We start from the raw sequence: 144179 nt of genomic DNA on the forward strand, positions 1-144179 counted from the left end.
GTTATCTTATATTTTAAGCTGCTTTTGCTAGATCTGGAGATTTTGGGGGCTGAAGGAGCCTTAGAGAGCATAATCACCTAATTTTATAGATGAAGTAACAGAGGCCCAGAGAGGTTAACCTGATTCTTTTGAAAATAAAAGAATTGGATCACGTGAGTTGTGACCCAGGGGCGGGTGACACAAAGAGGTAACTGTGAGAGGTTTACCCCACCTCCTCTGCATCTATCCCCCAAATCTCCAGACATCCCCCACGACCCTCCTCCTCATTAAGTATACAATCTAGTAAAACCTATGATTCACTGCAGAAGCAAAGCTTCCAGGCAAGTCCCCCTGGATGCCGTCTCCCCTCTCCCAGCCCAGGGTAGAAATCCTGGATTGGTCACTGTCCACTTACAGGAACAACCTTCCTTCTCTGTCACCAGTGTCAAGTTTTGTGGGCCTTCAGAAACTGGAGGATTTGTTGGTATCCTGTGGTTTCTTTTATTTCCTTTATCCTCCTGTGTCTCTCCCTACCTGATTTGCATTTAGGGCCGATTTTGGAGATGGTGTTTATGTGTGTCTGTGGGAAATGATACATTTCTTCTTCCCTATAGATACTAACTAGCTGGCCTATTTAAGCTTAATTTCTTCTTGGCAGATTAACTAATTATTCTTTTTTTTTTTTTTTTTTCTTTTGACTAGTGTCTCTTCCAGCAGCAGCACATGGGCCTCCAAAGTCCTTTCTGGGACTAATGTGCTGCTTTTCTATTTTCTATTTTAGGGGACCATGAGAAGTTCAGGAGGTGATTAATTTGCATACTTGGCCTCAATATCTAAAATTCAACTTGATCAGACTCAGCCTCTTACTGCTGCTGTCAAAGACAAAGCTAGACACCAATTACAATGGTAAAGATAGATTTTAATCAGTAATATACTGAGACTACTGAGAGGGATAGGAAAGAGAGTCTAATGTGAACTGAACTCAATTTTAATTTGTACAGAGGAGACAGGGCATTTTTTTTTTAATTTTTTTTTAATGTTTATTTATTTTTGAGACAGAGAGAGACAGAGCATGAACGGCGGAGGGTCGGAGAGAGAGGGAGACACAGAATCTGAAGCAGGCTCCAGGCTCTGAGCTGTCAGCACAGAACCTGAAGCGGGGCTCGAACTCACGGACCTTGAGATCATGACCTGAGCCGAAATCGGACGCTTAACCGACTGAGCCACCCAGGCGCCCCAAGACAGGGCATTTTAAAGGGAGAATGAGAGAGAAGAAAAGGAGGTGAACAGGGGCTCTGTAAAGTCAAAAGATGGGAAAAATGACAGAGGGGTGGTCAGTATAAATGTTGACTGGCCAGTTGGGACTGTTGGCTGGCAATTATCAAAGTTAGGATTCTACCCTCCCACAGACACTGGGAAACAAGAGGCCCTATTCTCTCTGAAGATTATATTTTAAAGGAATGGCTTTCAGGTCAGAAAGACACTCCTGAATTACAGGAAATACATATACATCTCAAAGGCACAGAGGAAGGAGTCACAATGTAGGCCTTTTTAAGTAAAATGTTGCAAGAAAGGATGGTCAGGGGCCTAGTTTCAGGTTGGCTAGAACAAACAGTAAATACTTTTGGCAGCCTTGAGCTTTCTTTAAGGGGGACTGGGGTCATCCTAAGGATGTGGCCTTCAGCTATTAGGAACTATGCTACCGTTTAAGGGAGGGGCAGGAAAGTGGATGAAATCATTTGTGTTGAGAGTCTAGTTTCCATAGGCTGAGGTTGAGGCCTAGTGGAGAAGAGGGCTCAATAGAGGCCTGGCTAGTTTCATCAAAGATAGACTGTTTCTCACTGAGTAATTTAAAATTTTTTTTTTCAACGTTTTTTATTTATTTTTGGGACAGAGAGAGACAGAGCATGAACGGGGGGAGGGGCAGAGAGAGAGGGAGACACAGAATCGGAAACAGGCTCCAGGCTCCGAGCCATCAGCCCAGAGCCTGACGCGGGGCTCGAACTCACGGACCGCGAGATCGTGACCTGGCTGAAGTCGGACGCTTAACCGACTGCGCCACCCAGGCGCCCCATCACTGAGTAATTTTAGTACATGTCATTTTCACTTTAAATTTTTAACCAATGTATTTGCCAAAGCCTCTGTTTCTTCATCTGTAAAATAGGAATATTAACATCCCATACAGCTCTGGGGAGTGTCAAGTACAGTGTATTTCAAAAGAAATACAATGCAAGCCTCACATGTCATTAACAATGTCCTCATAGCCACATTAAAAAAAAAAAAAGAGCAGAAGTTAATGTTAACAATTCACTTTATCTACCTAATATATTTAAAATATTTCAACAGGCAATCAACATTTAAAAATTAACGAAAGATTTGACGTTCTTGTTTTCGTCCTAAGCCTTTGAGATCCCGTGTGTACAGTCTTTCCCACTTTACAGCACCCCAACCGCCGCCAGCCACATTTCCAGCTTTGAGCAGCCACGCGGGGCTGGCCACGGCACCGGACCTCACAGGTCTAGACAGCGGAGCCGACCCGCCTGGCTGACGTGAGCGTGGGGCGGGTCCTAGCCGGATGGGGGCGGAGCTTCTGGGAGAGCGCGTTTGGGGCCTGCCCGGCTCCCGTAGGAGAGCGCTGGTCGTGGCGGCGCCACGTCCCCTGCGGCGGCGGGAGAAAGAACGGTCGGGCCTCGGGCGGCTCCGGGAGGCTATGGCCTTTACGTTATACTCGCTGCTGCAGGCGGCCCTGCTCTGCGTCAATGCCATCGCCGTGCTGCACGAAGAGCGCTTCCTCAAGAACAGTGAGTGAGGCCGCGGGGCCGGGCTGGGGGAGGTGGGGGGAGGCGGCGGCGGAGCCCCGGGGGAGCGGTGCCCGGTCGGGCCGCGGGAGGGGACAGCCTGGGCCGGGACCGACGGGAGGCCGAGGGCTCTACTCTTAGGGCCCTTCCTTGACGGGAGGAAGCCGAGCCACTTCCGTCTCACCGAGTTTGAGCTCAACAACGGGGTGAAGATTGTTTAACAGGTGCGCCCTGTGTGCCGGACCCCCGGGGCGGGATGGGGAGGGATACAGAAGACCCAGGGGCGCCCCTGCCCCTGCGGTTTGTTTAGGTTAGTAATTTAATGCACTCGTCTGTGACTGTTTTTAATGGTCAGAAACCTGGGATCTGAGTTTTTAGGTACAGAGGGAGGGGCGTGGCTCATTTTGGAGTGTGGGTAATTAGAAGAATGAACTGATGGAGGGCCGTAGGGTTCCTGATCTTTGCGGATAGGAGGAAAGGGACAGTGTTCGAATTATCAGGACATCCAGCTACCCACGTTCCTAGAAAAGTTTATGCAGCACAGCTTATTGGATGCCTACAATGTGCCAGGCTAGAATCTAAGAATAGCAAGATGAAGACACAATTATGTCCGCTGGTAACTCACAATACAGCGATTTGCGTGCCATCCCGCGCAGGCCACTTTTTGCTGTATGAGGCAAAATTAAGACAGGATAGTCTGTGATGTGACGTCATTTATCTGCACAGGTATGCCAGATACACAAAGGGTACCATCATTTGTCTGCAAGCGTACCACTGTGTGAATCACTGAAACTCAGACCCATTTATTCCTTCAGATTTGTTGAGCACAAACTGTGTGCTGGGCCCATGTAATTAGGAGGTGGGGTTACAGCAGTCCCCTTGCCCTTCTAATGGAAGTTCATTTAAATTAAAAAATGAACAAGGAATAATGACACGTATGCAGAATATTGTGAAACAGAAGTGCAGGGAAACGCTGACATGTGAATCTTTGAAAGCTTCGTGGATGAAGCGGGTCTAACCCAAAATCTGATAAGTGAGTAAACGTTAATTCGGTGAAGGCTAAAGGTTGGGAGGAGTTGGGAGGGTGAGGAGTAACACTGAGTGTGAAAACTGGGGCAGGTGAAAACAAGGTCTTAAACAGAGTAGTGACATGACCAGATTCGTGTTATTTGCAAGATCCTTCTCACTGCAGTGTGGAGAACAGACTGAACAGGGTAGAATAGTGGGTGTGGGAGGCACCATTTCAAACAGGGCAAATACAAATGGTGGGTATCACATCAGTTGACTGGGTGTAATAATAACTAACACTGAACACCACGTACCAGGATCTGTATCAAGTGCTTTGCTTAGATTATTAACTCGTGTAACCCTCACAACACCCTGTGAGATCGGTACTGTTTTCATCCCCACTTTACAGATGGGAAACCTGACGGGCAAAAGAGAGGAAGTAACTTTTCTATGATCACACAGCTAGAAAGTGGCAGAGCTAGGATTCACCTTAGGCATTCTGACTCAGAAGTCTGTCTCCTCATTAGTATACTATGCAGAAAAGTAGAAAAGATCTTACGGGGGCTGGATTTTTGTCCCCCAAGAGATACATTGAAGTCCTAACCCTTGGTACCTGTGAAGATGGCATTATTTGGAAATAGGGTCTTTCAGGTGTAATCGAGAAGGTCACACTGGATGAGGATGGCCAATGAGGTGTCCATATATGGAGAGAGAGACACACACAGGGGGAAGAAGGCCAAATGACAACAGAGGCAGAGAGTGCAGGGATGTAGCTGGACACCGGAGAATGCCAGGAATTGCCGGTAACTACCAGAAGCTGCGAGAGGCATAGATGAGAACGTTCCTCAGAGGCCCCAAAAGGAACCAACTCTGCTGACGCCTTGATTTTGGACTTCCGGTCCCCAGAACTGTGAGAAAATAAATTTCTGTCGTGTTAAGCCATCCAGTTTGCGGCACTTTGTTATGGTAGTCCTGGAGACTAATACCGATCAGGAGATATTTCGAAAGTAGAAAAAGCAGGATTTACTGTTTGGATGTTGGGAATGAGGGAGGGAAGAAAAAGTCAGAGTCAAAGATCTCCTGGTTTTCTGGCTTAAGCACCTGAGTGAAACATAGTACCTTTACCAAGGTGTAGAGAGTACTGGAAGAAAAATGAGGGCAGCAGTGGTGGGTAAGAAGGTGAAAAGATAGTGAAATAAGTTTTGGACGTGGTGAGTTTGAGATTTCTGTGAGATAGGCAAGTGCAGATGTGGAATAGTCTGTTGGAGTTAAGTCTATAGAACAGAAGCAAGAGTCACAGGAGAGCTTGCATTTGAGTTTATCGAGCACAGGTGATGAATGAAGCCACCACGTAAAGAGAGAAAATCTCTTAGGGAAAGAATAGATGACAAAGAGAACTGGTGACCAGGACAGTCCCAGAATCTCTTTGAGTATTTAATGTTTACGTAGAGATGGGAGAACTGACAGGAGAAGTTGCTGAGTGAGCAAAACAAGAGAAGAGGGAACACGTAGCAGTGGGTTTCACAGAAGCCAAGGAGTGTTAGAAGGAGAGGTAGTACGCCAGTGGAACGTTCTGAGGAATAAGATCAGGATGGAAAAGTGTCCTAAGCATTCAGAGTAATAGCAGTCATTGGTGATTCTACACAGGTGGCTGTAACTGTGGATAAAATCCAAATTGGAATGTGTTGAGAAGTGAGTGGAAAGTGATAAAATGGAGATCACCGTAGCAAATACGATAATAATGAAAAAGACGGAGATCTGCGAGAATTACCAAAACGTGACACCTCTAGAGACACAAAGCGAGCTGTTGGAAAAATGGCACCATTAGACTTGCTTGACACAGGATTGCCACAAACCTCTAATTTGTAAAAAACACAGTATCGGGGAAGTGAAATAAAGGGAAGCAGTGAAGCAAGGTGTGTCTAACGTTGCGTAAGTTGAAAGTGTACAAGGATCGTTGGCTACACGGATATACTGCGGAACGCTTATTACCGCAGATAGTGTTCTTCACCTCACATAATTGTAATTTTGTTGTTGTGGTTGTGGGGGCGAGAACATTTAAAATTTTCTCTCAAGACAACTCTCAGGTATACAGTACAGTATCGTTAACCATAGTCACCATGCGGTACGTTAGATCCCTGGAACTCACTCATCTTATCACTGAGTTCGTACCTTTGGACCAGGAACTTCCCATTTGCCTCACTGCTCAACCCCTGGCAGCCACCATATTACTCTGTTTCTGTGAATTTGATGTTTGTAGATCCCACATGTAAGTGAGATGATACAATATTTGTCTTTGACTTAATTTCACTTGCTGTAATCCTGTCAGGATATACTCACGTTGTCACAAATGACAGCTTTCTCTTTTTTGTGGCTGAATAATACTCCATCTTATATATACACCACATTTCCTTTTTCCGCTCGTCTGTCAGTGGGCACCTAGGTTGTTTCTTGGCTACTGTGAATAATGCAGTGAACATGGGCGTGCAGATATCTCAAGATAGTGATTTCATCTCTTGGATACATTCTCAGAAGTGAGATTGCTGGATCATGTAGTAGTTCTGTTTTTAATTTTTTTGAGGAACCTCTACACTATTCTTCATCGTGACTGTGCCCATTTACATTTCCCTCAACCAAGCACAAGGGTTCCCTTTTTCCACATCCTTGCCAGCATTTACTATCTCTTGTCTCTCCCCCCTCCCCCTGCATCTACAGTTTGGGTGTTTTTTGTTTGTTTGTTCTTGTTTTTTATTTTGAGAGAGCGAGCACGTGAGCGCGAGCAGGGGAGGGGCAGAGAGAGGGAGAGACAGAATCCCAAGCAGGCTCTGCGTGGTTACTGCAGAGCCTGATGAGGGGCCTGAGCCCACGAACCACGAAATCATGACCTGAGCTGAGATCCAGAGTCACACACTTAACCATCTGAGCTCCTCAAGTGTCTCTATGTCTTGTTTTTTGTTTTTTGAGGTTTTTTTTAATAATGGCCATTCTAACAGGTGTGAAGTGATTTCTCATTGTGGTTTTGATTTGTATTTCTCTGATGATAAGTGATATTGAGCACCTTTTCATATACTTGTTGACCATTTTTGTGTCTTTAAAAAAATGTCTATTCAAATCTTCTACCCATTTTTTAAAAATTTTATTTTGCAAGGGAGCTTGGGATTCTCTCTCTCTCCCTCTTTTTCTGCCTCTCCCCTGCTCTCTCTCTATTCCTCTCTCTCTCTCTCTCTCTCACTTTCTCTCAAAATAAATAAACTTTTAAAAAGATGAATATATTAATACTTAGTATTAACACTTAATATTATTGATGTACAGATTTAATGCAATGTCTATCAAAATTCCAGTTGGCTTTTTACAGAAACTGACACGTTGCTTCTAAAGGAAATGGACCCAGAATTGCCAAAATGATCTTGAAAGAGAATACAATGCCCAGACCTTACTCCAGACCTGCATTAATATTTTCCAGAAGTGAAGTTCACCAGTGTCTTTTCCAAAATTTCTGCAGGTGACTTAGCTTTTTGCCCCTAAATGAAAATCACTGCTACAAAACCGTTGGAATGCCCCGGAAATGTTAATGCTTTGCCTCCTAGAACTTTGTCTTCATTTCCTCTTCTCTCCAGAAGTAGCACAGATATTTTATCTGAACATGTGTTTTGAATATGGTCCCAGAGCTAAGGAAAAACCTACATTGTCATACCTTAAGTGGATAAGCTGTTTTAAAACATTTAAGGGACGCCTGGCTGGCTAAGTCAGTAGAGCATACAGCTCTTGATCTCAGGGTCGTGAGTTCAAGCCCCACATTGGGCATGGAGCCTACTTAAAAATAACAACAACAACACCTTTATTTAGGGCGCCTGGCTGGCTCAGTCGGAGGACGGTAGGACTCGGTTGTGAGTTTGACCCTCATGTGATTACTACTACAAAAAAAAAAAAATAATAATAAAAAACAAAATATCTAGCCGAACTATGGAAAGAGCCCAAATGTCCATCAGCTAGTGAATGGATAAAGAAGATGTGATATATATGCACAATGGAATATTACTTGGCCATCAAAAAGAATGAAATCTTGTCATTTGCAATGATGTGGATGGACTTAGAGTATATTGTGCTAAACAAAATAAGTCAGAGAAAGACAAATACCATATGATTTCACTCATATGTGGAAGTTAAGAAACAAAACAGAGAAACATATGGGAAAGAGGAAGAAACAAACCATAAGAGACTCTGAATGATAGAGAACAAACTAAGGGTTGATGGAGGGAGGTGGGTGGGAGATGGGTTAAATGGGTGATGGGTATAAGGGGGGCACTTGTGATGAGCACTGGGTATTGTCTGTAAGTGATGAAGCACTTGAATACTCCTGAAACCAATACTGTACTGTATGTTAACTAACGAATTTGAATAAAAATTTGACAAGATTTTAAAAAGTTAAATAGTAAAAAAAAAAAAAAACCTATGTTTTAAAATAGAATTTTAAAATATTTTAAGTATTTGTTAAATATTGTTTATGTAGGCTCTTAACTCTTGCCTAGATTTTTATAGTAACCTCCTCAGTGGTCCCCTCCCTCCAATTTTGTTTCTCTTTGTTCTACCCTCCATGAGAAGCTGAACATGTTCCTCAATGGTTTGAAATTCTTGAATTGTCTAACATCCATAGCCTTTAGTATAAAAGACTTCCTTGTGTGACTTATAAACTCACCATAATGTGTCCCTTCCTCCCTTTCCTTCCCTTCTTTGACCCTTCTGCAGTATTTACCCCATGTGCCATTCTTACCATGGTTCTCTCTCTTCTCTACTCATACTTCTCCGCCTTCAGTGACTTTGACTTAGGTCAGAATGACCTTTAAGGCATATCTTTGCCATTTGCCTCTCCCAGAAACCATTACTGACCTATCCCATGGGCCGTAGCACCACTGCAGTTTCATTCCGTCTTTTCCAGTAGGCTGATAACAGGGATTCTCTCATTTTTACAATTCCATCAGTCAGTGAGTATTTTCTAAGTAACTGAATAATGTTACCATTATCGTATTCTTGCAATTCCTGATTTGAGAGCTGTATGTTTATTCAAATAGTTGAACCAGTATTTTGATTGCAGTGCGGAGAATGTGTTGTATCCTCTAGTGTTTCACAATGACACAAATTCCCTTTTTGTGCAAGGAAAAAAAAAAGACATAGTGAATTTTAATACCCGTCCAAATTATTCTTCCTAGTTTTTGCTTATGGTGCCCAGTATGTATCCCTTTGACGAGGATCATGTCCAGTAGTAGTTATGAGTGCTACAAAAGAAGCATTTCGTACATGAAACATTATGAGTCCACTTTGGCTGCCATAACAGAATATCATAGCCTGGGTGGCTTAAACAACAGAAATTTATTTTCGCACAGTTCTAGAGGCTGGAAGTCTGAGATAAGGGTGCCAACATGGTTGAGTTCTGGTGGGGGTATTCTGGCTTGCAGATGGCCGCCTTCTCACTGTGTCCTCACATGGCTAGGTGGAAGTGAGGAGGGGAATTGAGATCTCTTTCTTCCTCTTTTTTGTTAGGCCACAGTCCTATCAGATTAGTGCCTTGCCCTTATGACCCATGTAACCATACTTAGCTCCTTAAGACCCCATCTCCACGTAAGCTTCAACACAGGAATGTGGGGAGAACACAATTCAGTCCATCGCAAGTAATTAAAATATTATTACAAGGTATTTTGGTTCAGGGTTTAAGTGACTGCTCCAAAGCCAATGTAATATTAGAGTTTAGAGTAGTGAGATCTGTAACTGTATGTCTGTAAATATATACTCCTGAAAAGCATTTGTTGAATTTCATCACAGATTAAGCAGAAATTATTACATTGGGCTGAGAATTATGTGGACCCACGAGAGATTAGTCCAAATGTACCAGATCGTTTACTTCAATATTGATCTTGTTGATCAAAGTAATTTTTTCTTTTTTTTAATGTTTGTTTAGAGAGAGAGAGCGCTAGAGTGTTCTCTCTCTCTCTCTCTCTCTCTCTCTCTCTCTCTCTCTCTCTCGCATGTGCGGGGGAGGGGCAGAGAGAGAGAGGGAGTGAGAGAATCCCAACAGGCTCTGCGCTGTCAGCACAGAGCCTGATGCAGGGCTTGATCCCATCAACCATGAGATCATGACCTGAGCCGAAATCGAGTTGTGTGCTCAACCCCGTGAGCCACCCAGGCGCCCCTTAATCAAGGTAATTTTTTAAAACGTATGTTAGCAGAGTTCTTTGTGTAGTTTATGAGGTACTTTCACGTCTGTGATGGCATTTGATTCACATACAAACTTGGTGACATTGACAAAGTGAAGCACACTCATCTCTTTTGCAGATGTGGAAACTGATCTTAGAGAGGCTGAGATTTGCCCAGGGTCAGCCAGCCCTCAGAACAGTAGCTAATGCTTTTCTTCAGAATGTATTTAGCTGAAGGTTTTTGGTTCAATCTGGATGGATTGCTATTTTGTGTATGACTTTTTGAAGTCTGGGCAGCAGAAGAACATGTTTGGTGTTTGCTAATAAGTAACTTTTATATTTAATTCTATTCCTAAAATTATGGCAGCTGGCCAGTGCTGGCAGGTCCTATCATTTATTCTTTTCTAGGCCCTCTAGCTATGGAAGTGTCAAGAGAGCTGCAGAATTAAATCTTTCTCCTTTAAAAAAAAAAAAGGACAAAACTCTTTCAAGCTTTTGGCCAGTTTCCTTAGGAAAACAACCGAGACTCCCTAAGTAGCAGTTGGAGGGAAAGCTATTTGTTAGAGTAAAAGAATAATCCATGGCACCTGGTCTTTTACTTGTCACTCTTGTGTTTGTCCATAGAATATCTAGACAGATGATTTACTCTTTACCCAAAATTTAGTTTTCTTTCTAGGGACTTGAGAATAGAGACTAGGCTAAAGTTAACTAATAACTTACTGTTTATTTTTGAGACAGAGAGAGACATACTGTGAGCAGGGGACAGGGAGACAGAGAGGGAGACAGTCTCCAGCCTCTGAGCTGTCAGCACAGAGCCCGACACGGGGCTCAAACCCACAAACAGCAAGATCATGACCTGAGCCAAAGTCATATGCTTAACCAACTGAGCCTCCCAGGTGCCCCAGAAATTATGTTTTCTGATAAAAACTGGGTGTGTAGAAGCAAGTCCTTTTTACCTAGATCTAAGAGATTGTGGCTGTGGGTGGAAAGGATTGATTTTAGTGATGATAACTTCCGAAAAGCAAGTGAAGGAAATGAAACCAACAATTCCATTTAAAGCTGGTTTGGTTTGACTTGATTTGATTTTTATATATATATATATAATTTATTGTCAAGTTGGCTGACATACAGCGTATATATACAGTGTGGTCTTGGTTTTGGGAGTAGATTCCCCTGATTCATCATTAAAGCTTGTTTTAAAATGTAATTTTAAATGTTCAGAGTGATTCCTGAATGAAACCTCTCTACTTGTCGACTGTCTCTGCCCTCAGGGGGTTCATGCTCTGCAGAGGAACTTCTGATTGCAGAGGGGATTCTCCAGTGGATGAACATCTTTACAGGCTTTCTTTTGAAATTTCACTTTTCTTTATCAGTGTAATGTATAGTGTGTGTGTGGTGTTTAAAGTCAAAAAGCTCTTCTGTTTGTAAAGAAAGATAGAAGCCTCCTGCCCCGTCTCTTCAACCTGAGCTTCATTTCTTAAAAGCAATTATTTTCAACTCTTCCAAGTTTCGAATCCCTGACTTACTGCTGTGGAAGGGTTTTTAGTATAATTATACCATCATCAGCACATTTGTTCTTGTGTGAGCACAAGTACACACACATTTCCCCTACCCCATCTCTCCCATTTTCAGCCAATTATTGGTGATATCTGTATTCCATATTTAACAGTACTATCACTGAATATTGCTCACAGCTGAACAATAAAAAAAAAAAACCATGCTGTCATTCTTCTAGCTTTTTTTTGGTGGTTTGGTTATAGGATTCTAGATTGGAACTAATTTTTCTTCAGAGCTTTTTTTGAAGACATTGTTTCACTTAATTTTCTAATTTCCAGTATTGATGTTAAGAAGTCTGATGCCATTCTGTTTCCTGATTCTTTGTGCAACCTGACTGGTCTCTCTGAAAGGCTTTAGGGTATTCTTATCTTCAGAGGTCTGAGAATGTACAATGTGTGCCTCCCCCTGCCCCCCCATTAAGCTCTTCTCTGATTGGGCCCTTTTGGCCTAAAGACTCATGTCCTTCAGTTCTATAATATTATCTCTTAATATTTCTTTGATAATTTCTTCCTGTTTTTCCTTCTCTCTGGAACTCCAGTTATTTTGACAGGCATATACCCTTTGTTAGCCTTGTCGAATAGGTTTTCTCAACTTAATCTGTCAACCTCTTGAACTTGTTATGCTAACATAGCAAGAACAAGAGCTCCATCTTGATTCCTTAATGTTCTTTTTTATGGCATCCTGTTCTTGTCCCATAGGTCCAATAGCTTTACTCTCTATAGATGTTCATTTTAAAAAATGTGTTGTGGGGTGCCTGGTTGGCTTAGTCAGTAGAGCATGCGACTCTTGATCTTGAGGTCGTGAGTTTGAGTCCCATGTTGGGCATAGAGATTACTTAAAAAAATGAAATAAAAAATTAAACCAGTCACTGTAAATACATGAATAGTAAAAATGTTTTCTTCTACTTCTTGCATTGTCTCTTCCTCCGAGTCTCTTTTTCTGTTTTTGTTCTCTTTCCATGTTACGGATTGTTTCTTTTTGACTTCATTTTTTTTTTTTTAATGTTTTTATTTATTTTTGAGACAGAGACAGAGCACGAGCTGGGGAGGGGCAGAGAGCGAGGGAGACACAGAATCCGAAGCAGGCTCCAGGCTCTGAGCTGTCAGCACAGAGCCCGACACGGGGCTCAAACTCACCGACTGTGAGATCATGACCTGAGCCGAAGTTGGACGCTTGACCGTCTGAGCCCCCCAGGCGCCCCTTGACTTCATTTTTAAGTGTAAGGCTCAGAGGGGCTCATTGGAAGCCATGGGTGTGGTTGGGGCTTGTTTGCTGGTGGGCCTCACTGGTGCTTAAAGTTGTCTGTTTTGCTGAGGATCCCCCCCCTCCGCCCCGATATCAGTATCTGAAGTCTTTCTTCCTGGGCCGCTGGCCAATTACCAGAGTAATTTTCTAACTTCTTGCCTGCAGAATGTCAGTGTTCCGTGCTCCGACTTAGAGGTGCGCGGGGAAAATGGGCAAGAGCCTGACACTTCGGTGTGCAGATTTTCACTCCCTCCGCTCACACTGGATACCCCTCACTCTGGAGCTTCTTTGGTTCTCTGCTGAGAGTGAACCTCTTGCCTTTGATGGTGTGAGTGGCACGCCCTTCTGTCAGGTCAGTCCGGGGACGGAGATGGGAGGGCAGGGGGCAGCCCACTGCTCATTTGTAGACTTTCACTGAGTCCTCTTTTTCCTTCCTGTTGTCCACACCGACGCTTTGAGCTTCCTCTCACCTTCCCAGGGTCTCAGTCTCAGCACCGTTCACCTCAGTGTTTCATTGTGCACTTCCTGCAGGGTGCAGGTGTCTAGCTTTCTCTTAGAGTCAGTCACTCTTCTTCATTTATTTCTTATTGTTCAAATTTTGATTGACTTCTCTGGCCTGGAAACGTGTCTCTTGTTAGTCTGTATTCTCTGTTGTCATTTTTAGTAGGGTTTCACAGGTGAAAGCTAAGATAAAAGTGTGTATCCATTGATGAGGTTCAAGGTTAAGGACATGCTACCCCAAACTATGACACCTTGGCAGTATTGAGTATTTTCAGCTGAAGGAGTCTGAGAGAATGGCAGACGCAGGAAGGTCACCCTCCCCATCTGCTCCCGCCTTGCCCTCCTTTCCCAAAGCAGGAGCTTAGTCTCCCTTGCCGATCTCACCAGAATGCAAGACTATATAAACAAACCTTGTTACTTTCCCACCATTTATTACCCCCATTCTCAGCTCAAACTCCCTTTATCTTATCAGTTCTTCACAAATGTATTGTTTCTTTGTCTCAAAAGTTTCCTGCTCTGGTCACTTCTTTGAAGTGACTTGAAGCCTTCTCTGAAGGCTCCCAGGTACATGTAAAAAGTTAATAGAGTTTGTATGCTTTTCTCCTGTTTATCTGTTTTTATCAGTTTAATTTGCGGTCGTAGCCAGGGACCCCAGGAGGGTCAGGGTCAACTTTTTCCTCCCCGACCCCATCGTGTTGAACCAGAACCATACTGCATTTTCGTTGTGCAGAACTGTCACAGAGGCTTCTGTAAGTCCGTTATCCCAGCCATGTTGCTTTCCCATAGAAGTTTTCCTGTAGCAGTTATGCAGGTTGGACACTGACACCGCTGCTGGTGGGACGTCATTCTGTGTGTCCTGTGTGTCTGCGGAGTCTGATACGAAATCGTTTTGCCACACTGTAAGTAGGTGAAGGCTGGTGCCACAGTTTGAACTTAAATTACAAAAAGAGGATTGCCATTCAGTGGCGAATGCTGGCTGAGCTGCTGGAAGAGTGAGACAGTTATTTGGAGGAAAGACATTGTGGTAAAATTCGTAATACATTAAAAGCAAATGCTGGGAAAGCAGCATAAGTACATTTGCTTGCTGGAGAGAGTACGTCTGGAGGTGGAAGGGTAACGTTGCCCAGGCAAGATGCAGGTATATTTTCTACAATTATTTTTAGCTTGCATAGATGTATACATTTAATATTGGAGGACCTGCCCCCCTCCCCTAAAGCTACAATGGATTGATTTGTTCATGTTATAACTTGCTGCGTCGTAAAAATTAAGAAATAGAGTTCTTTGGAAGTCTTCGTCTGTGGTCCTAGAATTTACCTAATTTCACCTTGTCCCAGATTAACCCAGATAATTCACTTCAATTCTACAAACATTCACTAAGTACTTCCGATGGGGTGGGGGTGCGGGAGAGTGGGAAGGTGAAGAAAGTATAAATTTAGTCCCTGTCTTCCAGGGTTTTATACAGTCGAATGAGAGACACTTGAAAACAACTAACCAAGAAGGAGAACAGAGTCACTACAGTCAGTCAGCTATTTGGGGAACAAAGAGAAAGAAGGTTCATTATGATATGAGAGGAATGTCGGAAAGGCCCTGACACTGAAGGCAGTGACTCAGAAGCTGTCTTTAACATGTACCACAATTAGTGGGCATTGAGAGTGATGAGGAACACGTGGAGGGTGGTGATGGGATATTGGGCAAGAATGTGAGTTTAAGGAGTTTGAACTTTATTCAGTAGGCAGTCAGAATCATCACATGATTGTGAAGTAGAAAGATCTGACCCTTTAAGGGAGAAAACTCACAGGGTTAAGACAGCTAGATTACAGAGGCATCTGGTGAAAGAGTCTTGCAAGAGATGGTGTAGGGTCGGACTGTGGTGGTGTCTGTACTGGGGGAGCCCAACAAAGAGTGACACTCCTGCCGACTGGGAACGCCGTCAGCACAACACAAGCTAGGCCCTGAGGGGAGAGTGCTAGTCAGAACACATCAGCTCTGTTGTGAACTTGATTTTTAAATTACTTTTATCCCACAGCATATCTCAGTGTTGATGTGACACAAAAAAGCAAACAGCCATTTTTTAACCTTTATTTCAACCAAATAAAAGTTGACTAAATGAGTTACAGTCTTGTTACCTGAGACTTGGTTCTTTCGTGTATAAAATAAAGACCGTCTTTGAGACTAAGGGCCAACCTGTCAGGAATTAAGCCCTACAGTCATGGGAGATACAAAATAATTGAAGATGTGAGAAGTGGGCCTGACATGCGGACAAGAGACAGCCTGGAGAAATGAGGACTTGTAGGTCTTCAGAAGAATGTATGACAATAAAGAAAGAACTAGCAGGTAAAGGGGAAAAAATAATGTTTTATAATATCAGGAAAATGATGCAGAAGAAGGTAAATGACTCATTTACAGAGAATAAGTGGGGTAGCGGGCTCGGTTCCTCAGCTCTGAATTGAGAAATGAGGAGAGTGATGGAGGGGAAAGTCCCCTGCCCTTGCTGGTGGGATGGAGCACAGCTCTCAGAAAGCCTAAGCAAGCGCCACCAGCTAGGTGTCCCTTAACATTTCCTCAAGTAATGTAGCCGGTATGTCTCAGCTGCAACATTTTCATACTGATAATTGTGTTGGATCTTAGAAATTCTGATTTGAGCTAATTAATTATTGAGTTTGACAGTATGCCTTGCTTTTCAGTTTTGACCTGGAAAATGTTTTGTTTAAAAAAGGAGGAAAGGGGCGCCTGGGTGGCGCAGTCGGTTAAGCGTCCGACTTCAGCCAGGTCACGATCTCGTGGTCCGTGAGTTCGAGCCCCGCGTCGGGCTCTGGGCTGATGGCTCAGAGCCTGGAGCCTGTTTCCGATTCTGTGTCTCCCTCTCTCTCTGCCCCTCCCCCGTTCATGCTCTGTCTCTCTCTGTCCCAAAAATAAATAAACGTTGAAAAAAAAAAATAAAATAAAATAAAAAAGGAGGAAAGGGGCGCCTGAGTGGCTCAGTCAGTTAGGCATCCGACTTTGGCCCAGGTCACGATCTCACGGTTCGTGGGTTCTGGCCCCGCGTCGGACTCTGTGCTGACAGCTCAGAGCCTGGACCCTGCTTCGGAGTCTGTGTCTCCCTCTCTCTCTGCCCATCCCCTGCTCGTGCTCTCTCTCTCTCTCTCAAAAATAAAGAAATATTAAAAGAAAATTTTTCAAAAGGAGGAAAAAACCAGTCAGCATGTCACAACAATCATATTCACTGAATTAAACACCATGGAATAATTTAGACCTTATATATAAAGTACTATATAATATAGTACTTTATAAAATCAAACTGGAAATAAGATTGTTGCTGCTATCAAAAAGTAAAGAATATTTAATCAGTACTGTATAACTTTGAAGTCAGATGCCTTTATATTTTATGTCTTTAACAATGACTCAAGCTAATTTTTCAGAAGATGACTAATGAGGAAGCAAGGTGAGTGCATGACAAATTTTAACACAGCTAATCATTTTTATATCATGCAGTTGGCTGGGGAACAGACCAGGGAATTGGTGGATTCGGAGAGGAGCCAGGAATTAAATCTCAGCTAATGAACCTTATTCGATCTGTAAGAACTGTGATGAGAGGTAAGAAGAAAAACTGGTGAAACACTCTTTAAAGTTTTAATTTTGCGGTGTTGGTTTAAGTAGCAAAGCTTCTGAGGGTGAACATCATCACATACTGTTTTTGTGGCAATTTTTATTCTCTTTAGCCTGGCTTTACTGTTCAGAAGCTACTGGTTTCTTTCTTAGTTTACCTCTCATTTCTGTCTAAACCACTTGAAGCAAATGAAATGCTCAGTGGTAGAATCTGTTCGCATGACCTGAAACCTGTTCTCAGACCTGAAAGCACTGTTCTTGCCTTTTGGAAATTCTGTTGCTTCAAGTAGTAAAGTCATCTAGAGTCCTACAAGGCTTTTGAGAGAAGAACAAAAGTCCTGTGTCTGCCATTCTATTGGAAATTATTTTAGTGCAACTGAAGAAAAAAGGGTTCAAAACTTATTTAAAACAATTAAAATTAGGGCCTCTCTCTCTCTGCCGCTTTATTAGCTGTTTTGATCACAAGTTTGGATAGAATGGTAAATAAGTTCACTCTCAATTTAGTGGTGAAATGGGTTACCTGGCTGGCTCAGGAGCGTGCCGCTCTTGATCTCAGGGTCGTGAGTTCGAGCCCCACGTAGGGTGTAGAGATTACTTAAATAAATAAAAGTTAAGAAATTTAGTGGTGAAACTGGAGTCTTTGCTCTTTGTTTTTGTTGTTTGTTTGGGGGCGGGGAGGGGCAGAAGGAGAGGGAGAGAATCTCAAGCAGGCTTCATGCCCAGCCCTACCCAGCATGGAGCTCCACTCAGGGTGAGGCTTGATTTCACAACCCATGAGATTATGACCTTAGCTGAAATCAAGAGTTGGATGGTTAACTGGCTGAGCCACCCAGGCGCCTTGTACTCTTCATTTGTAACGTCAAGTGTCACAGCCATGTGGGTCTACTTCTGCCTGGGTCCACTGTGCTGCTGTGTTCCCAGCATTGCACCAGCACCATTCACACATGCTTCGTATTGATCTCGTTGCACCAGGTGACGCTTACCCCAGTCACACAAGCCCTCTTTATAATAAGTTTTGGATCTTATGATCCAGTGCACGTTCCTTTGTTACAATTGTTTGCAACATGATTATGAATGACATTGGTAGAGATTTTCATCCTTCCTGGATGCTAGTAACTATTACTTTTTTTCTGCTATTTTCTTTATAGTAACAAACTTTTTTTTTCTTTGCAGTGCCATTGATAATAATAAACTCAATTGCAATTGTATTACTCTTATTATTTGGGTGAAGAACAGTGGGGGAAATGGAGACTCAGAAGAAGAGATGCCAGCAGAAGTTATTACTTCGGTCATTATTGGAATATACATGTCTTCGCTGGTCGTCCTTGCACTTGACAAAAATGTAAACCTGACAATAAAACCAGAGTCCTATTTATCTGATTTTTTTACAAATGTTGCATTTATAATTTCATTATAAAAAAAATTAGGTCATCAGAGGCAGTAACAATCCAAGATTGGGATACATTTGATTGCTAACTGTTAATAAAAATTCATGCTATGGTAAAGATTGTTAAAAGGGTACAGGACTGTCACGTTTATAGAGATTTTTCTCTCTCACTTCTCAGGGATAAATTTTCAATGTTTTGAAGTTCCTCATGACGTGGCTATGATGTGAGAGTGTTTATCTTCCTACATAAAATTTAAAGGATTTTTTAAAAGTGATTACTACAGATAAAATGATAAATAGGTAATTTGGATAATTTTACTTTGAACTCTTTATTTTGTCTATGTATCATCTTGGCTGTGACAAATTCAAATTTATAGAACTATTGAGCAATACTCTCTGATTTCAGGGAGAATTCTAATTTTGTGAGTCAGATAGTCACATGATAGTTGTGCTTTTTTTCGTGCATTTGTTATTTTATTAATTGGCCTGAATGATGAGAACAGACCACTCTCTACGTATTTCCATTGGTAGAAAAATCTGTGTGAAAAAGTCTACGCCCTTTTTTCAATAATGACTTTTTAAAAAATCTGCATAAATATTAGGCTGCAAGAGCAATCCTGAACGATCACAATTAAACTATATTATATAAGACTATTGTGAAGTATTTACCTCTCCCCCAAATTATCACATTTCCGTTTTTTGGAGTAGCAAACTAAGGGGTATAATTCTTTATTCTGTCTGTCAATAGAGAGTCATGCTAGATAAGTTTTTCGTTTTGTTTTTATGTCTTAGACCATCCCATATTTGCTCATCAATACAGTTTTATGCAGGAAGATTCAAACTATGTAAATGGCTTTTTTCTGGAAATTATCAGTTATGATAGTTTAAAGGAATAGAATGCCATCTTTGTTATAGGACAACATTTGTAAATAAAGTTAAATTTCCAAGTCAAGCATTTGTTTTTTGTACCTTACCTGTCAGTGTTAACTGAATCCCGTTTCGTGTGTGACACTTGTTTTATACTTGCTTTGCTGTAAAATCACTGAGCATAGGTTTAATGAAAGTAAACATCACACTTTTTTTCTTCAGTGAATTAACTGAATTGCTGATTGCATCAAAGAGACTCATGAACAACTTTTATTCCATGACTTAAGTTACTTCTAGAACTTTGGAGCAGGTATTGAATGCCTGTTGGCCATGCCTGAATTAGATGATCTTTGGGTTGCAGGCTCGCAGCTGAACTGAAGAGACGTACCTGGGATTCTTAGTTGATTATCTGGCTCATGTGAGTAACTAACATATAACATAACTTAGAGGCAGTGTTCTTTTGGCCTTACAGAGATCCGATGCAGGAGCCCAAGATTAATCCACTGGACAGATTCAAAAGATGCAGTTGTTTGAGAGCACTCCGAGGCTGTACAGAATTTTTAAAGGAAAGAAAAAAGAGACCTTGACCTGATGCTATTTCTCATGTAAAACTTTACAGCACAACTTCATGCTCATTTAGTGGCAGGGCACTGCCCGAGCTCACGGTCTGTTGGAGAGCAGTCACAGCAGGGCAGGATCAGAGTATTCCGTAGCAAAGTGGTTCTGAGGAAAGTGAAGCACTGAACATCAAAATATTTCATCTCTGGAGGCCACTTAATGCAATTCTAGCTTCAGTGCCCTTGAAGGCAGGTCTGTAAGCGTTCACAGGTTAGCCCCGATTTCCCCAGAGCAGCCGTGATTCAGTAACCATAGTATCTCATTTAGTTGACAATAACTTCAGTGTCTGCTTGCCTGCCTACATCCTCTCCCTTAGCCATTCTCAGTATTAGCAATTGGTGATTGTTCTAGACTCCACATATCCATGTTTATGGTCCTTATGTATTCCGTGTCTGTACACCTCTGACCTATCATGAAGGATCTTGGCTCAAGTATATACATGTTAACCAAATCCATACCCTAAACCTTAATTAAGCACAGTGGTTTTCAAATTTGTTAATGGTAGAACCAGATTGCAAAAGGGAGAACACAACTGTAATGTTCCATTATCTACAACAGATAAGAGCAGTCCATTTATTTCTAGTTGAAGCAGAGTTAGGGTCCCAGGCCCATTGTTTCACCTCCACCCTACTCTTGTCACCCTTCCTAAGGCACTTCCACAAAACTCTTAAGTTACCAAGACATTGGTAAAAAAGTTATCTTTAAAAAAGAGTATATAGAGTAGGCAATGTGATCTGCGGTCTATAGGTATATGCTGTCACGAGTGTATATGTACTTATGAAATGACTTGAAAGCAATATATATTTGAATAGTAAAAAGAGTGGGAAGCAGGATATTTCTAATACGCCAAGCAAAACCTTTCATCACAAGACAAATTTCCTACAACCTCAGTTGTTTCCGGTTGCTTCATCTGCAAACTTGGTCAATAACTATTTCAGAACAGAAATCTGCTCCAGGTGATGTATATATGTATACCTTTTCCAGATCACTAACCTTTGACTCTAGATGTACCTCAGCCAAAGAGATATTCTCCTGAAGTAAATGTTTTTGGTGAAATAAATCACTTTGTGAGTGCCTCATGGTTTCAAAGTTACTACCAATAATAAAATTTTGATACTAAGCAAAATGGAATTATTTTTTGCCAACCTCTTCCTTGGCCCTTGATTGGTCATTAGATGCCAGTCATTGTGAAAACATTCTGTGCAAGAACCTGGGACACATAGTGGGCAGTGTCTAAGGGTATTGATCAAGGTGAGTTTTATAATGCTACTGTTTTTGTTTCAATTCTGTCACTGCCTTCTTCACTCCCCTATTGGGTTTTCACACCATCTTTTTCTTCTCCAAATTCAGTCCCTCGCGCTTTTTTTGTCAGTAACTTTGAAAATGGTTTTTCATTACTGTAGTTGACATACAATGTTACTACTTTCAGGTGTACAGCATAGTGATTTAACGGTTCTATATATTATGCAGTGCTCACCTCCGTAGGTGTAGTTACCGTCTGTTTAGATATCCCATCCCTTCTTTACTCCTCTTGCCCTTTGGCAAGCAAAATTATTTCCTTTTTTTTAAGGAGGAAGTCATTAGTCCTGTTTAATTCCACATTCTCTTGAATGACACCATTATTTGTTTTACTGAATTGCCCAAGCCTGAAACGTAGTAATTATCTTGATGCCTTCCTCTCCCTTCCCAATTTAATCTGTCAACAATTTCTATTTTACCTCATAAGATCTCTTGAATTTGTCTGTTTCCCCACATTTTAGTTTAAGCACCTCTTTTGTAGCCCTGTAGGAGCTTCTTACCTTGCATATGTTTTGGCCCCTCTCCCGTCTGTCCATACTGCAGGCAGAGTTAACATTTAGAAAAATGCAAGGTTTTTTTTTTCCCCGCTGAGGTTAGATATATTTATCTGGAACACGTTTATTACATAATACAGTAAACAGACAAGAATTTAGTTAACTAATCTTTAGGAAACGATTCCATAAGCTTATAGAAGGAAATACTAGGAAATTTGGTTCAGATTATCATGTTATTTCATAATTCATTAGTAAGAAAATATTTTTTTCATAATTCAGAGTTTTAAAAAATTAATTTACAATACCCAAATAATGTTAGCCACAATATTTTGGTTTGCTAAAGACCAGGGTTAAATTTTTTTTTTTCGGGAATAGAATTTAGTGATTCATCTCTTATATATAACACCCAGTGCTCATCCCAACAAGTGCCCTCCTTAATGCCCCTCACCCATTTAGCCCATCCCTCCACCCAACACCTGCCAGCAATCCTCAGTTTGTTCTCTGGAGTCTTTTATGGTTTATCTCCCTCTGTTTTTATATTGTTTTTGCTTCCTTATGTCCATCTCTTGTATCTTAAATTCCACATGAGTGAAATCAAATTTGTCTTTCTCTAATTTCACTTAGCATAATACACTCTAGCTCCATCCATGTTGTTGCAGATGGCAAGATTTTCTTCTTTTTGGTCGTTGAGTAATATCCCACTGTATATATATACACCACATCTTCTTTATCCATTCATCTGTCGATGGACATCTGGGCTTTTTCCATACTTTAGTTGTTGTCAAGAGTGCTGCTATAAACATTGGAGTGCATGTGCCCCTTCGACTCAGCACTCCTGTATTCTTTGGATAAATACCTAGTAGTGCAATTGCTGGGTCGTAGGGTAGTTCTATTTTTAATTTTTTGAGGAACCTCCATACTGTTTTCCAGAGTGGCTGCACCAGTTTGCATTCCCACCAACAGTGCAAAAGGTTTCCCCTTTCTCTGCATCCTCGTGAACATCTGTCGTCTGAGTTAATTTTAGCCATTCTGACCGGTGTGAGGGGGTATCTCACGGTGGTTTTGATTTGTATTTCCCTGATGATGAGTGATGTTGAGCCTTTTTCATGTGTCTGTTAGCCACCTGGATGTCTTCTTTGGAAAAGTGTCTATTCATGTCTTTTGTCCATTTCTTCACTGGATTGTTTGGTTTTTGGGTGTTGAGTTTGATAAGTTCTTTATAGGTTTTGGATACTAACCCTTTATCTGATATGTCATTTGCAAATATCTTCTCCCATTCCATCAGTTGCCTTTTAGTTTTGCTGATTGTTTCCTTCACCGTGCAGAAGCTTTCTATCTTGATGTGGTCCCAATAATTCATTTTTGCTTTTGTTTCCCTCACCTCCAAAGACGTGTGGAGTAAGAAGTTGCTGCAGCTGAGGTCAGAGAAGTTGTCTGTTTTCTCCTCGACGATTTTGATGGTTTCCTGTGTTACAGTTAGGTCTTTCATCCATTTTGAGTTTATTTTTGTGTATGGGGTAAGAAAGTGGTCCAAGTTCATTTTTCTGCATGTCACTGTCCAGTTTTCCCTATATCATTTGCTGAAGAGACTATCTTTTTTCCATTGGATATTCTTTCTTGCTTTGTCAAAGATTAGTTGGCCCACATTTGTGGGTCCATTTCTGGGTTCTCTATTCTGTTCCATTAATCTGTGTGTCTGCTTTTGTGTCAATACCATACTGTCTTGATTAGAGCTTTGTAATACATCTTGAAATCTGGAATTGTGATGCCTCCAGCTTTGGTTTTCTTTTTCAGGATTGCTTTGGCAATTCAGGGTCTTTTCTGGTTCCATACAAATTTTAGGATTGTTTGCTCTAACTTTGTGAAGAATGCTGGTGTTATTTTGATAGGGATTGCATTGAACATATAGATTGTCTTGGGTAGATAGATATTATAGACATAGATATATTATATAAATAGATAGATATATTATCCACTTGCTTAGAAGCCTTCAGTGCTGTTTTGATCTGGTTGCAGCTCTTAGTTCTCATGGGTAAACTAGGGAATTTCTTTTCCTTCAAATATGCCCTCACATAGAAAATAGACTTAGCAAATATGAATAATAAGACAAAAACAACTCTCAGACCCTGTGTGGAGGAAAACACTTTCCAAAGCAAAGTGTTCTAGCCCACAACATGGCCAACTGCAGCTCGGGACAGAGGGGATGTTGGACGGGTTCTGGCAGCATGGGTCCCCAGTCAAGGGGTCCCAGAGTGTGATCCTATTATGTCAGACTGCTCCAGAAAGTCTTTCATTTAGTCCTTTTCATAGAGATTGCATAGGATGATCAACTGCACTGAAGGAGTTTAATTTGAATCAAAGGCAGCAATGGGATCAAAGTAGAGCCTCCCAACATGTGCGTGGGAGGGGAGCAGTGAGGGACATGGTTCCATGTACCTCAAGGAACTGCTCCCCTAGGGACGACAGGCAAGACCTGTGGTAGCTCTCTGATGAGAGGCAGGGTGCGAGAGTTGACAGCTTAAGGTTTTGTAACAGCTGATGCAGGAAAAGAGGAACCTCGCTGCCTAAGGAAGTGGTTAATAGACAGCTACAAGTGCCAGATGCTATTCTGGTTGCAAAGCAGGAAATGACTCCGGAGACTGAGTATTTCAAGGAAAATATCAAGGAGATGACTTCCGATATCCCTCCAGAAGAGGCAAGAAGTAGTGGAGCGAGGTAGGGCGTGGCAAAGAAAGGTACTCAATACTTGGTTCACCAGTGGTGCTGTAGGACACAGCTGCTGAGCAAAGGCAGAGGTTTTGGTTTCTTCTCTTCCATTTGGGGCTGGCTGGTCGCGCCCTTGAGAGTGCGAGTGTGAAGAACAACTTTTCCCTCTGGAAGGTGCTGAAGGAGCAGAACTGAGCGGACAACCTAAACGGTTAGGGAGCTGCTGGCGGATGGGGCGGAGTTAGATAGGGAGAGGAGGGACTTCCGGTGCGCCCCTCGGCCCAGTTTCCGGTGTCCAGCGGCCGCTTGCCTGGCGCCCTGGGCTGGTCTTGAGGACGCTGCGGACGGCGAGGCTGTGCTGATTTTCCTGGTAGCGGGGCCTTTGGTGAGGACGGCGTGCGGAGCAGGGGACGAGCGAGCACCCACCCATATGGAGGCTGCATTTCTTTATGAGAGGGCTCGGGGATACACGGGTTGCGTCCCTAGACCACCCCCTCTTGGGCCGCGGACCAACCCACGCGCGCGCTCAGTGAGGACGGCCCCACCCCTCCGGGTGGGGGCGGCACCACGCATGCGCGCAGCACTGTTCCTGGAGCTTAGGCCGGGCCCCGGGGGCGTGGGGCAGTCCGTCGCCCTGGGACTCATCGCGAGTCAGGTGTGGTAGTCATTCTTCAGAATGTGCCCCTGGACTGTATTTTGAAGCTGGCGTCCCTGTGGGTCAGTCTGGCCAGGTCCTGGAGTTTGCACTGGGCCAGAGTGCAGTGACCAGTCTTGGGGCCCTTTCCCACTCAGGGGATGGAATCGCAGTTGTTAGTGCTGATAGACCTTTGTTTTTGGAATCCTTCCAGTTAGTGACCAGCATGCATGAGTTAATTCACAGGTCTGTATTGAGCGATGAGTAGTGCAGCGGAAAAGGAACACAGCCCCTTTCCTCACGGAGCTTAACAGTTGGCACCGAGCAGGAAGGAGCACGCCGGGAGGTCCTGGCCCAGCCCTGGGAGAGGAGTTGGACTCTGGAATGCCAGAGGAAAGAATGCTAATCTGAAACCTATGTACCGCAGGAGTTGGCCAGGGAAAAGGAGGACGTAGGGGATGGCCAGGGGTGGTAGAAGTCAGGGAACAAAAGTGGTTCCAGACAAAAGTCCAGCGATGAGGGAGGCAAATGTAGGCCTTGGGGCCGACCTCAGTGCCGTGGAACTTTGGTGTGGGAGTAGACAAGTTGGAGAGGTAAACCAGGGCTCTGCACACCCGTGTTCATGGTTCAGACTTCATCCTGAGGACAGTGCAGATCAACTGGAAGATTAAGTGGATAGTGACTATTTAATAGTATCGTTTTTTGAGTGCATACAGTGGTTCTAGACTTTTCTACCGGAAGTACATTGGGAAGAAAAGAGAATTTGTATTCTCGGGGGGGGGGGGGGCGGCCTAGGAGGCGTATATTGAAAAGCCACAACCTCCCAGGAGAAAATTGTTTATTGAAGTCTGGTTTAAATATTTACACAAGATTTGAATGGCATACCAAAGTATGTACTTGGCTTGGTATAAAATGTTTTCCCAAATGCTCAAGTTATTCTAATGCTTTACAACCTTGCATCATATCACACTACTATTTTTGTAGTTCTTGATAATCCATCATGTACCCTCCCCTCCCCCAGATACATAACCCAGCCTTTCCATGTGGGGAACACTGGTCACAATACATGTATTACTTTCTTTAATCATCCTATCAACCGTTACAGGTGGGTGTAATCTCTCTACTTAAGCAGTGATAGAAACTGAGGCTGAGAGGTTAAGAAAATTGCCCAAGTTCACACAGCTGGTGAGCTGCTATTCAAACATTCACTGCACTGCTTCGCTTCAGGGAATGGATTTGGGGTGGAAATAAGATTTGAAGCAGAGACGGCATCTAGGAAGTTGTTGAAATAGGCTAGGTGAGAGGCGATTTCAAAACTAAGATCGTTTTAGCAATGATGAAGAAAAGCGAGCGGGTTCAAAGAAGGTAGAACTGACATGGTTTGGCATTTGACTGGATGGGAGCAAGGAGTGAGAGAGCCTGGTGGCTGCATCAGGGTTGCTGGGGTTGCCATTCACTCACTCACAAGAATTGCAGGGAAAAGAGCAGCTTTGAGGGTAACAAGGGCTTGTTAGATTGAGATGCGCCGCGATATTCAAGGGGGGCGGTCCTTCTGAAGTGTCTTGCAGAGTTCCTTTTGGCACGAGAGAGAATTTACTTTTCTTCTTCGCATTGAATATATGCCATTCGTTCTCAGTTGTTGATGACTTCCTAAGGTATGCTGCGTATATAACCTGTTCAAACTATGGGAGATGGTGGGACAATGGCCCCAAGATAAACAAAAAAACAGGGGACTACTTGTGAAGCCTTTACAGTTCTTTTGGAGGCGACACATTTATTTTACGATTATATTTTAGCAAACACTACCTCATAGTTCAAGTAACAAGTATGACGAAGTTTCAGACAAGATCATGGCAGAAGTGGTCAAGGCCTATACCAGGGTGAACTGAGCTGGAATATTTTGAGGTTTGAGTGGGTCACCTCAGCGTTTTTCTTCGAGGCCCCAGGCAATCATTGTCAAATACGTAATGCTCCAGAGAGAGCATTTTAGAGTTTACAAGGTATGTTCTGTGGAACTGATGAAAGCGAAAACATAGGCTTTTTAAATGCTGTGGTTAACATTAAGCCTATGTGGATGCTTCTATAAGGATTAAAATGATCGGTATTTATTATGACCATTTGCTGGCTCTAGTTGTACAGGTTTTTTTTTAACAATACAATTCTTTTGTTGTTTATCTAGCCTTGTTTATATTTTTTTCCATAATCTCCTTCAGAGTGAACATTTTTTATTAAGTATTACATGTCTCCCATAAAAGGTGAGTTTTGAGAAGCAATTTTAGGTTCCTCTGTGTATAAAAAAGAGAATGTTTTGTCTTTATTTTGTGTAGCCTTACCTTTTGTGCTGCAGTGTATTTTAAATTAAAGAATCCTTTTAACTGTTACTCATCCAAATAGAGTAGGAACAATCCGGTCTTTTGACTGGCAGTTTGCCCTGGCAGGTAGGTAATAGTTGATGCTATTGTTGATGTAATCCTCCATTTTAGGTCACAATCGAGTTCAGAAGTAGAATAATGTATAAGACTGTTATAAAAAGACAAATTACAGATAATGTTGATTAGCCAGAACTCTTAATATCTTTTTTCTTTCTTTTTTTTTTGGTCTCTGTGCACCTTTTTTCGCCCCAGAGATACCTTTTAAAAGACAGAACCAGGGATTTGTTTAAAATCAAAATAGTTTGTGGATGAGGGTTGTTATGCTGAGTGTGTTAATAATTGTCTGGACTAATTTAGTTGTTTACAGCTGTATTAAATACATAAGGAATGATTGATTAACTATAAACAGACTGTTTTTATTGTGAAATATGTCTACACAAGAGTCTGTCAAACATACATGTAAGTTTTAAAGAGTTCTAATAAAATTAAAAACACCCACATACTCACCATCTAGGTCAAGAAGACTCTAGAGGCTCCCTTTGTGCTCCTAGTTTGCAGCTCCTCTCTGTCCCCTGAAGAAATCACTCTCCGGATTCATGTGATAATCATTCCTTTGCTTCTCTTTACACCTTTGTATGCATACCTATTTCTGAATGCTAAAATATGAAACCATACTGAAGATATTCTTCTGTGACTTGCTTCTTGCACTCTAGTAAATTTCTGAGAGTTATCTAGGATGATTCGCATAACTGTAGTTTGTTCATTTCCAGCGCTTGTATTCTGGGTATGAATATACCACTATTTCTTTGCCCATTCTGCTATTGATAGACATTTGAATTGTTTCCAGTTTCTGGCTCCTAACAAACAGTGCTGCTATGGACATTTTTGTTCAAGTCTAATGGTACAGAAGGAAAGAATCTTTCCAGGATATAATACCTGGGAGTGGAATTGTTGGGTGGTAGAGTATGGTGATTCCAAACTGGTTTCCAAAATGATTATACTGGTTTATTGGCTCACTGGCAGCATATGGGAGTTCCTGTTGAAAATCTCTTCGTATCTTCAGACTTTTAAACCTTGCCAATCTCTTGTTTGCAGTGATCTCATTCTGCTTTAAATTTGTATTTCCCTGATTACTAATGAGGTTTGAACATCTTCATTTGTTTGCTATTCAGATTTGCTCTTTTGTAAAGGATATATTGAGATTCTATGCCATTTTTCTACTAGGTTGTTTGTCTTAATACTTAAAAAGTTTATATTTCCTGGATTCTGGTTCTTTTTCACATGTGTTGGAAATTTGTTTTTCACTCACTCTGTATATTATTACTCTCTTTCCAGTACTTTTAAAAGTTCTCTCTTCCAGAAATTGAATTTATCTGCCTTTTCCTTTATGGTCTGTGCTTTTTATATCTTAAAAAAGCCCTTCCTATCCTCAAGTCGTGAAGATATTCTCCTATCTAAACGTTTCACAGTTTTGCCTTTAACATGTGGTTGTTTAATCTGCCTGGGAAAAAATTGTGTGTGGTGTAATATGGGAGTGCAATTTAATTTTTTCTCCTGTGGTTATTCAGTTTTCTAACACCTCATTCTTTCTTCACTAATCTGAAATTAACTCTTTTGTATCAGGTTTCTACACATGGAGTGGGGAATCTTTTCCTGTTCCAGTGATCAGTTTGTCTCATTATGTGCTAATACCACAAGATCTTAGTTAATTACAAGACCACATTAATCAAATCCAGATATTAGGTAAAGCAGGGTCCCACCCTCTTTTCCTTCTTCAGTTTTGGCTGAAGTATCTCTAGACTATCTTTGGCCATTCGCACTGATGTATAGCTTTGAGAACCAGCTTATCAAGTTCCACAAAGCACCTTTTGAGATAATGATTCAAATTGCACTGAGTCTATAGATCATTATAGGGAAAACTGACCTCTTTACAACATTGGGTGTTCTAATCCATGAAAATCGTGTCTCTGTATGTTTAGGTCTTCTTTGTGTCTTTCATTGAAGTTTTAAAATTTTGCCATAAGAAAGTTGACATCTTTGGTTAGACTTTTCCTGGTAACCTAATATTTTATGCTACTATTGCAAGTAACATTTTTAAATCAGTTTTCTAATTATTCGTTGGTGACATAGAAATGATAGTGATTTTTAATATTAATTGCTGTACTTTCCTACTGTTTTAAAATCTTGAATTTTTATGTATAGAATCATATCTGAATAATAATAGTTTGCTCTTTTCCAATTCTTATACCTTGTTTTTCTTGCTTTAACTGCTCTATCTAGGGTATTATTTACACCATTAAATGGAAGTGGTGGTTATTCCTTGTGTTATTCCTATCTCAAAGAAAATGTTTCCGGTGTGTTACTGGTGAGTCTAATGTTGGCTATAGGCTTTTTGTGGATAGTCTTTACCAGCTAAAAGAAGTTCCCTTCCATTTTTATGTTGCTTAGAGTATTTTAGTGTGTATAGATACTGAATGTTATCAAATGCTTTTTCTGCAAGAATTGACATGATCAAACATCATTTTACTTGTGTCATCTATTAACGTGGTAAACAGGAATCGGTTTTCTAATTTAAACCAAGCAGTAGTAGGATAAACCCAACTTAGTCGTGAGGTGTTTTATACATTACTATGTTGACAGTCACTTTCTCTCAGCACATTGAAAATCTTATTCTAATGTGTTTTGGCTGGCATTGTGTCAAGTGTGAAGTCAGCTGTCAGTCTGCTGCACCTTTGAAAGTAATGTGTCTTTTCCCTTGGCTGCCTTCAACATCCTTTCTTTGCCTTCAGTGTACACGGTTTAGGTATGGACTTCTTTGTATTTAGTTTGCGGGAATGCTTTGGGCTTTCTGAATCTGTACATTGGTAGTTCTTCGTGGTTTTTTGCACAGATTTTCAATCTTGGCTTTTATTCTTTAAACACATAGGCATATCCAGTGACTGATAATTACATTATCACAGGAGTCCTTATACGACTGCTCTGTGCATTGTTGTTTCTGGACGTTCTTCCTTCTGGTCCTTGTTTCTGTAGGCAACTTGCTCATTATGCTTAGAATTTTATTTCATTTTATTTATGGGATTTCTCTGTTGTTTGGGCTGAAAGTAATATTTGGGGAGGTTTTGCATTTGCTTCAGCCAGGCACCTGCTAGTCAAGGTCATCCTAATTAAAATCTTGAAGGTTCTCTGAGGACTTGTCTTTAGATAATGTCTGTAGGCTGGGTCCAGGGCTGGCTGATGGTCCAGGGCTGGCTGTAGCACTTTCTTCCTTTCACTCTCTGGGCCAAGTTTCATAGCAGCTGATATTATTGCAGCTGACTGAGATGATGTGGGGTGGAGTGCCAGTGATGGTTTACTTCTGGTTCATCCTTATAGTGAAGACTCTGCTTTTAGATTGAGAGGGTCTATCTCTTCAGGTGGGTTCTGAGTTTTATCTTTTATACCCTGAAGGAGCCAAGGGAGGGGGAAATCAAGGTAGCCTAGTGTGGGCAGATGCTCTAGGGCCAAAATGGTGTTTTGCTCACCTTCTGGTTTCTTGCTTTTATTTAGATCTGAGAATTCCTTATTTTCTTCCTTGCTTCTTGAAGCTTATATACACACACACATATATATACATACATGTATACACTCTTGAACAACACGGGTTTGAACTGTGCTGGTCTACTTATATGGGGATTTTTTTCAATAAATACAGTATAATAATGGAAAAGTATTTTCTATATGACTTTCTTTTTTTAAATTTTTTAAATGTTTATTTTTGAGAGAGAGCGTGCACACACATGTGTGCGAGCAGAGTGGGAGAGCAGAGAAAGAAGAGAGAATCTTAAGCAGGCTCCACACTCAGCACGGAGCCTGACATGGGGCGCAATCTCACAAACCGTGAGATCGTGATCTGAGCTGAAATCAAGAGTCAGATGCTTAACCGACTGACCCACCCAGTCACCCCCCCCTTTTGATTTTTCTTAATAACATTTTCTTTTCTCTAGTTTACTTTATTGTAAAAATATAGTGTATAATACATACAACATACAAAATGTGTATTAGTCAATTTTTATATTGTCAGTAAGGCTTCCAGTTGACAGCAGGCTATTAGTAGTTAAGTTTGGGGGGAGTCAAAAATTATACCTGTATTTCTGACTGTGCAGGAGTCAGCATCCCTAACCCCCAGGTTTTTCAAGGGTTGTGTGTGTATATTTTAATCTAGTATTGTTAGGTTTCATTTGGAGTGTTGCCAGCTGTGTTATTGGAAACCCAAGTCCAAGAATATTTTTTTTTTAAATGAGCATACCAGAGTTTATTCATCCACAAATATGTATTTACTTTTCAAAGTAGGCAACGTGGGAGACTACAAGTTTCTGCCATTGTTCAGGATATATTTGGAACTCTTTTTTTTTTTTGGAATTGGTTTCAAAGCCAGTAGCATATTCTTTTAAATATCTTTATTGGCTACATTCTTTAAAGATGAAACTTGGGCTTACCATAGAATCCAGCATCACACTCCTAGGTATTTATTTACGTAAATGAATTGGAAACTTACATTAACACAAAAACCTGTGCCTGAACGTTTATAACTGCTGTATTCATGATCACTGAAAACCGGAAATACCGAGGTGGAATTCAGCAGGAGAATGGATAAGTTGTGGTATATTCACATTATGGGATGCTATTCAGCAATGAGGACTAAACTGTATTGATCCTGGCAAAGGCATGGGTGGATCTGAAATGCATTTTGCTAAGTAAAAGAAACCCACCCCAAAAGGCTGCATGTTATATGATTGTATTCATATGACATTCTGAAAAAGACAGAACCACAGAAAACATTAGTGGTTGCCAGGAGTTAGTGGAGGGGAGAACAGTTGACTACAAAGGGGATCCACAGGGAATTTTTAGGGTGATATCTTTGATACTTGTTTGCATGTGTGAAATATTATATTATTGTTTTATTATAAAAACAAAAAAATGGAAGAAAAAATGAATACACTTAAGAAAACTAAAAATGAAGTCCCATCCTCTTTTCTTTAGCTTCCTCTTTTTTATTTTTTTAAGTTTTTTTTATTTATTTTGAGAGAGAGCATGAGCAGGGATGGGGCAGAGAAAGATGAAGAGAGAATCCCAAGCAGGCTCCGTGCTGCCAGCGCACAACCTCACATGGGGCTCGAACCTAAGAATCATGAGCTGAGCCGAAACCAAGAGTCAGACACTCAGCTAACTGAGCCACCCAGGTGCCCCTCTACTCTGTTATTTTTGAACCATGCATCTCTTTCATACTCGTCTGTATAAATGATGTAGTTCATAATAAACAAAGGGGAAAATACACAAAAGGAAAGTTGGATGTGGTTAAGGTAAGGAAAACATCTCCTGACTAAAATTACTAAACTAACTTGAAATTTCCTCTTCAGTAATCTGTAAATACTGGTAGCTCCTTGACCACATAGGCCGTATCAGAATATAATGGTGGAGATGGGCGATTAGAACATTTTCATTGTATATAACAAAAGATGAGAAAGATTTTGCCAATGATTTAGGGCTTCCATCCACTCATTCTCAGAGTACATTTGCTCATATTTAAAAATAAATGAATGAATTGTTCCACCAAAAAGTTAATGTAAGAAATCTGAAAGTAAATAGTAGCTTCTCTTTTAGCATTCCCCTTCCTATGGTTTTAATTCAAGATTAAAAAAAAAACCAAAAACAAAAAACCTAACCATTGTAAAAGTCTGTGGACCAAATTTTGGATTTTGGATTTTTAAAAACACATTTTCTTCCAGAAGAGCAGCAGCGTAACACTAAGCAGTATCTTTCTGGATATAAATGATATTTTTGAAGACTTACCAGTTTTTAATTGTCCATTGTTTCCTAAACTGTATTTTTAATTTCATTTGCTCTCTCCTAGGGAATGAAAGATGGCAGCACGCCGTGCGTTAAAAGCTGTTTTGGTGGATCTCAATGGCACACTTCACATTGAAGATGCAGCTGTGCCAGGCGCACAGGAAGCTCTTAAAAGGCAAGCTATTCTCCAGGTTCAGCTGACAAATATGTTTGTAAGTGCCATTTTACCAAGGCAGATCATTAGCTAAATGGATGGCCTTAAGATGGCACTTTCCCAGCTTACCAGATATACAGGAACTGCCTTGGGTTTAGCTAGAAGATGTATGCACTGTAATAGCCTCCAAACGCTTGTGTTCTAAACCTTTATTAGGTTTGGCCTTTCAATCTAGTCTTTTTGTTCTTTGTGTATGTGTGGCTTTATCTAAGTCAGTAGTGTAAATTTGGGAATGAAAACTCAAGATTCTAAATAATCTGGAATAAATAGCATTGGAAAAATCACAAATGAATTCTGGAATCACAAAGTGAAACACACACACATACACAGAGGCATAGTTTTGCCCGCTCCCCCTTCACCCAAGACCTTGCATTGAGTATGCAGCTCATCAAGTAACATTTAGTTAAGAGACTTGAAGTTTTTTTTTAATTTTATTATTATTTTTTTTTTTACCATTTACTTATTTTTGAGAGAGAGAGAGAGAGACAGAGCATGAGCGGGAGAGGGCAGAGAGAAAGGGAGACACAGAATCTGAAGCAGGCTCCAGAGAGAGAGAGAGAGAGAGAGAGAGAGACAGAGAGAGAGAGAGACAGAGCATGAGCGGGAGAGGGCAGAGAGGGAGACACAGAATCCGAAGCAGGCTCCAGGCTCTGAGCTGTCAGCACGGAGCCCAACATGGGGCTCGAACCCACGGACCATGAGATCATGACCTGAGCTGAAGTCGGACACTTAACCGACTGAGCTACCCAGTGCCCCAAGACTTGAAGTTTTATATTTATTTCCATCAACTAATTTAATGCTTTCAAAGGTTAGAGACTATCTTCTATTTCTGATGTATCAACCACGGTATTTAACACAAGTCTAGATATAAGTTGAGACTATGGTAAAAGCTTGTTAGAGTGAACTGAATGTGAATGTTTGCTTCTGAGTTCTGAAAAAAAATATTCCGCCATATGACAGAGCTAATAATGCTAAGTACCTTCCTTTTAAAATAATTTAGGGAAGTTTTCAAAAATCAGCAGTACTTAGCATGTGGTGCTTACAGTTTCCAACCTTAATATATTCAAGAATGTGCTGTTATTCAAAAAATCTAGTGACTAGTGTCACAGTGCCAGGTATTAGAGCAAAAGATTGACACGGATTTTGTATTCTCAAGGAGCTTATTTTCCATCTGGGGAAACACCAGACATGAAGAGCCTGGTATAATCTGTTAGGGTTCAGTTGGAATCTATCAGTTTAGTTAAAGTCATGATGTTCATTATACATGGGCAACGTGATCAAAGCCAAGAGCTTTTACTGCCATAATGATGAGCTTTCTACTCTGGATTGAAAGCAAAATCTTTTTCTTTCTGGTGAACAATGAGTGACATCTCTAAGTAGCTCATAAACTGTAAGCCTGCCAGTCTGGGGGGACAGGAGCCTACAAGTTGTTCTCTTACTGGCACTGGGGGGTTTCCATCCCAAAGAAATCACTATACTGTGTCACTTCTGGTTTTGGTTTCTTCCTTCCTCCCTCCCTCCCTACCTTCCTCTCCCTCCTTTTTTCTTTCTTTCTTTCTTTCTTTCTTTCTTTCTTTCTTTCTTTCTTTCTTTCTTTCTTTCTTTCTTTCTTTCTTTCTTTCAATTTTAGAGAGAAAGAGAAGGTGAGCTGGGGAGAGAGGTAGAGGGAGAGAGAGAATCCCAAGCAGGCTTCATGTTTGATCCCATGACCCTGGGATCATGACCTGAGCCGAAATCAAGAGTCAGACACTCAACTGACTGAACCACCTCGGCACTCCTGGTTTTGGTTTCTATGGAAACAAACAGACTAAGGGAAGTTGAGGGACTAGTAAAAAGAAAAGTTTTTAAAAATCCTCATTAAAAGTGATGTAATTTCACAACTTGAACTTGTTCATTTTTAATTATGTTAATAATAGTTATGTTGAAGTAATCAGTTTCTTTTGAGAGATAAGTTTAATATGTTTTTCAGAAGAGCTATCACACAGATATTATACAGTTAATCATGATTACAGTGGACCGTTTAATCATGCAGATTTATTTAATGTTCTTTGGGTGAATACTTAAAAAGATTTTTTCTGACTTATATGCTTGCTTCTTTTAAATTGTTAGTGCTGGGGCGCCTGGGTGGCTTGGTTGGCTGAGCATCCAACTTCGGCTCAGGTCATGGTCTTGTGGTCTGTGAGTTCGAGCCCCACGTCGGGCTCTGTGCTGACAGCTCAGAGCCTGGAGCCTGCTTCAGATTCTGTGTCTCCTTCTCTCTCTGCCCCTCCCCTGTTCGTGCTCTATCTCTCTCAAAAATAAACATTAAAAAAATTTTTAAATTGTGGTTAGTGCTATTACATTTTATGTCCATTCAAGATAGGCATAAAATAAAAAGCAACAGGGTATTAATATAAAATTTAAAAATTTTGCTAAATTAAAATTATTTTTAGATTTTAGATTAAAATATTGTAGAGCTGCAGCACCTGGGTGGCTCAGTCAGTTAAGGGTCTGACTCTTGATTTCTGCTCAGGTCATGATCTCACAGTCGTGAGTTCAAGCCCTGTGTCAAGCTCTATGCTAACAATGCAGAGCCTGCTTGGGGTTCTCTCTTTCTCTCTCTCTCTCTCAAAATAAATAAGTAAACTTTAAAAAATAAAATAGAATACTGTAGGACCAAGAAAATAATTTTTATTTTTAAAGAAAGCTTTCATGAATTCTCTTTCTGGTACCTGATTGCCAGTTTAGGTTCCAAAAGCAGATCATGGAATCAAAACAATCCTGTATGTAGACAGTTCAAGGGGAAAACACATTTCAGTGTGTAAAACTGGAATATGTCTTTGAGCATTCTAGATAGTTTCTGTTTCTTAACTTAGTAACACATGGGGGTCTTCCAGTCTCTAATTGACTAGGAAGGAGGGAAAAACATTCTGAGGTATCCCCTGTTCTCTTAGTGTAGATCAGAAGCTGTACCAGAACATGGATCAGAGTTCGTCTCATCTGAGCTCTGCTGGCGCCCAGCTGTGCAAAGCAGAGCAGTCAGCGAACTTCTGCTGGCCCCTATTGTCCCGTCTTTGAGAGAAATTTGCACTGGTACACAATCTCTACAATAACTTTATCTCTCACAATCTGAGAGTATAGTAGTTACAGAGCTTTGTTTTTTTTTCACTTCTTTACTAAAACCCTGCGGTAAAACTTAGTTATTGAAGGCCCTCAAAAAGGTAAACATAGCTTTTACAATTTGACTTTGCAGCCTTTGGAGATTAAGCGGTCCATAGGACGTCTCTGGGGAGAGGGGCGCCTGAGGGGCTCAGTTGGTTGAATGTCAAACTCTGGATTTTGGCTCAGGTCATGATTCTAGTGTTGTGAGATTGAGCCCTGTGCTGAGCATGGAGCTTGCTTAAGACTCTCTCTCTCTCTCTCTCTCTCTCTCTCTCTCTCTCTCTGTCTCTTCCTCTCTTCCTCCCCGTCTCTCTCTCTCTTCCTCCCCGTCTCTCTCTCTCTCTCTCTCTACCCCCATTCCATCCACCCCCCTCCACCCATCTCATTCTCTCTCTCTCTCTCTCTCTCTCAAAAAAAACAAAAAAATCTAGGTAGATTACAGAAAAGCTTATCTGCCATAAAAACATTTACTTGGTGACTTACCGTTCATTTTCTGACCTTTGGCAAGTGCTACCAAATTAGGTTGTATGAGGCTAGAATGTAAAAGCTGCCTATTGACATCTGAATTTTGCTTTCCCAGGTTACGTGGTACTTCTGTAATGGTTAGGTTTGTGACCAATACAACCAAAGAGAGCAAGCAAGACCTATTGGAAAGGTTGAAAAAATTGGAGTTTGATATCTCTGAAGATGAAATATTCACTTCTCTGACTGCAGCCAGAAATTTAGTAGAGCAGAAACAGGTTCGACCCATGCTGCTAGTAGATGACCGGGCACTACCTGATTTCAAAGGTACAGGAAATTTGGAAAGATACAGAAATTGGTTCTTCATATTTGCTTATAAATCAGTCTTAAAACTGGACTTTTACAAGTGTTTGTTTTTCCCCAGACTTCCTCTTATTATTATTATTATTGAAATGGTCAAAAGTTTGAATCTAAATTCATGTTTCTCAAACCTGTTTTGACACACTCCACAATAATACAATATGTAGTAACCCAGTACATCTATGTTTGTGTTTATGTATGTTAAACAATGCTTACTCTATAAGGTGTCCTTTGTTTTCTGTTTGGTTTACTTACTTGTTTGTTTGAATTTGATGCTGCTTAGAACCCTCCAGATTAGTTTCACAATCTGCTAAATGGATCATGGCCCACAGTTTGAAAAACCACAGGTCAAAATCATTTTGCATATTATAATCCTCAATTCAGGAGCCACCCTATTAATTTGATTAAATGAGATAAACTCAAGATCTACTTACTTAAAGATAGATATTGGAATCTTACATTTTATTTCAATTTGTGTTAATAGAACTAATCTGATTCCACTTAAAAATGATTGATTATGGGGAATTTATATTTATGATGGGCATGGTTTTTGAGACTGATGAATAAATCTTAATAATATTGTGAAAAAAATTGATCTCATTCTGTATAGTGAAGTTTTTAGAAGATTAAACTTTTTTCGTTGGAAAACTTAACAGACTCTGGGAAAATATCCTGGTTTTATGAAGCTTTATCACATTCCTTCTTTTTATAAATGATACTCAGAGTGAAATGACACAGTATAGAAAAATGGGTATATAAATACCTCATTATAAAACCATATGATGGCTTTACAGATAATGATTAGGGAAATTCAGCATGCATATATAGTTAGGCTAAATCTCAAAACTTGTCCCATCAGGAGATAGACCAGTGTATCAAACAGTTATTATTTATAAGAAACAGAAGCCAACTTTGGCTGAATTAAATAGAAAATACATTTATTGGGGCGCCTGGGTGGCTCAAGTGAAGTGTTCAACTCTTGATTTCGGCTGAGGTCGTGATTTCACGGTTCATGAGTTAGAGCCCTGCATTGGGCTCTGTGCTGACAGCGTGGAGCCTTCTTGGGATTCTCCCTCTCTCTCTGTCTCTCAAAATACATAAGTAAACATTTTTTAAAAATACATTTATTAAAAGGATCTGAATGCTGGCAGGAATGTAAAATGGTATACCTTCTATGGAGAGGAATTTGGCAATAGCTAGCAAAATCACATCTGAGGCAGAACTGCCCTTTGTAGGAATCTGCCCCTAAGAGATAGTTACAAGAATACACAATGACCTACAATCAGAGTTGTTCATTTTGGCCTTATTTGAAATAACAAAAGATTGGAAACAACCCAAATGTTATTAGAAGCGGCTCATTGGTTAAATTTATGATATGTCCACAAAAAATGGAATGCCTAAAAAATAAGGGCAAATTCTATCTCCTGATAAGGAGTGGCCTTCATAGGATATATTAAGTGAAAAAAGTAAGGTATAGAAAATCTGATGTATTTTCTGTGTAAGAAAATGAGAGGGAAATGGATATATATGTATACACACACACACACATATGTATATATGAAACAAATATATGTGTATATGTGTGTATATATGTATATATATTTCATATTTGTGAAAGGAAGCTAAAGAAGGATAAATAGGAAATGGAAAACTGGTTACCTAAAGGGGGAGGGAGGGAGAAAGGGATTAAGAGACAAGACTGCTCTACAAGTATCTTGTTACATAGCTTTGCCTTTGGAACTGTATATACATTTTGTATATTTAAAAGACAGTTCAAAAAGAAGCCAGTCCCTGAAAACTAAAATCAAATAGAAACAAATAAACTTAACTCTGCAATCAAGTTCATACCCACTTAGAGAAAAGAAGCACTTCAAGTGACTTTAAAATACAATATTTTTACTCTTTGTTCATAGTGGGGTAAATTCTAAGGATAAAAGAACTGCAAAGAAATTGTAAACTGCATTTATTAGCCTTAGTGTTATTAGTAATGTTGGCTAGTATTATTTTGTTTTTAATGTTTGTTTATTTTTGAGAGAATCAGAAAGACCTAGTATGATTGGGGGAGGGGCAGAGAGAGCAGGAGAGAATCTGAAGCAGGCTCCAGGCTCTGACCTGTCAGCACAGAGCCTGACGTGGGCTCGAACTCATGAACCGTGAGATCATGACCTGAGCCAAAGTCGGATGCTTAACCTACTGAAGCCACCCAGGTGCCCCTACGATTATTTTTTTTTAATTTTTATTTATTTTTGAGAAAGAGAGAGAGAGTGGGGAAGGGGCAGAGAGAGACGGAGCGAGAATCCCAAGCGGTCAGCTTAGAACTCAGTATGGGGCTCAAATTCCCAAACCATGAGATCATGACCTGAGCTGAAACCAAGAGTTGGACGCTTAACTAACTGCACCACCCAGACACCCCTGTTATTATTATTTTTTTTAATATTTATTTATTTTGAGAGAGAAAGAGCATGCGTGGGGGCAGAGAGGGAGGGGGAGAGAGAATCCCAGAAAGGCTCTGCGCTGTCCTGCAGAGCCCATTGAGGGGCTTGAACTTACGAACCATGAGATCATGACCTGAACTGAAATCAAAAGTCGGATGCTTAACTGACTGAGCCACTCAGGCGCCCAGATACTGTTATGTTTATTTTTTTTTATTTTTTTATTTTTTATTTTGTTATTTTTTTTGGATACTGTTATGTTTAAAGCAAAGTAGTAATCATGCTAATATTGGTAGTACCCAAAATTTTATGTGTAAGTGAAAAGAGATACAAATATAGCAACAAATAAGCTATGTATTACTAATTTTGAATTTAAAATATCATTAACAACTCCCTTGTTCTCTTAAAAAATACACGTTATTTGCTTTTCCACTGCAAAGGTCTAGAAGCAGTGACAAACAATGCTCAGAGGATGGTGTACTACCATTTCTGAATTACTCTACATTCGGGGCTACCAGTAAGGAGGAAATTGGAAACCTTGGGTATCTGCTCTTTCTATTTCTTCCCCTCACATTTTGGTGGACTCGATGATGCACATGGTTCAAGACAGGGAATGAGAAAGGCGAATAGGAATTGGTATGTGGATAATCCACAGGACCTTTAATCAGTCTTTTACTAATTGCGATGGTGAATGTACTCGTTTGGTTCTCATATCTGAAGTTCTGTTATCAGATACCAAGGCCTTAAACATGCTTTAATTATAAATTCATATTTGTGGAACTAAAACTAAATTAGGCATTTCAGTAGGAAACTATAGAATGAATCTACATTCCATATTTATCACGAATGTGTTTGCCTCAACTGTGTCAATTAGAAAGTCTAATTTCCCTTGCCTCTTAGACTTTCAGTTCCTCATCAGTTGCTATTGATCTGATAGCTCATAGAGAACTCATGACTGTTCTTGTTGATTGTAATCAGCAAAGCTTTTTAAAGTTAGAAATTGTCACTTGTTCGAGAACATGAAGTTACAAGTTTCTGTGGAGATCTTCTAGTTACTGAGTAGCTGTAACACCATGCAAAAGGAATATGCAAAAACACTAGAAGACCCTTTTCTTTAAGTATTATTTATACTTCCAAAGTACATTGGGCAGGATAATCTCTTAAATTTCAGATTATGGCTACAGTAAAAATCTGTATTTGATTGACTAAAGCTATTTTATTATAAAATGTATCATTACCGTTAATTGCATTTTTCAACAATTACATATTTTTCCTTTCCCAGGAATACAAACAAGCGATCCTAACGCTGTGGTCATAGGACTGGCACCAGAACATTTCCATTATCAAATTCTGAATCAAGCATTCCGGTAAGTCTTCAGCTATTTATTTTTCATCTGATCATATACTACTCTCTTCCCTTCCTTATTCTCTGTCATGCCAGGTTATAGATATATTTTACTTTCTGGCCACCCAAATTGTACATGACGATAGATATCTTCAAGATCACTTCAAGATCAACATTAAATCACATTGCTTACTATTTGCTTAGTTTTTTAAAAATAATCAATATGTTAAAAAGTGGTGATGATCTTTGGGGTTTTTCTGGTTTGTAGAATCAATATCCTCGGGCAGAAATTCATAATAAAATTGCAACTCTGAAGCTAGCAATTTTGTAATGGAACCCAAGTCCACCTGCTCGATGGGAAGCAAAGCCAATCACTGAGATACAGGTTTGCAGCAAGGAAAGCTTATTCGAGAGGCAGCCGGAGGAGGAGACCAGAGGACAAACCTCAAATCTGCCTCCCCAGAGAGGTAGAGAACAAGTGTTTTGTAATCATAGGGGTTGAGATTACATAAATATTGATGAAAAGGGCAGGGAAACTTACATGAGTATTCATGAGGAAAGATGGAGCGTGATCACTGAGCAAACATATATGTGACATATCCCATGTTCACTTTGGGGTGGAGATTTAACCCCAGAATAAGGCAAAATTCAGCCCCTGATATCAGGAGGTTATCTTAGGACAAAGAGAAGAAGAGGCTATGGGCATGCTCTGAGAGCTGGTATAAACTGAATGGGGTCTTGGCCTCATTATCTTAAGTAAGGAGTGCAGGGCTTTGCTTGTTCATAGACTGGAACCATATCAGATGACCTTGAGTCCAAGCTTCTGCAGAGACAGCTAGTGGATTTGTTAGTGGGATCTGAAAAGACAAAATAGCTGATTAAGGGGCAACAGTTCTCTGAATAACAAGATTTAAACTTTCTGCTCGTTTTAACCTTGTCAATCCCGTGGGGCATAGTTTCAGTTTTATGTTTTATTATCATTTCTGTGATTCTCCATTGACTATGCTATTCTCTGAGGAAGATATCATCCAGGCTAACGCTCCAGAAACAGTACATGTGATTCTTCCTCCAATGACAATCTAGGCTATCAAGAAAAGTTGACACATTTGGCCACACTTTCAGAGATTCTTTGATAAGTGATAATGGTAGTCTGAACTGGGATGGTGGCAATAGAAATGAAGAAGCAGATTTAGGTAGTGCTGACATGACTTGATGGATGGTTGGGTTAAGGGGGTGAGGAAGACCAGTGAGTCAAGGAAAATGTCCAGATTTCTAATGTGAGCACATGTGACAGAACACTCCCAGTTAGGGTTCAGGAGGTCATACGTTTAGGTTGGGGCTATTGGGCCTTTGGGGTATCTAAGTGGGGGTGTTCCAAAGGCTGTTGGTAGAAATGGGGGGAAATAACAACACGGAAAATGTTATAAACCTTCACTTGTGTGTCCATTTTTTTACGTGAACTTTTCACTGCTGTTTCAAAAAGAAGACAGCATACTGGTTCTCATACTTCCTAAGATAAATTGTATCAGAATTTACCCGCAAATCTGCTCTAGAGTGAGATCGATCTTTTTCCTTGAATTTTTCATTTTTCATAGATTTTTCATTTTTCATCTTTTATTTCTTGTCAAACCATTAAACAGTGTAATTTGCCTTTGAATTTATGACGAGCTAAGTAGTTGTAAATATTGCATCAGGTTACACTGAACTTGTTAAAAAACTTTTAATAGCTTGGTAAATTTTTGGTATTTAATTACAAAGAATGCCATAAAAACATCATTTTCTTTCTAGTACAGAGATCTGCAAGAATCATTATAATGTATACTTGATGTAGAATTCATTTCTTGATGTAGATGTATGTCTAAGAATCAGAATGTTTTTAGGAAACTTTAAAATTCACTACAGGGTTCAGACATCTGGGCACATTTTTTGCTGTTGATCTTGGAAATGGATGTTCTCATGGACAGTCTTTATGGCCAAAACTAGCACTTTGGGAACATCCACCTTCTTCCCCTGTATGAGCATTAATTTTAGAACCTCAGTTAATGGAACCTATGGCTACTTATGCACTTTTATTTGTGACTTTCTTAGTCACTGTGATGGTCAAGCATTTGTCTAAAAGGAATGAACCCACTTTTTATAGCTGCTCAGTATCCATTTACTATATTTGCTGGAGAACCATTGCTATGCCATGTTGCTTGAAGATGTACTTTGGAGTATATAGTATTAAGCTTTCTTTTGCTTCGCCTACTTCAGTTATCCTCCTTTAGCTTCTTGGGGAAAGGGGCGGGTGGTTATCTGACGTGCTCCTTAAGTAAAATTTACAACTGTGCCACAATCAGTTTTCATTTAAAATAGAGAACTTGTGGGGCGCCTGGGTGGCGCAGTCGGTTAAGCGTCCGACTTCAGCCAGGTCACGATCTCGCGGTCTGTGAGTTCGAGCCCCGCGTCGGGCTCTGGGCTGATGGCTCAGAGCCTGGAGCCTGTTTCCGATTCTGTGTCTCCCTCTCTCTCTCTGCCCCTCCCCCGTTCATGCTCTGCCTCTCTCTCTGTCCCAAAAATAAATAAACGTTGAAAAAAAAAAATAAAATAAAATAAAATAGAGAACTTGCTATGAATTCTTACTTCTGAACTTATCCCACTACCCTTTACCCATTTCTTTAACCACAGAATTCAAGGAGAAGGTATTGATCGATTTTAGCTGGTAATTTGGGAAGGACATATTTAATAGGAAGTTGGGAGGTCTCTGTCTTAGATGAATACTAGACTCAGGGTAATAAAAATGTACGTTGACATAATACTGACTTTGTAATTGCTCGGATGCTGTCTAATTAGTACACTTCCCTAACCATATTGATTTTTTTAAACACTACGTTTTAAAGCATTGCAGTGCACTTATAGGTCAACTCTAATTTCACAAATGCACTTAACAGCTGGGTGGAGAATTAACAGAAGGATTTTAGGTCTTGCCCTTCTTTGCATATTGATGTCTCCACCGAGACTATGCCTCCCAACCAATGACTACAGCTGTTTGGATTGTGTGTGGCAAATATAGACATCTCAAATGAACCACCGATTAGCTAAATTACTATTCAGGTTGATAATGAGAATAAGCATTGGATTTTAAACCCCATTGCATAGCTGCCTTGAATAACAGCTTCAGGGGCATATTGCCCTCAGGCAGATACATCAACCTTCCACATTACACTGCCTCTTATTTACTGTGTTTTGAATGGGTACTTCCCCGCCCCCCACAAATGCACAGTACAGTCTGTCTACAAACGTGTGTTAAATGTCTGAATGAAATTGAGAACACTGAATTTAAAGAATTGATTTTGGGGAAGGATAGGAACCACCTATAAGGAGTAGATACGATTTGGGTTTGGATTCTGTAAGACATTCAAATCCTAAGAGCCGTTGGTTGGTGGCTTTCCCCCTTTTGTCTCATACTAAAAGATACAAAGTATAATATAATGAACACTCATATGCCTGTCAACCAGTTTAAGAAATGCAAACTGTCAACACATTTGATATCTTCTGCATATCCCTCCCCAATTTTATTGCCCAAGACCCAAAAGTAACCAAGGTTATGAATTTTGTGTTTATCGTTGTCATACATTTCTTTATACTTATACCACATACACAGGTATCCGTAGACAGTATGTAGTAGTATTTTGTGTGTTTTATATGGTACATATTCATCAATTTTCTTCATCTTCTGGTAGTATTGTATGAGTCATCAACGCAAATATCCAAAGCTCTAGTTCCTTCATTTTCCCAGCCATAGTATGAGCTTGTAGCAAGGTTTTTTTTCATCTTCTGATCTGAGTTAGAAACCCAAAGCTTGAGCATTTTAGTAATGGACCAATTATAATTAAATTTGATGATCTCTATGAGGAGAAAGGCTGCTGGGCAAGCAGCTCACTTAATAACCCAACTTGAAGTTAGTGACAAAACTAAAAAAAAAAAAAAAAAAAATCACAAAAGTAATATGTCTTCATTGTAGAAAAGTTTAAATGTTCAAAAAAGAAAAAAGAATAAATAAAATTACCTGTAATCCTGCCACCTAAAGAGAACCCCAGTTAACATGCTAGCACATAGCCCGTTTGTTTCCACGCACATAAATATTTCGATAAAAATAAGAATGTATGACACTGTGTGGTAACTTGCTTTTTAAAAGCTCCTGAGTGGCTCAGTCTTTTGAGCGTCCAACTTTGGCTCCAGTCATGATCTCAGGGTTCTTGAGTCTGAGCCCCACATCGGGCTTGCTGCTGTCAGCTCAGAGCCTGTTTCGGATCCTCTGTCCTCCCCTCTCTCTCTGCCTCTCCCTGCTCACACACACTGTCTCTCTCTCTCACTCAAAAATAAATAAACATTAAAAAAAATAATAACCCCACGACGTATTGTACAAGTTTTTCTGTATTCTTTTTTTTTTTTTTTGATGTTTATTTATTTATTTTGAGAGAGAGAGAATCCCAAGCAGGCTCCATGTTCTCAGTGCAGAGCCTGGGGGAGGGCTCAAACTCATGAACCATGAAATCATAACCTGAGCTGAAAGCAAGAGTCAGATGCTTAACCAAGTGAGCCACCCAGGCACCCTGTTTTTTATATGCTTAAGTAGTCTTCCAAAATGTGTTTGAGTGCCACAGCATATCCCAGTTTAAAAAGTGCAATAAATTGTGTAGCCATCTGCTTCCCATTAGTTATTTCCAGGATTTTAAAGTTAGTTTTGAAAAAATGAGAACATGTTTTCTAAGCAGTATTCGTGTTCATTCCTTAAGATTGTGTTCAGAAGTATCGTTGCTGGGTCAAAGGAATTTGGGGGAAAAAAATTGCAGAGAATAGCTTAACCTAGGAAAAATTAAAGTTTTTTTTTTTTTTTTTCCCTAAATTAAGCGCAGCTGCCCTGGAGCTTCTAGAGGAGCTTATTAAGATGTCCTTATCACTGGAGATAAGTGACATCACAACTTTCACAGGTAAATGCAGAGATGCAGGCTGCTTAATGATAATGTTTCAGGACTTTGTTAATGACTTCTTTCCTATAATTGTTGCAAGGTACATGAGTCCCCAAAAAGTCTTAAAGGGGTGTAGAAATTAGGTTTTTTTGGTTTGGAGGAGGAGATTCTTATTACCGTGAATGGTTTTTGTTAAATATTGAATTGCTTTCTTCACCCCATCTCCTTAAGAAAGGAAACAAGACGTTTACTCCGGTATATTCAGTTCCTTAGAAAGAGAAGAAGAGAAAGGGAAGAAAAAAATGAACAATACTGGCCTCAGATATTATGCATTTGGACAGTAACTCCTGAATTTTTTTCTAGGTGTTTGGAGCCCTGGATAAGAGCAGTTCCAAAACGATGTGGCAGCAGGGCGTAAAGTAGGAATATTTCTGTGGGCTTTTTCTGTTTTGAAAAGGCTGATTATGATGCAGTTTTTTTTTAATTTTTTTTTTAACGTTTATTTATTTTTGAGACAGAGAGAGACAGAGCATGAACGGGGGAGGGTCAGAGAGAGAGGGAGACACAGAATCTGAAACAGGCTCCAGGCTCTGAGCAGTCAGCACAGAGCCCGACGCGGGGCTCGAACTCACAGACAGTGAGATTGTGACCTGAGCCGAAGTTGGACGCTTAACCGACTGAGCCACCCAGGCGCCCCTATGATGCAGTTTTTTAAATTGAAGTCCAGATTATAAAAATAAAACACTTTGGAGGTGAGAAATTGTTTAAGACTTATGAACATGAGTTATGTAAAGCATTCCATTATATATATGTGTGTATATATATATATATATATATATATATATATATATGCAAGAGGACTTTATATGCCAGTTTGAAAATCAGAATACAGAACTGAGTTGAATATGAGTCACTAACTACTCTTCTTTTTTAATCAATTGGGGAGATTCTTTTATGGTCAGGGCAGCTCTTGCTGCTCCAAATAAAAGCTTCAGGTGAGTAAATCACATGAATATATTACTGATTTTTTAAATTGGATGTATAACAGGCACAGTAAGGTGCACAGATTGTCAGTATACAACTCAGTAAAATTAAAAAAAAATTTTTCTTAATGTTTGTTTATTTCTGAGACAGAGACAGAGGATGAGTGGGGGAGGGGCAGAGAGAGAGGGGGACACAGAATCCGAAGCAGGCTCCAGGCTCCAAGCTGTCAGCACAGACCCCGACGTGGGGCTCGAACTCACAGACCACGAGATCATGACCTGAGCCGAAGTCGGATGCTCAACCGACTGAGCCACTCAGGTGCCCCTCAATAAAATTTTACACATAGACAAAACTGTGTAACCTCCACTCTGATCAAGAGCCAGAACATTTAGAGCACCCTAGAAGGCTCCCTAGCCCAGTCAACACTACCTCTTCCGTAAGGTAACCACCATGATTTCTGTCAGTATTACCAGTTCTTGATCCTCATGTGAATGAAATCATCTAATTGTAGCATGTTTGTGTGTTTGTGAGATTACCCAGGTTGTTGCATATAACAGTACTTAGTTTTGTTTTCTTCTTTTTCTTTTATTGTTGTTATGTTGTACAGTAGTCCATTGTATGGATATGCCACAATTTATTTATTTTACCATTAATGGCATGTAGATTGTTTCCAGTTTTGGCTGTTATGAATAAAGCTGCTACGTACATTCTTCTACATGTCTTTTGGGTGGCGTATGTGCTCATTTCTCTCGGGTCTGTTATCTAGGAAGGAAATTGCTGGGTAATAGGATAAGCACTTGTTTAGATTTAGTAAATATTGCCGAACAGCTTTCCACAGTGATTGTACCAGGTCATATGTTCCCACTAGCTATCAACAGGAGTTCTACTTGCTCCCCATTCTCATCAGTGTCTTGCTAGTCTATGTAATTATAGCTGTTCTGTTTGGTGTGGGTGGTGGTATCTTACTGAGTTTCAGTTTGTATTTCCCATATGAGTAATGTTGTTTTCACATACTTATTGGCCATTGGATAGCTTTTGTGATGTGCCATTCAGATCTTTGGCCTTTTCTGACTGGAATGTATTTTTCTTACTGATTTATAGGAGCTCTTTATATAGGTCTTTGGTTGGACATATGTACTGCAGCTATCTTATCCCTGTCGTGGTTTGCCTCCGTTAGTAGTATGAGAATACTAATCATATGAGGACATGAAGTTCTTAATTTTGATGGAGTCCAATTTGTCCATATTTTCTTCTATTCTGCTTAAGAAATCTTTGCCTACCCCACAGTCATGAAGATATTTTCCTGAGTTTTTTTCTACCAGCTTTGTTATTCTACCTTTAACGAATACATCTGGGGTCTATTTTAATTAATTTTTGTGAATTATGTGAGGTAAAAGTTCACTTTTCTCCATACGGATATCCAGTTGTTTCAGCAACATTTATTGCAAAGACCCATTCTTTCTATTCTAGAATTGCAGTGGTGCTTTTGGTGCTTTTGACATAAATTCAGTGACTATAGATGTACGGCTCTGTTTCTAGATTCTTTATCTACACTTGTGTTGTTCCATACCGTCTCAATACTCTGGCTTTCTAATAAGTCTTAATATCCAGTAGTGTTCATTCTCCAACTTTAACCTTTTTTAAAATTGTCTTGGCCATTCTACATCTTTTGAATTTCCATATAAAGTTTGGAATTAGCTCGTCAGTTTCCACACACAAAAAAAGCCTACTGGGAGTGTGATTGGATTCTATTTAATCTATGAATTGGGGTAGAATTTACAATGATACCTGAACAATGATGTCTCTTACAGTCTATGACAATGGAATGTATCTCCACTTAGGTTTTATTTTTGTGCTTTTTCAGCAGTGTTTTTACAGGATGGGCCTTAGATGTTTTGTCAAATTAATCCTTTTATTTCTTGTTTTTTGAGGGTGTTATAAATGGCATTTTATTAAATTTCATTTTTAAGTGGTATTGCTAATATACAGAGCTATAATTGACTTTTTGTATGTTAACCTTGCATTTACTGATCTTATATTTACTTACTAAGAAAATAAGTTATTTGGAGAGTCTTTTGGATTGGATTTTCTACATAGTCAATTGTGGCACCTGCAGATAATGAGAGTATTCCTTCTCCCCTACCAATCTTTATGTTTTTATTTCTTTTTTTTTTTTTTTTTGCTTTATTCCGTCTGGGACCCCAACTGCGGTACTAAACAGAAGTGGTGATGATAGGTAACCTGCTATTAATGAGACAGTTACTGTGGCAGTATGACATTGGAGATATTCTGAAGGTTTCCATTAATTGTTAATGAGCTTTTCCTTTGATATATTTCACGATTTACTATTGTTTTAATTTGAGCTTTTGGTAGTTTGTGTTTCTCGGGTCAGTCGGGAGTGTCAGTACTTTGGTGATCGTCTAATCCAGTGGTTCTCAACCAGAGACATTTTTGTTTCCCAGAGGACATTTGGCAATGTTTGGAGACATTTTTGGTTGTCACAACTGGGGATGAGCAGTGCTGCTGGTACCTAGTAGGCAGAGGCCAGGGATGCCACTAAATGTCCTACAGGGTATCTGACAGCCTGACAACAGCATTGTCCAGCCCAAGAGGTCAGTAGTGCCAAGATTGAAAAGCCCCCCGATCTACTTCAGCCTCTTCATTTGAGAAGAAACTGAGGCCCACAAACATGACGTGATTTGCTGTTACCTATTGTAAATAGCATAGATACCACACTTCCTGTATTTATGAAGAAAAATAATTGCCATTACTGTCAGACAGATACTCTGAAAAGGTTTGCATATATCATCTCTGTTCCCCAAGATGGTGGGCATTATTCTGCATATTAAATCAAGACACTCAGACGTACAGGGCTTCATCCATGAATTTATTCAGTAGCCATTTAGTGAGAGGTGCCGGGGCTTTTTTTTGTTTGCATCTTGGAAGTAAGAGATACCATGATGAGTAAAACTGATGGGCATGGTGGAAATTATATTCTAGTGAGGAAGACAGACTAGTCACAGTTGAGTAAGGACTATAAACTATAGTTTATACAGGAAGTGATACAGGGGACAAAGGGTGATGAGGGAAGAGATTGGAGGCAAGGAGGAAGTCCACTTTACATATGGAGGTTGGAAATGTTTCCTTGTTGTGTGGACGTTGAAGCTGAGACCTGACAAGTGAGCAGAAGATAGCTTTGTGAAAGCATGGGGAACTGTTTCAGGAGGAGGGAACACTGGGTATATGGGTTGAAACACAACAGAGTGACATTATCTTTTAAGTGAGAAAAGATGATTGTGTCTGGTACACAACCATGGATAGGGAAGGTGACTTAAGACTGGAGATGTAGACGGGGGGTCAGACAAGGCAGGGACTTAGGCTGTAGTGAGGACTTTGGGTTTTATACTGTTTGAAGTGAGAGTTGTTGAGGGATTCTGCATGTGGAAGGGATATGATCCTATCTTTCCTTTTTTTTTTTCTTTAAGTTTATTTATTTTGAGAGAGAGAAAGAGAGGGTGTGAGAGAGCACATGTAGGTGGGGGAGTGGCAGGGGGTGAGGAGAGAGAGAGGGAGAAAATGAATCCCAAGCAGACTCTGCACTGTAGTGCAGAGCCCGGTGTGGGGCTCGAACGCATGAACCTCAAGACCATGACCTGAGCTGAAATCAAGAGTAGGATGCTTAACCGACTGAGCCACTCAGGCGCCCCTACAGCCAGAGATTTTTTTTTTTAATGTTTATTTATTTCAGAGAGAGAGATGCAGAGACAGAACATGAGCAGGGGAGGGGCAGAGAGGGAGAAGGAGACACAGAATCTGAAGTGGGCTCCAGGCTCTGAGCTGTCAGGACAGAGCCCGACGTGGGGCTTGAACCCATGAACCGTGAGATCATGACCTGAGCCAAAGTTGGACACTTAACTGACTGAGCCACCCAGGTGCCCCAACAGCCAGAGATTTTTATTTTTTTATATTAAATATAATTTATTGTCAAATTGGTTTCCATATAACACCCAGTGCTCATCCCAACAGGTGCCCTCCTCAATGCCCGTCACCCACTTTCCCCTCTCCCCCACCCCCCATCAACCCTCAGTTTGTTCTCAGTATTTAAGAGTCTCTTATGGTTTGCCTCCTTCCCTCTCTGTAACTTTTTTTCTCCCTTTCTCCTCCCCCGTGGATTTCTGTTAAGTTTCTCAGGATCCACATATGAGTGAAAACATATGGTATCTGCCTTTCTCTGCCTGACTCATTTCACTTAGCATAATACCCTCCAGTTCCATCCATGTTGCTACAAATGGCCAGATTTCATTCTTTCTCATTGCCAAGTAGTATTCCATTGTGTATATAAACCACAATTTCTTTATCCATTCATCAGTTGATGGACATTTAGGCTCTTTCCATAATTTGGCTATTGTTGAAAGTGCTGCTATAAACATTGGGGTACAAGTGCCCCTGTGCATCACCACTCCTGTATCCCTTGGGTAAATTCCCAGCAGTGCTATTGCTGGGTTACAGCGTAGATCTATTTTTAATTTTTTGAGGAACCTCCACACTGTCTTCCAGAGCGGCTACACCAGTTTGCATTCCCACCAACAGTGCAAGAGGGTTCCCGTTTCTCCACATCCTCTCCAGCATCTATATCTCCTGAGTTGTTCATTTTAGCCACTCTGACCCAGCCAGAGATTTTTAAATCCGGCCTTCCTTGTGCCTTTTTTCCCTTGTTTCTTGAACCTCAATAATTTTACAGTTAGATATAGACAGAAAATTCTCAGATTTATTGCTGATGCATTCCTGGTGGTTACAAAAGCAACCAACCATTTGTTCCCCTGTCTAGAAAGTGTACAAGTATTGGGGTGTCTATTTTTGATATATGTTTAACTATAAATATCTTTTTATCTGTGTCCTAGAAAACATTTACCTTTCAGGCCATCCTGAATATACCTGGGCTCTTCAGAGATTCAGTAAAGCTCATGTTGTGCAGAGAAGGACGCTAAAAGCAGGCACCACTTCCTTGCGAGATGCCTGCCTGTCTTCTCCAGCCTGGTGAAGAGCCAGTTCCCATTTAGAGAGATGTGGACGAACCCACAGTTTCAGCCCTTCCAGGGAAGGCACTAAAGTAGTGCCTGGGAATTAAGTACACACATCAATCAAGCTGATAAGTCTTATCCCCAGTTAATATATAATAAAATATTAACAAAGCTAAATCAAATGAGTTTTTAGTTTAGCTATATCAGTGGAAAGCAATTTTGAGGTCTGTTGCATAAAGAATTCCAGTTCCGTGGTAGAGTAGCAAATAAATGGGATTGGGGGTGGGATGACAAGAGGAGGGGATAGATAAATTACCCGTTATTATCTCACTATCAGCAGTGTTTCTTTAAGGCCAACATAGTGGCTTTATCAGGTTTCCTAACCATTGGATTTCAAGATCAGCTTTAAGAAGTAAATTTGTATTAATACTTAGCGAATACATTTGGAGGATCTATCCCATGCTGTGAACAATTCATAGTAACTAACAGTAAAGCCCTGTAATAGTCCAGTATTGGTTTTACTTAATAAAATATTTAATCATAAATGTCTGAATTCTGCATCTCCCACAGGAAGACATTTCTGTGCCCACTGACAAGAATAATTTAGCAGTTTCATAGTTGAGCGCTTAATTACTCATAATTGTGAAGGGTAAGACGTGATGAATTCCTCCTCGATGGACATACTAAATATTTTAACTAAGGAGATGGCTTAAAGTAAATTAAGCCAGTGAGATCATTTATTACATTGGTTAAAAGCAGTTGAAGAAATAGATCTTGCCCCGCATCCCATTAGATGAGACTGTGTGCGTGACAGTCTCTGCTGTGTCCCTGACTGCAGGCTGCACTGTCGGGATCGGTGACCGGTGTCTGGGGAAGGGGGTTGGGAGGGAAGTACGAAGAAGCTGGTGCGGTTTCTTGGATTGTGTTTTGCCTGAGTCACTAATGAGGCTCCTTAGCTCTATGTAGAGTTTGGTTCTCAAAAGACTGGGAAAACTCTTTCTGCCCTTTTCGTTGGCCTGAGAGCATTTGTCCTAAATCAGGACAAAGGAAGGGACTCGGCACTTGGTGTGTGTTTCAGGGAAGATGGCCTCATTTGCAAAGTAATGTCCAAGCAGTCAGAGGTACAACGAAGAGGTAAAGGTACAAGCAGAAAGTCCTTGTAAAGTGCTCTTCTAAATTTCTGAATTAGAAGGAAACTTACATTCTGGAGTAAAGAGGAATCCAGATACTTCCAGAACGTGTCAGCGCGGCAACAGTTGTGTCAGATTGTAAAAGGCTCAAGAGCCTCCCGCTTACCGTTAGGGAAGGTTGAAACAACTTGTCTCATTAAGTTAAGCTTCTTCCCTCGAGTGTCTTATTTAGCTTTACTTCTCTTCATTCTCTCCCTGGTGATTTGGGTAAAGTGTCTGAAACCACTAAAGGTAAAAGGTTGAAGCAATCCCAAATTTAATAATCTATCACCTTTCTTGTGCGTATCTGAGTGTAATTCCCAGCAGTTCTCAGCGAATTCATTAGAAGACAGCAAGTCATTAAAAGTTAATAAGAAACTATTTGTTTCTGTGAGTGTGAATAAAACCACTTTGTGAGTCTGACATTCTTTTCCAGTCATAAAAGCCTTGCTTTTAGCCAATTTCCATTTTCTCTGTCTCCCCAGGTTACTCCTGGACGGGGCACCTCTGATCGCAATCCACAAGGCCAGGTATTACAAGAGGAAAGATGGCCTGGCCCTGGGGCCTGGACCGTTCGTGACGGCTTTAGAGTATGCCACAGACACCAAAGCCACAGTAGTGGGAAAACCAGAGAAAATGTTCTTTTTGGAAGCATTGCGGGGCACTGGCTGTGAACCTGAGGAGGCCGTGATGATAGGAGACGTAAGTAGCAAAGGCCAGGAAATGCCCTGAGCTCACCCATCATGCTGGGAAGACCCAACTCCAAAGCACTGCTTTGAAAGCCACACAGACTCTGTTACTGCTGATACCAGCTGGTAGTAAGTGGTACCTGCCTATAAACAGGCTTGTCCATAGATGCATAGCTGCTCTTCTAAATAATTGAAATTTTGATTATTTCTGACATTGTTCACAGTGTGGTGAGATGTGTGCGATCCAAAAGACCATTTAATGCAAGTCAATTAAATGCTTTGTATGTCTTTTTGAAGAAAACCTCTACACAAATTTCAGTTTTTTTGAGTATTACTTACGCAGAGAACAACGTATACCTAAAGAATTCTACCATTATTGATTTTTTTTTCCTAGTATATGCTTTATGGACGAACTTCCCAATCAGTGTGCCACAAATAGCTACAGGTATTGATTACCTCAGCCCTCTGAGCGGTAGAGCTGACCCTGGATGATCGTAGGCTCTAGCCAGTGACCTCCGGCCGGAGAGCACCTTGTCAGTTTTCCCCAGTGTCCTGGGAAAACATTATTTTCTATGTGTGCTATGAGGAGGAAAGAGCCAGAAAGCACATTGGCTTGTGGCAAGTCGGTGGCAAGGATTAGATTTCAATTTTAAATAAACGCTTTAGGGGCTAGAAGGGACCATCGAGGTTGTCTGTTTCAAATCCCCTCATTTGATAGACTGGAACGCTGAAGCCCAGAGGTGAAGCTTCAAACTTAAATTCCCACAGCTAATTAGTGGCCCAGCTGGAGGTAAACTGCAGGCTCTGGACTCCCTCCAAAATGAACCATAGATCCCTTGCTTTCTTGACTTGTGGTGGTGCAGGTGTATCGTGGGCCTCATTTCCTCTTCCACTTCCTTATTCACTCACCTGAACCTGAATAGGGTGGTCGTTAAACTCGACGTAGCTTTGAGAAACCACCTTTTCAGCCCCATCTCTCTCCCTTGGCAAAGCAGTAGCCGACTTTCCTAGGCACATGTGTGTCTGAAGACGTGGCGATGTCAGAATTCTTTATCCCAGGAGTTTCCGGTATTGGGACAGGATGGGAGATGGCAAGGGCATGTGATGGCCGTTGTTCAGCGGCGTGCAGGTTGTTACCTGAGAGGCGGTGGGTTTCCCTCCCTTTCCTTATCCACTTTCCCCACCTCCCTTCATCTTTCTCTTCCTCTCCCCTCTCTCTGCCGCTTCACTATGGCAAGTTTAGATGCAACTGAAGGTTTTAAATCAGACCTTGAGTAGAGATTTTGACATTTTAGAACTCGTTTCCAAGGTCTGTTGTTGAATATTAATGATTTTTGAGAAAAAAAACTTTTCTTCAGGCATGGTCTTGAATGAATCCTGTCTGTAAAAAGTCCCATAAAGACATGAGATGGCAAGATTGATTTTCTTGATATATCTTCCAGCCCTTGGATTTTTATTTCCTGACGTTTATCCTCAGTCAACCAAGCATATTCCTCTCTACCTTGGGTAAGAATTGCAAAGAAAGCTCCCTTTTCTAACTGATCTGTTAGCCCCAAGGGTGGAGATAACCGAGAATCTCAGTATTCTGGTTTGGCTTGAATCCACCTGTGAGGGAGGGCCAGCTGGAAAGTAAGGATAGTGTGCTACATGGGCAGCAGAAAAGCTGACTTCTGAACCTAGTCCGTTCGCTATCTGCAGGTGGATCATTTACCTTCAAAGCTGCCAAACGGATAGAATGCTTTCTCCTATGATCTGTTTTAAGAGGAGACAGATGTCCATGTGGAAAACATGAACTGTGTGGGGTGCCTGTGTGGCTCAGGTGGTTAAACATCTGACTCTTGATTTTAGGTCAGGTCATCATCTCACAGCTCATGGGATCGAGCCCCACATCGGGCTTTGGGCTGACAGTGCAGAGCTTGCTTGGGATTCTCTCTCTGCCTCTCTCTCTCCCCCTTTCCCGCTCATGCTTGCTCACTCTCAAAAAAGATAAACTTAAAAAAGAAAAGCAAATATGAACTATAGATGTGCTGTTTGTGTTTGGTCACTAGAATTACTGCTGTATTCTGTTGTACATTTTCCACCTCTGTAACACTTCCCTTGGTTCCATGTGGATGTCCCCCTTTTCCTCTCTTGTATTTTAAGGAAAAAAATGCTCACGGTTGGCCATCCCAGCCTAATCCATCAGCCAATTGGTAGGGTTTTGTTGTCGAGCTCACTGAAGACAGTGAACTAAATGCTTTCTTTATGCTTTTCTAGGATTGCAGGGATGACGTTGGTGGGGCTCAGAATGTCGGCATGCTGGGTATCTTAGTACAAACTGGTATGTATCCTCTACATAAGCCTTCTCTAAAACAGATGGTAAAATACACTTGCTTAAAGAACAGTCTTTGCAGAAATGACAAAGCCCACGGGGCACTGTAATTGTCTTTCTGTCACAAAGCAAAAATAAAATGGACTCTGGGTCTCAGGGGAAAAAGACAGTGTGGGAGGGCCCATGCTGCACAAAATTAAGAAGATCAGAGAGAGTTGAGAGGTCATTTTGCAACTTACCTAGAGGTAACTATCGTGCTGGTTGACAGTTAGCATTTATATGATTTTCTGGATATACAAATCACCACATTGGAACGCACCAGAGACCACTGATGGTGATGCTCTATGAAAGTATCTTTTTTTAATTTTTTTTTATCGGTGTCAGCTAGAAGATGATAAAGTTGGTTTCCTGAGGAACAGGTGAGCCGAGGGATCTGATACTTTGTGTCAATGTTTGCATTTTTAAAAAATTACACAATAAGTTTTTATCTTTCACTTACCGTCTTAGGAACTATTTTTCCTATACCAAAATTAGAAATACTGTTTGTGGTCCCTCAAAGTAAATTTAAGGAAAAGCAGACCTTAATGGGGAGGACTCGGCTGACACAGAATTATGACTACAGTGGTCCCGCTCGGTGTCCTGGGTCCTGGCCTCAGCCTGCCCTGACCAGCCATGCAGGTGCATCTGCCGGGTGTCATATTTAACAAAAGAGCGGCAACTCAGAAATTTTTTAGAAAAAGTACATTTCCTCCTGACTGACATTTATTCAAGGAAATGTGGCTACAGAAAAGCTATTTTAAATTTAAAAATAGAAGCAAGAAAACCTAGCTGCAGCACCCAAGGAACAAGAAGCATTTGGCAGGGCCCCGCGTGAACAAAGAGCACACGCTGTGCCAGGGTTCCGGAGGGAGGCATTGGAGCCTGGCAGAGGGTGACACCGGTCACTCCAGAATTCACATCTCTCAGTCAAAATGATCAGCACCGTCCCGGGAACATTACTGCCCTTTGATGTAAGCAAAACAGAGGAGGTATCAAGGTCAGGTCCAGAAGAGTCCTCACTCTCGTGATCCCTCCCTACATCTTAATTTCCAAATTCCTGCCATTCGCTGTTTTATTTTCTGGTCACTGAGGAAATCTTCAGGTAACTATTTTTGCTCTTGTGTATTAGTCCCGTGAACATTTTCTTTCTTTAGGTCACGTAATTAAGGATTTACACGAAGTGTCAAAACCGTCCCACACCAGTGTCTCGTAGGCCCTGCTCCCCCTTCCCTGGCTGGCCTCTGCAGCTTGTCCCTTCTTTTCTGACTGCCAGTTGGTTGTGATCAGCCTATCACAGAGGCACCCAGTTAGTCTTAGAGAAGCCAGCAGCGTAACATAATCAGATTGAAAATGTATAACCAGTAAAGCAGCTATGTCCAGTGCAGGGAAACGGGCCCGTCTGCGCTGTTCATCTCTGGCCAGGAAAAATCCCAGGTGAGCCCACTGTTGTAAAAGCAGACAAAACAGCTGGCTCCCTTGATAAACTTGAACTCCATGCATGTGAACAACCAGTAGGCCTCCCGGTGTTGAAAATTATCCTAAAGATTTTAACCTCTTCGATTAGAAGGGCTTCTTGTGGATAGTCTTGAGCAGTTTTGTTTCTCAGTGAGTAGCACACGGTAGACGCTCAGGATACGTTTGCCCAGCGGTTTGTTAGTAAAGGTCTGTGGCTGGTCCTGCACAAAATTGATTTGTTTAGCATGTAAAACAATCACCTAGAAAGGACAGGGCCAGTCTTTATCTAATATCATCAAAACGGCTTCCTGTATTCTCCCTCCATTCATCATTTATCCACCCAGGAGAGCACCGAGTGCCACAGTGAATGCGGCAGTCTTGAGTGACATGGCCAGCTTCACGCCCTCGGCCCACATTATTGAGCACGTGTTGTATGCCAGACACAACTTGAGGTGCTGGAACTCTCACACCTGTGTAAGCCACTGTGTCCATTTGTACTTTGTAGACACCCCACTTACAGGGCCAGACCGCAGAAGCATTCTGTGAGCCCTTATCTCCATGGTTGAGAAACTTGACTTTCACATATTTGCCCTTAGCCTCTGGATCCAGGAAGTAGGTGGTATGAGCAGTAGTCGGTCATTGACTCATGGATGAGACCAAGTAGAAACATGGCAAGAGTTTATACTTCATGGAACTTAAGCTTGAGAAAAAACTAACAGCAGAATTTTCTGTGTGGCCCATGCTGTGAACAGGTGACTTGAGGACACTAAGGTGAGTGAGGGAGATCTTCATTACCTCTGTACATTTGATGCTGGCTCTGTTCTGTAAGAATTCACAGTAAGACAAGGCAGGAAGCATCTTCACCGTGCAGAGGTGCGGAACAAGGGATCTTTCGGCTTTGTGTTTGCTGGGCAAAGCCTCTTGAAGAGGTAGTTGTAGAAAATGGCAGGAATTGTGGAAAACGGTGGGTCTGTTGTTAGGGGAGCTGGATTTATGGAAAATTGCCCAGAAGGTGCCGAAGGATGAATGGCAGAGATCACAGAAAAAGGGATGAGAGAACAAAGAGAAGGGGGACGTGTGGAGGCAACAAGGCAGCCTGTGTGGCTACAGGACATTTGGCCTTGTCTCCAGGGCCTCAGCTGAAGCAGTGTTCTGCATTTCCTTCCTTCCTTCCTTCCTTCTCATTTTTAAGGAAAAAAAAAATGTGGCATGCTCACCACGTGCTGGTTGCTGTGCTCAGTGCTGGGAATGAACTCACTGGGGAATGTAACGCACATGGCCCCTGCTGTCAGAGAACTCCGTCTTAGGAGTGATACAGACATTAAACAGATAAATGTATAATTCAACTTGTAAATATTGTGGAGGCAAGGAACAGGGTGCCGAGAGAGAACAACAAGGAGGTCTAACTGGGATGGGAATATGGAGTTTGACCTGAAGCATCAGGGAGACAGCCAGGTGAGAAGAGTGCTCCAAGCAGAGGGGATGGCAGGTGTGAAGGTCCTCAGAGAGCCAGGTCCAGTCTAGGACTGCAGTCTTGTGAAAGCAGCAAGTGCTAAGGTCAGAGGGATGCCGGGGCCATATGACAAAGGGCCTGGTGGGCAGAAGTAGGGATTTGGGTTCTTCCTGAAGGGCATTTGGGACCCATTAAGGGTGTTTAAAGAGGGACCGTGCATCATCTGGTTGACATTTGTAAAAGCTCTGTGACCACTGTGTGGAGGGTTCCTCTCTGTGTAAGGCTGTTCAGTTGTGTGTCTGCATTCCAGAGCCAGAGGGATGGGGAGACACAGGCAGGGTACCTGCCCCGCGGTGCCCTGCTGGGCAGACCATCCGGCCTGGCCCAGGCCTGTGCATATCTGTCACTTTCCATCCCCACCCCTGGGCATTCATTTGTCAGGCTCACAGGGTCCCTGTGTGGCAGGAGCACACGCCATTTCCAGTTATCCTCAGGAGCTCACAGGGCCTCTGCCCTGTGGTGTCCTGGCTTCCAGTGAAAAGCATTGATTCCCCCATCATTCCTTTCTTTAGGGCTAGTGGGGAAGAAAATGATTTTACCAGCTGTGGAGATCTGAAGGAAACCTTAGCCGCCAGGTGACCCAGGCCCTTTGAGTGTCCATTGTGAAAGACCAGAGTCCTGGGAAAATGTTGGATGTGATATTTCTTTGAATCGCCTCATTGCGTCTGACGTTTCAGTAGGAGATGCTTTGGGACATGTGGAGCCCGATTCTCTAGTACTTGCCAGGGTGGTCTGTGGCCACCCAGATGCTCATGGGATGTGATTAACATGGCCTCCTAACAGTAGCCTTTGCTCACTGGCTTTACTTTCATTTCAGGGAAATATCGAGCAGCAGATGAAGAAAAAATTAATCCACCTCCTTACTTAACTTGTGAGAGCTTCCCTCATGCTGTGGACCACATCCTGCAGCATCTACTGTGATCCTTTATGTGAATCAGAAGCAACTCTGGAATGAATCCCTCCCCAACTCCACGCCCGCATAGATAGACATGGACCAACCCTCCTCTATTGTGCATTAATTAGAAAGAAAGGTATTGAATTGCAGCCAGCCACTGAGCCTTGCTTATCCCTTTTGTTTTATTTTGTAAAAGAAGATGAGACCCAGAGAAAGGGAAAGCTGAGATTTTATGTCATTCCTTTTAAAATATTCATCAGGCTAGGCAGGGCTGGGAGGGGGACTCTCCTGCAGGGAGTCGTGTTCTCTGCTGTCTCCTCACTGGCACATTGGGAGGGGGGAGTGTTCAGATTGTGAGTAAAAGTGAATGGCATTTTTTAAATTATAAAATAATGTGTCAAAAAGTGTGTCGGGCTATAGTTTTAACGTTGAGCTCAGCTGTGAAATCCATCAGAAGTGCCAAGTGGAGTACAAGTCAGAAGAAGCAAAATAAATTGTCCTTTAGCCCAAGTGATCAAGTGAATTTGCTTTAACGGATGTTGAAAACTAGATTATCTCCTGTATTATTCCCAGCACGGGTGACTTCTTTTTCTCTTCATTAGCCAGAGATGACTAATTTAAATTTAGAACCTGATTTTAATTTAAAATAATATTTCCATTAATAACCTATTCATTGCAGATACCTATTATACTGTGTAACAGTTGTTTTGGAAATTTTATGTAAAATTAAAACTATCAGTATTTTACAGATGTTTTAATTAGACATTGTTATTAACAGGAACAGTGCAGAAACTAAAATCAAGCCTTTAATGTCTTATAGACCATGCATTTTTGAAGTTAGTGTCCACCAGGGTCCTATTAACTGTACATTTGCAAGATTTCATTATTTTTGCCTCTGACACTATGGGAAAAATCTTTTAGAAGCTATTGGGACAGATTCAAGCTTTTATGTACTTGGTTACTACAGCTGTAAAATGAAATCTCGTCTTGTAGCATGGATTATTCTTTTCATGTGAAGCCCACCAAAATGAAGGGGACTAAGTAGGTAATGATTTTCCTAGTGCATTTGCATACTGTGATAATCCTGGGCCTTTGCAATTGTTTTACAGGGCTCTTGGGCATTGAATTATTAGCATGTAATTGTACATCATTGTGGTGTTCACCTTATTGAAGCACACACTGATGTTAATGAGTTTCGGGCTTTGATGCTTGTTTAGAGATCAGCTTGGTCTTGGATGGGAGGGAGCAAAGCTAAATAAATGGCAGCTCCCTCTCCTTTCGGTGGTTTGGCGATCACTCTGTTCTTGTTTCTGCAGATGCCCCGACCTAGTACTTAAACGTCCTAGAGTGCAAAGCACGTGTGCTGGGCCTGCCGCCCCAGATCGGAGGCGTGAGTGGAATGGCCAGGAGCAGAGGTTCGGGGGCCTAGCCAGCAGTTAACGAGCTGGGTCCGTGGGCAAGTCACCTAGACTTGTCTGTGAAGTGGACACGGTGCCAGCACCCACCACTTAGGCTTGTTGTGGGTGTGAAACGTCTGACCGGTGTATCAAGTAGAATCGGACAGATGCTGAGCGCTGACGATGACGCAGGTGTAGCAGGACTGTCCACACCGGGTAATCTGGTAAGGGTTGATAGAATTCACCTCTACAGTTGGTTCAATGGGGAAAGTCTTCCTGAGGATTCAAAAACAGCGAGACATTCTATTCCATCTAAACCACACGCGCAGAGGCACAGAGAGAGCCGCTCAGCAGCAGGTAGAGTGTGCTGCCCGGTACCTGGGGGATGTGCTGTATTCAACCTCGGCCTGTTACCTGGGTCCCTGAGTGAGTGATTCTCTGACCCAGGCACCATCGAGTGTTTGCTGGTTGCTACGTGCTAAGTGCCGTGCTAGGAAATAATCACGTGTATAAGACAAGGATTTTGCCCTGAGGAAACTTCCTCGTGGAGGAGCTAGGGAGAACATACAAGACCTTGTTCGGACTCCAGTGGCCCTTCTCTCTGATGTCCGCCTGACTGCAGGTGGAATGAGGCATTCCCTCCTCCTTGCCCTCATACCACTTGTTAGATTATATGTTGGTCCTCACATGTCCCTTCTGCCCACCAGACAGGACTGGGTGTCATTCTTTATTGTATCTCCTGCAACACAGGCACTCAGATGGTTACGGAACCAGTACAAACCAGCTGTAAATATTATAGGAATTTAATGTTGGAACATATAGCTATGAGTAGAGAGGAGAAAATAAGTCTCATTTTAGACTCATTGCCTATAGGGGAGGTCCCATCAGACACTTGGAAATAGTGGATCTGATGCTCTGGAGACAGACTAGAGCTAAAGCAAAGAAGTAGACATCACTGATGGGTCAGGGATCAAACAGAATGACAGGAATGGATAAGACCATGTGAGCATAAGGCCCCCAGCCTAGAGAAATGGCTTCCTTCTTCCATTCTAGTTTGGCCCTATAGGCCATTAAAATCTTTGTTTGATGTTTTATTTATTTAACAAACATTATATAGGGTTTGTTGGCTGACCTGTCCATAGGGAGGTTCGTGAGGATAAATAAAAATCTTATTTTAGACCTGGGTTACTGTAAACATTCCCAGCACAGCTGGGTGGTCTGCCTTGGAGGAGATGTAATAACTGAAGTATCTAAAAGACCTCTTTTTCCAGCCGTCCCATTTAAAGAGCTACCCCATGGTATATGACCTCAGAGACAGTGTTTGCATCAGCTTTACTGTAATCCTCTTCTAGGCCCATTTGGGGACTGGGAAGGGTAGTAGAGAACACCCATTGTCAGGGGAGGAGTACTGAGCTTCTGCTGTCAGCCAGGTGCATGCCGGGTGTGGAAGAGGGCAGAGCAGTCTGGTGGTGGACACGGACAGCTGCCCCACTACCTCTCTCCGTGCCTCCAGAATCAGCTGGTCTCACCGTAGCTCTTCCTGCCCACCATTGTACATCTGTCCGAGCCACCAAACACCTGTAGCCCTGGATGTCAGGAACGCCCTTGGAAGGATAGTGCCATCACCTCACCCTTAACCCCACATTCAAAAATTGTTGTACCGCGTTAGACCCGAAAGTCACCACACCTTACACGGGTTGTGTTCATTTAGTTTGCACTCAGTGGTTGTTCGCGTAGCATGGAACTGAAATCCTTGGGCACTTACAGTAAAGAATTTTTAAAACTGCACTCATCTGTTTCACTGAAATACCCTGCCTTAAACAGCAGAATCCCTTTTTAATATTGGCAGTTGCTTGCATAAACCCATGTTTGCATTATCAGTTTCCTTTGACTTGTCATAAAAACTCTTCTTCAGCATAAACACATAGGACCTTTGCTGACCTTCTGTTATGTCAGCCATCAAGGCCTAGTACCCCAAAGCATGCTCTCTTTAAGGGACAACCAGAGCAAGCACGAGAGCACCAGAAATCATTTATCGTTTACATTATGTGTTAAAATCAAACAATTTTAAATACCTTTTGTCAGTGCTTACCTTCATGTCCTACACATCTCAACTTCTCTTTCGTTAATGTGCCTGAGGAAACCAAATTATTAAATGCCAACTGTGGATAAAGTACAAAGGAAGACAGAGTAGAATGTAGCTCCCGATTCCTAAGATGCATGTCTTCTAGTTGGGGAACGGAAGCATATAAAAATATATTGAACTGTCCCAAGGGCTGTGACAAGTTCAAGATATTTTGTAGAAGTCCTCTCGTAGAAGAGGTCATGTGCAGTGAGCTGAGTGCCTTGGGACAGTAATCACAGCTTCTAGCCTGTAAAGCAGATACAGTGCTCATTTTAAAGAACATTTTGTTCATTCAGTAACAGTGAAAAAAGTACCACAACCATGGGGCTAACACAATAAAACCTACACACCTACTTAATACAATAGATCTATGGCTAAGTGATGAAGAAGAAGAGAGAGGGAGTAATTTTAGATAAGTAGAGCCCATCTGGGAAGGCTTCTGATGGTGACCCGAATGAAATGTGGAGACAAGCCGTGAATTCTAAAAGATAGTTAACCTTAGTTACTGACATCTGAAGATCAGGGGATCTCAAATGCAGATCGATGACCACTGGTTTTCCTAGGAAGATTGGAAGACGTGGCAATGTTGGGTTATCTTCCACCAAGCTTACTTTACCCATATGTTACTGTGTTCTGAGTTCCTATAGGCATTGTGACTTCTGCGTTGGGAGAAAAATACCACATGTCAGATTAAGTTAAATTTTCCTCCCAGGCCAGGCTCCTATATCCTTACAAACTTGGATACACTTCTAATCTACTTTTTAAATAATAAGAGACTCTAAACATAAATTAATCTTATGTCTTAGTCGGTCTCTCTATCTCAGAGCCCCACTAAAAATGAAAGTTAAGGGATAAGGAAGGTATAAACTCACAAGGACAGCCCACAAGAAGAGATACCAGTGGATGAGAGGGTATAGTAATTTGAAGGATGGAAAATAGATGGGTTGCTGATAACTAAAATCAGTGCAAAGAAAGACAATCAAAAGTCATCCTGTAGAACCTCAAAGATCCAAGGCTTGGAGACACTAGGTAGAGAGGAGATGAGGTGTGAGGGTTGAGAAGCAAGGAATTAGTTTGAAGCTGGTAAACACAGTGATTGGAGCCCCAGGGAAGCCTCCCCACTCTGAGCATCCAGCCACGCCAGGAGAGTGGAAGTTTACTTCTGGAAGGGTGGGCCCAGGAAAGTTAAGGCCTTAAGGATAGTGGGCTGGGTGTGAGGGTGAGCCAGGGTGAGGAGGGACAGGGGACCAGCTACATCTCTGCTTATTCTATAATGGTTCCCTGGTTCTTTTCCCCTTACAACTCTAGGACCAGAGCATATGTGGATGGAGTCAAAAGTTGATCTGCTATGTGGCCATTTGGAAACAAATACTGATAGGTATCTGACAAGATCAGACAGATAGGAGCATGTGTTGCAAAAAATCAAAATAAGTACTTCAAAAATGAAGCAAACGATAAAACAAGGCAGTTACTAATTCCCAAAAGACAAAACTCCACAAAAAAGGAAATGTAATTTTGATTCACTAGTTGGGCCTGCATGAACAGTATACAGTTCTCCTAGGAGTACTGATCACTGAGTTAACCTAAGATTATTACTGTTTGGTGATGGTAGGGAAAGACGTATCGGTAGGGACAGAGTGGGGTGATGAAAGAGCTACCTTTCACTTCCTCCAAAGCAAGAAGTCGTTAGATAGCAACGAAACTGATAAAGCCACTGAAATAAAAGCGTGACCTGAAAACACACATGCATGATTATTTAGAGACCAACTTTCCAAGGAAAAGAGGAGAGGAGGATTGAATACGATGGAGGTATTAATAAGCGTGAACTTGGAGACGGAGGAAGGATGTAGAGGTGTGTCAAGTACATGGTCCGCTGTTGTGGGGGGCGGTTGTGTGTATTTCCTGCGACAGATGGCAAAATCACACTTCCCCTGAATGGAGTAAGGGAAGAGCAGGGAGCTAAAAGGGGCCAAACATTGTCACAAAGCATGCTGTCCACAGGGGCGTCTCCTCTGCCCCCTTTACCTGTTCACTCTTAAGTCCACACACCCAAACCTATCTACTTCCCAACCATGACAAATCAGCAACAACACTTGAGGTCCCAACCAGTTGAGATTTTAGGAGATCAGAAAGGATGGCAGTGGCCACAAGCGAATGGACTAACAGCTGTAAGAAATGTCAGCTGACAGCCCGACAAGGAAGACAACCCGAAGCGTGGAAAGCCGATGCTGGAAATTCAGCAGTACAGCAGTCTGAGGCCATTTAGTTGAAAGACTTCTACATCTGGGGTATCACTAGTGTTGCATCGTGTAAGACCTTCATGATCATGAAGAAGTTTAAGTTTCACATATACTAAGATAGATCTTTTTGCTTATTTTTGATTCGTTATATATGGTATGTTTTCAGTTTGACTATATTTTCCATGAAATGACATTGTAAGAGGCATTTGAGAATATTCTGCCCAAAATAATCAGTACCCCCCCCCCCAAAATGCTTGGTTTTTGTTTCAAATTAGGGTAAAGTCCTTTGGAATATTTAGCTATCCGAATGTCCCTTTTCCTGGAAGTTTTTCTTCAAAGGAGGAGTCTGCCTTGCAGGGATGAAGAAAATGAGGCAAGGAGGGGAAACGGAGGAAGGTGACTACCATAGGTAAGTTCTGGTTGGCAAGAGGGGTGGCACCATGTCACTTAGTGGCAGCCATCACGAGTTGGAAGTAGATGCCTCAGATCGTGAGATTCTGAGGGAGATGCTTCCCACCGTTTACAACCCCGTAAGGAGATGTGGAGAAGTCCAAGAGCAGGGGAGACTCGGGACGACTCCTCTAGAATCTTGGGTTCCCCATCCTAAGCTTTGGGTCCACTGAGGATCTGTGGCAATGGAAGGAGAAGGGCAGAGTACGTGGGACGTGAAATGTGATGAGTCCAGAGATGTCAGTTATCAGGCGCCAGAACTCAGAACGCTCAGACTGGGTAGCTGGTGGTGTCGGTGTGCAGTCACCCCTGCTATTAGCCTTAGGCTCAAGAGGCTCCCGTCCTAAAGTAGATCAGCAGCTTCTCTGGGTGGGAACTCGTCTGGTAGGGGGTTTGCTGCGGAAAAAACCGGTTGGGGTTGGGGCATCTGGATGGTTCAGTCGGCTGAGTGTCCGACTCTTGATTTCTGCTCGGGTCGTGATCTCATGGTTCATGAGCTCGAGCCCCATGTTGGGCTCTGGCCTGAGCGCAGAGCCTGCTTGGGATTCTCTCTCTCCCTCTCTCTCTTTCCCTCTCTCGTTCTCTCTCTCCCTCTTTGCACCTCCCCTACACACCGTGTTTTTGTGCGCATTCTCTCTCTCTCTGTCTCTCTCTGTCTCTTCTCTCTCAAAATAAATAAGCATTAAAAAAAAATACTGGTTGGGGTCAGAGTTAGGGAGAACAGAGGAGATTCAGGATGTTGTCAGAGGAAACAGACTACATTTCCTTTCCTGCACCCATTCTTAACCACCCTTGAGCCCATCTGCTGGTCAGATGGTCCGTCAAGCTTAGCTTCTAATTGGCTCCCCAGCTCAGAGCCGCTCTGTACGTTCCAACACAACTTCCCAAGCTGCGTCTTTGTCTTCAAAATGAAAATACCAATTCGCAAACAAGGAACACTAAGAAATTGTACAGAGTCCATTTGTGAGAAAAGTCTCCACTGCGTGACTAATAGCAAATAGACCTGTAATTGAAATCTCCAACATACTGCTGGCATCAGTCATGAAAAATTGACAAAAATATATCCTAGTCCCAAAATAGTACGGTTGTTCAAACTAATTCGGTCTTCAAGGATAACTTTTTCTATTGCAGTCATTATGTTCTTCTCCCGCTTACACTAATAAATCAGGAAGCCTCTTTGGTTGTCTTTGTGGCCGGGTCGGGATAAATGTGATTTCATACGGACTCGAACTCACTTTGCCAGGCTGAGTATCTCTGAGTCAGATTCTTTGCTGAAGGCTTGGTGTGAGCTAGCACATCTAAGAAGTCGGCAGTGGTCACTGTATCCAGCTGGATTCCAGGTAAATTGCTGCTCTCTAGATAAAAACACAGCAGTAACAGTACAGCGTATGACCTTAAGGTGATCAGTGCTCTTGAGATGCTAATAGACCTTTTTTCAAGACAATGCATAATGCAGCACGCCTAATGGTTACTGCAGCAAAAGGCAAACCTAAAGAGAGCTGGGGAAGAACTTCTTTAATGTGCTACTCGGCTCCTGCAGCCCAGAGAAAAAATATGACTTAAATGTATCACTATCAAAGTAGTGTTTAATAGTTATATAGTGCTGCAGATGGATCCAGCCCAGCATCATAGTTTGCCAGAGAAATAAAAGCCCCAGCCCTAAGGAGTTTATTATCTGGGGCAAAGTTGATCCAAAAGAACACCAGAGGAGAAACGAGTTGAGTACATGAAGGGCAATGTGACCAAAGAATGTTTGCAGGTGCCAAGAGCCACCGAGAACAGGAGCAAGGCTCCATCTGCTGGTGAAAGCTGGATTTTTTTAAACAATTTTTTCTCCCAGATCACCTTTGCTGTGATCCCAACCGTACCTGACTGGTGATTTTCAAGTGCGCTGAAGATCTTCCTCACAGGCCGCATGGCTGCTTCTCTGCAGACAAGCTTAATGTCTGAGCCCGAATAGCCCTCAGTCTCCTGAAATAGCCGCAAACCAGCCATGGGTCAGCAGGCAGAACACTGGTGGCGATTACATTCAATAGGCAAGACCCGGTATCGGAGCCCCTGTTTGGAATCTGTTTTCTGTCCCCCACGTACATACACAGAGATGCCCAGATCTATAAAGCCTGGAGGGAGAGAGGCTGCTTATATGTCTGGGTAACCTGGGAAACGGGGCAGTTAACAACTTCCTAACACCATCCACTGCGTGCTTGAAGATGCCGGACTAGCCTGCCCATGATAACCTCATGGGCCCTTGTGCTCAAATCCAAGCATGATCAAACTTGGTAGATGCTTTTGTTCTGGTAAATAAGATCATACCTGCCTTTGAGGAATCTGAGAACATCATGTTCAAGTGTCCACTCAGGAGGCAGTGATACCAGTGACAGTGGGGGTAGCAGACATGTACCCCCGTTTCCATTTGTAAAAGTTTTCTGTTTCATCAGCACAGTAATCCTTTGCGGCATATCGGTTACCCATTTTCCAGAAGAAGAAACCGGCTTAGAGAGTAAGTGGTTTCCCTGAGGCCACATAGCTAATAAGGGGCAGGATCAGGAGTTGACCATTGATTCTCGGAGTTGAAACCCTATGCTGTTCCCACGACATCACACTGTTTCTCTTTGCTTCAGTGTTTCCAAGGGACAGAGAGCTTACTCTCATGAACAAGAGGTCCATTGCATTTCTGGCGCAGCGTGGGTCTTTTCTAAGTGACTCGAGGAATATGCGCCAAACAGCTCACGAGAAGACCCTGCCCAGAAGATTCGTGTGGCGACTGCTTGGCCTGCAGATGCTCCCTCCAGGGCAGCTTACCTGGCTCAGCACGCCGTACTCCAGCTCTGTGCGCAGCTCCAGGGCTCTGCTCCTGCTCACAGGGGGCAGCCAGTGGTGGATCATGGCCTGCCTGGCCTCCCGGCTGGGGAGATCAACCAGAATCCTCTTCTCCAGGCGGCGTAACATGGCACAGTCCAGCTCCCTGAGATCACGTGGGAAACAGAGGGACCAGTTGGAGCAGTCAACTCTAGTTATTTATTTATTTATTTATTTATTTAAATTTTAGAGAGAGAGTGCACGTGACTAGGGGAGAGGGGCAGAGGGGGAGAGAGAGAGAGAGAGAGAGAGAGAGAGAGAGAGAGAGAGAGAGAGAATCCCAAACAGGCCCCACACTCAGCATGAAACCCTACGAGGGGCTCAGTCCCATGACTCTGGGATCATGACCTGAGCTGAAATCAAGACTTGGACGTGTAACCGACTGAGCCACCCAGGCGCCCCTCAACTCACTTCTTAAGTGACAACTATATTGTAAGAACAATGTAGCATTGTAGGAAGCAATTCTGCATTTTAACTGTTACTCTACATCTATACCTGAATGGATCGGACAATTATTCATGTCGTTTGGGCGAAAGAATTGGTTTAAAAAAAAAAAAGAAAATACATCCCTGAAATACCTCATGTAAAGGAGATAATTTCAGGTGGGGGAAAAAAATCCAGCTAACAACTGAACTTGAATATTCCCATTGTAGTTGTACCATGAATTATTCAGTCTGATCCTGCCAGTGAGCTATTATTCCTGACAATAACTTGGGCACTCTGGGAAGTACATTAATTCTTCCCAAACTCTCCTACATTCTGGAGCGAATGACTGTCTCACTTCATTGCTCCACTGAACTCAAAGAGCGTCCTTCCAGGATACTCAACGCAAATGTGGCCCTTTGAGTCCTTCACGCCTGCTCCTCCCAAAACACTATCAGGCCAGGTTTATGTGATTTTGTATCTGCAGGCCATTTCCCTAAATTTCTTTTGGTTTTGATTTTTTTTAAGTTTATTTATTTATTTGGAGAAAGAGAGAATCCCAAGCAGTCTCTGCACTATTAGCGCAGGGCCCAACGTGGGGCTTGATCTCATGAACCATGAGATCACGGCCTGAGCCAAAATCAAAAGTCAGATGCCCAACCAACAGTCACGCAGGTGCCCCACCCTAAACTTCTTAATATAAAATTTCCAAACAAATAGAAAAGTGAAATAAAACAATGGGTATCCATATACCTTCCATCTTGATTCAACATTTAACATTTTGCCATATCTGCTTCATATCTATCCAGCCAAGTTATTTCAAAGTAGATTACATCATGATCCCCACCCCTAAATGCTTTAGCATGCATTTTCCCCAATAAGGACATTTTTTTTTTTACATAGCTATAATATCATTATGACACCCAACAGAATTAACACATTACATAATATGTCTAGTGCTCATTCCATATTCAGATCTCTCCAGTGATCCCCAAAATATCTTCTAGAGCTTTTCCAACCAAAATCCAGTCAAGAATTATGCATTACATTTGGTTATCTCCCTTAAATCTCCTCTAATCTAATCCAGTCTTCTTGCCCTTGCTTTGGACCTTGCCTTGACCACGGTGAGGCTAGTTGTAGAATATCCCACATTCTGGACTCTGCTGATATTTTCCTCATCATAGAGTGTAACTGGTTGTCTGTTCCTTGTCTTCTAAGATGGAATTTAGGTCTAAAAGCTTAATTAGAATCAGGGTAATGATTTTGGGCTAGTGTATTTCACAGTTGTTATGTGTTCATATTCATTACATTGGGATCCACATGTTTGTCGTGGTGTGGTGTTTAATTACTGGGATCACCTCGTGACCATAGACAGCTCCATTGTAAACATCTCTTCACAAGTAGTAAGAATTCTACGTACAATACTTTGGCACCAGGTGAATACCATTTTCCCTATCCCCTTTCAACTAGTGGCCTTAGCATCTGCTAATGATCTTTGAATTGGTTATTTCACGAGAGTGGTGCAAAACAGTGATTAAAAATTTTTTTCATTCCAAATGTATTATTTGGCACTATTATGTAAAATTGAGCTTTCCCTCATTAATTGGGGCTCTTTGGTTACCTTGAATTACCATTCCTATTAACACATCATTTTGAGTGTGAATTTGTGAACTCTTTATATGTTAACATTTCAGGTTCCTAGAATTGAGGGAAACATCTATTTGATTTCCTAGGTATAAAAATTAGGAAATGCCTGCACGTTGGTCTGGTTTATCCATTAATAGAGAGTAACAGTGAAAGCATCATCACCAGATATTTCTCATTCATAAAAACAGAGTTTCCAGTGCATCTTCGTGTTCTTCTTACCTTCATCGTGAATCTCTGCCCTTTTAAATTGAAAAATGAAAATACCCTTTCAGGGAGCATATGTGAATCCTAACTTGGGGGGTGACCAGATTTCTTTAAAGATTCTGTCTTGCATCTACCTGTTGTTCCTCCAGTCCTGAGCTGAGAATCTATAGTCCGGGAGTGCTTTACCAGCAGTAACAATTACCTATTTCTTTTTTGTATTTGCTTTGTTCTTTATCAGCCTCACTCTGTTGAAATTCATTTTACGTCAGAAACTTAGCCCCTCTCCCCCCCGCCCCCACCCCCCAGCCATTCCCCCTCTCAAGGCCAACATTTCTATTTAAGGCACAGGGTCAAGGAAACTTTGAAAACTCTAGGAAATTGTTTTTTTGCATTTGAGATATTAATATTGGCTATTGCTTCAGTCGTACTTACTAAGCGGTGGGCACTGGGTTCAGCATTGTACAGATACTAACTCTTTAGACTCTCACACAACCCTATGAGGTAGGTACTATTTTTTTTTTAATTTTTTTTTATTTTTGAGAGAGAGAGAGACAAAAATTTATAAATTTATTTTTATATAATTAATATATTATAAATTATTTATAATTTATAATTTATAATTTATTTATTAATTATAAAATGTTTATAAATATAAATAATATAAAAATTTATTTATTTTTGAGAGAGAGAGACAAAGAGACAAAGTGTGAGCAGGGGAGGGGCAGAGAGAGGAGAAGACACAGAATGCAAAGCAGGCTCCAGGCTCTGAGCCGTCAGAGGGCTCTGACTCGGGGCTCCAACCCACAAACCGCAAGATCATGACCTTGAGCTGAAATCAGACACTTAACCGACTGAGCCACCCAGGCTCCTGGTAGGTACTATTTTTATATCCGTTTTAAGATGAGAAGACTGAGGCACAGAGATTGAGTAGCTTGCTTGAGGTCAGAAAGCTAGTGAATGGTAGCAGTGGATTTGGACCCAAACAGTGAGACTCCAGAGCCTGTACCTAAGGGACTTGTCTGATGCCAGTATAGTAACAGCAAGTCGACTGCCAGCTCATGTCACGGTGAGATTTCAGAACCTTGGGAACAGAGAGAGGAGTATAAAAGTTTCCAGGGAGAAAAAAACAGGTTCCATATACAGGATCAGTAATAAGTCTTCTCATCAGCAATGTGAGATACTAAAGGAAAATAGAGTAACTAACTAGAATTTAAATAAAAATTTGGAAAAAAATTAAAAATAAAAAGTGTTTCTAAAAAAAATAGAGCAATGCCTTCAAACTTCTGAGGAAAAATACTTTCCAATGTAGGAGTTTATATATTGATCAAACAATTAAGTTAGAGGATAGAATAAAGATGTTTTCAACACTAAAAGTGTTTAAAAGCCTATTTACCTTCCATGGCACCCTTTATCAGGAAAGTGCTGGAAGACCAAAGGGAGAGGGTAAACCAAACCAAAGGGCTACGTGGGATTCAAGAAACAGAAGGAAGTCTCCAGGATGATGAGGTGAGGTCCCAGGGTCTCCTGATCTACGGGGTACAGAGGATCATCAGGGCAGTGTGGTGTTGGCAAGAAGGTTCTGGCAGACATGTCTCCAAGAAGATGAAATTGATAGGAGAGCTGGCATGTTTGAATGAATCCACAGTGGATTCAGACAGCAGAGTGTGGTGGCTGAATCGGAGGAGCAGGTGAAGTGCATGGGAAAGGAAAGGAGGGGAGGGAGGGATAATTTAATAGGGGAGAAACCATGAAATTCACATTTTAGGAATTCAGTTCAGCAACACTGACCATTTGACAAGTAAGTGTATTGTCGCTGCTATGTCTCCGATACACAGAAATTAGTAAGACAGACTCCTACTTATAAGTAACTAAAGGCAATACAAGGGAGGTTCTGGCCATGGACTTCAGGGATGTTGGTCCTGTAAACTTCAAAGATAAACCTGGGACTTGAGATCAGACTAAAACCCAACAAGGAACAGAGACTACACTGAAGGAAATTACAGGGCTGGGGGTGATAAGCAGTTGCCATATTTCTCTCAAGGCCTTTACTTGGACCAGCTGCCCCTTCTGCAAAGGCAGGGACTGCAGAAGGAAGGTTCTTTTGTAGGGGTACCTTCTCCTGGGTCTCCCCATCCCATCTAGAGTGACTTCTGATTGAAAGGAAGACCAGAGCCCCAGAATGCCTTAGGAAAATGGAGTCACGCAGGAGGCGGGAAAACAATACCTCACTATAGATGTCTGTATTGATCAGCTAATGCCCTAAAGCAAGAGATTTACCTCAAAACTACTTGTGGGCACAAAATAAGTGCAACTCTCTGACAGCCAGGTCTGATGAATGCACTTTTAATGACATCAATAATAATATAATCATACAAGGGAGGAAACAAAGGACAAATGGAATGTACCCAGGAATTATTCTTTCTGCCAATATATTTCTATGAAGAAATTTAACGTGTGGCAAGCAGAAAACACTCCCTTCAGCTCTTACGTTTTGATTTTTGACTAGTTATTCTGTTCTCATGCCTCCTTTACTTGGATTATCTGGTACTTTCATCACCTCAGAAGGCCAAAGCAAACTGCAAGAGTGACGCGAGACACAGCAAAGCCTCACAGGCCTCAGACCCTGGCTGCTGGACTTCTGCTCACCGGCCTCCTAGACAGTTACCTGGGCTCCAAGGCCTTGCACCTGAGCACCCCAGCTTCTGTGCCAAACCTTCAGGGCCTTTCCCCGGCTCTTTGCTTTTTTTCTCCCCTGTTAAACCGTGTGGTTCCTGGGACAGAGATAATTCCAAATTTTACAGAATTTGGAAACAGCCTAGTTCTTTTTCGCTCGTTCAGTAGTTAAAACATACGAGGTTCAAACTATCTCAGCATGGTAGGAGGAAAGGAACCTTCAGTTCTGTAAGCAGTCTTTGCAGAATGTCCATGACCGACATGGAGTGATCATGGCGGCCCGAAGGGCAGGGTAAGGATGCAGTATTCTGTAGTGGAGAATGGGGAGCCAGTGCATAAAGCATTAAAGGTTACTTTGCCTCCCTCCCAGAACCCCACATAAGCTGACTTGTATCTACATTTCCCACTTGGGCCAAACTGGGCTGTTTGCTGTTCTCTGAATCCACCTTTTGCCATCCTACTTGAGCTGCTGCTCAAGCTATTTTCTTCCACTTTGCCTACCAAGAGCCAAGTCATTTTTACAAGCCCAGTTCAAGTGTGCTCTATTCCATAAAAGCTTTTGCTTTTCTTTTAAATTTCTGTTATCAGGGGTGCCTGGGTGGCTCAGTTGGGGAAGCGTCTGACTTCAGCTCAGGTCATGATCTCATGGTTTGCGAGTTTGAGCCCCGCATCGGCCTCTGTGCTGACAGCTCAGAGCCTGGAGCCTGCTTCGGATTCTGTGTCTCCCTCTCTCTCTGCCCCTCCCCCACTCACACTCTGTCTTTCTCTCTCAAAAATGAATAAATGTTAATTTTCTGTTATCAGAAATTGCCTCTTCCCTATACAATTCTATTTTACTTATTGTTTGTACCATTCACATAGTACTGGCTATATCCCCGTCTCATTATTTGTGTTTATATCTCATTCATTGTCCCATCAGATAGCCAACTTCCAGAGTCCAACGATCATGGACCATATTTCTTGAATTCCCCATCCATCCATCATGCAGAATACACAAAATGCATACTCAATAAATACTATTTGGATGAATGCATGAACTCTTGGTGCAGGGCTACTGGCTGCATCTAAAATGATCTGCTTCCTTAAAGCCCAGCATTTATTTATGAAGGTCTATATGCTTTGTTGAAAATTAGCATTGCATAGTCATTTGTTCTAATTAATAGAGAAAGTCAACATCAACTGGAGCAATGGGAATAAAATTTTCTATTTTCATCTCCAGTGAAAATAAGGGAAACAATGATTTTGGGGGATGATTCATCCAACTCACTTGGCTGGGCAATGCTTTTGAAGATGAACTGAAAGATGTAGTCTCCATGTGGGGCCTCTTATCTCCAGAGACTCCGCTGCTCGTTCTCAGGACTGAGCTCACAAGCCTGACACAAGAGGATCCAGCGGTAGAGTCTAGAGCAATTGTTTCAGTTTATGCGCTACTGACATTTGGGTTAAGAGCATCATTTCTTTATAATAAAGAATGAAAAGTATTCCTAATTACCACAATACCAATGAAGAAGATATATTCCCATTACTCTTGCCAACAAATATATTATCAATAATTGGGGGGGGGGAATGGGAAGATTCTGTTTCCAACAAAATGAAAAACTCTAGATATCCAGAAATCTCTTGTTATAAAGCCCCACTAAAAATGATGAATTAGAGGCGCATGGGTGGCTCAGTCAGTTGGGTGTCTGACTTCAGCTCAGGTCATGATCTCACGGTTCCTGAGTTCAAGCCCCACATCGGGCTCCGCGCTGAAAGCTCAGAGCCTGGCGCCTGCTTCGGATTCTGTGTCTTCCTCTCTCTCTCTGTTCCTCCCCTGCTTGTACCCTGTCTCTCTCTCTCTCTCTCTCTCTCTCTCTGTCAAAAATAAATAAACATTAAAAAAATTTTTTTTAAATGATGAATTATAGCAAACACTTTCTGAATACACAATGAATGAGCCCATAAGGAAGCAAGGCCAAATTCTTGAGGACCAAAAATGAAGAGGAAGCTGAAAATCAACACTGAGCAGTTGAAGTTGAAGCTGTGGCTTACTTGAGGTATTTGCCTCTTAGTTACAAAAAGGTTTAGATTTGAAAGTTTACATGTGGGATAACACAGAAGGCCTTGGCCCCATTCAAGATGGGAGGTGGAATCAAGGCCCATCACATAGAACAACGAGGGCACATCCTCTATGAAAGGGTGGGTTAGAAAACATGCCCACTACTAAGGAAGGAACAGGAAATCTGCACATGAGGGTGGGAAGAAATCTGCCTTCATAATTCAGAACTACAGACCTACCCTCACTGGCATGATCAAAGAAACCCAAAGGTGAGGAATTAGCTTCAAGTGGTCGAAAGCTTGACACAGTCAAATACAAATTTTCTCTGGAAGGGCACATGGAAGACCCACAGACTGAGTCTGCTTCGTTCGATGTAAGGTCACCATCCAACAGAATTAGACCCTACTGATCTGGAGCATAAAATAGATGTGTTTGAGATGTGTGAAAAGATAAAAGGGAATCAACGAGAAGGGACTTTCACTTCTGGCCAAGATGGAACAGCCCATCCTCTTACAACCAAAAATCTCTGGATATGATACAGCAGACAAACACTGGGAAACACTGAAAGGTGGAAAGAGGGAGGACAGGCTAGGCACTTCAGGACTTGAGGGATCACGTGGCAGTGGCTTCTCTGGGTTTTCTTTTTGCTTCTCGTATATCCCCGATGGGGTGCTGGAGAAGCCTGGGCCCCAACACTGCTAACATGCACAGACAAAAGGCCATTTTCTTTTTCCAAGGGACCGTGAATAGGAGGTCTGTCAGGGCAGAAAACCTTTTTGATAATACCTGTCCTACTCCAGCCAAACACCAAAGAAAAAACTGCTCCCCCACCTAAGTGTGTCTGTGGGGCTGATCTGGGAGCTGAGTCATGGTGGGAAGAGCATGGCTCAACAGGCTGATGCCATATTAAAACCCTCAAGAGAAAAGAAAAATCAAATAAATTATGGCCCACCCATATGGTGGAATTCTGTATGGGATTGGGTAGATTTTCAAAGTGGTCCACAATCTATGACGTGAAAGAAAAAAGAAAAACAGGCCATCTAACAAAATAATATGCATCCATAGGATCACATTTTTAATTTTGTGTATGTGCGTATATCCTGTACACACAGAAGACTCTGGAAAGATATCTTTCCAAGGTACAGTTACAGGGGACTATTCACTCAAGCAATACTGAGGCATATAAAATATTTTATGAATTTGTATTACTTTTCTGCATAGCCCAAAACAGTAAAACTATTTCCTCCTTTGGGAAAAAAAAAAAATTCCCACAGAAAGCTACACAGGCAATAAATGATAACAAATAACCAAACCATTTTCACCAGATGGGTATATACAAAGATGATAATACTTGTGTCACAGTGGTAAAATTATGAGTACTTTTTCCCTAGCACTTACATTTCCTATAAAACAGTTATATTTTATAATTTGTAAAATTTGGTTAAAAAAAATTTTTTTTAATGTTCATTCATTTTGGAGAGACAGAGTGCAAAAGAGACAGAGACGGAGTGCAAGCAGGGGTGGGCAGGGAGAGAGGGAGACACAGAATCCGAAGCAGGCTCCAGGCTCTGAGCTGTCAGCACAGAGCCCGACGCGGGGCTCAAACTCACGAGCCGTGAGATCATGACCTGAGCTGAAGTCGGAGGCTTAACCAACTGAGTAATTTATAACATTTGGTTTTAAAACTATATTTCAGGTGCGCCTGGGTGACTCAGTCAGTTAAACGTCCAACTCTTGGTTTTGGCTCAGGTCATGATCTCACAGTTCATGAGATTGAGCCCCGCGTCAGGCTCTGCGCTGACAGTGTGGAGCCTGCTTGTGATTCTCTCTGTCCTTCTCTCTCTGCTCCTCCCTGGCTCACATGTGCGTACTCGCTCTCCCTCAAAATAAACTCAAAAATATATATAGTTCATGTGTCAGCCTGTGCCATTAAGAAGAAAAAGTCGGGGCGCCTGGGTGGCGCAGTCGGTTAAGCGTCCGACTTCAGCCAGGTCACGATCTCGCGGTCCGTGAGTTCGAGCCCCGCGTCAGGCTCTGGGCTGATGGCTCGGAGCCTGGAGCCTGTTTCCGATTCTGTGTCTCCCTCTCTCTCTGCCCCTCCCCCGTTCATGCTCTGTCTCTCTCTGTCCCAAAAATAAATAAAAAACGTTGAAAAAAATTAAAAAAAAAAAAAAAGAAGAAAAAGTAATGCCCAATAGGCCAGGTTGAAAAAGATTTGTGTCTGATGGAACCAAGCAAACTAAGGAAGGTGTGAATGGGACAAGGGCAAGGTTACTGCTAGCAATCTCCTGCTCAGTCAGTCCCATGCCTTCCCCATTGCACCTACCAAATCCTGCACCACACACTTCTTTCCTGCTTGTGTTGGAATCACTCATCAACCTCATGTGGAGGATCATAGGATCATGGACTTACTATTATTGCAGGGGATAGTGATATTATGTATGGACAGAAGCAATTTCAAGCAAAACAATTTGACCACTGGTAGACACAAAAATACAATGAAAGATGAAAAGCCTGCAAGCGTGACTGAATGCAGTTACGACGAAGGATGCAATCATCAGATCAGAGTGAGTTCAGGCAAACCACTGTTTCCCAGAGCATTCTCAAATGGAACACTGGCCTTGTAAGATGCTCCTTGAGGAAAGGACTCTTGGATCATATACGTGTGGAAAGTCCTGCTTTCTCATAGCTACTTTTGGAGAGTCACAACACCCAATGACATCTTAAAGACACTGAGTAGTCCTGTCATGGGGGAAACCAGTTGAACTGTCTGTAATTCAGTATCTCTTGAAATTATTAGATCACTAGATTCTATTTTTTTGGGGGGGGGGGATAATGCTGATCTGTGGCAGACCAGTCTCAGAGAAATGTTGATCCAGAGGGTAATGATAGTGAAGGCATGAGACTTTCCCCTGGAGCCTATGAAATGCGTGAAGATATTGTGGAAGGAACTGAGGTTCTGTATGCTGAGCTCTTCAATCACATGCACACACTTTAAAGAAATATCACGCCAGAGAGGAGGCAGTTCATACAGGAAGAAATCAGTTTACATAGGTAAGTTCTTGCACATCCCCAGTGCAATAATCTCTTGGATCTTATGCTTTCCTCTGAATATTAGGATTTGGGTTTGTTTGTTTTTAATCCAAAATTTGGTCATACCCAGTGTTTGATTTTTAAGAGGGATAATGAATTTTCTAGCCCTTCTGCAATGGTAAATAAGAGATGAGTTTCATCATACCTCACATATAAAATTTTCACACCTTAGTTGTACAAACTATCATCAAGTTAACTAGACATCTAAAGATGACATTTGCCTTAATGGCCCTGTTCCGTATTTTGTTTCCCTCTGGACTCTTCGGTCTGAGTTTGTGAATACCTAACAACTGAGGCGGGTCAAATTAGCCCCAGTTGTGCTCACTAAATATTTCTTACGTGGCTGTTATTTTAATGATAATATTACAAATGCAACGTTTGTTATTCTTCTCAATGCTTATTCACGTTGCTTATTCACTCATTGGCTTAGTGACACAGATGTACTATTATTTCTTGCTTCCTTCTTGTCCTATGAGAGTGTCGATGAGCGAAGGTGCTCCTTGGAGAAGAAGCACTGAATAAAAGATGGGGCACGCCATCTCACTGAGGAGAAGGGAGAAAATGACGAACCCTTTGGGACAGAATGTACTCCTCTAGGGAAAATGATAAATTAGCGAGTAGTAAACAGTAGCCTAGTTCCCTGAAAGATGCTACAGATGAGCATTACCACTAACCAACCATAAAGAATTTCTTCTGGGATTTTAAGATTGGGTTTTTATATAGTTTGGTATGATTTAGTTATTTCCCCCAGAAGGACGGTGTGCTTTAATCAGACAGTTTTATTCCCTCATGGAAGACCCTAAAGCCAAGATAAAGGTCTGTCCCAAAGCCTTGATAAAAATGCAGTATTTCCTCATAAACGGACCTGGGCAATATGTAGCAAGGGACTTAAAAATCATCCTTATCCTTTTACACAGTAATCCTAATTCCAGAAATCTGCCCTAAGGAAATAACCAAATTTTGGTCCAAGATTTTGATTCAAGGAAGTTCATTTCAGTGTTATTTATAATAGAGAAAAAGTTGGGAGCATCATATATGTTCAATAGGAAAGGAATGATTAACTAAATTGTGGTATATTCACATGTGGGAATTTTGGACAGCCATTACAAAATCCAATTTTCAAGAATTATTTAATGACTTTGGAAATGTTCTCACTCTAATGTTAAGTAATGAAAGCAGGACACTAGTGGGAATACAAAATGTACAACCTCTATGGAGGGAAATTTGGCAATCTCTACTATAATTTCATGCACATTAACCCTTTGACCCAGCAATTCTATTTCCAGGAACCTATCCCAAAGATATACTGGCAAATACACAAAGTGGTATATGTGCACCATTACTCACTGTAACATTATTCATAATAGCAAGAATAGGAATAACCCGAATGCCCATTGTCAGGTGATTGGGGTAGATTATCGGAGGTACAAAATGGAACATACACAGCTATAAAGGGAATAAGGAAGAACTTTATGTTCAGAATATTTGGTTAAGAAAAAAAAATCAAGATACAGACCAATTTATACCATATGCCGCCTTTTGTGTGTGTAAACCAAATTCACTTATTTTATGGTGTTTGAAAGAACAAACAAAAAACCTTATGAGTTCACCTGTGGGGCATGTGACAGTTGGTCTCTATATAATGCCTGTCACTTACTTCTGTTGAGTGAGTCTCAACCGGGGATAGTTTTGCCCCCCAGGGAACATTTGGCAATGTCTGAAGACAAATTTGGGCTGTTACAATGGGGAGTCATGCTACCGGCATCTAGTGAGGAAACCCCAGGGGTGCTGGGGGCCTCATACAATGCACAGGGTGGCGCCCTCAGCCGACAGTTATGTCAGTAACTGGCCCAAAATGTCAATAGCGCTGACGTTGAGACATCCCAAATTAGCACTTCCATCCTGGGCCACGTGTGTACCATTTTCCTCATCAAAATGTTGCTGTCCTGAGAGTATTGGTATTATTACAGAGAAACTCTGTTACACACACAAATACAAAATAGATCTATCTACATATTAGGATTAGGTGAATATTAATTGTATTAATGTTAAGAACTATGATTTTCCCAATTAGGGAAAAGCTATGGCTATAAAATCAAATAATTTCACTAAAACTCTTGTAATCTCACATTTGAATGAGTGATACTGGTATGGATTCATTATTTGCCCCTTTTTAAACCTGTGTATTTCCCTAGTTCTGCCCAGTCAAAAGGCCAAGAAGCAATGATAACCCAGTTAGCAAGGAGCACCCCTAATTGTGAGATTTCAGTCTCTAAATATTATTTTTCCCATTAAAGGATATGATGAGCACAATTCAGAAAATTTAGACATATTACAGGACAGTCTCCCTGGCAGCAATCAAGGCAGTGGTAACTAAGGGAAAAAAGGGGGGGTGGGGAGGGGGAGTCTATTCTAGATTAAAGGAGACTTATGAGAACAACCAATTACAAAATGCAAACCTTGTTTGGATACCAGTTCAGCAAATCAATTCTAAAAAGACATTTTGGAACAATATGGGAAATCTGAATATAAACTGGGTATTTGATGATATGGAAGAATCACTGTTAATTTTGTTGGGTATGATAATGGCATTGTACAGTAATATAAGAAAATGTCCTTTTTTATTTTTACTCTTTCAATGTTTATTTTGAGAGGGGGGAGAGAGAGAGAGAGAGAGAGAGAGAGAGAGAGCACATGAATAGGGGAGGGACAGAGACAGAGAGGGAGAATCCCAAGCAGGCTCTGCACTGTCAATGCAGAGCCTGATGTGGGGCTTGAACTCACAAACCGTGAGATCACAACCTGAGCCGATAATCAAGAGTCAGATACTTAACTGACTGAGCCACTCAGATGTGCCGAAAATGTCCTTTTCAAAAAGATGTATAGTAAAATATATTTGTGAGAAGTAACATGACAGTCTGGAATATACTTTAAAACATTGCAGCAAAATGAGGGAGGGGGCAAGAATAGATTATATCAATCAGGCAAGATGTTAGTTACTGAAACTGGGAAATGGTGCTTTTTCCTCTTCTTTAGTGTCTGTTTGGAGTTTTTCATACTAAAAAGTTTTTTTAGAGCCCAGCATTGCTCAAGGACAGATCCAAAAGAACATATCTTTTTTAATTAAAAAAATTTTAATGTTTATTTATTTTTGAGAGAGACAGAGTGAGCAGGAGAAAGGCAGAGAGACAGAGGGAGACAGAGAATGTGAAGCGGGCTCTAGGCTCCAAGCTGTCAGCACAGAGCCCAATGCGGCACTGGGACTTGGGAAGGGCGAGATCATGACCTGAGCCGAAGCCTGACCCTTAACTGATGGAGCCCACCAGGCACCCCTGGATCCGAAGGTACATTGTAATGATGCAAGCAAAGCCCAAAAGCATGTGTGTATTTGCCATTTGCCATAATGAGGGGCAATTCTTTTGGAAAAGCCCTTCTAAGCTTCTTTAATTTTTGATTGTCTTTTTTTTTTTTCTTCTCAGACCATTTTATGTGGGGTTTACCGAAAATGATCACCTCAGGGGACTTGTGGCAGCACAGAAACTTCCTCAACAAAACCCTAGGTGTTCACTGGCAGTAGAAGTTTCTCTATCCCTCTAGAAAATGTGTAGGTCTCCCCGGGGGGCACAGACGGTCCCGGAGTCATGCACGAAGCTTCAGTTTCCACGCACCCTCCCCAGCTGACTCCCACAGTCACCCCGGGACAAGAGGAATGTGGTTATGACCAACCCCACTGCAAACAGCTGAAGCAACAGAGGTCCTTTCTCGGAGGCATTTCGCAATCGTTTATTTGAATGATAGTTCTCTGTTTGGACTCCACTGTAACATTTGTATATAAATGCCTCTATCATGAAAACATAAGATGCTGATCACCTTACACATTAGTGCAGTCTTATAAATTTGAGGGGAGGTGGAGCCAGGCTGAAATTAGGAATATATTTAAAATAACAGATTCCACATGAATGTCATCATCTCTTTTCAGTGACTTCTTTGGGAGCCTAGATGACCAGCATGCACAACAGCACGCACAACATTCATCTTTGAATGTAGAAACACAGATGGAAGGGGTGGGGGTGGGGGAACAGTGTCACAAGTCCCAGCTCTGTTGCAGATTTGCTGTTGACTTTGGGTGGATTGACCTTCCTTGACCTTGGACCCTACCTGCAAATGGGAAGAACAACATTTCCTTATCTGTCTCCTGTTTTACCTACCTCAAAAGAGATAATGTGTGTGAAAATACTCTTGGGACTATAAAGGAATTAGAGTTATTTTTTAAATATACTCTCCAAGTAGATAGTTTTTCCCTAGTCAACGTCTCTTATTTCCCAATTCTACTTCTAGAATTGTTCTTTAACCACTCTGGGATACAGCTTGAATAAAACACTCAGAGAGTAGATTATATTTTCAATTAGAGATTATTTAGCTTCCTATTTACTATGTAACATTAAAGGTTTTCCTCCTAATTTAAAAAAAGTTTGATTTTAATACTGTTAAAGAATAAACATATTATTTCTGGAATATTCCTGAGTCCTAAAGATTTTAGCATTGTATTAGTTCTCTGCCAAAGCCCTGCATAAATACAGTAAATAATTTGTCTTTAAACTCAAAATGTCCATTGAAAATTTTTTTTATGTTTATTTCTTTTTGAGACAGGGACAGAAAGAGACAGAGCATGAGTGGGGGAGGGGCAGAGAGAGAAGGAGACACAGAATCTGAAGCAGGCTCCAGGCTCTGAGCTGTCAGCACAGAGCCTGACATGGGTCATGAACCCACGAACCATGAGATCATGACCTGAGCTGAAGTTGGACACTTAACCAACTGAGCCACCCGGGTACCCTTCAAAATGTCCATTTTAAGTATTGCTAGTGGTAGGCCTGGCTTATGTTCCTTCTTTTAAGGCAGATTCTTTCATGGTACAGATAGCAAGGACTGAGGCCTTGACCAAGAAAGACTTCAGATTAATCTTCCAGGGCTGGAACCGAACATTGAGACTTTGCCCAAACTGGGCAATGTAACGTCTTCATCTGTACTCAGTGTCTCATGGAAATGCATTTAAAATGTACTAAGATCTCTTACCATGGCAGGTTAGAAGCTGCTAAGACAAACACGAGATCTTCTGAGCGAGCCAGCCCATCCATCTGCACCAGTAACTCTGTCTTCATCCGGAGGCTTCCTTCATGTTCTCCCCTACAGAGAGACACAGAGGTGAGGTTCTCCCAGGACAGAGTCTTTGCTTCCAGGACAAGAGTGGCACTCACAACATTGATTCAGTGCCTGTAGAACAGGTTCCTTGCCTCATTCCCGGGAGCCACTCGTAGGAGAGTTGAAGGAAACGAGTAGTTTGGTATTATTTTCACATAGAGAGTGAGAGAAAGGAAGTAAATGAATATAATGACGACATTGAGAAGAAAACCAAAAATTGGCAGCGAACTAGAAAATAACTAAAGGGCAGACAGTACTACTAATCGATTGAACGCAGCCGGGCTGGGTCTCTCTGTAGTAGTATTATTTGCCCTTTGTAAAAACGGATAATTGAGAATAATCCTTTCGTTTGTACAGCAGGCATGAAAGTGCTTTTATACACCATAGTTCTTTTCATATAATTTATGGATACACTCTATTGAAGAAGAGAGATAAGCTACTGCATTGAATCTATTCCGTTCTCTTCTAATAAGAGGCACGATAATGACATGGAGAATATGTTTTCCTTGCACAGCCTGCTGGGGCTGTCTGCTGTGCAGATTCACCCTCCAAGCCCCACCTCCACCGCAGCCAAAGACCGTCCCGCCGTGAAGGAGCTCACTCCAGGACCTAACAATCTAAACTGGCTCTGAATCCGGACTATATTCAGCAGGCTCTCCTTCCTCTTCACTTGTATAGACTGAGTTAAAAGGACAAAAAATGCCTTTCTTGGACAACACGACATTCAACTTCTCCTCTCTGGGCATGTGTAGTGGCAGCATCAGTTAGGTATGTGTTTTTGTTAAGAACTGTACCACTCACTGTCAAACTACCTTTTTCCAAGAGAAAGGACAGTCTCACAGTATAGTTATGTATTTATTTAGGATTTACCGATACTTATTCTTTTCATATGACCCAGGAAGTTCTCAGAGCACCTGCCTTTATTCCCTGACTCTAGTTTTAGGGGTCAAGTTCCAGGCAAGGAAGCTGCCATTCAGTGTAAAACTCGGAGTACAGTCAAAGGCAGGAGATAAAGCTTCCAAATTAGCCATTCAAAGCTGTGGGAAACCCCGGGAATGGAGATTGACAAAGTGAATGTAAGAATGAGTGCACAGTTCACTCTGGTAGGGCAGGCCAGGTGGGCTGGGTCTTTGCAGACAGAATGACCACTAAGGTGGTCTGGTGGGTGCCTATCCAGGTGCCTGTGCATGTCTGCCCCTGTCAGGTCCTGTATAGAGAGGCAGAGCATCTAGCCTGAGGCTGACAAGCACCCATGAAGCCATGGAAATTGTCCCATTGACCTCAATGCCATCAATCCCATGCATCCTGGGTGCATCTTAATGGTTGCTTTTCCCTGTTAGGAAAATGATTTCCAATAAGTAAAATTTCATAGATTATAGTTGTACTTCCAAGAAGTTGAGTATTTGCCTTTTATCACTATTAGTTCTGCCTTGATGATGGTCCGTCCATGAGAGGCCATTAATAAATGCCGCTGTGTTGAGATTTCCCAGAGACCTGTTTTTCCAAGCCAGGTTTAGTAAGAAGTTTCAAAGAAGAATACTTCTGATGAAGACAGAAAGAGTTTCTCAAAACACACACACACACACACACACACACACACACACACACACGGCTCACTGTAGTCTGAGATGTGTTCTTTCCTGCTGGGGACGTTAGTGGACACTTAATCTTTAGAGGTAACATATGTGACATATTTAAAATCAGACAGGCTGACCCACCACCTGATGTCACAGAAAAGTGGTGGCTTCCCTGGCCTCACACACTTTGTCGAGAGCTACCTCTTGGGACTTGGCCTTTGCAGCCCCGTTCCCCACAGGCAGCCCCTCTGGCTCCAGAGGAGGTGGTCACGAGCAGCTATTTTGAGCCAGCGAGACCGTTATGGCAGCCTGGGATCGTGGGGCTGGGTGATCTTCAGGCCTGAAAACCACTCTGTGGGGAAAGGGGGAAGGGAGGATGACATTTCCTCCGGTTATAAAAACTACTTAAATCAGCTATTCAGTTAACAGGATCTAATTTAAAGACCTTTCCATGTGTCTGCAGAAAATTTGTGGGCTTATTAATAGGCTCATTCTGCTGGTAAATGTCGATGGGCTTCCGACCATCAAACACACTTACAAGAGGGGAGAAGTGATGACCGAAAAAAAACAACCCTGTCTGTTACCCAGGAGCCGTGCCTCTCTGACTCATCACTGACTCCAACTCGTCCAGGAAGATGGTGGAGGGGGCGTGATAGCGGGCGAGTTCAAATAACACCTGGGTGGGAGAGAAGCAACCACATGTTCAAATTCATATAGTTAAGTTAAAGTTCTCAGATGCTCCCAGAGATTAAGAGCTTAGAATGGCTGTAATGTTAAGTATTTATGCTGCACTCTGTTCTTTCATAATAACTTTATAATCATTACTCCTTAGCACAACCCCATGGGGTTGGACGGTCCAATTATTTCCATTTATCACTTGACAAAATTAGAGCCAGAGAGAGTTAGTGGTTAGTTCAAGGTTACTAATCATAAATGGGAGAGCTTAAGCTAAAACTCAATACCTGAGCTCTAGTTGGCTAGTTAGCCCCCGAGACTCCCTGCCAATAACATGTTCCGTATGGACAAAAAAGCCTTGGGATATGTAAAGTCATTTAATGGTTTTCCCTCAACCTTTCAGGACAATGAGAGAGACCTTTCAGGTCATTCTCAGAAGGAAGAATTGTAGGGGAAGGATACAGTTCCAGTTATGGGTAACAAGAATTTTGCACCTTTCTGCTCCCCAAATTACTCCACGGGGTCCTTATACCACTCTAAACACTGTTGTTTGGTAGGTTCAGGTACTTTGAGGGAATTTAAGGCAATTCCCAATTGAATAAAATGTTCCATTCCAGAATAAAATATTATAGACTGAACAAGAACAGGAAAACAGCCAGCAAAAGAACAGACATATAAAAACAAAATAAAGAGCTCTAAAGGGAGATGTGGTAGTGATGAAAAGAGTATAAAAAACTAAAGCTTTTTTTTTAACCTTGAAACTGATCTCTTGAGCATCGTATACAATTCTTCACTGGTTGATCAGAGAAAGCAGTAGAGACTTAGAAAAGAATAGAGGTTCTTTAATAGGCAAAGGGGATTTATTCTCCATGTCACTTAGCGCTAGCAAAGTATCACAGAACAAATCAGAGGAGAAGAGCCCAGAAAAGGCCAGATTGTGTTTTCCTGGGTAGTGGCAGGTTACCCCTTGCCGGTCTCCCCATCACTGAGTGGGAAGTCCCTCACCTTCACCACTGCTTGTACGTGTGGTGCACCCATGCTCATGAGCAAGTATTTTCCTTTCACAGAATCCTGTTTCATTCGGCCAAGACAGTTGGCTCAGCCTAATGAACTGAGAGAACAGTGTCAACGCCGGGACACCCATGACGAATGCCTTTTAGACACGATAGCGACGCGCTCATTAGAAGCAAGCAACTTGTTTTCCTTGTCACAAAAAGAAAAGCCCCAATACAGCTGATATTAAGGGTGATTACAATAGCAGCAATCTACCCAATGAAAAGTGGAATATCAGAACTCTTTAATAGAACCATACATGTTTTTAAGGTACTCTCCAAGGTGCAGAGAGACCAAGGGGCCCTATGAGACCAAACGCCCAGTTGGAAGGAGAACCGCATCCGGACCCTGTGTCTCCATACTGACCATACCACTGCTCTTCCCACTGCCAAAGAATATATAGAACTCCAGGTAAGTGCGCTGGAAGTGTTAGTCCAAAATTTTCAAAAGTACTTGGAGGAAGTTAAATCGTACAACTAGGGGTGGGGGTGGGGGAGGGTGTTGAAAGATGTAAGCACCAACAGGTGTGTGCATTTGCTAAAGAGACCACTCAACTATTCAATAGCATCAATTCCTAGGAGGCATGAACATTAGGAGGGGAGGGAGGAACATAACCCAAGGGTTCCCTATAAATAACTCTTTAATTGGAATAGGAAGAGAAACAAATGGTAGGAAAGCTTCTCTGATGTAGAGGAAGGTCCTGAAGGGTTCTCTTTATCTGAAAGCTTCATAGTAAAGATTTTGACAGCATGACCAAGATTTTCCAGGTGAGGATCCTTCCAAGAGCTCAGAAAATAATTTCTGAGACGATAGAGGATGAGATCCCTCAAGGTTAGGAGAGGTTATCTGTTTTCCCTTTGAATTATTTTTTTTAAATATCCAAAACCAGAAGTGCATTTCACAGAAAAAAAAGGAAATACAAATATCTTCTAAACCTATAAAAAGATGCTCAAGTTCATTCAGAGTTAAATGCATATTTGAGCACTGAAATATTAATTTCACTATCAGATTGGCAAAGATTTTTTTTATTATTTTTAAAGATTTTTTAAATGCTGATTTATTTTTGAGAGAGAGCACAAGCAGGGGAGGGGCAGAGAGAGAGGGGAACAGAGGGTCCAAAGTAGGCTCCTTGCCGTCAGCACAGAGTCCGACTCGGGGCTCAAGCTCACGAAACACGAGATGGTGACCCGAGCCGAAGTCGGACGCTTAACTGACTGGGCCACCCAGGTGTCCCAAAGATTTCTAAATTTGGGTGCTACACAGTGTTGGCCAGGGTGGGGGAAGCAAACACGCACACCATTTATGGGTGTAGAAGCTGGTGCAACCCTGTTGTCAGGCAATTTGGCAATCAGCGATCTTTCATTCTCTCTGACCTAGCAATTCTACTTAAGAGAAATCATCTTACACTACTGTATACGCAAGGACATGGATATGGTAAGATTGTCTGCTGTAGCTTTGTTCATGATAGCAGGAGGCTAGAAACAACCTAACTGTTGTTTACATTAGAAATAGCCATTGGGGCGCCTGGGTGGCAGTCGGTTAAGCGTCCGACTTCAGCCAGGTCACGATCTCGCGGTCCGGGAGTTCGAGCCCCGCGTCAGGCTCTGGGCTGATGGCTCGGAGCCTGGAGCCTGTTTCCGATTCTGTGTCTCCCTCTCTCTCTGCCCCTCCCCCGTTCATGCTCTGTCTCTCTCTGTCCCAAAAATAAAAAAAATAAAAAAAAAACGTTGAAAAAGAAGAGACTGGTTAAATACATTTTGCAATGAACATTCCATGCAATGAAATCTGATACAGACTCATAAAAGAACATGTTGTGTCTATAATAGTGTGGAACAATATTCAAGTTATATTGGTAAGTGTGAACAAAAACAAAAGTTATAGAAGGTTATGTGTAGTACGTTCCTACTGACATTTAGTAAAGAAGGAAGATATAGATGCAGTTGTTGGTATTTATATAAATATGATAAATGTTCTGGAAGGCTGAACTAGCAACTGTAGCAGTTGCCCCTGGGGAGAAGGTTCAGGGGTCTATATGCCCTTTTGTATCTTTTTTTTTTTTTCAAAAATACGAATTATTTTTAAAATATATGGGAAAGGAGGGGGAGAAATTGAGGAAGGAATCATTTCCTCACCCCTAGAATTTTAACAAAATAATTCTGAAGCAGAAGAAAACTTTAGTTAAATAAAATGCTCACACAGAATAGAGAGTTCTTGTTAAGTGACTTTTCTGGCTATCCCACATTAAACAAGACGATTCTTTTAGTAGTTTCAATCTTTGTTAAGGATATTCATAAAATATTTGAATTTGTTCTTCTGTCTAAGGAAGTCCTGTCCAGAGAATATAATGTAATCTTTCTTTGAGCATCTTGCAGTGTTTTGTGCGCATAGCTGTAAACACCACTTTTTCATGACAGGAGATGAATCTAAACTGAGTCTGGGGGCATCTCCTAAGAGTTTTAGTGTTCCGCAGCAAATAGAAATGGAATGTTAAAAAAAAAATCTTCGGGGGCGCCTGGGTTAGCATCTGACTTCGGCTCAGGTCATGATCTCATGGTTCATGAGTTCGAGCCCCACGTCCTGCTCCGTGCTGACAGCTCAGAGCCGGAGGCTGCTTTGGATTCTGTGTCTCCCTCTCTGTCTCCTGCTCAAGCTCTGTCTCTGTCTCTCAAAAATAAATAAACATTGAAAAAAATAACTATTATATATGAGAATACTATTTAGGAGAAAATTCAGACCAGAGAAAGGGGTCTAGAAATAACAGAGATGGCAAAATAAGCTGACCAAAAAAAAAAAAAAAAAAAAAAAAAAAACCTTCAGGCTGATGATTTTATAGTTAGTTGGATTTCAGCTCATTGAAATCAAGCTAACTAGAATCACATGGAACCCCAAAATTTAGGAACAGGTGAGTTCAAACCCTATCTTTGGACCTGGCACTAAGTTAGACTCAAAGAACAAAGAAACAGATGTCAACATGGATTTCCACAAATTACAATCTCGATGGGGTGATAAGAATTCGTAGGGACCCCTGGGTGCCTCAGTCGGTTAAGCCTCTGACTCTGGATTTTGGCTCAGGTCACGATCTCACGGTTTATGAGATCAAAGCTGCGTCGGGCCCTGTGCTTACCGAATGGAGCCTGCTTGGGATTCTTTCTCTCCCTCTCTCTCTCTGCCCCCTCCCCTGCTCATGCTTTCTTGCTCACAAAATAAATAAACATTCAAAGGAAGAATTTATAAAAACTTACACATTTGAAGTAACTTGAGAAAAGTATCAAAGTAATAAATAATAGGTCATTTTAGGTAAATCAATCCTATAAAAATATTCTATTATGACTTCCAAGTAAGCCATAATATTTTGAAAATAAGTCATCTAAGGGAATGTAACCTAAGCAAAATATTTTAGAGTAAATTTCTTTTCAGAAAATTTATAGTATTTACATTTACTTAGTATTGATTACTTGCCAGTCATTCTACAGAATTCAATAGTTTAACAGGATTTCTGAGAAGGACCCACTTTACATTGAGGAGTAAATCATAAACAGGTGTTCTCATAAGATAACTGGGAGGTATAGTAAAAAATGTTACATTATATTTTATATAAAATATACTTTTTATTTCTCTCCTAAGGAGAGAAAAAACTCTAAGGCTATGGGGCACTGTGGAGGAAAGTTGCTCAGACCATCTGAAAGAATAATTGTCTTAAATTTCTTGACTCTTTGAGTATGTAGTGTAGGGACTTGCAGACAGTAGCAGCCTCTCAAATGTTAACTGAATATACCGCACATGCTTAATAATAAATGCTTCTTGAATGAAGAAAAAAATATTCCACTTCATAAACAACCTTTTCCCCAGATTCCATTCCTAAGCTACATGAATCACAAAAGGACCATTGGTCAAATGCCCAAAGGAAAGGACATCATGTTATGCTGACGGGGACAGGATTAATATCCACCTATAATAGTCAATCAATCCATCTTCTGGGTTTTTAGTAATCAAGATCTGGGATAAATTCTAACATATAAATCGCTTAAAAACAAATAGGCTCTAACATCATTTTGTACCACTGTATTCGCTGGCACTTATTCTGAAAAAACAAAATCAGGAATTCCTACCCGAACAAGTTTTTCTGAATCCCCTCTCCATTTGCTGACAATGGTAGACGCAGAAATGTTAAAGAAGGTTGTTTTGCACTCCGTGGCCACAGCTTTGGCCAGTAAAGTCTTCCCTGTACCTAGAGACACATGGGGATGAATTGTGAGCAACACTTGAACTCCATCCCTCTGCTAACAGATAGAAGTCAGTGTCACAAGAAGTCGGTGAAAAAGGAGATGGTTACCTAGCGGTCATTAGCCCCAGTGCTGAATGAGGACAGGACAAGTCGTCATCCACACACACACTTAATATCAAGACCCAAACAGAAAGATTCCTTTACCTGGAGGGCCATAGAGCAGCAGTCCTTTCCAGGGGGAGAGAATTCCTGTAAACAGCTGTGGGTACTATGGAAACAAGGAACAAAGAAGAGGTTTGGTATCCGTATGTCAGCCTACATACCCTTAGCGCAATCGAATGAAGCCAGAGTGAAACACAGCACAATTCAGACAGTCAGCCTTTTTAAGGCTGGCTGCTTCTATTTACATCATATTTATCCCAGGTTGACTTTCACACTTGATAGGAATGCGTGGCTTAATATTTGTGGCTTTTTACAAGAGCAGTTTTGTTTTGTTTTGTTTTAAGGAAAAGAAAGGCATATGTGGGTACTTTTCTTCTCCATTACAATAGTTATTGCCTACATACATAACATCATTTCCCCCAGGGGTCTATATACAGGGTATTTGGCAATCTTTTGAATGTTGTGAACAGGGAGTGCCCTTTAAGATAACCACTAGAACCGACAAAGGTGTGTGCGAATTAGGCATGAAGCTATGGTGAAGCCTGATTTAGAAGCTGGGAACCTTGGTGCTGAATGCATTATGAGACACTGACTCCAAACAGGACATACATGAACTTTAGTGATTCTCTCCCGTTAGTTCAAATTCAGACAATCTGGAGCATAGGTAGAGTTGACAGAGAACAAGGAAGAAGGAAAAACAATAGTATGATTATAACTAGCTATTAGTTTCTTGCTGATGCTAATGTCAAAATCTCGATGTCATCACATACAGAGCTTATGATACTATGGAGATAACACATCCAGAGAGTTTCAATGAGAGGTCCTATCCTTTCCAGAAGACTTGTACTGTAGAGCCACTCAGAGGAAAGGGTGAATAAATTCCCACTAGTTCTGAATACCAGCATATTTTTTACTCCCATGTCAGAACACAGAAAGAAAGAGAGGGGAAAGACATTCCAAATTCATTGATTTTTGTCTCATTAGAATAGAAGCAGCCAAAAATCAGGGGCTGCATGGGCTCAGTGGTAATAATAAGTAGGTTTTCAATACAATAAATTTGTTATCTTCACTGGGGAAGATCACAGAAAATGGCCGCAAATTATCTCTGCAGCTCCTCCCACCACTTGAATCTGGACTTGGCCTTGTGACTTTGGCCAATGAGACATCAGCAAGTAGAAGAAGAGACGTGGGAGATGCTGTTGGATTGGGACCTGCCCTTTCTTGCTTCTGTCTGGGAACCCTCTGTCACCATGGGAACAAGACTCGGTCTGCCTGCGGGGGATGAGAGGCACGTGGAGAAGTCTCAGTCGTTCTGTTCATTCCAGCTTTCCCAGCCACCCTGGCTGATGCCCCGGATGTGGGAGTGCGCCCAGCCAGTATCATGTGGCAAAGAGATGAGCTGGCCCTGCTGGCCCCAGCCCAAACGGCATACCCCCACAGGCGCACATAAGTAAGTGATTGTTGTTTGCTAAGGTGAGAAGTTTTGGGGTGGTCTGTTTTACAGCCAGAGCTATGTGGTACACTGACCTTCTCAGTACCACAGTTGTAAACCCACCATGGAAAGTCCTGTTTTTCTATTTTCTTTCCTGTTTAGTGAACCACTCTGCACAAAGACTTGTCAGGAATAAGCAATGAGCACAACACGGTGGCTTTCCTGCTGGTGCCCTGGAAGGGGCTGTCTAGTCCTTACAACCAGTCAAAGCAAAACCCCAGGTGATGTGGGTATCGGGGAGGGTAGGCGGTAAGATGTATAGAAGCAAAGTGAGAAGCCCTCTCTTACAGGAGGTATTTCTGCTATAATACGTATATTTTTAGGGAGGCAGGCTAATTTGAACCTATCTATAGCAACTGGCAAATCATATATATTAGAGTCTTAGATCTTAAATGATCACTTGAACAGACACCTGCCTTGAACCAATATGTAACATGATTCCAAATTGCCTACAACGGACTGGGCCTTGGTACTCCAACGTTTAACCAAATACTGTGACACAGGCAAAAAGTTAACTTGATGGCAGAAAAACATCCTGTCCTCTTCCTGATGGGTGCATGACATAGAGTTTGTCCAATGGATAATGAACAGAAATACCCCCACGAGGCTTCCCATCCTTACCTTTATAGGGTACACGACAGCTTCTTTGACTAACTGCTTGGCTGCATCGAGTCCAATAATGTCATTCCACTTTATGTTTGGACTATGGAGATAAATGTCCTGCAATGCACATTTGATCATTTTGTTAAAACTAGTGTTTTCCTCCACAGCTGTAATAAACACAGGAGCAGCAGAATACTTGACTTACAATAGGATGGAAAGGTGATGAAAACTTTTCATGTTAGATATACGTATATATGCATATTGTAATCATGGGCTAGCTCACTAAATGGATGTCATGAACATATTCAGTGATTTTTCCCTGAAGAAGATATTGGTGATACAATATGGTACTTTTAAGAGGGAAAAAAAAATCTCCTAACGATGGACTATACCTGTCTTCAGTTAATAGCAAACCGTGCTGATTTACGGCTGTAATCAAAGAGGCTACAGAATATGCCTTCAAATTACATTGGCTTTGACTGCAAAACATAGTTCCTAGCCAGTGCCTGGCTCCCCTTGCTCCTTGCTCTCTCAAACGCTTTCTTAATTTGTGGCCTAAGAGAGATCACGCTCCTCCGAAACCAATTTCTCTTTTTCCCTAGTGATCACCCCTACTTTCTATCAGGAGCAATTGCTCCTACAAAATTCAAGGAAGCCAACAACCGGGCAAAAGTGCGGTCTGCCCTCTCCTTGTGGAGCCCTGTAGCAACCATCTGGGGCAATCAATTAAGGCTGGTTTTACTGATAATTCATTTAAAGTTTCCAAACGTCAATTTCACAAGCCCCCTCGGAACAGTCACTCAGGGCCTTTCTCAGTAGGAGCTCTTTCAGGCAAACTGAGTAACTAGTGTGTTACATCAAAAAAAAGAAAAAGCTCCCTCTTTCAAGTCATTCTGAGTGACTACAGAACAATCTGGAAACTAGTTCTATGTGTATTTAATTTTTAAATAAACAATACACGCACATGGTTCAAAAACACACGTTTTCAATGCTGGTGACATGTTTTGCCCCCACCCCTGTTGCCTGTCTCCCCGTATCCCTCTGCCACGGGTGACAAGTTTTATTAGAGAAACTATTCATTCAAGTGATTTTAGGCGTGATCCATCCCTGGACGGGATGGCAGCGAAAGCACATCTATCTTCCAAAATCCTGGGAGAACCCTCCCTGTCTTTAGACAGCTAGCCTGCTAGCCCACCAGCCACTCACATTCTTGCTACCACACTTTCTTAGAAGAAGCTTGGCACACGGTGGGGATTGATCTACCCTGGAATTCAAAGCAGCCATCGATAAAAGCAGTATTCCTTGCCCTCTTCTAGAGCTGACATTGAGTTCCACATAGCAGTATTTAATTTCCCAATGGGAAGTTCCTCCTCATAGCCGCAAAACTTATCAGTCAGAACTCAACAGACTGCCTCATGAGGTGGTGAGCTCCCCAACACTGTAAGCATTCAAGCAGGGACTGAACGACTACTTCCCGTGGCACTGTAGGAAAGATGCCAGGTGGAATCATTTCAGGCCACTTCTCCTCTACACGTCCGTTATCATTAGTTATGGTATCCTTTTGCAGAAACAGTAACAAAAAGGATATTTTTCTCTGCTCTCTGGTGCATCCGAATTACCACAGCCTGGCTCAATCCTCATCCTCTCTCACTGGTAATAACTTGAGAGCTGGTCTCCTTATCTCTATTTCTTTGATCTCCATCCAACACACTGTCATCAGGACATCTGAGTAGCCCATTCAAAGATTCCGCATGTCCTCCAGACAACTTCCAATGCTGGGCTAGTGCTCACTATGCCCCTAGCTCAGGAACTCTGGCCTCTCTCTGCAACCCCGTTCCCCACCACTCCTTGGGGCTCATTCAGCTCAAAGCAGTACGATTTCACGGTGTGTTTGGCCCAGAACCCTCCACCCTCCCTCTTCTACTTTTTCACATGCCTATTTCTTATGTATCTTCTTCCCTAGTGCTTTCCCCACCCTTTGGCACAAAATACCCCTCCTTTGGGTTCTCCAAGTGCACCTTACCCATGGGATGAGAGACTCTTTCAGGCAAGGACTGTGTCTGATTTGTTCATCTTTGTGTTTCCAGCCCCCACCGCACGCTTGACACCTAATAGGTGCGGTAACAGCTGCGGAACTGAACAGCCAGAGCTGGGGAACCCTTAATTACTGCAGAATAGCTGTGCATTTTTTGGAACATATTAAACATCTCTCCGAGTCTGCCTAGGTTGCAGTCTTTCATTAAATATGAGATCGCTGGATATCAGATAAATAGCCTATAACTCAGGAATCTATTCTGTTCCCAAGGAACTTGCCCAAAGTCACACAGCTAGAAAAAGAAGGATGTAGAAATCAAATCCAGGTCAACTGATTCCAGAGCCGGTATCGTTAACCATGAGACTCCACTGCCTTTAAATTCTGAAGGGTAAGCTTGAAATTCAGTAGTCTGGATGATAAGCTCTTTCCTCTAATCTTGTTTTTCATGGAAATTTCCAATTATGAAATCATCAGACTCCCAATATCTCTGTTTCTAGACTTTGCCTGTTTAAACAAGACACAGACATGCTCTTTCCTTCTCTAAGAGGCTTTCTCTCCTTAACTGTTGGCTCTGCTCTAAAACCTTTCACCTGTCCCTTGCCTTCCAAGTCTGTTTCCCTTTTGGTTTTCTTGGCCTCTGTAGTGAGATGGTGGGCTCTTTGTATTGTAATTTTATGATTCTATAATTTATTTATCATGCATTATTGTGCCTCTAAACAATATGAGTGCCTTTGCAAGTGGGGGCACTTTATAAATAAATGATCATATTTATTGTTATTAATAAAAGAAGCAGCCCACAATGCTCCAGGAGCCCCGATCCGCCTCCGTAAATTTGTGAATTGAATATCAGATCTTACCCGGCTCACCACGGCTGCCAATTCTCGCATCTCACTATTCATGCCAATAAATGCACTCAGAGGTTTCAACAATCGTTCCTGATGATGGGAACAGAAAGTTTTACGTTACAATATTGTTCATAACTTAGAAAGCAAAACAGGATGCGGATCTCAGTGACATAAATGGTGGCAGATAGCTGTGACCTTTGAGTTGATCTCAAAATTTCTCTGGACTCAAAATTATATTTCTCAAGTTCGTCCTGATGTTGGTAGTTTGCAAGACGAATGTCACATCTTAGCCACTTACTGAGGGGTCTGGGTTACAGTCAAGGCTGTTCAAGCCAACTTCGCTGGTTGCTCCTTTGATGGCATCTGTGAGCAGTCCTCGGAAGTCAATGATTTGGCCCTGAAAGGGAGTAATGGTTATTTACACCATTAAAACATAAGAGAAGACAATCCTCAATAGCTCAGCTTCTGTAAATCAAGACACATTTATGTACTTTGGTATGTAGGACACACAAAGTGAAGCTTTGAAAAGAACCTGCACTGGGCCTCCTGGGTGGCTCAGTCACTTGAGTCCTGCTCAGGTCATGATCCTGGGGTCGTGGGACTGAGCCCTATGTCAGGCTCTGCACTAACCATGGAACCTGCTTAAGATTCTCTCTCTTTCTCTCTCTCTGCCCCTCTCTCTCTCTGCTTCCGCCCCCTCCCCTGCTCACATGTGCTCACTCTCTCTCTAAAATAAAAAAAATTATTTTTTTAATAAAATAAAAAGAACCCGCACTAATAATGAACAAGATGATTTCCTCAAGTTGGGCACTCTAGAAGAAAAAATAAGTTGAAATAAATTCCTTAGAATGAAGTTGGTTTGAATAAAAATTCACAAGCATTCTTCAGTTCCTGACGCCATGCCATATATGCTTCCTTACAGGTCTGGCTCCCCTATATTGTCTCATCCTTTGCGACATTTCACACACAGGAAGAACTCATCATCAGGAGAGTGATGATAGTTCCCATTAACCACCATGTACATTCTCCATTCAGTAGAGTCCCAGCTAACAAGTGACTTAAGGCCAGGTTTAAACCCAGATATCTGCCTCCCGTACTCCTCCCAATGCCACCTCATCTCCCCCGCAGGCAGAAAGAGAAAGGAAGGATGCATGCAAGAAAAAAGTAATTAGCAGTAGCCAGCACTTACCGAGTGTATATTATATGCTGGACACTATGCTAACATTCTCCACTCGTTATGATATCTTTCTAATTAAAAACATTTTTTTTAATGTTTATTCATTTTTGAGAGAGACAGAGACAGAGTGTGAGCAGGGGAGGGGCAGAGAAAGAGGGAGACACAGAATCCGAATCAGGCTTCAGGCTCCAGGCTCCAAGCTGTCAGCACAGACCCCGACATGGGGCTGGAACTCATAAGCCGCAAGATCATGACCTCAGCTGAAGTTGGCACTTAACCTACTGAGCCACCCAGGCGCCCCTTTTTAAAATTTTTTTAATGTTTATTGTTGAGAGAGAGAGAGAGAGAGAGAGAGAGAAGCCATATACTTGAGGACCTTAAAAGGAGCCATTTCAAGCCAATGAGAGCTCCCTTAATTTCCAGGGAGATGCTTCCAGCCTCCCCTCCAAACACACACACAGTCAGAGTTTAGTTCGCCCCAGAAGAGCCAGCCAGGGGTAAGTCTGAAGTCCTGTAGTTTGAGAACTTGCTTGAAGAAAGATGACTCTTGGGGCGCCTGGGTGGTGCAGTCGGTTAAGCGTCCGACTTCAGCCAGGTCACGATCTTGCGGTCCGTGAGTTCGAGCCCCGCGTCAGGCTCTGGGCTGATGATGGCCCAGAGCCTGGAGCCTGCTTCCGATTCTGTGTCTCCCTCTCTCTTTGCCCCTCCCCCGTTCATGCTCTGTCTCTCTCTGTCCCAAAAATAAATAAACGTTGAAAAAAAAAAAAAAAAAAGAAAGATGACTCTTAAAAAGACACCCAACCCCAGAAGTTACAATCAAGAGAAACCTGTTGGGTGTTGATACTGCTTCACCTTTCCAAAGGACAGGTTTTAACCTACCTTTTGCCTACAGCCACCCAACCTGGGTCTTCTCTGTTTGAGAAACGGTTATTTCTGAATCAAGAAATGAGGTTCATTATGAAAGGGGTAGAAATATTTAGTATGGATAAGACCCACGCTATTTCAACTGAGGTTTCATGGTTCACATGGAATGACATGTAAGCCTAGAGCCACATCTCCATGGAGAAAAAGTGCCATCGCTCATCAGTTACCACTAATGGGGGAAGAAAGAATGGGTAGGCCATCATAACTCCTTCAATAATACAGAACACCCATGCTGATCATTTCAGTCGTGGGATTTTTAAGCTGAAAGTGACGTTGGAAGCCATCTCTTCCAAACTCCTGAGTTTACAAATAGGGAAACTGAGCTTCTTCGAGGTGGGGCACATCCTTCAAGACCAGACCAGAACACCAGGGCTGTAATCCTCATCCAGTGCTCCTCTCAGTTCACCGCACAGCCAGCCTTTGACCGTCACCTATTAGCTTTCCTTTTTGACAAAAACAGCCTTTTTTACTTTCATTTTTACAAAGAAAAGGGATGCCCCCTTTTGGTTCTAGGTTCACGAATGCCACTTACTTTTTGTGGGCGGACGTTTTCTTCTCCGCTGCCTTTGGGGATTCCTGATATACTCAAGCCAAAGTCAGCGCCCTCCATGGGAGTATTATTGATAGGCTCCTGGGGAAAGAGGAAGACAGCAAGAAGCCAGCTGGGGAAGCAAGTTCCACATGCTGGTGGAAAATGCCTATTCCGGCATCCAGAATCACACACTGGGTATCAGTTCAGTAAACGGGAACCTCATGTGTCATTCGGCCACTTCTGTGCAGACCCAACAAGATGAATTCACTGTCTGCCTGTGCCATACGGGAAGAGCTGTCACCAGAAGCTACAGGCTTTGAGCAGCTTTTCCGGTGGAGGAAACCGTTGTGCCTCAACCCATCCCCGTTCACACTGGCTTGCCTGTTCTCCTATAACGAGGTATCTGAGGCCAGGGGTGGCTGAGTTTGGAGGTGGAGCTGAGTCAACAGTCAACTGCTTCCTGCGGATTCCCCTGCACCACCTTGGGCTCCCTTCCACCTGAGCCAGACTGCAATGGCCAGAAGTGTACAACCTCCTCGAGAGTGAGAGGTTCCGTCTGACAATTGAGTTTCACGAGGACTCCTTTCTCCCCCGCCAGGGATCTCTGACACTCTTTCTTCCCATTCTTTTTCACTATTTCCATTAGTTCTCTTTCCTCTGAAACCTGGTATGTTTGTTCTGACCCAGGAGGTTGGAGGTATGAATCCCCTGAGTTAGAAGCCATTGATTTCCCCCGCCTGCTGGGCTCTGTCCTCTTGCTGACCACCCTGTCCCCAAGATTGTTTTGCAGGGAGGTCTGGAGTGAAGACCAACCATTTGTGTTTTGGAGAAACCCAGCCATTCCTGAGGCCATCCTTGACTTAGTCTTAAGAGTCCAGGAATGTGCTTTGGGACAGGAAAGATGTGCCACCTATAGTTACCTCAAATGGGATGATTGAGCTCTGTAGCAACCAGCCCCCTGCTCTGACTGGGCCCAGGGCTTACCCCTTAAGGACTGTTTCCCAGTAATCCAACCAGGGGGAAGGCTGGTGGAAGGAAGGAGACTTCCCACTCGAATTAAGAAACATTAGGAAGGCTAGAGACTTGCCTGTGGTTTTAATTCAGTATACTGGAAGAAAATCTACAATGTAACAAAATGACACAAAAATGAATAAATGTGACTCTTTTCTCAGGGCTATTTCTCAGCCACCTGCAGTTTACCAATACCAGCAAAGCCATCCAGACCTGTTTAGGATGCTCCTTATGGACGGATTTGGCATCCCCTGGCTTCCCCACCGTGGTTCTGGACCGTGGCCTCTGCTGACTGATCTTGGGAAGATTTTGACAACTGTCGCTCATCACCCTAGGGGAGGGAACAAAGACCCTGGAGGAAATTATTCAAACCATTTAATTTGAGGTAACTAAACAACCTGTGTAGCCGACTGAAAAAGAGTTCTAGAAAGATGTGCAGATGTGGCACCATTGGGCCCTTCCATTTGCACTGTCCTGACACCCTGGCCGTCCTGGCTCTGACTTGCTCCACTCTACCCCTTGGGTTCCTCCAAGAGCAAGCTAGAGGGTCCACCTCCTCCTGGAGGCCCCCAACCCCCTCTTCATTTTCCCTTCAAGCCACCTGGCTCCAGCTCTTCTGCAGATAGCTCTGTATTCCTAAGAACACATGACTTTTGCAAGCATTTTCCAACGTTTCTTCCCACCTTCCTTAAAGAACAGTATGCAGCCCAGGGGTCACGTTGTGGGGAGGAAGGAGGAAGCCTAGGGATTTGCCTGTAGTTTTGATCCAGTGTGCTGGATGTACTTAAAATAGTTCTCATCAGGCTGCATACAGCCAACATGGAAAGGTGCTCACTTCGGCAGCCCGTACACTAAAACATCGAAGGGGCTTGTGCAAGGGAAGCAACCCTTACCTCATCTCTGTTGTCACAGATCTTCATATTTGCCAAACAGATTTTCACCAAATATTGTTCACTTAAGGCAAAACATATTGATGGGTCTGGACGCCAGACAGTGGCTACCTCTCTTGGAGATGGGATGCATTGATCGGGAAGAGAGCCTGCTGGGGGGCTGGGGTGGTGGCGCGTACGAGAGTATATGGACATTTGACTGCATATGTGTTATATGCATCAATATAAAGGTAAAATAAAGTTGTTCGCTAGGTCCTTGGAACGAGAAATTCAGTTTTGGAAAATTAGTAGATAGGAGATGACATCAGAGAGAGGCAGGACTGCTCGGGGGGCAGACCGTGAAGTCCCACATCTGAACTTGTTTGGGTTTTCTCCATTCCTTTGTCCTTACGTGTAAGATGTGTTTGCAGGAGTTTTGCTGGAAGTATTTCTCCCCTGTCCTAAGGGGTCTCAGAGAGCATCTATTTCTCCATTTCTTTTTGGGAAAGGAGGAGTTGTATCTAATATAAACACCTAGCCAGCAAAAGACCATCCATGCCAATAATAAAGCCAGCATCCACACACGATGACCCCGGTGTTGGCCCACTGGGGTGGGTATCATAAGAGGTGGACAGCTGACAGTTTCTCGGAACATTGTTTTTCATCTGTAAACTAGGAACACAAACGTCTGTCCCTCAGGCCTTTGGCTGGCACAAAAATGAAGTGTCTATGAAATGAATACCAAACATGTTACAAGTGCAAACCCTTATGAATAGCACTGATTTAAATGCAATGAGGTCATATATATACATATGTAGTGAAGCTTGCCTAACGTCATTGCAGGGCAGACAGGGAACAGGGAGTCTGTTTTCCTGCTTTGATTTCCCTTTGGAGGCAAGTGGTTCACAGATCTGCTTTAACACGATCAGAGACAAGTTCCTAATGTGCAAAACAATGTGATTCATTCCCAGTCAGCTCTAATGATTGTAAAATTCATCCTAATATGGGACCAAATCCACCCCGCTATAATTTTAGGTGCCCCTCCTGAGTATGCCCTGTGGAATTCTACAAAGAAGGCTCAGTCCCTCTTTAGAGGGTGAAGACTGGTGCCGTGTTGTTCTAGGGGCACCGCCTCCCCATGGGTTCCAGTCTTCAAGCTAACCCTCTCCAGTTGCCCCAATCATTCCTAAGGTTACCTGGCTCCCAGATTCATCCTCATCCTGGTCACCTTTCCTTTGTCCACAGTCTTCTGACCACAACAGAGTCACCTCCTATTTTGGGGACACTGTATTTCTATCAGTGAGGCCCAAGACCACATTAGCAGTCACATCACACTGTTGTGATCACCCTCACACCTTATCTGTTGTGAACTCAGATTTCTAGGTCCCTGATTTTGTAATGAGGGAGCTATTTGTCATTAGTCTTTGGTTGGAGCTTACACCTTATTTCATTAAATTTCATCGTGTTATTTTGGGCCCATCTTCCAAATTGTCCAGATTTTTTGGCATCCTAATTCTGTTATCCATCACATTAAATAAACTTTCCTCCACTGAGTTATCTGCAAATCTGTAAACTGGGAGCTTGCTCTCTGGTGTGAAATGCAAGCATTAGGAAAAGGCACTTTCATTTGTTAATAGCCAGTCTCATGACACAACCTTTCATTTCAATAGCTATCTTCAATTACAAAATTGTAAACAAACAGCATTCATTACTTTCCTAATTATCCTTCCTGACTCCAGCCATTTGCTGTCTGACCTTTACGCCTGCCACGTACAAACGTTTACTCAGAGACGAGCTGAGGACACCCAAGCTGTCAAGCTGCCTCCCTGAAGAGAAGCAAAGTGCTCGAAAGACATTCACTTCTGGAATGTTCTCCTAGGTAAGGAATGCTGGGGAAGTTCCAGGCATGAATATGTGGCTGAAACATAATCAGAACCCAAATGCATGCCAAAGCTGGCTTCTTTAAATGCTCCTCGCTTTTTTGGTTCAAAAGTAGTTATCGTTTGTTGTCAGAGTCTGACTAGCTTTATGGAAACAGTAAATAAATGGATAATGCTTTGGTCAAAACGATAAAATTGTTCCTAAAGAATAGTACAAAACAAAGTTAGCCTCAGGCAGAGCATTATTGAGAGTATTATCATGAGGCATGCATGGGTGCTTGCTACGTGTGGGGACCTCACTGTGTGTCAGAAACTTGCTCCAAGCTTGTGAGGAGCAGAGCCAGGAATTGAACCTGGGTCTTGCAGTCTCTGAGGTCTGTACTCTTCATAGCACATAGCCTTGAAAGAGCACTAGTGAATGCAGTTATCTGTGGTAAAACCAGGAGAACCCATAGATGTTGGCTCATGTCTTGGACGTCTGTAACATGTGGGGAACCCATTGCTGGGCCCACTAAGGTCACATGATCACAGTCTGCAATTGCTGGTAGACAGATAGGGAACTGAGCTGGAGAATCTTCTGGAAAGGGATCCCACAAACTCTTAGAGTTGGGTTGGTCGAGAGGAATTACCATTCACTTTACCTTCTGGTCTTCCCTCCACTTCTTTGTGGTAAATTATTTTCCGCTGTAGCAAAACAAATATTGGAGGAAAAGGAAAGAATTTAATTTTTAAGAGAAAGTGATTTTTCAGATATGTTTGCCCTTTTACGTTGTTCTCAAAATTTGTGCTATAGCCTTGTGGGGTCCAGGAGCTCTAAGCTATTCTCATATGGAAAGAAGTGAAACTACCAGCAGAAGGAAAGAAACCCATGTTTCCCAAGCATTTCTGCATGGAGAAAGACCCCAAAGCCCTTAGATATTAATTGAGTTGGAGACCATGAACCTGGTGGCAACTTCAGTGTGGGCCAACTTTACGGTTACCCATTACATTAAGTTTTCATGAACTTGACACCATTTTGCTGTGGTCCGTGGGACACCAGGATGATTGCATGAACACTTACCAGTCGTACTCTGCCAGTTTACCTTAAAATAAAGACATTGTGTCTAATATCCCAGGAGAATATGGTTCCAGACTAAATCAGAACCAGCAATCTAGAAATTAGATCATGTCAATAATAGTCCTGGTGGCCCAGGAGTCAGTGCTTCTCTGCCCAAACCCAGACCCAGCAACCAGCCAAGGACAGGGAGCTCTGAACTCTGCCCTGGAAAGGAGCTCAGATAAATATCCCTTCCAGCTCAGAGATGCGCCCCCGGCTATTTTTAATTGACATTCCTCTTGGTTTCCTGGTCCCCACATGAAATGTTAAAGTCTGTGGCTTAACAAGTGCCTTGTAAACAGGACAATGATCTCCCTTGGTTTATAATTACTTCCCCCACTTACAGACTTCCAAGTCAATGTTACTACAAAACATAGGGCCCTCGCTTTAGATCTTTCCTCCAGCCAGCCTCCTTGACTGCTAACCTATACTGGGTCTTTGCATTATATTGATCATTATCTGGATTGATGGCTTTCAAAAGCATTTCATTATCTATACATGAGCTATTAGCTTCACCAATACTCATTTTCATGTTATTTTCAAGATAGATAATAGGTCTTCCTAACAACAACAACAAAAAGTCTTCTGTCTTTTATCCTCTTCCAACAGCTCTTTCCATTTTTAAAGAAATGAAAGTAATGTTGGTCTTCTAAAAAGCACCTGTGATGCACTGGGGTTTTGCTTTCATTGTCCTAAAACACACATACCTCAAACAAATGCCACCGTGACTAAAGGGACATCACTGCCTGGCTGATCATGTTTCTATTTCTGTACAGGATCTGATACAGGCTATACAATCTTTCTGGTCTATTCTTTCAGTGTGGGGAGGGGGAGAGTAGCATCTATCTGAGAATAAAATGAGGAAGAAACACTAATCTTAAAGATGAGAAAAAACCTTATTTCTAGAAAATAGCCATGTACCTGTGTCTGATGCCTTTTTGACAATTTTGGGGTATTTCTGAAATTTTACAAAATAATAGCTCTCATATTCCATCAAAATAGTTTCAAGGTCGATGTTGTCACAGACTTCAAAGCGTCGTAGCCCCAGTTTAGTTTCTTGCTCCAAAGCATTGGCTGTATCGATATATCTGGCCATTTCACAGAAGAAAAAACAACAACAAAAATTAACTCTGGGTAAAAAGAATAAAGACAAACAGGCATTACAAGTCCACAGAGACTCAATACAAATATTAAGCTTATATTAAGCAGTACATTCGATGAAAATTACAATATATGAGGTTTGCCTATAGAAGGAGCCCACATATGTTAAGTATATCCAAGTACTGTTTTTCAAAGCAGTTGCCTCTGGAAGCTACATACTTATTCTAATGATGTCATCGTTGTTCAAAACATTTTTGGAAGTGCTTAGAAGTCAAATAAGTAAATCGACTAAGAAAATGTCCTGTGTTTTCTCATTTCTAGCCAAAATTGAGTATTTGCCCAACTTGATTACCTCTTTATTCACCAGCATTAATTTTAGATAACATCTGGCAATTGTTAAACCCAAATTTAAGCCCAAGAGGCAAGATGTGCCATGATTGTGGCAACTGAAAAGCATAGGTCATGAGTTCTAAAGGAAATTCCAGAAATATGTTGATCAATATCATCAAGGAGATTGAGTATAAGAAGAAGTCATCTGCTGGGCCATGTTATTTCTGGTCACTTTTCTTCAGTCACACATCTACACTACCCGGTGACTGTGGGTGGAAGCATGATCTTCACCGGGGTTCTTCACTGTCACTTTGAACCTATTGTGGTCTCAGCAATGCTCTGTCTCCCAATCCTCTGAAAGTGGAAAGACTTTCCACATTTTAACATTAGTTCTCAACTTCTTATGAAACCAAAGACTCTCCTGAAAAATGGGCAAATATGCCCAAATCAGCATACAATTTCATCCAAGGACACTGGATTAAGAATTTTTGCCTCAGGATAGACTTCTTTCTGTTTGATTCAAATCTGGGAAGGTAGGAGAAAACTTTCTTTTATATTATGCTCTCTTCCCTTCACCAGATTCAGGTCAGTTGGAACACTGAACTTTCTTAAACAAGGTTGCCATGATTATTTCCAGTGACCTTGCTAAACTTTAAAGAAACTGCAAAACATCAATTGGCTGTAGTCAGTCAGCCTCTATACACATTGATGGCTCACCAGGCTTCTATACTGTGTCTTAATCCCCATTTTACAGAGAGAAAAACTAACTCTGTCCTAGGAATAATTTTTGTTTAGTATTAAGTAATACATGCTCATTTGAGAAAAAACTAGAAAATACAGGCAAGTCAAAAGAAAATTCCACTACCTTTGCCTATCTTTCCAAACATTTTTAATGACTAAATACATATATACTTACATATATACACTTGTAAAGCTCTATATATGTATATACACACACACATACATATGCATATATAGTATATGTTATATATATTGTGTGTGTGTGTGTGTGTGAGAGAGAGAGAGAGAGAGAGAGAGAGAGAGAGAGAGAGAAAACATACACTATAGATTGCTTGTAGTCTTTACTCACATCACATTATATTGAACTCTTTCCAGGATCATGGGCTTTTGACTTACACAAAAATTATAAGAATAGATGATAGTAGTCCTCATAGATCCCAAACTAATTAATCGGGGAACAAAACTGCTTCTGCGTGTTGCTACTACATTGTTTGAGCTTGAATGAAATCTGAATTTAATGAGGTTGGCTGGAGGAGCCACTAGAGGTTCTCAACCAACAGAGTGACAGGATGGGACGTCAGGAAGAGGAATGAGCAGTAATGAGCATGACATAGTGGGAGAGATGGGGAGGCTGTTAATAGGTGCTCAGACCCAGAAAGCAGCGTGTGTAGTCCTCGAACCAGCAGCTGTGATCCTCCACTGTCGGACCTCACTTGTTCTCCCACACACAGCCCAACTCTGGTCTTTCTCCACTTATGCCTCTTCTTTCTCTGTGAGCCTGCCTGCGATGTCCTTGTGCATCATGTCTATCCATCTTCTCCACATCTTTCTAGACCAGCTCACCTTGCCGTCTCTACAAAGCTTTTCTTTGGTTGTTTATTCCAATCCACTGTAACCTAGCCTCTTGATGAGGATAAATCCTTGGTCTTTTGTTAAATACAGGTCTGCTTTTCCAACATTGATATGTCTTTTAAAAATACCTACAGTTTACTTTTCATCTTGACATACACTCCTAAGTGCCTTTACCAGCAGGTCTCAGGAAAATGGTCAATTCTACTAGAATTTTCATTGATTTGAGATGCAAGGGGCCATCTCGTGGCAGAAAGGGGAAATGCATGCTTTGTAAATACACAGTCGAAGGGATAAACTATGCTGACTTTTCTTTGTCTTTTGTTTTTGTGGTTCTCCTTTCTGAGATAGTTTCTTGGCACAGTTACCACTTAGGGCTGGATAATTCTGTTGTGGGATGCTGTCCTGTGCATTGAAGGATGTTTAGCAGCATCCCAGACGTTGCCAAATGCTCCCCAAGAGGGAAAATCACCCCAGTTGAGAACTGCTGCTCTAAATTGAAAGTTCAAGCCCTAAGCCTGAAACCTGAATATTTTCTTCCTAGATGAAACCTGGAAAGAAAGGAAACTGGAAAGGAAATAGTGGATGAGCTCTCTTCCTCATAAAACCCAGCACATCTGCAGCCTTCATTGTAAAGGCTTGCACGTTTCCAGATCAGGTAGGTGGCCAAACTCAGATGCTTCCAAATTTCCTCCCCTGCCAGTTATTGAATGGCATTGTCCGGAAAAGAAAGGGGGCATAGGTCATCCAGTAAATGCGATACTTTTATTTTGAGGGAAGGAGAATTGAGGAATAAGAGTGTGATCTCTGTGTACGTAGCCTGCTGTAGCGCCCTGAGAATCTGATTTGGTAGGCCTGAAACCTGAATGGGAAAGGGAACGTATCTCATGACTGGGTAGCTTTGTTAGAGTTTTCAAAATGCATAATGGAACTACATGTGTCATTTCAAAATGCATAATGGAACTACATGTGTCAATGAGGCCATAAAATTATGAATCGAGGTTGCTGATGGTGGGGACAGGGACAGGCAGAGCACAGGGGATATTTAAGGGTGAAGCTATTCAATGTAATACTACAATGCTGGATGCATGACATTATGAATTTGTCAAAACTCATGGAACCATTCAACACAAGAGTAAACCCTGATGTAAACTATGGACATTAGCTAACAATAATATATCAAGATTGGGGGCACCTGGGCTGCTCAGTCCGTTGAGCATGAGACTCTTGATTTCAACTCAGGTTACGATCCCAGGGTCATAGGGTCAAGCCCTGCGTTGGGCTCCACAATGAGTGTGGAGCCTGCTTAAGATTCTCTCTCTCTGTCTCTCTCTCTCTGTCTCTCTGTCTCTCTCTGTCTCTGCTCCTCTCCCTTGCTCACACTCTCTCTCTAAAATAATATGTATATATACACACATATACATATAGGTACATCTACATACACACATGCACACACACACAGATATTTATATATAAAGATTAGTTCACCAATTATAACACACGTACCACACCAATGTAAGATGTTAGTAACAGGGTAGACTGGCTAGGGTAGGGGGATTCCCAATATATGGGAACTCCGAATACTTTCAGCTCAGTTTTTCTATAAATATCAAACTGCTATAAAAAATAAATTCTATTAGCTATTTTTATAAGTGTATATCTAGAAAAGTGGAGGTCAGACAAAGAGAGGAATCACGTCTGTAAATCTTTGAAACAGAACATACCCTTCTTGTGTTAAATAATGCAGAATCAAAATAAGAAGATTTTTTCGTCGTGCTTCTGTTCTCCTCTCACACTGTGAACAAACAGGAGAATTTAGATGGGACAACAATGAGATCTAACACTCTTTTTATAGCAATAAACCCTCGAAGGTAAATGTAACCTGTCAAAACCAAGAAGCATGACTTAAAGGCTGGAAGGCAGTTCAATGTCTCTAAGGATATGTAAAGTTATTTTCCATTGTCATTTTCTTCTTAGAGCTGCCTTCTCAATTGTACACTGAAGGTACAATGATTTAAATTAGAATTGCACTTTACTAGTCAACTTCTTCCTGCCAAGCTAATTGGCATTTTATTGCTTATAAGTGCAAAGAAATGAGTATACACACTCCTGTTTGGGCCAGGTTAAGGAAGGTGATGGTAAAGAGAAACTTGTGAGCTAGAAATCAGCTCTGACAGCACAGCATCTTTGGTTCACCCGGAGTCACACCCAGTCCCAGCACAAAGTGGCCTTGAGTTCCAACAAGCCACTCAGAGGGTGACTACACAGCCAAACATTTAGCATACCCACTGAGAGCAGCAGAGGCCAGAAGACGGAAATTCCTGCGTAATAATGTCCTTATTCAAACTCGATGCATGTGTACGTTTATTCAGCATTCGTGTGCTGTGTTTAGGTATCAGGTATCTCAAATGCCCCTGAAATGTATTCATAAGACACCTACTTTCAGTAATACCTCCCTTATTTGTGAATAACTTACCTGACATCTTTTTCTAAGGAGCATACAGGTAAGAACTGGATAAAAGCAAAAAAGGCCCCTTGGTGGCCCAAATAAACACGCTCATGACATGTATAAAGACTTTCAGACATTCATCCGAAGCTTTCTAAAAATTAATGTAATACAATTAAAACATGTGTGCAGTTATTTAAATCAAACAGTATTGGGGTGCCTGGGTGGCTTGGTTGGCTGAGCATCCGACTTCGGCTCAGGTCATGATCTTGCGGTCTGTGAGTTCGAGCCCCGCATCGGGCTCTGTGCTGACAGCTCAGAGCCTGGAGCCTGCTTGGATTCTGTGTCTCCCTCTCTCTCTGCCCCTCCCCTGCTCACACTCTGTCTCTGTCTCTCTCTCAAAAATAAATAAACATTAAAAAAAGAATCAAACAGTATTATAAATTATTTTTTTCTTACATCGCTTTTTTATGATGAAATATACATAACGTAAAATTTACCATTTAAGCCATTTATAAGTACAGTTTAGTGGCATTGAGTACATTCATATTGTTGTTAGGCCATCGCTGCCATCCATCTCTAGAACTTTCTTCTCTCTCCCAACTGAAACTCTGTATTCATTAAACAATAACGCCCTAACCTCCTCCCCCTAAGCCCTGGCGACCACCATTCTACCAGTCTACTTTCTGTCTCTAAGAATTTGCCTTTACTATGTACCTCATGTAAGTGGACTCACTTCAACAGTATTTGTCCTTTCGTGTCTGGCTTATTTCATTTAGCATAATGTTGTCAGGGTTCATCCATGTTGTAATATGTGTCCAAATTTTCTTCCTTTTTAAGGTTGAATAATATAGTACTATAAATTTTTATTTTTATAATTTTCTTAGGATTGAATTTTTTTAAGTAATCTCTACCTCCAACGTGGGGCCCAACCTCGTAACCCCGAGACCAAGAGTCTCATGCTCCACTGACTGAGCCAGCCAGGCACCCCGATAAATTTTTAACAAAAAATAGACTGCGCCCCCACTCCACTACCTCATTCCCCACTTCCCCCCTAGAGGCAACAACCTTAATTAGCTTAGCCATTTCTTCTGACACTCACCTCCATGTTTCTAAACACATCACTGTTTTGCGATACGTGAACACTAGGCATTAACTGTTCACTTCCTGTTAAGGTAGATGAGAACTACGTTGCCATCCAACTTCTCACCCTCCCCTCCCCGCTACACTTATATCAATATTCAGTGCTTACATTATTATGACCATGTAAATAATGTTCACTGCTGAGTCAGAAAGCACTTACCCATTTCTGTACATTATTTTTTCTTAGAATGAATAATTGCCTCATTGTTTGTAGCTTGGCTGTATACATATTACTAATTTTCAAACAGCAACACACCTCTAAAGTCCCCTCCTATCACTTTGTTCACCATCAAATACATCAGATAATGTGTCACATACACTTTCCCCACTCTTCCAAGGAATGCATTTTCCTTCAGTGCAAAAGAAATGGTCTCAGAATGCACGACAGGGAAGAAGGCTTAGGATTGCCCTATGGAGCTTCCGTTGCTTTAGCGTGTGTGTATATGGGTTGGGACCCAACCTAAAATGTCTTACAGTTGGGTCACAGTAACAGATTGAAAGTCACTACACAAAATGACATTTTCCTGATCTTAAGATATTCAACACTGGCCATTTTTGCTCATTTTTCTGAAGATGTTGACATAACACTCTTGATAAAGACTGAAGCTTTTCTAATTTACCATATTTAGTAACTTTGACTCTGATGGTCAAAATCTACTCCCCCTCCCCCACTCCGTTTTTGTTTGTTTGTTTTTGTTTTTTTGTTTTTTGTTTTTTTGTAATTTGATTTGACTTGCTTGTAGTGCCATCTAGTGTATTAGGAGGCGAACACTTCATGAAATTTAGGTTAGTTCCAAATTATTATTCGCATAAAAAATGACAATCATCGCAAAATTCAGTCGAAATCAGGTTTGCAAATAAAGATATAACCACATGTTAGAGAAGCAGTAATAAGATTGATAGGATATGTTTCTAAGTAGAAAAATTCTCAAGTTCAGGCTTGGGGTTTTGATTCAGAATTTTAGAAGTCTAGAAGGTACTGGGAGATCATTGAGTCTCAAGAACCTAAGATCCAGATACATTAAGGGATTTGCTCAAAGCCTGCAGACTTGAGCTCAGAACCCAGTGCTCTTCCATCAGTTCCTCCCGGTTTAACCCCCTTCTTGGCAATCTCTGCTCCCACCCCTACACCCCTACTACAGACTAGAGAGAAACTGCTATTTTAATTTGCCAAAACCTGCCAAATTTGCTAAAATCAAACAACTGTGGTTACCAAACAGTCTTTCTTAGCGGACCTCACATAGTAACACACAAGTGGTGGCTCTTACAATTCCTCAAACCTAAAATCCCACAATTTTAGTGACCATTTCGAAGCAATTACTGGCTAGACCTCCTTCAAAAAGTCAGTCTCCTTGCTGCACCAGGAGTGTTGTGTCTCGTAGGATGATCATGCTTTTTAATTTCTGAGTAGTCAGATTCCTGCTGTAAATGAAGCTAATCCATTTCACATGCATGTAAAGGTCTTTGAGAACAAAAGGATTGGAGCTAAAGAGCCATGAAAGCCATGCACATTCTCAGAGGCGCTTCAGTGGACACTGGCTAGTGCCCTTTCCAACTGGGCAGTGTTTTTGCAGACTGTGGGGTGCTGTGCCCGTATCAGGGTCAGTGATTGGTGGGTGCTCAACAGCTGTTAGTTGCTTGTTCGTATAATTCAGAGTCTCTCCATCCTTCACTCTGGAAGCATGCACTTCTTAATCTAAACGTGCACAGGTGCACATGTTCTCTTATGAGTAGGATGCTGAGAAAAATTAGCTAAGGAGCGTTTTGCTTCTGTTCCTCAGTACTGCACACACTGCAATGTGTTTGGATGATAGCTCTAGATTTCCTAAAGAGGAAGGTCTGGGTAGAGCCAGAAAACTTATTAGGTGAACAGAAAAAGATCTTGAGAGGGATGTTTTTAAAAGGGGATGGGAGGGAGCGCCTGGCTGGCTCAGTTGATCTGAGCATGCAACTCTTGATCTTAGGGTGGTGAGTTCAAGCCCCACACTGGGCATAGAGCTCACAAAGAAAGAAAGAAAGAAAGGAAGAAAGAAAAAAAGTGGGGGATGGGAGGGCTGGGGAGGATGGAAGAATGGGGTGGGTAACAGTTAAGGGATGTACAGTTTCTTTTTGGGGTACTGAAGATGTTCTGAAATTTCCGTGGTGATGGTTGTATGTGTACCTCTGTAAATATACCTCGGGTGAGTTGTCTGATATGTGAATTATATCTCAAATAAGACTGTTTTAAAATGCAAAAAAAAAAAAAAAATGGAGAGAGGTAGAGAAAAAAAAGACTAAAATGAATGTAAATAATTTGAGTAACTTTTTTACCCTGATTCACAAAACAAATGGTCTGACTGAAAATAGAAATCCTTTTGTGCAACATTTTGAAGTGATTCAAAATGGAAATGGTGGGGAGAAAGAGCTGCTGATCACCCACATCGCTGTGAGAGCCTGCTCCCCACCCTGGCGGCAGAGCCCGGGCCGGTCCTGGTCCCGGGTCCCGTCGTGGGATGCGGCGACCACTGGCGCTCCTTTATGTGCTCTGATCAATCAGCTATGTCCAGCCAGCGAGCCCAGCGTGAGCACTGGGTAGGTGTGCTGGACAGAAAAGAAAACACGAAACCCTCTGGGCAGACATTTCCCTTTACTGTATACTTTTTGGTTTTGTCATCATGGGCCATGCACATAAAAGTTGAAGAAACCACCTTAGGGGCACCTGGGTGGCTCGGTTGGTTAAGCCTCCGGCTTCAGCTCGGGTCATGATCTCATGGTTTGTGAGTTTGAGCCCCGAGCCAGGATCCGGGCTGACAGCTCAGAGCCTGGAGCCTGCTTTGGATTCTGTGTCTCCCTCTCTCTCTGCCCCAACGCCCGCTCATGCTCTGTCTCTGTCTGTCTCTCAAAAATAAATGAAGATTAAAAAAATTTTTTTAAGTATTTAAAAAAACACCCGCTCATGCTCTGTCTCTGTCTCTCTGTCTCTCAAAAATAAATGAAGATTAAAAATTTTTTTTTAAGTATTTAAAAAAAAGTTGAAGAAATCACCTTAAATATTGTTAATATTTCTTCAGTTCATTGGACAAAAATAAGACTCTTTCAGTAAAACAAAAATTCCTTTTTTTTTTTTTTTACAGAGAGAATATGTGTGCATGTGCGTGAGTGGGGGACAGGGAGAGGGAGAGAGAGAGAGAGAGAGAGAGAGAGAATCTTAAGCAGGCTCCATGCCCAGCCCCAAGCCCAAACGTGGGGCTCAATCCCATGACCCTGGGGTCATGACCTGGGCAGAAATCAAGAGTCCCACGCTCACCCGACTGAGCCACCCAGGCGCCCCTCAAATTTCTTTAAAAGAAAGATCTTTTAAAGATCTGGCAAGGTCTGAAAGAATATGCTCTCACATATGACTGGTGGAAATGTAAACTAGTGCAAACCTTTTATAGAGCAAATTGGCAAAATCTATCAAAATGAAAAACGCACAGACTCCTTGAGCCAGCAATTCCACTCCTAGCAATTTCCATTGTAGAAGATCAATTATATTATATCATAGAAATAGTCCATGTATGCACAGTGATTAATGTTCAAGGATGTTTAATACAACATTATTCGTGTTCGCAAAAAAATAGCAATAGGCTATAGACATCCATCAGTGATTAAATAAGTCATGGCGCAAGCTCACCGTGGAAAGCAAGGCACCGGTAAGAAGAATGAGCCGGATCTATTTACACCGCTGAGGAAAGATTCTGAGCACGTCGTGTTTTCGCTCCACATGCTCACTGCCCCCCCCCCCCGCCCCCAAATATTGTGTTACTTGGGGCAAGAAAGCTTGAAACACAAGCCTGAATTAAATTTGATAAACAAAAAAAACTTCAAACAGTACAGTTTAAAAAGAAAAGATTCTTGGGGACCTTGGGTGGCTCAGTCGGTTAAGCATCTGACTCCGGGTTTCCTCTCCGTCATGATCCCTGTGTTTGTGAGTTGGAGCCCCACATTGGGCTCCTCGCTGACAGCGCAGAGCCTGCTTGGGATTCTCTCTCTCCCTCTCTGCCCCTCTCCTGCTCGCTGTGTGTCGCTCTCTCTCCAAATGAATACACTTAAAAAAATTTTTTTTAATAAAATAAAAAATAAAAATAAAAGATTCTCTCTTCTTTCTATCCACTATTTTAATTTCTTGTGTAATCGTTCAGAATATCATATCATACCTATCAACATACCTATGTGCAACTTTTTTCAAGTTTATGAAAACAGGATAGTTTTGTTTACACTGTTGGGCATCCTGCCTTTTCCCACCACTTAATAATGTATCTTGTGAATCTTCCAATTCCAGCATATGTAGATCTATCATTCTAAGACATACTGTAAAGTGAAAAATCACATACACACCTACAATCCTTCACTCATAGAAGAAGTAAGGAATAAAACCCAGATATGTAATTACCTCTGGGCACAGGAATGGGATGGGGACACGGCAACTTAAGTGCCAATCCATATGAATTGTTTAAATTTAATACGTTGGCAAGTAAAAAGCAAACAAAATGTCAGCTTGGGTTGGACTGTTCACAGATTAGAAAATTTCTAGGCCAAGGAATTACATCCACCACCTTGGCAGAGAGCCACTCTGACATCCGGGTTCCCTGCCCAGGCTTGGTAGGTATGGGGTGCAGGGCTATGTTTTCATTCACAGGGAGGGGAAGATCCATACAAAGTCACCCAGAGGCACCTCCTCCTCCACACCACGCTGCCTACCCTCGTGACTCCAGACCCCACCTGCCTCACTTCACCTCACATACACAGAGGCTGAAAAACCTAGGAATCGTATCGTCCTCCATCCATAAGTAGGGCCTTTGGTTTCACAGCCACCCCAACAAAACTTGAGCTGGAGGATTTGTCAGAATTATCTCCCTTGGATTCCCTGGAGTGTTGTTTACACAGTGGACCCTCTGACCTGTGAACTCATGGGAGATCAGGCTGAACTGGAGGACAAAAGTCTAATGCTTGAGAGGGAGGCACTTCTGGACCCTAGGCTGATCTGGGCAATGTTGGCCATATTCTTCAAAGAATATAAATAACCTATCAGAGAGGCTTGTTCAGGGGTTTGATTTCATTCCTGGAAAATGGTAGCCATCCCAGCACTAGTTGAGAGTATTTCCGGGGGGTTTTGGCCAGAATCACAAAGTTTGGCAAATAGTCCTGATGTCTACGGCAGATGATGGGGATTCAGGGGCATCCTTTGGTTCAGTGATTCAGAATTCTGTTTGGTAACGAAGCTGCTTCAAAGAGAGCTTTCCTACTATGCAGATTGTGAAACGGCTTGTACTTGGGGGCTCCAGGCCTGGAAATAATACTTCAACTTTTTCTTTGAAACAAGTTTGGTGGTAGTTCAGAATTTAGTAAGAACAGAAAAAAGGTATAAGAAAATACTGTTTAAATACCTAATGCGAAATATTTAAGATGTGCTATCACTTGAGATACAGAATGTGGTCTTATAAAGTTATTGATTAAAAGTGTAAAGTTTACCAGATCTGTAACATCTTTATACTCCGGCCATTCAAATTAGCATGGAAAGTTGTCTTCTGAATGAAAAAACTAAGAACGGATCATCAACAAATGGCCAATTTAAACTGTAAAAGATGGTGTGCCCCTGAAATGGACACAATTAGATGCTCAATTAATTTCTGTCTACCAAAGAAAGGAGGACCAGAAGTGAACATAGAACAGGAGGTATCTCATTTGTCTCTGCTTCAATGATCTGGCTGTTTTCTTCTTCCTTCATTTCCTTTGTGGGCAATTGTGCAACAAAAATGCCTCCATTATCAGTTTCAAAATTGAATCCTATGATACTGTAGCCTGAGGAAAAGGAAGCATTGAATATCATCCCTAGTTTTAGACCCAGAAGATATTTAGGAAATGTTACTGTATATACACCACATGCAACATTAGTGCTTTTAATTTCTTTTTTACGGGTGCAATGGAGATTAATTTGCATGGGCTCGTTTCAATTTCTGTAATAAGATCCAAATTTTGCATTAAGCTTTCCATCTCAAAAACAAACAGTTAAAAAGGACACATTTCTTCTTTCAAATGTTTTTATTATAGTTCTATTTTACAGTCCCTGCATCTGATATTCACTTAAAAGCTTGAATATATACCCATAGGTTCTAATTTGTTTTTTGTTTGTTTCCTGATTACCTCCTGTTTGTACCAGGAAACTTGCTAAGTTTCAAACACTGTACAACTTGACAAAGCACTAGAACTACCAAAAGAGTGTCTACGGATCCAGGGAAGGCATTTATTGTATTTAATACAAAGTCAGAACTGGTCAGCTATGCTCAGGAACAGTGTGTTCCATGAGAAGAGACACTTGTTAATCCTGAGTATGAACTGGTGATGGAATTTGGGATTTCAGAGAAGTGTAAAGTCTACTGAAACACAGAAGACTTTCCATGCCGCACGGTGCCATTGTTATTCAACACTGAACCAGATTGCGGAATTATGATATTTGTGTTCTTTTCAAAAGCCCATGCTCACACAGGCTACTTTCTGCTTGCAACAGAGCTGCACGATGGGGAGATCAGACTGCCGGGCACAGAAAGGCGATATCAGTCCCCTGACATGTGCGATGTGAAGTTCTCAGTATCACCTATGAGGTAAATGAAAGGATTTGATGTAAATCCATCAAGCCTTTAGAACCAACTTTTCTTTCTCCAGGGATCGAGCCTCAGAGATAGAGATCTCAAGGAAGCAATCAGACAAATCTAGGAGGGGAGATGTTCTGCAGAACGGTTCTCATCGTTTCTGGAACAAGTCAGTGCCGTTGAAAATAAAAAAGAAAAGAAGAGAACAATAGAGAAAGTACGGGTGGGGGCTGTGGCAATGCAAAGAGACTTCAGGGCTATGACAACCACATACAATGCATGACTAGTTAGAGAACTGTCTAAGTTCTCTGGTTAGAGAACTAGTTGGTTAAAGAACAGTACTTACTATATGATTTCATTTTGATAAAACGTGTGTGTGTGTATGTAACTGTATACACATAGAAAAGGATCTGGAGGGGTGTAAAAACTGTCAGGAATTCTTAAATCTAATAAATTCTAAGACTTGGGGTATCTTTAAACCTAAAATGATGGGGAAAATCTAGACTATAAATAAACTACTATTTATAATGTTAAGACAACTGGAAAGTGAAGGAAAAGTTGAATAATACTTAAAACATATACCCATAGCATTGTTCAAGAGATTAAAAACTTTAAATATAAAAAGATAAAGGAAGTGCAACCAGCGAGCTTTCCTGATTTGGGCAAGGGGTCTGGCCAGATGCATTCCTGGAGATCTGACTACGATCTAATTGGATCCAATCCAATCAAAGCTATAATCAATGCTGCCATTTTAAGTTAAGACTATTAAGTGATTAGTTTTAGTTGTAATAGTAGTAATAATAAAGTGCAGGGGCACCTCAATGGCTCAGTTTCTTAAGTGTTGGACTCTTGATATCAGCTCAGGTCATGAGCCCAGGGTTGTGGGATGGAGACTCACATCAGGCTTTGGCACTAAGCATGGAGCCTGCTTACGTTCTCTCTCTCTCTCTCTCTCTCTCTCTCTCTCCCTTTGCCCCTGTCCCCTGCACTCTCTCTCTCAAATAAATAAATAAAAATAAATAAAAACTAAATAAAATGTAGTCCTTCTAAGATAAGGGTAAGTGCCCTCAAGGATAATTAGGGGGAGTTGGGCTTAGGCTCATCTGACTCAGGCTTTACTGCCGATGTTCAGGTGGTCAGAGCAAATGGCTGTTCATTCATTCATTCATTCATTCAAGAATGTATTCGATGCCTGTGTCCTACACCACTTTGGGGACAAGCCAGATGTAGGAACTATTACCGCCCTCACGGGGCTAAACTGTGTGACTTTGAACTATTCCCTTTCTCTCTCTAGGCCTCAATTCCTCCACCTACTCAGAGGTGTGTGTTCACCCAGGACCTAAACTACTTTGATTCAGGTTCCAGCTTCACCTCTTTCCGTTATGTGACCACATGCAAGTTAATTTGATCTGTCTAAACCTCAGTACTCTCATTCATAAAATGGGGGAAGTATTACCCGTTTTGTTGGGTTAAGCTGAGGTTAGAAAAGATCGTCAACAGCAGGCGCAGGGCACTAGGGACCAGACCAGAGCCAGGCAGGGGGCCCAGGGACCTCCTACAGGAGTCAATTTCCTGGGGTAAAGGTCCACAGCCCACACAGACAGCGTGGGTGGGTCTTTGTAAGGCCAGGGTCAGGGTCCGGGGCTGGGCTGGCCACTGCGCTGGCTCCGCACCCCGAGGACCAGAAGCCGGGCTGCCGGGCACACCCAGGCTGCAGGCCCAGCTCTCCAGGGCACGCTGGTCCGGGCCAGGTCCACATGGGGCCAGAGGTGGTACCCGAGCCGTGCCCGAGCAAGGGCAGAGAGGTCGGGGCACCCCGTGGTGCAGGAGCTGCAGGCGAGCCAGCCACAGGCCCTGACCCGAAGAAGCTGCAACAAGATTTGAAGGGACTCTGCCTGGCTCCACTCAGTAGCTGTGCTCGCCGAGACCAGGGTGGCGGGACAGTCAGTCGCCTGCACAAATACCAGCAATCCGGCGGCCTGGCCGGGGACGTGGCCCAGGGGCAGAGGCTGGCTCCCATGGATCAAACACTGAGCCTGCTTTGGAGAAGAGGATTCCCCAAAGCGTCCTGGAACCGCTCCTTAGGAGGCCGGAACCGAGGGAGACCAGCCACAACCCTGCAAAAGCCTCCAGCGGCCGATCAGACGGCCCTGAGCACAGACAGAAAAACCACAGAAAAGCCTCCGAGCTCAAGAGGCCCCACCCGGTGTCCCACAGTCGTGAGAGGAGATGGGAAGAGCCACAGCGTTGCTCCAATTTAGCCCTGAGAACAGGAATCTTCTGGTTACACACTGTCCCGTCCACTGTCTGCGGGTCCTCAGCAGTTGTCCGGAACCAGCACAGATCCCTGTCAGAGGCCCATGCTGCAGTGGCCTTCTCCAGACCACTCTGGTGCCTCTCAGGACAGACGGGGACACAGCCAAGAATGCCACCTGGGTGGCCCCAAGGGAAAGGGGCTGTGAGTCGAAGCAAGGGGAACCAGTCTTCCCAAAGGAACAAAGTCCTGGTGGGTGCCAAAGGACATGAGAAGTCCTCTGCTTTGCTCGGCCAGAAATCACGCCAGGCCTTCTCCAGGGAGGAAAGCCCAAGGCCTCTCTCCCAAGACAACACAAAGAAGAAACGCCCTCTGTAGGGCTGTCCAGAAAGAAGGAAAGAGGGCCACTGCCTTCACAAGTGTTCACTCCGTCGCGGTTGCTTCAGACTGCACCGCCTTAAAATGCAAGAGCGCAAGGCTCAGAGAAAACCAAATCAGACAAAAACAAGCAAAGTCTAGACAGCTTCAACTTGGAAAGTGGGCAGGAGGCCTGTTGCCCAAGGCGAAAGAGAAGGTTCTAACAACCCAAGGATTCAGGAAGGGAAAATAAAAACTTTTAATTTGGATAGAAAGCCAATGGGCTCCCTGAAGTTGAGGAGGCAGATCTGGATGATGAATTGCAGCCACCCACTGTGTCTTTTGAGTCCTGCTTCAACTATGACCGCCCCCCACCCCCGCACCGGGGCAGGGGGTAGGAAGACTGAAAACTTCAGCTACTGCATTCTGAGAAAAAGGACTTCAGAATGACTCTGAAAGCACTAGTGAAAACTTGGACTCAGTTCAGAAATGACCTCAGGTGAACAAAAAAGCAAGTCAGGGAAGGCACAGCCATCTGGAGCCCATCGGGCCAGGCGGAAAGAGGTACCCGCTGACTCACTACCAGTGTTGACAGACCTCCCATTACCCGGGGCACAGGCCCGTTACCGGCCTCTCGTGTCTTTGCATTGATGTGCTCCTTCCCACCAAAGCAAGAAGCGCTGTCTTCACCCCAGGAAGAGGAAGAAGCTGGATTTACCGGACGCAGAATGAATTCAAAGATGCAGGTGTTTTGTGGTCCCAAGTGTGCCCAGCTCCACGAAATGATGACCTGGTGCAACCAGTGCATCCGGATACTTAAAAACAACATCGAGGGGCACCTGGGTGGCGCAGTCGGTTAAGCGTCCGACTTCAGCTCAGGTCACGATCTCGCGGTCCGTGAGTTCGAGCCCCGCGTCGGGCTTTGTGCTGACGGCTCAGAGCCTGGAGCCTGTTTCCGATTCTGTGTCTCCCTCTCTCTCTGCCCCTCCCCCGTTCATGCTCTGTCTCTCTCTGTCCCAAAAATAAATAAACGTTGAAAAACAACATCGATCTTTGAAGTGGGAGGAGCCACGCATTCCATTCCTGAACCCATTTTGGAGATTTTATGCCGATCAGCTATATCGCATACAGAAATACAGTCGTGTGCTAGTTGAAGAAATCGATAAATTATGGAAAACTCATTGACACCAATGAGAAGATCCAGAAGAGCGTGAGGCGTGGTGGGCGATGTTCGTGCAGCTTCGGGAGGCCCGAGGGCGGCGGCTGTGAGGGCTGACAATGAACGTGGGGTCTGCACGGGCCAATAAGCCCTAGGGCTGACCAGCAAAGCTGGTCGTTTTCAAGTCGGTGGCCCAGCGCCCTACTGATGTTCTAAGGAGCTGGGAGACGTTTGCACGGAGGAGCCGCTGATCAAGCTAGCACCACACCATGCCCTCGGCAGCGGTGACGGAGGGACAGCTTTAACCTATTCTCAGGGAAGCCAGCCTGCGACCGCCCGAGCTCCGCAGTGCCCACTGGGCCGTGGAAACCCGCCAGGAAAAGTGCCCAGATGACGGCCAAGCCAGTGTTAGACTTCAAGAACACATTCTCCCCACATAAGCTGAGACTTGCCTTGGACATGGAATTTGGGGTGGGGGAGACAAGGGCGGCGGGGGTTCCGAGATGGCACTTCCCCAGGAGACCAGAGGCTCTTGCTTTGCGGAAACTTCGGGACTCTCACTCCTGTAGTTTGCAAAGGTTGCACCTGAGAACCTATGTGCCACAGCCACTGCCTCCCCGCCTGGAGCATACTCCAGAATTCCCAAGACGTGAAGCCTCAGTTTTACCGAGGATTTAAAAAAAAAAAAATTTTTTTTAATGTTTTTGTTTATTTTTGACGGAGAGAGAGAGAGACAGAGCGTGAGCGGGGGAGGAGCAGAGAGAGAGGGAGACACAGAATTCGAAGCAGGCTCCAGGCTCTGAGCTGTCAGCAGAGAGCCCAATGCGGGGCTCGAACCCACAAACTGTGACATCATGACTTGAGCCGAAGCCAGACGCTCAACCGACTGAACCACCCAGGCGCCCCTTTACTGAGGATTTTAAGATCAATTAGAGTTTTGTCAAGTAGCCCCTCTGTAAACAATAAGACATTGTTTTAATTAATAAGTAGTATTCTCAGATTGTTCATACATACGTATGGCATGGAATTATTTTTTTTAATCTCAGAGTAAATAAGGCTTTCTTGGACACAAACCCAGAAACCATTAATTAAAAAGACTGGTAAATTTAACTACATAAAAATTTTAGAAATCAAAAACAAGGTCAAAAGACAGCAATCTGGGAAAGATTTACATTTTTTTTTAAACATTCAAAGGCCAACCTCCTTTATATATAATAAGCTCTCACAAATCAGCGGGAAAAAAAGACCACAATTTGCTATAAAAATGAGCAAAACATAGGAAAAGATGGTTCACTGGAAAGGAAACACAAATGACTCTTAATTTTATGAAAAGATGCTCAATCTTACAAAAATGCAAATGAAAAACATAATGTGATACAAAATTTTACCTATTAGATGAGTCAAGTTCAAAAGAACAGCCTGCTGTGTTAGAACAAATTATCATGCATTACTAGCAGACGTGTAAATTGATACAACGTTTATTGGAGTTAATAGGCAAAATGCTGAAAGCATACATTCTTTGGTACAGAAACATCACTTTACAAATGAGAGACTGAATATATAAGTGGGTAATGGTCAGACCCACATAAGCTCAGGAAGCCAAACCACAACCTCTGCAGCAACCAACCCAGAACACCGGACCACAGCCTCCACGGCAAGCAGTCCAGGAAACTAAATCACAGCCTCTTGTAGCAATTGGCCCAGAACGGTCAGGATTCGGTCAACAACTGACAGCCTCACAATTTTTGCCCCCAGCTTCCAAATCAGGACAGAGCAGAGAAAGCCAAATATGCTGTCCAAATCAGGTACATAAGGTGCCCTGCTTCTGGGTAGCCTGCCTCCAGCTTTCCCCAAGTCAACAACCTCCAATCAGAAAATACCTGAAGCCTTCCTTTTTTTCACCGCAAAGCTTTCCCACTCCCTTGCCTGCCTTTGATTCTCTGCCAGATACATGCAAGTGACGGTACCCGACTCCTTTGCTACAGCAAGCTCAATGGGGATGGTTAAAAAATGCTGTCATTTGGATGGTTTTCATTGAGTTCCACAAGAACTTTATTCTACAGATGCACCTATGCCAAATATACACATATAAAAACTCTGGGACATAACAACTTCACTTATAGGATTTTATTGCCCTATAGATCTACCTGCGTATGTACGTGTATTCATTAATCCACAGACATAACCAAGACATTTAAGCCACTTTTTCCCAAGTATATTTGCCTGCCTCTAAGATACTAAGATGCCAAGTAGTATGTTTGACAACCTCAAGGTGCTATAGGTGCAAAAGTTGGAATCTAGGACACAGCATAATAGGGGATGCTGGTAAAAAATATGAAGGAGGGCTCACTCCTAGGACTCAGGGCTAAGGACAAAGGAGAAGTTAAGCTGCCCAAGCTCAGTTTCCCATTGTCTATGTGGCTCAGAAAAATCTCAGTCCCCGAAATTGGATTAAGATGTTCCTGGATTGCTAGTGTCTTCCCCCTCAGGTACAATAATGCCTCCTATCCCCACTTCTAGTCAACATTATAATAGAGGTCTAAACCAGGAAGTTTAGGCAAGAAAACCAAATGGCGTAAGAATTTGAAAAGAATTAATTCTGTCTTTATTCATGGATAATATGATTGTGTAGATAAAGAAGTCAAAAGAATCCACAAACAATTCTTAAAATGAATGAATGAATTTAGCAATGCTGCTCAAATAAAATCAACATACAAAAATCAATTACGTTTCTACATACCAATAATAAACATAAAATGAAGTTTAAAAAAACAAGAAACCATTTGCAGTGACCACTTACAATAGTATCAAGAAACTAAAAGCGTATCTAACAAAAGATGGACCAAATATGCAGAAAACCCTACATTGCTCCTGACAAAAAATTACGAAAGTTGTCAGAAAAAAGATAGGCATTGACCAGAAGGCTCATTATTTTTAAATTGTCAATTCTCCTCACGTTTATCTTCAGATTCAATTCCATCCCAATCAAAGTCCACCAATCTTTGTGGAGTTTGACAGTTGATTCTAAAATATATAAATATGTCTTGTCAATAATAGTAACCATTTAACTTAAAAAAAACCAGTAGAAGTATTTGATTTAATAGATATGGAGATTATGCAACTATAGGTATTAAGATAGTGTGGTATTAGCACAGGAAATAGACAACTAGACCAGTGGAACAGACTTGAGGGCCCAGAAACAATTCTGCATATACATGGATGAAGAACAGTGTTGGAAAGGACATCTTTTCAGTAAATGCTTTTGGGAAAATTGTATGTCCTACCTCCTTCCTTACACACAGACGTGTGTCTGTGTGTGGGTGTGTGTGCACAAATCAGTTTCACATGGATTACAGATCTAAATGTGAGCACAATATGATTTTTAGAAGATAATACAAAAGAATATTTTCATGATTTTGGAATAGGGAAAAGATTTTCTAAGGGTACAAAAAAAAACATTAACTGTAGAAGAAAAGATTAATAAGGTGATTTTTATGGAGCGCCTGGGTAGCTCAGTCGGTTAAGCTACCGGCTCTTGGTTTTGGCTCAAGCCATGATCTCGCGGTTCGTGAGTTCCAGCCCTGTGTTGGGCTCTGTCCTGACAGTGCGGAGCCTGCTTGGAATTCTCTCTCTCTCCTTTTCTCTCTGCCTCTAACCTGCTAGCACTCTCTCTCTCTCTTTCTCAAAAGAAATAAGTAAACTTAATAAATAAATAAAGTGATTTTTATTAAAATATGAATTTGTGTTCATAAAAGAGAACATTTTGGTATGTTGAAAATATCAACATTTGAAAGAATTAATATACAAATACATAGTGAATTCCCCAAAAGAATCAATTAAAAAGACAAAGTAACCCAATAGAAAAATGGACAAGAAAAATAGGTGCCTTGCAAAATGACATCTCCAAGTAGCTAATAAACAAAAGGTACTTGACCTCATTTGTAATCAAGGAAACATAAAATAAAGGAAAAATAATTGGTAATACCACATATTGATAACGGTGTGGACCAATGGGAATTCTCATGCACTGCAAGGGCAATATAAACTGATATAACCACTGTGGGAAGTTGTCTGGCATTACCTACGGAAGTTGGACGTATGGCTAGTCTATGTTTCAGCAATTCCTTTCCTGGGGGTCCTATGTTTACCTGTTAGCTGCCTTCCCTACTAAAATATAATCACCATGAAGGTAGAGGAAGTGTCTTTTTTTCACCACTATATCCCCAGAACTTAACGTATCTCATTCAGGTTCTCCATAAATATTTGTGGAAAGACTTCCAAGATATGTAATAAAGTAAGGGGGAAATACAGAATGAATAAAATAATCTCTTCTGTGAAAAGAAAAAGATATAAATATATATGCAGTATGACATGTAAATATATTTCTAAATAGATATATAAGAAACCATAGGTGATAGTTTCTTACAGGGTGAGAAACCAGAAGTGGGCAGGGGGGTAGAGAGTAGGGAAGAAGGCATTTACTTTTCATTATATACCTTTCGGTTAAATACTGTTTGAATTTTTATACCATTTTTAATTTTAAAAAAAATTTTCTAACGTTTATTCAGTTTTGAGAGACAGAGACAGAGACAGAGCGAAAGCAGGGGAGGAGCAGAGAGACAGGGAGACACAGAATCTGAAGCAGGCTCCAGGCTCCCAGCACAGAGCCTGACGTGGGGCTCAAACTCACAAACTGTGAGATCATGACCTGACCCAAAGTTGGCCACTTAACTAACCAGGCACCCCTTTATTTATGTATTTTTTTGAGAGAGAGATAGACAGACAGAGAGAGTGCAAGTCGGGGAGGGAGTAAAGGGAGAGAGAGAGAGAGAGAGAGAGAGAGAGAGAGAGAGAGAGAGAGAGAGAGAATCTTTAACAGGATCCATACTCAGTGCAGAGCCTGACGTGGGGCTTGATCCCACGACTCTGGAATCATGACCTAAGCTGAAGTCAAGAGTCAGATGCTCAACTAACTGAGCCACTGGGCACCCCTGCGTTTTTATACCATTTTTGAAAGCAACTTTATTAAGGTATCCTTTAAATATAGTTCAATGCATCCATCTCAAGTGTCCAGTCCCATGAATGTGTGCACATCTGTAATCAAAACTCCAACCCAGACTTAGAACATTTCTGTCACCCAAATGTGTTCCTTCTGCCCCTATGGCTGTTGGCAGAATTCAGTCCCTTATGAGCTGTAGTACTCTGAGCTTCAGTTTCTTGTCGGCTAGTGGCTGGAAGCTTCCTTCAGTTCCTTGCCACATGGGTGTCTCCGAGGGCAGCTTATGATGTAGCAGATGGCGTTGTCACAGTCAACAAATGTGTATCCTGCCTGCAAGTTTTTGAGTTTCTTGGGTTTGTGGGGAAATTTTGGCCATGGTTTCTTCATATTTTTTCCTCGTCTTCATCTCCAATCTGGGCTATGAACTGCACATACGTTAGACTACTTGACATTGTCCTTCAGGTCACTGAGGCTTTGTCCATTTTTTTCTTCAGACTTTTTCTATGTGCTGTGGTTTAGATAGTTTCCAGTGAGTCTTTAGATTAAAATTACCGTCTTTTTCAACTCTGTGAGTTGTGTTTTATTCTTTTTGTATCTTCTGGTTTTTTCCTCTTTATGTTTTCCTGAGGTCCCCAAAGTCCTTGTCTGCTAATGCTGTCTTCTCTACTATTTCTAAACCCATTTCTGTTAACTGCTGCTTGTCCTGGTTTTATTATATTTTTCTGTTTCTTATGACTGCTAGTAGTTTTTTTATTGAATGTCAGTCTTTGTGAATATCTGGATTTTATTGTCTTCTTTTAAGTGTGTTGAGTTTTATTTTGGCAGATAGTTCAGTTACTTACAGGTGAGTCTGATCTTATCAAGTCTTGTGTTTAAGCTTTGTTAGGAAAGATATATCTAAAGTAGCCTTGCTCTAGGGCTGGTTTAGCACAGAATCCAGAATCTCAGCTAAGTGCTCTGCTGGTCCACAACATTTCTCCACTCAGGCTGGTTGACATTAAGATGACTTTCAATGCTATAAGGAGGTTCTATGAGCACCAGTAGGTAGGTGTTCAGTTTATTGTTCCCTGGTAATTGGTTTCCCCCCAGCTTTGTACATTTTTACTCGATGGATGCACAGCTTAGCATTCAGCCCAAACTCAGAAATATGGAGCAATTTGTTTGCATAGACCCTCCTGTCTGGTCCCCTTTCTCCCCAAACTCCTTTCTGTCTCATCTGTGCTCTGCGTAGATACTCCCGTGTGGGCCAGAACCCAGTTACTTCTTTCAAGCGGAAGGCCTTCACTCATGAGCACATTGTTCACTGTCTGAAAACAGATCATTCATCTATAATACAAATAAACTGCAGGCCAGTTTTCTAGCTTTGTACAGCAGGAAGGCTATCACAGTGGAAAGCAGAAGGCTATATCAATTGTTTTAATGCCTACAAACTTTATCTGGGTGGTGAGATATATACTTTTTACATTTAAAAATAGAACCTGATAAATGTTATTTTTTCCAAAGGAAAGGGTGTTTTTAACCCAAGACATCAAATATATAAATTCACATCTGTATACTCTCATGTTCTCTTTTAGTGGTTAAAAAAAGAAATAAAACACAAAAACAAGTGTCCAAGAGTAGCCATCTGACATCAGCAAAGTGTTCCAGGTTGTCTGATTAGTCTCCCTTTCTTGGTCCAAGTTCAGAAAGAACGTGGTCCCACGGCAGCCACCACATTTTACAGGATACCCACAAGGCTGCAGCAGTGGTCAGCAGTGAAGTGGTTAATCTTCCTTATGTAAGAGCAGAGAAGAGCACTTAAAACATAAAAGTTACTTAAAATTCAGCTTAGCTTTATGGTGATTTAGAGTTTGTTTAATTAGTATTTAGAACGGCACATTGTTTATAGCTATTGGTATTTCAATAGATGCTTAAATGTTTAAACATTTAAAGTTTAATACGCCTCAGTTCTTTGAAGAAAAACATTGATGTAATTAAATTTTCAATTACTCTTCTTTTTTTTTAGGGGCCCATGCAATTAATAAAAGCTAAGGCATTTAACAACACTCATTTGCAAACCTAGTCAACCACCTCATTAATTAGCTAACACTTAGAGTAGATATTTTTAATATAAAGGCTCACAGATGCAAAGTCACAACTTTTGAAAAGTACATATGATGACACATGAGAATAAATAAAATTAACTTTGCTTCAGGATTGTTTTGTGTCACACATGAATGTGTGGATCAATTATGGCTTTCCAAAAGCATTCTTGTGCACTGATACCAATTACTGTTTATTTGTTTTGAACGTGTGGTCAAATTAAAAACACTGAAGCAATTGCTCCTTGGAGGTGCCTTGCCCTTAGCACATTTTAGAGGATTTTAAATTCAAGTCGGAAAGGAGAAAGTGGCAGGGGCATACAGATTGGAAACAGTCTTATTTCAATTAAACACTACGTTTAAAATGGAATCAGAGCAAATTCTCCATTCCCAGATCTTTGCTACCCAAAGATCACCAGCAGTAAGACTATTACACGAGAGCTCACGACATACACCCCACCCCAGAACTACCGGATCGAAGCAGCATTTTCAAAACATCTCAGTGTTTAGTGTGCATGTTAAGGACTGAGAAGCACTGAAAAAGCATGACCAGTGTGCTTGTCAGGAAAGAAACTTGCCAGAGTCCTTGCCCTTAAGGAGCTTATTGTCTCCTGGGGTGGGAGAAAGGGGTCAACAAGGAAGAATTCAATTATGATTTCCAGGGAAAAAGGAGGTGTGGTGATGTCTGCTTACTGCATCAAGGAGGCATCAAGTCTGAGAAGCAGGCTGACCAAGAAAGGCAAGTTCAGATCCTAAAGCACAAGACTTTATGGGGCAGAGACAGAGAAGCTCATCAAGGAAGCCAAGAAGGAAAGTAGAACACTAGGAGACTGAAAACCAAGTGGTAGTATCATGAAAACCAAGAGAAGAGTCATGTTCTAAGGGTAATCAACAGTCAATACTCCCATTTATGGATATCTCAGTACCATGTTTGATACATGTTGGGCGCTAACTGTCTACTAAGTATTTACCTCAGTGTTAAGTAAAAACCAGGATATGAATTAAAAAATGTCTAACTCTCTTATGCTCAGCCATCAGCTCCTACCATTTCCAAAGAAATAACCATATTTAAAACCAAATTTGAATACATAAGTATATGTATGACAAACGCCTAACTTGAAACCAACAAAAAAATTAAGTTATCTTTTCTTTATTTTTAAAAAAATTTAAAGTTTATTTTTATTATTTATTTTGAGAGAGAGAGAGAGCATGCATGAGTAGGGGAGGGGCAGAGAGAAGGAGAGACAGAATCCCAAGCAAGCTCTACCATCAGTGCAGAGCCTGATGTGGGGCTCAGACTCACAAACTGTGAGATCATGACTTAAGCTGAGATCAAGAGTCCAACGTTTAACCAACTGTGCCACCCAGACACCCCTAAGTTATCTTTTAGATATGAATCATACATTAGTTGATTTTATATATTCACTCCTCTGAACCCCTGCAAAAGCAACTACTGTGATTCATTGTACTCAGTAGGTATTCAATAAATATCTGTAAAATAAAAAATGCTCTAGAGACCATTTATCTTTTATTCCTCCCAAAACCACATTAAAACTATGATAAAGGAATAAAAACACAATGATCCGTCAAGAACAAAGACTCCACCCACCATGGGAGCACCCAGATACATAAAGCAACTATTAACAGACATAAAGGAAGAAATTGACAGTAATACAGTAATAATAGAGGACTTTAACACCCCACTTAAATCAATGGATTGATCATCCAGAGAGAAAATGAACAAGAAAACAGTGGCTCTGAACCACACATTAGACCAGGTAGACCTGATAAATATGGAACATTCCATCCCAAAACAGCAGAATACGCATTCTTTTCAAGTGCACATGTAACATTCTCCAGGATAGATCACATGGTAGGCCACAAATCTCAGTAAATTAAAAAACATTGAAATCACATCATGCATCTTTTCCAACTACAACACTATGGAACTAGATATCAATCACAAGAAAAAATCTGCAAAGAATACAAATACACGGAGGCTAAATAACATGCTACTAAACAATGAATGGGTCAACCAAGAAACCAAAGAAGAAATCAAAAAAAGACATGGGGACAAATGAAAATAAAAACACAATGGTCCAAAATCCACGAGATGCAGCAAAAGCTGTCCTAAGAGTGAAGTTTATAACAATAAAGGCCTACCTCAACAGCAAGAAAAATCTCGCAATCTCAAATAAACAACCTAACCTTACATCTAAAGGATCTGGAAGAACAAAGTCCAAAAAGCCAGTAGAAGGAGGGAAATAATAAAGATTAGAGCAGAAATGAGTGAAAAAGAAAAGGACAAAGACCCTAGAAGAGTGACAACAAGCAGTTATGACCACAAAATTGACATATGGATACAGGAATGCTGATGCATAGGGGCACATGTACCCCAATGTTTATAGCAGCGCTTTCAACAATAGCCAAATTATGGAAAGAGCCTAAGTGTCCGTCAATGTATGAATGGATAAAGAAGATGTGTTTTATATATACAATGGAATACTACTTGGCAATGAGAAAGAATGAAATCCTGCCATTTGCAGCAACGTGGATGCAACAGGAGGGTATTATGCTAAATGAAATAAGACAGATGCCATATGTTTTCACTCATTGGTGGGTCTTGAGAAACTTAACAGAAGACCATGGGGGAAGGGAAGGGGAAAAAAAAGTTACAAACAGAGAGGAGGGAGGCAAACCATAAGAGACTCTTAAATACAGAGAACAATCTGAGGGTTGATAGGGGTGGGGGAGAGGGAAAGTGGGTGATGGGCATTGAGGAGGGCACTTGTTGGGATGAGCACTGGGTGTTGTATGGAAACCAATTTGACAATAAATTTATTTAAAAAATAAAAAATAAAAAAATTTGACATATGGAAAGCAAATAGATAAATGCCTGCTGACTTAAGAGAGCAAAGAGGGGCACCTGGGTGACTCAGTCGGTTGAGCATCTGACTAGATTTTGCCTCAGACCATGATCTCACGGTTCATGAGATCAAGCCCCATGTTGGGCTCTGTGCTGACAGCATGGAGCCTGATTGGGATTCTCCCTCTCCTCTCTCTCTCTCTGCCCTCCCCCGCCATCAAATAAACAAATAAACATTTTTAAAAAAGAGCAAAAAAAGACAAAAGCAAAGACAACCAAAATCAAAGAAAACCAACACCTGTAGGGAAAGTAGTGAACAAGAAGCACATAAGTATGACAGAGGCCTAGACAATTACAGGAACTCATGGCACTGGCTACTTCTAGAGTCACCAGGCACCTCTAAGGACAGAAGTAATGAGTAGCAGGCTGAACACAGTATAAGAGATTCCCTCCCTCACCCCGGTCAGGTGACAATCCCTCCCCTCCCCTGGCTAAAGATTGGACATTTACCCTGAGGAGAAACACAGCCGGATAAACTTTGGGAAGGAAAGAGTAATTAAGTATTCAATTACATATATTTTTTTAAAGTAGGCTTCATGCCCAGTGCAGAGCCCAAAGCAGGACTTGAACTCACAACCCTGAGATCAAGGCCTGAGCCGAGATCAAGAAGAGTTGGACACTTAGTTGACTGAGCCACCCAGGTGCTCCAGTACCCAATCATGTAATTTCGGAAGGAGTAATTAAGTATAAGTAATAAGTAATCAAGTGAGGAAAAACCCCCACCTTCCACATAGCTGCCTTTCCCTGCTTAACTCCTACAATGATGGCAATCATGCTTATTTTGCCCTCATTCCTGTAGGAAAGTGTAGAGGATTTCTTCTTGGAGAAATCGAAAACCTCAGAGCAACATATATACGTATAAATATATATATACATATGTATACATACATATATATATTTGAAACAACAATAAAAATCAGCCGAATAAAAAGCATGTATTCTGGAAGTCCTAATATAGTAGATGATGTAGATGATCAAAATTCCTTGTGGACACACAGTCCTTTTTATATCCAGTTCACCAGATCGCCGCACCCACCTCCACCTTATTCCTTCTGCAGACACAACTAATCACAACTCCTTGCACTTGCACCCCCTGCAAAATCGAGACACCAATGGGCATACCTAAATATGTCTCTCAGCACCACCTAGGGAATAAAACGAAAAAATAAAACTGGGTGTGCCTTCAGGTTACATGAATTCTGTTGGAGAGGCCTCGTTACGTGCAGGAAACAGATAGGAACAAATTAATCACAATTAAATACTAACTTGTATGGTACAGAGTATATGGAGTTCAGAGACATGTCAGATCAAAGAGAACGTGCCACAGATCAAAGGAGCTGTGGGAGGCAAAGTGGAAAGTGGTGAGGAAGAGGCTGGATGTGGAAGTTGGGCCACATCATTGCAGTACTCTGTAGGTTATGTCAAAGTTCGGGGGTTTTATCCCAAGGGTAATGAAAAGCCAATAAAAGGACCCCAGCCAGGGAGTGACACGATTTTAGGAAGATCACTGGATGAAGAATGGACTAGAGGGAGGCAAAAACCAATGGGAAGAATAGTTAGGAGGTTGTTGCAGTGGTTCAGGTAAAAAATCATGGTGGTTGGGTCAGGCTCTCAGCTGTGGAGAGAGGGATGATTAAAGACCTATTGTAGAAGTGGAACAAAAGGTTTGCTGCTGTCTTCCTTATGTAGAGGACAGAAGGGAGGGACTAGGAGGAAGGAGCTAAGGATACTCCGAGAATTCTGATTTGAGCAATTGGGTGGATGTTGGTTTCACATTCCCAAGTAGACGAAGGTACAGGTTTTAGAAGAGAAGGCAAAAAGTCAGATATTGAACAAATTAAGATGCAGACACATGACACAAGATTTGTCAAGTAATCTGTTGATTCATTGTCCTCTCTGTATTTCCATTTTCTAGGACACTATGTGGGCTTGGGGCCCAGCAAAGTAATCCAGTCTAGAGTCAGTTTGGGTAGTAGGGGGTTGTGGGCATATAGATGGCATTGGAAATCATGAAAATGTATGAGACTATTTAGGGCAATGGGTTTTATTTATTTTTAATGGTTATTTATTTTTGAGAGACCAAGAGACAGAGCATAAGCAGGGGAGGGGCAGAGAGAGAGACACAGAATCCCAGGCAGGCTCCAAAGCTCCGAGCTGTCACCACAGAGCCCTGTGCGAGGCTGGGACCTGAACAGAAGTCGGAAGCTTAATCGGAGGGCAGTGGTTTTTAAACCTGGGTGTGTGTTTATAAGGCGCTTTTCAAGACCTTATCCTAAACTATTTCTGATTCAGTAAATCTTGGTGAGATCCAGGAATCCGCTTTATTAAAAGACAACACAAAAGGCTCTGATGTGGGTAGTTTGGGCTGGATTGAAATGGGCTTGAGCACAGTCCAGACGTAAGGCAGTAGCAACACAAGCGTCACCAATCTTTTCCAGAAGCTGGAATGGAATGGAGGTTGGTAGGTAGAGGCGAATGTGAGGCCAAACAGAGGGTTACATCATCTTTTGTATTGTTAGTATTTTTATTTTTTTATTAAAAAAATTTTTTTAACGTTTATTTATTCTTGAGACAGAGACAGAGCATGAACAGGGGAGGGGCAGAGAGAGAGGGAGACACAGAATCTGAAACAGGCTCCAGGCTCTGAGCTGTCAGCACAGAGCCCGACGCGGGGCTCGAACTCAAGGACCGTGAGATCATGACCTGAGCCGAAGTCGGACGCTTAACCGACCAAGCCACCCAGGCGCTCCGTGTATTGTTAGTATTTTTAAAAAGTGGGACACACTAGAGCAGAGGTTCATAACCTTGGCTACACACTGTAATCACCTGTTGGGCTTAAAAACAAAAAATGTCGATGCACAGAACCCATCCCAAATCAGTAAATCAGAATCTCTAGAGGTGGGGCCCAGGTGTAAGTTTTTTTTTTTTTTTTAAGTTTATTTATTTTGAGAGAGAGCTAGCTGTGGGGAGCGGGGGGAGCAGAGACAGAGGAAGAGAGAGAATCCCAGGCGCTAAGAGTGCAGAGCCTTAAGCAGGGCTAGATCTCACCAACAGTGAGATCATGACGTGAGCCGAGATCAAGAGTCCCACGCTTAACCCACTGAGCCACGCAGGCACCCCCATCAGTATTTTTTTTAACTTAATTTTATTTATCCTCTCTCCCCACCAAAGCATTGTTTTCTCCGCAGTGCCTGGCATTATGTCCTCAATTCATGTGCGTTGTTGTGGAAAGTACTGCTGGCCTTTTAGCAGATGATACAACAGAAACCACGTACGTATTGTAAAGTTCATGTAATCTTCGTGTGAAAAGGATTATAGTCCATTTACTTTACTTTCAAATAAGGTAACTCAAGCCCGAGGGGGGAACTAAATACCTAAGATCCCTCGGCCTCGGTAAGTGGCCAATCAGGACCAGAACCCAGTGTCCCAGCTCGCAGGTCAGAGCTGTCCTGCTTTTCAACACTCTTCATTTTGACCACTCCCCCAAACCCGCTCACCCATCAAGGCAGCCTGTTTAATAAATACCAAACCGTTTCCTCAATCACAAACTGCGGCCCCTTTCATCAAACCCGTAGTCACTCCCAAACCCGCCCCTGTCCCGGATCCATCCTATCCCCATCACCACCTCAAGCCCAGCCCCGGGAGTTGACCAGTGGGGCCTACCGTCCCTCACTGCGCTTGCGCCACGCGGCTGGGGACTCTGTCGCCATAGCAACCAGAGACACGCGAATCGGCCTGAAGCAACAGGGGAGAGGAGTTCCTGGTACGGTTCCTTTTTTTTCTTTTTTGTATATGCTTTCCTTACCGCTTCCCGTGCCTGGTGCGTGAATTTGAGGGTCTGGTAAGAAAGCTCCATCGGCTACTGTATTAGGGCCGGAAAGGAGAAAAGGGCCAGTCACTGGGCTGACCAGTACTTCCAAGGAAAGCTGCTTGGGGGAACCTGACGCTTAACCAGCCCGCCCCTTTCAGGATTGGCCGGAGCCTAGACAGGTCAGCCAATCACTGGGCACCATTGGATTCTTTCTCATGCCAATCAATGCTAAAATAAGCCCGTTTAAGCCAGAGCGTTTGCACTGCACTGACCAATCAAGAAATGGAGAGGGGATGATTGACAGGACTTGGGGCGGGGCCTGAAATTGTTTCAGCTGGCTTAATTCTGTCTCTAAAACGCAAGTTACCAGGTTTGTGTACCAGAGTACTTGTCCTTGATTTCGGCAATTGTTGAGTTCTTTGTGACCCAATGTTTGCGTTCCCAAGACTACACTTTAACATCCATCTTTTCCAGGCCTCCTTCTCCCTCCCTTTTAAGGTAAAGGTTTGGAAGGAGCTTCCTGCTTTACTTTGAGATGCCTCCAAGTGGTCCTTTTAGAATGGAAGAATCTGCTGTGGACTTTGGCTGTCAGAGGCTTTCTGGGATGCAGAGTGTGCATCAACCTTTCCCTCCTCCCCCAACTCCCTCCACACCAGACCTAAGCTCACTCGAAGTGGACAAACATGGACTTGACATTTTCCTCTGCTTCATTTTCTTCTTTGTGTTAGCTACTTTGTGTCTTCGATATCTTTCCCTTCTGTCTCCCTTCCTGTTAATCCTATTCTAAACCATCCCTTCTTCATTATCTTCGGGTTTCTTCTTCCATCCTCTGCCCAGAGGATACAAAAATATTCAGATTTCCTCAATCTAAAACACACACACACCTTCTAATCTTATGATTGTTGAATTGAATCACCTCTCTCCCATCTACTTCATGCTTTTTTAATGTTTATTTATTTTTGAGACAGAGAGAGACAGAGAATGAGCTGAGGAGGGGGAGAGAGAGAGGGAGACACAGTATCCAAAGCAGGCTCCAGGCTCTGAGCTGATGTGGGGCTCAAACTCATGAGCTGGGACGTCATGACCTGAGCCCAAGTCGGTTGCTCAACCGACTGAACCACCCAGGCGCCCCCACTTCAAGCTTTTTGAAAGGACTGGCTACCCTCTTCACTTTGTTACCTCCCATTCATTTCTCAACGCATTCTGCCTCTAGCTCTTTGAAGTTGTCCTTACTAGAGTCTTCAATAACTTCCTAATTAGGAAAGCCAACTGTAGATTATTTTACACTCTATCTTATTTAAATTTAGCACCATTTGAAACTGTTGACCACTCTCCTTAGAAACACTAGCTATAATTTACTAAACATCTGTAGTACCAGACAATGCACTATGTGATTTATGTGGCTATCTAATTTAGCCATGGAGAAGTTATTACTACTCCCAATTTACAGTTGTGGAAATGGGCTCAAAGAGCCAATTCTAAGTTATCCAACAAGATAACGTTAGGATGCAAAACTAGGTCTCCTGACTAAAGCAGTGTGCCTTTCCACTACACCATGCTGCCACCCTCCCTGTCCAGGCTCACTTGTCATTCCCACCCCAACCCAGGCATACCCCACCCCACCATCCAGCATACATGATTTATAAAGTACTGAACGTTTTCTTTTACTTGGAGGATCACTCCCACCTCATTTGCCCAATAAAACCCTATATTGCCTCCTAAGACTCAGCTTAGAAGTCACCTTCTAGGACAATTCAGTGGAGCTTTTTCTATCACTACAGTTACCCCAAGCAGAGTTTAGGCAGAGAGAAAATTGTTCCTGATTTCTTTACATACCTTTCATGCTGCTCTTATTACATTGTTTTGATGTGATTTTCATAAAATTAAAAACGTAACCCTTTAATATGAATGGACACATGTCAAAGATTCCCCTTAAGTCCTTGAGGGAGCCAGTTAAATGGTAGAGGTGGTTTAAAGAGCATTTTGAGGTACCAGGTATTTGCAGGCACTTAAAGAAAACAAAGTTAGCATAAGATTGCTAGGTGAGATACAAAACTGGTTAATGTTCTACAGGGTAATACAACCACAGCCTTTGGAATTTTTTCTAAGAGACACAGATACATTCCTCTAGTTTTGGCCATTGACATTTAAATTTTAATTAAAATTAAATAAGGTTATCAGTTCAATCCCTCAGTCACACTAGCCACATTTCCAGTGATTAGTTGTCACATGCAGCTAGAGGCTAATATATTGGGCAGCACGCGGATAGAACATTTCCATCATCACAGAAAGTCCTACTGGAGAGAGGTTGAACCTCTTAAACATTGTTCTAGTGTGACATTGGAAGGTCATAATACTCTGTTTTGCCTTATTTCCAAATTTAACATAATTTTTTTCTAAAGAATCTCCTTCACATGACTACTGGCTTTCAAACGTTTCTAACCAAGACTCACATTAAGAAATTCATTTTGATCAACTAATATTTGACAAGTGAGCTGAGAATGCTCTAGGGGGGAAGGATAGTCTCTTCAATAAAAGATGTTGGGAAAATTAGATAGTCACATGCACAAGAATGAGACTGGACCCCTATCTTACAGCACTTACAAAAATTAACTTGAAATGGATTAAAAACTTAAACATAAGACCTGAGACCATAAAACTCCTAGAAGAAAATGTAAGAAAAATCTCCTTAATATCCATCTTGACAATGATTTTTTTTGGATATGACACTAAAGCACAAGCAACAAAAACAAAAATCAACAAGTGGGCCTACATCAAACTAAAAAGCTGCTTCACAACAAAAGAAACTATCAACAAAATGAAAAGACAACCTATGGAACAGAAGAAAATATTTGCAAACCATCTTTCTGAGAAGGGGTCTGTCTCCAAAATATACAAGAAACTTACACAACTCAACAGCAAAAGAAACCCAAACAATCCGATTTAAAAAATGGAAGAGCTACAAGGGAACAACGAGTACATGAAAACATGCTCAACATCTCTAATGATCAGGGAAATGCAAATCGTAAGCACAATGAGATATCACCTTACACCTGACTGTAAGAATGACTATTATTAAAAAGCCAGGAGATAACAAATGCTGGCAAGGATATGAAGAGGGAACCCTTGTGCCCTGCTGGTAGCAGTATAAAATGGCACAGCCACTGTGGAAAACAGCCTGGAGATTCCTTTAAAAGTTAAAAACAGAACTACCATTTGATCTTGCAATTGCACTTCTGGATACATATCCAAAAGAAATGCAATCACCCTCTTGAAGAGATATCTGTACCCTCAAGTTCATTGCAGCATTATTTCCAATAGCCAAGACATGGAAACAACCTGGGAATCTAGATGACTAGAGAAATACATCTCTAAAGTGCTGAAAGGAAAAAAAAAATAACCATGAACTTAGAATTCTATATGCAGTGAAAATACTCTTCAGAAATTTAAGGTGACATTGAAAAGATGACCGCCAAGAGCTGAGAGGTCAGAAGGGAGGTTATGGAAGTAGTGTAGATGAAGAATAATGGGGCAGGGACTGTAAGGACTGAGAGGGGAGATTCTCAGATGAGGTCTTTAGACATCACCTGACCACAGAGTTATGCCCAGAGTGGTGTCCCAGATCATCCAAACTCTTCATCTTGACATGTATGTCCCTCCCCAGTCTCATCTCACCATGTCTTAAAATTAGTTTTCATTAAAGCCACCACTTTAGGGGAGCCTGGGTGGCTCAGCCAGTTAAGTGTCGACTCTTAGTTTCAGCTCAGGTGACAGTCTCATGGTTTGTGAGATCGAGCCCCGCATCAGGCTCTACGCTGACAGAGCAGAGCCTGCTTGGGCTTTTCTCTCTCTCCTCTCTCTCTCTGCCTTTCTCTCTCAAAAAATAAACATCTTTAAAAAAAAAACCCACCACTTAAAAAGAAAAAGCAAACACCTAAGTTTTCCCTTTGAGTAAGGAACTCAGGGGCGCCTTGGCTGGGTCAGCTGGTAGAACATGCAACTCTTGATCTTAGGGTTGTGAATTCAAGCCCCACGTTGGGCATAGAATTTACTTAAAAGAAAAAAAAGGAAAGAACTCAACTTTTCTCACTGAAGTTCTCTGCTAGCTAGATTTGTTGCGCTCGGGCGGCATTTCTCAAACTTGCCCCTATTGACATTTGGGGAAAGATCATTGTTGTGGGGGACTGACCTGTGCAGACTAGGATGTTTAGTAGCACCCCTGGCCTCTCTCCACTAGTCACCAGTAGCGTTTCCCAAAATTGTGACAACGAAAAATGTCTCCATGCCTTTCCAAATGCCAAATGTCCCCTGGGGAGTAAACTCATCCCTAGATTAGAACCTAGAATGTACACATAGGCATGCACACCTTCCCTCCCCAACCCAGATAAATTAAAAGAAAAAAATAAGAGCAAAATTCTGTTCAACAGATATTTTTTTTTCTTTTTTAAAAAGTTTTATTCCCGTATAGTTAACATAGAGTGTTCTGTTATTTTCAGGCATACAATGTAGTGACTCAACAGTCCTACACATTACTCAGTGCTCATCAAGGTAAGTGTACCCTTAATCCCCTCCAGCTATTTCCCCCATCCCCTCTGTTCAACAGGTCATTTTATCTTCACTTCTGGAAGATGTTTCCATGTCCCATCCCATGCCCTCCTCCTCTTGGGGCCACATGAACCTCTTCCACTGCTGACCCTTGGGCCTGGTTTTCTTTTCCATTCTCTTTAACATGGGCACACTTTTGGGAGTGTCAGGCAAGATCAGAACAATCTTGCTATCCCGGGTGTATGCCTCCAGCTATGCCATTTGTCATCTCCGTAGGGGACTGTGATATTGGACATCTGGCAGTTCCCATTGTCCTCTGCCTCTGAGTTTCCCACAATACACCTCAACAGTGTTTGTCTCTCGTATTGTGGCCTTCAGCATTATGTAGGACTTTGACCGACACACCGTTAGACAACTCAACGGGAAGTGAGTGTGGCCCAGCGTCCTCTTCCTTTCTGGTGCAATGGTAACTCCAGGGACTGTGACGGTGTGGGGTGAGCGAATGGTCAGTTCCAGGCTCTCAGAACCAAGTTTTTTAAGGTGTCAATTAGCTTCCTAACCTGTTAATACCTACAGAGAAAAAGAAAAATTCTCCTTTTTCTTAGAAAAACTTATTTTTGGGGCGGCTGGGTGGCTCAGTAGGTGAAGCATCGGACTTCAGCTCAGGTCACGATCTCACGGTTTGTGAGTTCAAGCCCCACAACGGGCTCTCTGCTGTCAGTGTGGAGCCAGTTTCGGATCCTCTATCCCCTCTCTCTTTCTCTTTTAAAAATAAAATATTGGGGGAAACAAGAAAAACTTATTTTCCCTCCTTTTATACATCACATTAATATTTCTTATGCTTGTGTTTTAAACAGTTTAAATACTGGGGTGCCTGGGTGGCTCAGTCGGTTAAGCGTCTGATCTCGGCTCAGGTCATGATCTCACGGTCCATGGGTTCAAGCCCCGGGTCGGGCTCTGTGCTGACCGCTCAGAGCCCGGAGCCTGCTTCGGTCTATGTCTCCCTCTCTCTCTGCCCGCCCCCGCCCCCCCCCCCCCCCGCTCATGCTCTGTCTCTCTCTGTCTCAAAAATAAATAAAACATTAAAAAAATTTTTTTTAATAGTTTGAATACTTACCAAAGTAACAAAATTGTGTCTGATGCACACATTGTGTCATTTGATGTATATGAGACAGAGCTCAAGCTTTACCACTTGTTTCACAGGGCATATTATTTTCTCAAGTATTCAAAACATGGGGCGCCTGGGTGGCTCAGTCGGTTAAGCTTCCGCCTTTGGCTCAGGTCATGATCTCATGGATCATGAGTTCGAGCCCCTCGTAGGGCTCTGTGCTGACAGCTCAAAGTCTGGAGCCTGCTTTGGATTCTGTGTCTCCCTCTCTCTCTGCCCCCCGCTCTCAAAAATAAGTAAACATTAAAAAAATAAAGTATTCAAAACACAGTCCAACTTCAGTTGGAGAAAACAAGTTATTCCTCTCTCTCACACAGCAAGGATGTTATATAAAGTGAATTCTGAATGTTTTTCAATCATAAACTTTGATTTATTGTTTACTCTCTTCAAATCATACCTTAATCCATCAATCCCTACCAATTTCTCTCCCCTAGCCTCTCCCCCAATGAACACTTGGATTTCTGTACTCACAACTTCACTTGTGTCAAACCGCCCTCCACGGGACTTCTCTAGACGTGCAAGAATGAGGGGGAGTTTTCGAGAATGACCAGAAATATACCTGCCTAACTGCAAACGCTGTGACAGTCAACTATAAGTCACCTCTGAATATATGTCGTTAAAACTCCACATTTTATGTTGCTAAAAAAATCCTGCCATTCTTTCAAAACTGTCAACTCCGTCAATGGGAAGAGAAAATGTTTTAATCATACAGACATTCCGTGTCGATAGAAATCTCCCTCTGCCAAAGATTGTTGAAATGCAAGAATAAAACTTTTTCTGGATCTTATCCAAAAACAGAATGAAATCTGGGTTTTGCCCCATCACGGAGATCAGGCTCATTTTCTAATTTACCCCCAATAGTATTAAAATGTTTGCTCTGTTGTCCTAACTTCATCTCCACAACAGCCCCTCCCTCTGCCCTTCCTACAGCCACAGGTGGCAGCTCAGCGCTCCTCTCCAGAGTCAGAGTCCAGAATGGCAAACTTTACTGCTCTGTGATACTGGGAACAGTATTGGACCTGCCCAAGTGCTGTCTCCTCATCTGTAAGATGGGAATAGTAATACCCTCTCATAGTATTGTAAGAATTAAATGAGACCATGGCTGGGAAAGACTGTCTTAGTCAAGTTTCTTTGATCAAGAGGTTGTTTACTTTTCTGCTTTTAGGATGAGTCATCAACAAAACAAAGAGGCTTACCCACATTCATTTTAAAAATGAAGGGACTGGATTTCATGGGAAGGATAGAGGGGTAACTATGTCTTTAAGCCAAGAAAATATTGACCAACAAGTCCAGAAAGGGCAGATACCAGTGCAGCTTCAGGAACCTCAACAGCTGTTCCCATCATTCAAAACTGTCCTGCCATTAACGTGACTCATCTTCAAACTTCTTTAGCCTGTGCGTCTCTCAGCACAAATTTTCAAGAAAAAGAATCTGATTGCTTCCTCCTGGCTAACAGATGAGATTTTCTCACCCAGCCTTTGATCCAGATCCAATTAGCTGTGACTAGGGAGGAAAATTTCATGTCACAGATAGGTTCTCAGGGCCTACGAGAAGGGAGGGAGGCCGATGCGCACCCCAAAAGTTTGTGGTCCTCGTGTTTGGAAATGCCCGGTACATAATGTGTGCTTACTGAGCCTTAGCTATTGTTATTGTTGACAGAGTACCCTGTAATTTTCCCCTTCTATGTGTTTGATTATATCTTTAAAAAATTTTTTTTCTAACATTTATTTATTTTTGAGAGACAGAGCATGAGTGAGGGAGGGGCAAAGAGAGAAGGAGACACAGAATCTGAAGCAGGCTCCAGGCTCTGAGCTGTCAGCACAGAGCCTGACGTGGGGCTTGAACCCATGAACCGTGAGATCATGTCCTGAGCCGAAGTCGGATGCTTAACCAACTGCACCACCCAGGCACCCTAGATTACACCTTTAAACAAAACAAAACAAAACAAAACAAAACAAAACAAAACAAAACACTAGAGTGTCATTCCTCTCCTTTTTGAATGAAAAAGAAATCTCTCATTTATTTGTTCATCCAAAAAACGTGTCATACTTAAGGAGTCAAAAATATTCTCAGCACCAAAGATATGGCAGAGAGCAAGGTCCCCACTTTCATGGAACTTATATTCTAGTGGAAGCTGAGGACTCTAGGAATAACTATATCCATAAACCATGAATTAATATAATTTGAGGTAGTGAGAAGTTCCAAAAGAAAAATAAAACCGTTTGAGGGGATAAATAATGATAGTAGAGGAAGAATAAGATCTTAAGAGCCAAATGTCCGAGATAAAGCAAAGGCCTGTGGACTGCGGTATGGAGTTGAATTTTTATTTTTAGAGTGATTAAACCCACTGAAAGGTTTTGCATAGGGAGATGGTAGATCAGATATATATTTATAAAATATCATTCTGGCTAGCATGTGGAGAATAATCGTGGAACAAGACAGAAAGCAAGGAAATGAGACGGGAGGCTACCGTGGTCATTCAGGAACAGGGAATTAGTAAAGAATGATCAGATTTAGGATCTGTTTTTTTTTGGTATGAAATGTTTCAAGCACACAAATATAGAGAAAAGTAGATTGGTATATCCACCTTCCGGGTCTGTCATATCTTAACACTGTGCCATATTTGCTTCAGGTCCTTTGTTTTTTGTGTTTTTTTTTTAATTTATTTACTTATTTTTGAGTGGGTAGAGGGGAAGAGAGAAAGGGAGAGAGAGAATCCCAAGTAGGCTCTGAGCTGTTAGCACAGAGCCCAAGGTGGGGCTTGATCTCTCAAACTATGAGATCATGACCTGAACTGAAATCAGGAGTCGGACACTTAGCCAACTGAGCAACCAAGCTCTCATGCCTTTTTTTTTTTTTAACAAAAAACTTTATAAATACAGTACAATCTCCCAGAATGCCCCCACAGACCCCATTCCTTTCTCAGAGGCCCCAACTGTCCTGGTTTTGGTATTCATCATTCACATGTTTGTTTCTGAACTTCTATCACATATGTGTATATCCATAAATATATACCATTGTTTCAAATTTGGGAAAATTTGTAGAAAGGATATATAACTTTTCCCACCTTGATTTTTTCATTTCATAGTT

General features: G+C 41.9%; 3 protein-coding genes and 1 long non-coding RNA gene across 12 annotated transcripts; 3 read left to right on the top strand and 1 right to left on the bottom strand.

Moving 5' to 3' along the window:
* The first annotated feature begins 2601 nt into the window (after nucleotides 1-2601).
* IER3IP1 (immediate early response 3 interacting protein 1) lies at nucleotides 2602-19221 on the top strand. The gene is made up of 3 exons (XM_030292452.2): nucleotides 2602-2780; nucleotides 16769-16870; nucleotides 18056-19221. The coding sequence occupies exons 1-3, from the start codon at nucleotides 2690-2692 to the stop codon at nucleotides 18109-18111; spliced, it is 249 nt and encodes an 82-aa protein (XP_030148312.1). The 5' UTR covers nucleotides 2602-2689; the 3' UTR covers nucleotides 18112-19221.
* Nucleotides 3813-12596, top strand: LOC115498794. The gene is made up of 4 exons (XR_003963959.1): nucleotides 3813-4695; nucleotides 5433-5717; nucleotides 7127-7287; nucleotides 12557-12596. It is a non-coding gene; the product is annotated as an uncharacterized LOC115498794 (long non-coding RNA).
* Nucleotides 19222-19312: 91 nt separating the features above from the next.
* On the top strand, nucleotides 19313-65428 carry HDHD2 (haloacid dehalogenase like hydrolase domain containing 2). 9 transcript variants are annotated; one of them, XR_003963958.2, is made up of 8 exons: nucleotides 24521-24638; nucleotides 33150-33260; nucleotides 37021-37229; nucleotides 40977-41061; nucleotides 53651-53867; nucleotides 56111-56174; nucleotides 58256-58430; nucleotides 59990-60075. XR_003963958.2 is itself a non-coding variant. In XM_030292446.1 (7 exons), exons 2-7 carry the CDS (start codon nucleotides 33160-33162, stop codon nucleotides 60091-60093), a joined length of 780 nt encoding a protein of 259 aa, XP_030148306.1. In that variant the 5' UTR covers nucleotides 19313-19554; nucleotides 33150-33159; the 3' UTR covers nucleotides 60094-61342. The 9 variants fall into 9 exon arrangements, 7 of the variants coding, with proteins under 7 accessions (XP_030148306.1, XP_030148307.1, XP_030148309.1 ...); XR_003963956.2 differs by lacking the exon at nucleotides 58256-58430 and adding an exon at nucleotides 61384-65428 and having other exon boundaries at nucleotides 24526-24638; nucleotides 59990-60203; XM_030292446.1 differs by lacking the exons at nucleotides 24521-24638; nucleotides 58256-58430 and adding an exon at nucleotides 19313-19554 and having other exon boundaries at nucleotides 59990-61342.
* Nucleotides 65429-67494: 2066 nt separating this feature from the next.
* Nucleotides 67495-105580, bottom strand: KATNAL2 (katanin catalytic subunit A1 like 2). Its single transcript, XM_030292443.1, has 14 exons — nucleotides 105493-105580; nucleotides 104117-104159; nucleotides 100940-101057; nucleotides 99716-99814; nucleotides 97381-97479; nucleotides 97095-97172; nucleotides 94221-94319; nucleotides 92150-92213; nucleotides 91830-91948; nucleotides 86577-86668; nucleotides 84290-84400; nucleotides 69082-69244; nucleotides 68148-68250; nucleotides 67495-67634 (listed from the first exon to the last, which is right to left on the bottom strand). The coding sequence occupies exons 1-14, from the start codon at nucleotides 105563-105565 to the stop codon at nucleotides 67495-67497; spliced, it is 1401 nt and encodes a 466-aa protein (XP_030148303.1). The 5' UTR covers nucleotides 105566-105580.
* Between the last annotated feature and the right edge of the window lie 38599 nt (nucleotides 105581-144179).

This window comes from Lynx canadensis, chromosome D3 (assembly GCF_007474595.2).
Source record: "Lynx canadensis isolate LIC74 chromosome D3, mLynCan4.pri.v2, whole genome shotgun sequence".
Taxonomy (NCBI): Eukaryota; Metazoa; Chordata; class Mammalia; order Carnivora; family Felidae; genus Lynx; species Lynx canadensis.

Coding starts and splice junctions, on each gene's coding strand:
- HDHD2 (XM_030292446.1), top strand. CDS start 33,160: ATGGCAGCACGCCGTGCGTTAAAAGCTGTTTTGGTGGATCTCAATGGC. Junction 33,261..37,020: donor GCACAGGAAGCTCTTAAAAG/GCAAGCTATTCT, acceptor TTGCTTTCCCAG/GTTACGTGGTACTTCTGTAA. Junction 41,062..53,650: donor ATTCTGAATCAAGCATTCCG/GTAAGTCTTCAG, acceptor CTGTCTCCCCAG/GTTACTCCTGGACGGGGCAC.
- IER3IP1 (XM_030292452.2), top strand. CDS start 2,690: ATGGCCTTTACGTTATACTCGCTGCTGCAGGCGGCCCTGCTCTGCGTC. Junction 2,781..16,768: donor AGAGCGCTTCCTCAAGAACA/GTGAGTGAGGCC, acceptor TATATCATGCAG/TTGGCTGGGGAACAGACCAG. Junction 16,871..18,055: donor TGTAAGAACTGTGATGAGAG/GTAAGAAGAAAA, acceptor TTTTCTTTGCAG/TGCCATTGATAATAATAAAC.
- KATNAL2 (XM_030292443.1), bottom strand. CDS start 105,565: ATGGAATATGAGAGCTATTATTTTGTAAAATTTCAGAAATACCCCAAA. Junction 69,245..84,289: donor GCAGCTTCTAACCTGCCATG/GTAAGAGATCTT, acceptor ACGTGATCTCAG/GGAGCTGGACTGTGCCATGT. Junction 68,251..69,081: donor AGTACGGCGTGCTGAGCCAG/GTAAGCTGCCCT, acceptor CGGCTATTTCAG/GAGACTGAGGGCTATTCGGG.